At 42.2% G+C, this 127,745-nt stretch overlaps 2 protein-coding genes across 11 annotated transcripts; one reads left to right on the top strand and one right to left on the bottom strand.

The window, feature by feature from the left end:
• The first annotated feature begins 13,461 nt into the window (after positions 1-13,461).
• Positions 13,462-64,681, top strand: STAU1 (staufen double-stranded RNA binding protein 1). Of its 8 annotated transcripts, none has more exons than XM_027622070.1 (16): positions 13,462-13,709; positions 22,813-22,883; positions 29,344-29,632; positions 31,422-31,546; positions 34,582-34,738; positions 36,698-36,836; positions 38,305-38,491; positions 48,020-48,118; positions 55,352-55,582; positions 57,070-57,213; positions 59,047-59,193; positions 60,453-60,528; positions 60,725-61,044; positions 61,652-61,774; positions 62,509-62,594; positions 63,179-64,681. In XM_027622070.1, exons 3-16 carry the CDS (start codon positions 29,428-29,430, stop codon positions 63,192-63,194), a joined length of 2,055 nt encoding a protein of 684 aa, XP_027477871.1. In that variant the 5' UTR covers positions 13,462-13,709; positions 22,813-22,883; positions 29,344-29,427; the 3' UTR covers positions 63,195-64,681. The 8 variants fall into 8 exon arrangements, with proteins under 8 accessions (XP_027477871.1, XP_027477872.1, XP_027477873.1 ...); XM_027622071.1 differs by having other exon boundaries at positions 13,463-13,709; positions 55,370-55,582; XM_027622072.1 differs by lacking the exons at positions 31,422-31,546; positions 34,582-34,738 and having other exon boundaries at positions 13,465-13,709.
• Positions 64,682-74,148: 9,467 nt separating this feature from the next.
• Positions 74,149-116,982, bottom strand: CSE1L (chromosome segregation 1 like). Of its 3 annotated transcripts, none has more exons than XM_027621555.1 (26): positions 116,833-116,982; positions 114,074-114,312; positions 103,960-104,055; positions 100,925-101,067; positions 98,423-98,524; positions 98,199-98,344; positions 97,465-97,555; positions 95,631-95,738; positions 94,149-94,241; positions 90,955-91,122; positions 90,699-90,828; positions 89,122-89,187; positions 88,497-88,699; positions 87,791-87,875; positions 86,245-86,306; positions 83,889-84,025; positions 82,668-82,771; positions 80,991-81,088; positions 79,334-79,484; positions 78,980-79,188; positions 78,499-78,596; positions 78,312-78,397; positions 77,664-77,745; positions 76,321-76,467; positions 75,296-75,527; positions 74,149-74,386 (listed from the first exon to the last, which is right to left on the bottom strand). In XM_027621555.1, the coding sequence occupies exons 3-26, from the start codon at positions 104,048-104,050 to the stop codon at positions 74,297-74,299; spliced, it is 2,922 nt and encodes a 973-aa protein (XP_027477356.1). In that variant the 5' UTR covers positions 104,051-104,055; positions 114,074-114,312; positions 116,833-116,982; the 3' UTR covers positions 74,149-74,296. The 3 variants fall into 3 exon arrangements, with proteins under 3 accessions (XP_027477356.1, XP_027477357.1, XP_027477355.1); XM_027621556.1 differs by having other exon boundaries at positions 114,102-114,312; XM_027621554.1 differs by lacking the exon at positions 114,074-114,312.
• Positions 116,983-127,745: the final 10,763 nt, after the last annotated feature.

Below are 127,745 nucleotides of genomic sequence, written 5' to 3'. Positions count from 1 at the left end.
TTACTTTTTTTTTTTATGTATTATTTGTTTCAGGGGTACAGGTCCGTGATTCATCAGTCTTACACAATTCACAGTGCTCACCATAGCAAATACCCTCCCTAGTGTCCATCACCCAGCCACCCCATCCCTCCCACCCCCCTCCACTCCAGCAACCCTCAGTTTGTTTCCTGAGATTAAGAGTCTCTTATGGTTTATCTCCCTCTCTGGTTTCATATTGTTTCATTTTTCCCTCCCTTCCCCTGTGATCCTCTGTCTTGTTTCTCAAATTCCTCGTATCAATGAGATCATATGATAATTGTCCTTCTCTGATTGACTTATTTCGCTTAGCATAATACCCTCTAGTTCCATCCATGTCATTGCAAATGGCAAGATTTCAATTTTTTGATGGCTGCATAATATTCTATTGTATATATATACCACATCTTCTTTATCCATTCATCTGTTGATGGACATCTAGGCTCTTTCCATTGTTTGGCTATTGTGGATATTGCTGCTGTAAACATTGGGGTGCACGTGCCCCTTCGGATCACTACATTTGTATCTTTAGGGTAAATACCCAGTAATGCAGTTTCTGGGTCATAGGGTAGCTCTATTTTCAACTTTTTGAGGAACCTCCAGACTGTTTTCCAGAGTGGCTGCATCAGCTTGCATTCCCACCAACAGTGTAGGAGGGTTCCCCTTTCTCCGCATTCTCGCTAACATCTGTCGTTTCCCGACTTGTTAATTTTAGCCATTCTGACTGGTGTGAGGTGGTATCTCATTGAGGTTTTGTTTTTTTTTTAAAGATTTTTATTTATTTATTTGAGAGAGAGAGAATGAGAGAGAGCACGAGAGGGAAGAGAGTCAGAGGGAGCAGCAGACTCCCTGCTGAGCAGGGAGCCCGATGTGGGACTCGATCCCGGGACTCCAGGATCATGACCTGAGCCGAAGGCAGTCACTCAACCAACTGAGCCACCCAGGCACCCCTCATTGAGGTTTTGATTTGTATTTCCCTGATGCCGAGTGATGTTGAGTACTTTTTCTTGTGTCTGTTGGCCATTTGGATGCAGAAGACCCCTTGATTTTATGACCACTTATAATTCTGGCCTCAACCCCCAGACATGCAGACTCTTTTGACTGGGGTCACCTCACTCCTCGGGAAAAACCTTTTAGACCAGATCCAAGCTAGTGTTTCCCCAGCATGGCTCAGTCTAGTCCTCAGGATACTGTCCAGCACCCTGATACAGCACCTCTGCTTCTTTCTGCCCCATCAGAGGAGCTAGCCAGCCACGGTCCCTTTCATATACTTCTCAGGTATGACTCAGGCACCACCTAGCATGTCACTTGAGCTTCAGGAGACACATCAAGTTCATCAGGAGGTCTTACTGAAGTGCCTTCCTTTTCTCATTCCCACAAACTGGTGGAAGTATACTCACAGCTCATTAATGCTCTCCAAACATTTTCTTTGATCTTGGGAAATTTCAACAGTCCTTTCATGCTCTTGAATGGGTAGGGACCAAAAGTAACAAAACCAGTTTTTATTTTTTTAATTTAATAGACTTTATTTTTCGGGCAGTTTTAGGTTCACAGCAAAATTAGAATAGAGTAGAAGTACAGAGAATTCTCATATACCCCCTACCCCCACACATGCACTGCCTACTCCACTATCAGCATCCTCCACCAGTGGGTACATTTGTCACAGCCCATGAACCTACATGGACACATCATTATCACCCAAAGTCCGTAGTTTACATTAGGGCTCACTTTTGGTGTTGTACATTCTATGAGTTCGGACAAAGGTATAATGACATATATCCCCCATTATCATGTAGAGTAGAGTCTCATTGCCCTAAGAGTCCTCTCTGCTCTGCTTATTCATCCCTCCACCTAAACCCCTGGGGGCCACTGATCTTTAATTGTCTCCATAGTTTTGCTTTTTCTAGAATGTCATACAGCTGGAATCACACAGTATGTAGCCTCTTCAGATTGGCTTTTTTCACTTAGTAATGTGCATTTTAGTTTCCTCCATGTGTTTTCATGGCTTGATAGCTCATTTCTTTTTAGTGCTGAATAATATTTCATTGCCTGGATATAGTACAGTTTATATATCCATTCACCTACTGAAGGATATCTTGGTTGCTTCCAGGTTTTGGCAATTATGAATAAAGCTGCTAAAACCAGTTTTTAGTCACCTCTTTTACAAGTCCCACCTAGGCAGACATACTTTGGAATGGGGAAGCATCAGCTGAAAGTGTCTCAGACTGAAATAGTTTCCTATCTATATCCTGTGACAAAAGAAAATGAAATACCAAGGCAACTTATAACTTTGGGAGGGGTAGTTACAGAAGAAATGAAATGTAATCATAATACTTTACATGGCTTAGTGGTGAATACTACTTATATAGGCTTAATAATGTAAATATTAAATATTGATTGCATCAATAATTATGATAGATATTGGAACAACTGAGAAGGGGAAATTATTGTGTTGGAGTGGGTGGGAACAGGACTAAGAGAACTAATTCTCATCTTCCATGGTAGGCAGTCAACAGATCTAAATGGAAGAATCAAGAAATATCAGTATAGGCATGTCCTTTAGAATATGAAGGAAGAGGAGTGCCTGGCTGGCTTAGTCAGAAGAACATACGACTCTTGATCTTGGGGTTGTGAGTATAAGCCCCATGTTGGGTGTAGAGATTACTAAAAAATAATAAATAAACTATTAAAAAAAAAGAAATATAGGGGCGCCTGGGTGGCTCAGTCAATTAAGCATCTGCCTTTCGGCTCGTATCATGGTCTCAGAGTCCCAGGATCAAGCCCCACTTTGGGCTCTCTGCTCAGTGGGGAGTCTGTTTCTCCTTCTCACTCTCCCTCTGTGCTCTCCCTCTCTCTCTCTCTCTCAAATGGATAAATAAAATCTTAAAAAAAAAGAACTATAAAGGAAGATCCCTGAAGAAAATAGTTGAAAGTGAGTGGATGGGGGTGTTGTTTTTCATGATAAGCTTCTTAAAACTATTTGTCTCTTTTAAACTATGGGTGCATATTACTTTAAGAAACTTAATTTTTTAAAAAGGTTTATTTATTTACTTTAGAGAGAGAGAGCGGAGGGGGAGGGGCAGAGGAAGGGGGGACAGAGAATCTCAAGCAGACTCCCCACTGAGCATGGAGCCCCGCCATGGGGCTCAATCCCATGACCCTGAGATCATGACTTGAGCCAAAACCAAGAGTCGGACGCTTGACTGACTGTACCACCCAGGTGCCCCAAGAAACTTAATTTTTAAAATTACATAATAAAACAGACATTATCTAGAGAGCAGATAATACTTGAATATAACAAGAGCACTTTTGCTCTTATTGAGAAATAATTTGCATGAAGCCAAAAGCTATTTTGTATGACCATTAAGCTTTCTAATTCCAGGGAAAATGACTCCCTGTAGCCTTCTGCCTCCAGTATGATATGAAAACATACCCTCCTGTTTCCAAATAACCTTGAGATAAGCAATGGGTTCTCCTATAGGATCAATTTAAACTTACATCATGAGGATTTTGTTTTTCCAACTGACTTACCTGGTATTAAATTTGAGAGATAACCAGGTCAGCTGAGCCAATAGGAGCTACCTTGCTGACCTAGAACTAACTCATAATCACTACTTCTCATTTCACCCTGGAGCCCATAGCATCCCTGTACAAAATAGTATCAAGATTTTTTAGGACAATCGGTAAGAGAAAAAGACCAGGCAGAGATGTGTTCTTTATGTAACCTCCATGAAGGCAGGAGCCTGTCTGTTTTGTTCATCTCAGTATTCTCAGTGCGTGGCACATAATTAATGCTTAGTAGATATCTAAGTATCTATTGAATAAATAAATCGAATGACTGTTACTCCCCATTTTCCTGAGGTCTGTGAGCATTAAAGTTATCGTAAATTATATCTATAGTTCATAGATATATTAAAAAAAATCAATAGGTAAGACAGCTCTTAGAAAAGGGTACATCACTGGGTATTTTGGGAAACAGTCAATTACGAATATAGGAAATGTAAAATCTACAAAGTGCATGAGGAGATACGCAAGAATGCTGATAGTGAGAGTGCCTGCCACAGCAAGACATACCAGTAACCTAAATGTCCGTCAACAGAAGACTGGGTTAAGTACAAGGGGATACACCCATGAGATGGTATACAGAAGTGAAAATGAACAAACTAAAGCTACATATGTAAATATAGATGAACTACCCAAAAATGTAACGTTGAGGGGCAAAAAGTAAGGCACAGAAGAATTCAAATAGTATGATAACCATTTATGTAAAATTTTAAGGGGCACCTGGGTGGCTCAGATGGTTAAGTGTCTGCCTTTGGCTCGGGTCATCATCTCCAGGTCCTGGGATGCAGTCCTGCATCAGGCTCCCTGCTCGGTGGGGCGTCTGCTCCCTCTCCCTCTGCCTCTCCCCTCTGCTCATGCTCTCTCTCTCTCTCAAATGAATAAATAAAACCTTAAAAAAGTAAAATAAAAATTTTAAGGGCACAAAGCAATATTGCTTTAGGAAGACTTCATTTGTAATATAAGTATAAAAATTTGTGGAAATAATAAACACCACATATTAAATGAATGAATGAATATGCTTTTAAAAACCAGCAGCCCTCAGGGTACCTGGCTGGCTCAGTTGGAAGATCATATGACTCTTTTTTTTTTTTTTAAGATTTTATTTACTTATTTGAAAGAGAGAGAGTGAGTGAGAGAGAGAGCATGAGCATGGGGAGGGGAAGAAGCAGACTCCCCTGCTGAGCAGGAAGCCCAATGTGGGCTCAATCCCAGGACCCTGGGATTATGACCTGAGCTGAAGCAGTCGCCTAACCAACTGAGCCACCCAGGCACCCAGCATGTGACTCTTGATCCTGGGGTTGTGAGTTTGAGCTCCACATTGGATGCAGAGATTATTTAAATAAATTAAAAACTTAATAAAACAAATAAAAACTACCATCCCTCAAGTGAAGGTGTTTTCTTTGAAATATAAAGCACTTTATTTTTGTTACTTTTTTAAAAAAAGATTTTGTATTTTTAAGTAATCTCTAGGCCCAATGCGGGACTCAAACTTACAACTCTGAGATCAAGAGTGGCATGCCCTACCGACTAAGCCAGCCAGGAAGGTGCCCCTATTTTTGAATAGGTGATTATATATGCACATTCAAAAGAAAACTGAAAGGTATTTCAGCAAAAAAGTCTTTTCCCTACCTTATTCCCAGCTACTCAATCCTTCTCTTTCAAAGGCAAATACTGTTATCACATTTTTATGCTTCATTTCAGACCCCTGGAATCCAGAGGTGGTCTGTTCATTAACAAACACATGTATTCTGTACCTGCCACAAATTTTCTGGCTCTTTTTTCTTGATGAGTCTGGATAGAGGTTGATTTTTTTTTCTTCAGAAGAATGAGCTTCTGTTTTCATGGATTTTCTCTATTATTACTGCTTTCTATTTTATTGGTATCTGCTCATATCTTTATTGTTTCTGTAATTCCGCTTGCTTGGGATTTAATTTCTTTTTCTAGTTTAAGGAAGAGACTTAGATTACTACTGATTTGAGACTTTTTTTTTTTTTGCTTTTCCAATGCAAACATTTTAATACTACAAATTTCCCTCTACAGATTGCCTTGGGGCGCCTGGGTGTCTCAGTCGTTAAGCGTCTGCCTTCAGCTCAGGTCATGATCCTAGGGTCCTGGGATCAAGCCCTGTGTCGGGCCCCCTGCTCGGCGGGAGGCCTGCTTCTCCCTCTCCCACTACCCCTGCTTGTGTTCCCTCTCTTGCTGTATCTCTCTCTGTCAAATAAATAAAATTTATTTGAATTTTATTTAAAAAAAAAATAAAAATAAAGATTGCCTTAACTGCATCCCCAAGTTTTTGGTATGTTGTAATTTCATTTTCATTCAGTTCACAGTGCTTTATATTTCTCATCCCTGTGAGAAACACACTTACCAACTAGAGGACAGTGTTTATGTGCAGTTATTTTGCCTTTAGCTTTACAGTTTCCAGTCAAAGCACTTTTCCAAAGTTAATTAGGGTCAGCTCTTTTTTTTCCCATCCCGCCAGTGAGATTCATTTGTCACGGTCTTTAACTCCATCTTGGGAACCTTGGACATCTTTACTGATTTTTAAACATTTGCACACAGTAAAGTTTACTCTGTAAGGGCTTGGGAAAATGCAGTCACATATCCACCACATCGGTAACAAAGAACAGTTCAATCACCTAAATACCTAAACACTAGATGTAGGATTTTAGTCAGCTACCTCCCCCACCCCAACCCCTGACAACCACTGATTTGTTTTCTGTCCCTATAATCTTGCCTTTTTCAGAATGTCATAAAAATGGAAGCAAACAATTTGTAGCCTTTTGGGTTTCGTTTTTTTCACCCATAATGATGCAATTAAGATTCATCTATGTTGTTTCATGAACATATCTATGCTTGTTGCTGAGTAGGGTCCTATTGCATGGATGGACACTGTTTGTTTACCTGTTCACCTGTTGAAAGACATCTTGGTTGTTCCCAGGTTTGGCTGTTATGAAGAAAGCTACTATAAACATTAGTGTAAGGGCTTCATGTGAACATAAGTTGCTGGGTTGTATGGCAAGTGCATGTTTAACTTTATAAGAACTTGCCAAGTACCTTCCCAAGTGGTGTACTGTTTTGCACTCCCATCCGCAATGAATAAGCATTCCTGTTGCTCTTCATTCTTCTATTTGGTGTTGTTGGTTTATTTTTATTATTTTTTAGCTATTCTAATAGGTGTGTAATGATATCTCTTTGTGATTATATGTATGTGTGTTTTATTTGCATTTCCCTAGTGATATCTTTTCACATGTTTATTTGACACCCACATATCCCTGTAACTTCTTTGGTGAAGTGTCTATTCAATTCTTTTGCCCATTTTTCCCTTGGGTTTATTGTTTTCTTATTGTTGAGTCTTTAGGGTTCTTTATGTATTCTGGATACAAATCCTTTATCAGATATGTGATTTGCAAATACTTTATCCGAGTCTATAGCTTGTTTCTCATTCTCTTTGCAATGTCTCTCATTCTTTTTTTTTTAACCATTGATTATCATTCCATTGTAAGAATTTGTCATAATTTATTTAGCCAGTCTTAGGTTGATGGACATTGATGTTATTTCCAAACTTTTGCTATTACAAACTGTATTTCCATTAATATCCTTGAATTCATGGTGTTCGCCCTTCCTTCCTTCCTCCCTTTCTTCCTTCCTTCCTTCCCTCCCTCCCTCCCTCCTTCCTTCCTTCAAGAGAGGGAGAGAGTTGCAGGGGGCAGAGGGAGAGGGAGAGAGAGAATCTTAAGCAGGCTCCATGCCCAGCAAAGAGCCTGATGAGGGGCTTGATCTCACAACTGTGACATGAGCTGAAAATCAAGGGTCAGTGCTTAACTGACTGAGCCACCCAGGCACCCCTCATGGTGTTCGTTTGTTCTTTCTCTCTTTCTTTCTTCCTTTCTTTCTCTCTTTCTTTCTTCCTTCCTTTCTTCCTTTCTTTCTTCCTTCCTTCCTTCCTTCCTTCCTTCCTTCCTTCCTTCCTTTCTTTTCTTTCTTTCTTTCTTTCTTTCTTTCTTTCTTTCTTTCTTTCTTTCTTTCTTTCTTTCTTTCTTTCTTTCTTTCTTTTCTTTCTTTTTTAAGATTTTATTTATTTGATAGAGAGAGACACAGCAAGAGAGGGAACACAAGCAGGGGGAGCGGGAGAGGGAAAAGCAGGCTTCCCGAGGAGCAGGGAGCCTGATGTGGAGCTCGATCCCAGAACCCCGGGATCATGATCTGAGCCGAAGGCAACCGCTTAACAACTGAGCCACCCAGGCACCCTCATGGTGTTATTTCTAAGAACAACTTGTTTTTCCTTTCCCATGAACTGTTGCTATCTTTTACCCATTTTTCTATTGGGTTTTAATCCTTTTGTAATTCATAGGACGTGTTATAATTCTTTACATGTTATAAAATTTGTCTTTCTGGGGCGCCTGGCTGGCTCCATCAGAGGAGCCTGTGACTCTTGATCTCGGGGTCATGAGTTTGAGCCCCGTGTTGAGTATAGAGATTACTTAAATAAATAAAATAAAATAAAGCTTGCCTTTCTGTGCTTGAGATGCAATTTTTTTTTCCAGTTTGTCATTTGTTTCTTTACTTCCCATGATTATATTTTATTTTCATGAAATCAAATATAACTATCTTTTCCTTTAGGTCTTCTGAATTTTGTGTTATAATCAAAAGGGTCTTCTCCACTTCTCCCAGAAATTCTTTTGGTACTTTTATGGTTTCCCTCTTTCCATTTAAATCCTTGATCCATTTGGCATTTTTCCAGGTGTAAGATATGAAGTATGGATTTAACTCTTTTTTCCCCACAGATGCTTTGTAGTTGTCCCAAATCATTTATTGTATGAAATCTCTTATCTTCACCAATTTGAAATACCACCTTTATTGAATAATAAATGCCTACCTGTGTTTGGGTCTATTTGGGAATTTCTCTTCTGCTGATTTGTTGAACTAATTAGACACCAGTACCTAACAGGTTTTGTTTTTGTTTTTGTTTTGTTTTGTTTTAAGGTGAACTCTACACTCATTGTCGGGCTTACACTCATGACCCAGAGATCAAGAGTCACATGCTCTACTGAGTGAGCCAGCCAGGAGCCCAGGTAACAGTTTTAACTAGTACGACATGATAATATGTTTATTACTTGGGCAGGCACTTTCAGAAATGTTTTCTTGTTAGTTTTTCCACAAGAAGACTTGGCTCATCTAGTTCCAAAATAAAGTCTTGCTTTTTTTTTTTTTTTTTTTTTTATTAGGATCTCAATAGGGGCACCTGGATGGCTCAGTCAGTTAAGTGTCTGCCTTCAGCTCGGGTCATGATCCCAGGGTCCTGGGACCAAGCCCCGCATCAGGCTTCCTGCTCTGCGGGAAGCCTGCTTCTCTCTCTCCCACTGCCCCTGCTTGTGTTCCCTCTCTCGCTGGTGTCTCTCTCTGTCAAATAAACAAAATCTTTAAAAAAAAGATCTCAATATCTCTGATATCTTAATGATGCATAGTCTTGCTAGTCAAGAACATAGCTTATATTTCTGTTCAAGTCTTTTTCTGCATCCTTCTGTAGAATTTAAATCTTCTCTTCATATAGATTGTGCATCGTTATTGTAAAATTTATTCCTAGGAATTTTCTTTTTTTTACTGATTTGTAAATGATGTCTTTTTTTGACAAAAAGATGTCAAGATGTCATCATGATGTCACAATGTCAAGATGTAATGATGTTATTCCATCTTCTAAGATATAATGCTCTCCCTCTAAGATGCTGAAATAGCCCCAGGGGAGCAGTCTACCTCAAATAATCTTGAGAATTACCAGACTAGCAAGTAGTTCTCAACTGTATTTGCCCTTGCAACATATACTATGAGTGATTTTGACATACACCAATCAAACTTACAGGTGTTCCTTGTTTTTTTAGGGACTCTAGCACAGATGAGAGGCTGTGGTTCTTCAGTAGCTGATGGCAATGTGTGTGTACAGCCACTGTCTTAGGGGCCAGGGACACCATGATGATCAAGACAGCCTGAGTCCCTGCCCTCATGGAAGTTGATCACATAGTCCTAGCCAAACAGAGCAAACTCAGCAGAAAATCAAATAATTATAAGGGTGCAAAGTTCTGCTATGGGGCCATGAGAGTGTAGCAGAGGTCATTCGTCAGGTGTTAACATCCGCTAACATCCACACCCGAGGCTTCAATTAACTCTCAACTGCTACCCACTCACACATTACGTTTCCAGTTCTGGCTCTCCTCTGAGCTCCAGACCTGCCATTTGCACTTCCCAACAGGAGGTGGAGTCTAATCCCCCTCTCTTTGGATCTGGACAGGCTTACGTCTCATTTGTAGCCAGGACACTACAGCAGACATGACTCTAGATGATGCCCGAGGCTAGGCCACATAAAGCAAATGCAGCTCCGCCTTGCTCTCTGGGACACTCACTCTTGAAGCCTTCAGCCACCGTGTAAACAGTCTGACAGCCCTGAGGTTGCCATGCTGTGAGGAAGCCCATAGTAGCCGGTGCAGAGACCCCCGTGGACAGTCTCTGAGGCTCCATGAAGAGGGAAAGGCCCAGCCAGTCCCCAGGTGTTCTATCACCCAGTGGTCCAGCTCTACATTAGAAACCCAAGTTAGAAGAGTCTAGCCAAACTCTTTCCTAATTCCTGACCCGCAGATCTACGAGAGATGATAATATGATTACTGTTCTTTTAAGCCACTCCATTTGGAAGTGATTTGTTTTGTAGCAATAGTAACTAGCATCTGGGCCACGTGGTTTTGTACATTTTTTCCTCCTACTTGGAACCCTTTCTGCACCCCTTTCGCCTAGTTACCCTGTACATATTCTTCAGATCTTTGCTGCAGAACCATCCCTAAACCTTGAAACCTGGGTTCATAGTGCCCTCATAATACCAGGTACCTTTTTTTCCTGTACTCATCACTGTTGTATTTGGAGATTCTCTGACCAGGGTCTGTCTTCCTGACAAGTCTTCAGCTCCACAGAAAAGCATGCAGTTACACAATAGGCCAGGCACGGCAAACTTAAATGTCAGCAAGGAAAATAACATAAACAGAGAGACATGGGTAGGGTGGGGACTGCAGTGACATGAAAAGTATGTGTCCACCTATAGGGTGTAGCTGCCACTTTGCAGGCTCTGTGCAGCCAAATATGCCTCATTTTTAAAAGAGCTGATACTAACCCAGATGATTATTACTATTAGTTTTTAAAGATTTTATTTGAGAGAGGATGCGCATGCACACGTACACACACACGGGGGCAGGGGGGAAGGGCAGAGGGAGAAGCAGGCTACCCACTGAGCAGGGAGCCCAAAGTGGGCCTGGATCCCATGACCCTGAGATCATGACCTGAGCCGAAGGTAGACGCTTAACCAACTGAGCCACCCAGGCACCCCCCAAAACCAGGTTATTATGTAAGTGTTAGAATGATAGCAACTAATTAAAACTAAAAACACAGATGAAAGAAAAAGGAAGAAAAACAACAACAAGCTGAAGATTTAATACTCCTTGGGTTTTTGGGGGGGGGTGTTGTTTTTGTTTTTCCCTTGGGTCAGCACAGATCAAGCACGGGGCTACAGATTGGTCAGACAATACATATGACCCCTTCAGGTTCAGGTGGTCCCCAGCCACCTGACCACAGGGCTGTTCTCAACACTCCTTATTTTTTGAGAATGACTCTGAACTTGCTTTGTGTAATCAAGGAATTGTATTTAACTGAGGCATAGGTTAGCTGTGGGGCTGGCTGGGTTCAGGAGTGGGTCACTTAGATTTGTTTTCTCTCTTTGTACTGTGAGTTAAATTCTCTTCTAGGGGCCTGCAGACTTCTTGACTCTTGCCAAATAATAAAAGAATTATTTATTTTTCTTAGAGATGAAGGTGGAAATAAGAAACTGTAACCATTAAGTAAATTACACTAAATTCTCTGTGTTCCTTCCTAGAATGTAAATTACATACATTTATAATAAGGAATGGGAACATGAAAATCAATAAAAACCCTGTGAGAAGTTGATTTTTATCTAAAAAAATTATACTTCATGTTATCTATGTATCTATTAAAAAATGGAAAAAGAGGTATCAAGCCATGAAAAAACATGGAGGAAACTTCGCATATCACTAACTGGAAGAAACCAATCTGAAAAGGCTACAGACTGCATGACTCCAGCTATATGACATTTCTGGAAAAGGCAAAATATGGAGTTGGTAAAAAGATCAGTGATTGCTAGGGGTGAGGGGAGGAAGGGGGAGACAGTACCCTAAGAACATGTGACCCCTGGAATGACACATGATTGGTCACTAGCAAGAGCAGATCGCAGCTTAGGCTGCTCACAGCAGCACGCTTAGAGCTTCACAACTCTAAAGAGAGTCCTGTCACTCTTCAGTCGGGGAAGGTGAGGCAGAGTATCAAGCTCTACTGATTCTCATGTCCACTGGGTAAGATAGGAAACTGTTCTTATTTAACTAAGGGGGAACTGAGGCCCAGCTGTATCAGGATCCAAATCGTGGAATAAAATCCCAAAATTGGGATCAGGGGAAAAAAAATAGAGGGATCGCCCCTTCAATATATGGAAGGAGGGAAATAAGTTGAGACTGGAAATCATCTGCCCGTCACTTGGGTCTCCACAGGTGATAGTAAAATGGGTCAGAACATCCCCTCTACCTTTACACCTCTGAAGAGATTGTGTGGGGACCTCAGCTTTGAGTTTAGAGAAACCCCTCTGTGTCCGCTCCTTTACCCAGTGAACTACGGGGTCGACTGCTTAGGAGTTAGAAAACAATTCTCCTTTACCAGAGGGCTGGACAATATCTGACTGTTGCTTACCACTGTCTTGGACTGGCACTAACTGGACAGTTAAAGTCCTTTGACTGTTTTTGATGTCCCGAAATTCAATCTAATTTTACAAGAAGCCGAGTAAGGGGGCCTGGTCCAGAGAAAAGTGTCCTCTGGGCCAGGGGCAAGGTCCCAAAGCCATGTTTGGAGAGGCCCCTTCAGCCACAGGACCTCATATCATGAATTTATGCAAATTAAACTGCATTGCCTTGGCAAGAAAGATTGAGCAATAGCTAGATTGAAAGATACTGAGAAAGATAGGCCCAGAGAAAATAAACCATTTTTAAATAGTGGGGAAGGAGTCCCAGAGTGAGCAGTCCCAGAGTGAGTTAGAAAATTCTAACAGAGTGAGCAGGAAAGAGGACGCCTGGGCACCTGCAGCTCTTCCCCTCACTCACTTGTTTTCTGGACCTCTCACAATGCGCACATTATTCTTTGCTGAGTGTGATTCTGGAAGTCCAAAATTCCCCACCATTAACTCCTACCCCCCTAAAACCACTTTAGTTTATCCAGAGCTGGGTGAAAGAAACAGCAATCTGGCACTTCTCGCCCTTTAACTGACTATAAAAATAACTGGTTTTATTTATTATGTGCTTTCCCCTCACTAGAACGTAAGCTCTCTGAGGGCAGGGATTTTTGTCTGTCTGTTCACTTCTATACTCTCAACTCTTGGAGCAGTACTTTGCACATAGCAGGCATTTAATAAACATTTACGGAAGGAGAAACTAAGGGAAGGAGCGAAAGAAGGAATGGAGGCGGAAAAGGAAGGACAGAGAAAAACGGGAAGAACCACGGAGGGGGGCGGAGTTAAGAAGGTCGGCCCAGCCTCTTTGCGGGTCCCCGGGCCGCCCTCAACACCCAGCAGAACTACAACTCCCAGCAGGCGCCAGGGGCCCGGGCGGGCCGCCGCGACCAGGCCCGACCAGGCTCCAGCCCACCAGGCTCCGGAGTGCCTTGCGAGAGCAGGCGCCGTCGCAGCGCCCGCCGGGACTTGTGGTTCGGACCGCGGGTGGGGGTGGGGCCGGGCATGGAGGCGGGCGGGGGCCGGGGGCGGGCGCAGGCCCCTCCCCCGTCACTTCCTGCGGGGCTGCGGGCGCCGGAGCGGCTCTTCAGCGTTTGCGCCGGCGGCCGCGCGTCTGCCTCGGCTCCCCCTTCCTCTGACCCCCCCGGCCCGGCGGCGCCCGCCTCCTCCGCGGCCACTCCGCCTCTTCCCTCCGCCGTTCCCTTCCTCCTCTCCCTTCTTCCTTCCTCCTTCCCCTCCTCGCTTCCCCCGGCGCCACCGCCGCCGCCCAGGACCGCCGGCTGGGGGACGAGCTCGGGGCAGCAGCCAGGTGAGGCGGCCGGGCCGGGCCTGGCGGGGCCCGCGCGGGCGCCGCGGCCGCGGGGAGGGGGGCGGCGGGTGGGGCCTAGGCCTCGGCGGGCCCGCGCGCCTGGCCTTCTTCTCCGGGCCTCTGTCCCGCCCGCGGGGCCTTCCCGGAGGAGGCGGGTCCTCCCGCGCCCCCCTTCTTGGGGCGCCCCGCGGCCTGGACCCCAGGCACTCCAGCTCGTCCACCCCTTGCTGGGGCAAGAAACAGGTGCCACGCCGCCTTTCCTAATTCCTCCTCGTGCGTGGGGATGCCGAGTTATTCCTGGGGCGGGGGATGGGGTGGGGGTCCCCGCTTCAAGTCCCTGAGATCCGGAGCGTCTAAATCTCCGCAGCCGGATCTGGAGCGTAGTGGTTACGAGCACAGCCCAGGTGTCCAGCACGGGTACAAACCCCAGCGCTACTCCCTTAAACAAGTCACTTAAACTCTTTGTGTCTTGGTTGGAAAAAGGGGCTAATGCGGTTCCTGCCTCTTCGGGCTGTTAAGGTTCCGTGAAATGGGGCGTGTGAAGCGCTTATCAGAGTGCCAGACCCACAGCGTGTCCCAATAAACCGTCTGCATAATTTATTAGCGTGATATTAAGGTATAACTTAATGGGTAAAGTGGGATACAAGTTGACCTACCTACCCGTTTGGGTTTTCTTTGAGGCAGAAATATTTAGCGTGCCCACCGCCAGCGCCCGGGCTTTTGTTTTGGGTTGTTAACATCTGAAAGGGGCGTACGTTTAATTGGGACACTCTGTAAGTAGGCAGACTGTAAAAGATGCTGTTAGTTCCATCTCCTCCGCTGAGCCAGCTTCAAGATTGTCACCAGCTCCCTCGGTATGAGCAACCTGTCCATTTTTTTTTCTGCCATCATCCGGCTTCTTGTTGTCACTTCATTTCTGGTAAAGTTGCTGGCAGAAGCTTTCCTTGAGTTCACCAAACCTTTCTGGAGCGCTTGCTCTGTGTCAGGCTCTGGAGGGGGCGGTGTAGGAAGCTGGCAAAAAATATGTCTGTCCTTTCTTGCGCTACATTTCTAACTTCTAACTTTTTTTCACTGCAGCTTTGCTTTTATTCCCTCCGTCCCTGTTGGCCGACTTTCCTTTTAAGCCCTTGCCCCACCTCCGTGTTGCAGTATTGCTTATGTGGAAGTTTTCTCCTGTTCCGGCGAAGATGTGTGCTTCAGTCTGTTCTGCCTCTGTTCTCTGGCTGTGGGGACGTTTTTAAGGTCACTCTTCCCTTCTGCTTGTAGCTTTAATTGTTTAGAGGGTGGGGGAAAGAGAGTTAAACCGGGTTTTTGATTGATCTTGGCCTTTCAGGAATCGGTGTGCAGCAATTACACTGCTGCTTGTTGAAGTAAAAACTAAAAATACAGTTGGATTGTAGAGGGAGCAGTTTCGGTCCTCCTGGTGACAGGTGGGATTTTTAAAACAGCAACTTTATTTAAAGATACTGGGTTTCTTTTAATTCTTTACCTAGTTGTATATGTGTACCTTTCCTTAAGGAAATGCAACTCATGGAGGTTCAAATTTACAAAAAAGTAGTGTGTGTGTGTTTGCTCAACTGAATGATCCTCCTATATTGTAGAGTTGTTTTAGGTAGTAAATGTCTTTACTGAATTTAAAGCTGTTTTGATTTACACCTGTCTCTTGATTACATGTGATATAAAGTGGCCTGTTGACATTTTCCTGTAATTTTCTGACAGAGCCTTACTGTCATTTCTAGTTTAAAATCTTTGGTTGGATGACTCTTCAGAACACCTAAGAAATAGCTGTATAACATGCATGTCTTCTGCCACATCGAAAATTGTAGTGTTGGGGAAATGATGTTTTAATATTGCAGTCGATAACCTTTTTAAAAAACTCTTTATTATGGAAAACATGAAAAATTGGATAACTTAGAGAACCCCCATGTATTGGTCACTTAGCTTTGACAATAATTAACTTGTAGCCAAGGTCATCTTGTTTCATGAAGTACCTCCTCCCCTAAACTGGGTTATTTTGAAACAAATCCTAAAATCATATGATTTTACAAGATTGTCTCAGACTATTAATCTGTCACAAAATTTACTTTTCGTGGAATCATAGTTCTCATTTTGTTTATTGGTCTTCTCATCTCTGTTTACACATGATTACAGCAAAAAAAATGAGTGGCCAAATTAGCTCTTGGTTCAGTGCTTATTCCATTCAGTCATGTCCAAAATACTGCCTTGCTTTTTTGTGTACAAAAGCAACAGTTCTTGAGCTGTTAGTGGTTATAATTGAAAAGGAATCAGAAATACAGATATCCTTAAACCTGTTTTGATGGAGACCTACTTGTTAAACCACTTATAATGGAGAATAACTTTGTGTCAAAATTAAACTACAGTTAATAATTCATAATGAAACTTTCAAAGTTTCTTTACAGTAGTTGTGTAAATATGCTGCTATCACATTAGGTTAAGAATTAAGCAAAGGGTATTTGATTTCAAAACTTGGTTGTAGAATTATTTTTAGTAAGTATGAATTTCAGAGCCTAGATGCTCGTGTTTTTCTTTCTTGTCTGAAAAGAGATTTCTCCTAGAATTGAAGTTGACGGGAATATTACATTTGTCATTGTTATTTAATTTTCAAATTTCTGGTCATGGGCTGTTCACAGCTTTTCGACAATTGTAATTTACTTTTAGATAGTTGTATGTAGTTATGTAGGTTTACTTTTGTGCTTGATCAGGTGTAGTGAAAACGTGTGTTTTACTTACTACAGTCTGGGAGATGGAGAGGGATGTGCATACGTCTTAAAACTAGAAAAAAAAATCTGGTATCTAAGAAAGGGCACAAAATGTGCTTTATTTTAAAAAAAATGCTTAGTGCTTCCCAGGAGGCTTAAAGTCAAACTTTTTTTTAAGTATTTGGAATTACCATAAATACAGTTTGTTCAGACTAAATTGCTCTCTTTTAAGATTCAGCCAGAAAACCCATGTATATACAGATTATTTTAAGTTTAGAAAGGAGTATGACTCATAGAACTTTTCCGCCTCATTTCTGAAGTCTTATCCATTAAAATTATTCTGAGTGTAATCGTTAAACGTTGGCCTATACTGTGCTGCTTCATCCGGTCTCCCCTCAGTAAGACAATGGAGATATTTAATATAGCAGGCACAGAGTGGCTCTCAGCTTGCAGGGCAACTTTCTCTCTTGCCCTTTTACTGGATGGAGTGAAAGTGAAATTCACCAGCATAAAAAAATGAAACTTTAATGAAAAAGGCATCTTTTCCTTGGATGTCATTAAGTCAGTTCCAGGGACCTTGTTTTTATGAGCCTCCACACTGGATCGTCTTACTCGCTGTCATATTTAGTGGCACAGAATTGCTCAGGTTGGGGAGATGTAAATTCTTCCCCCTTTTAAATGAGAGCTTTCAGAAATGTTTAGAAAATTTTATGACAAATTTTGTTTCACACTACACCTTTTGCTTCACACTAAACCTGTAACAGGGTGTTTTAAATTGTAAACTTTTGGTGACAGAGACCTTTGTAGCTAACATGCTTCTAGTATAATTTTCTTTATGAGCTTTTCCTTAAATAAAACCTCATTAAAATCAAACTTTAACATTTATGCTGTTCCAAAAAGTATAATTTATGAGTTAGAGATTGAATGAGAAGACATGTTATTTGCTATCCTTATTTTTCCCCGACATTTTATTATGAAAATTTTCAAACATATAACAAAGTTTAAAGAAATTTACTATATGCCTCTGTATCTACCACCTGCTTTCTGCCATTGACATTTGACTCTACTTGTTTTATCAGGTCTGTTCCATTTGTCTGTCTCTTTGAATTCATTAGTCCATTTTATTTTTCAGTACATTTCAAAATAAATTGCAGCATCAGCACACTAAATACTTGAGCATACATAGCCACCACAGTGAATTTTGAGGCAGCTCTGTAAGGTGTTTCTAGACCTTTAAAAGCCAAGGGCTTTGTTGATTTTTTTGTTTCCAATTTTGCTTTGACTCCAGAACTTTTTGCTTTTTTGAAGAAATGTTTAATGAATTTTTGCAACAGTGTGTGCTTATGTGTAAATCAAGTACTACAAAGCTTGAATAATGTTGGCCAAATCCTTTGTTGTCACCTACTAAGGAGATAATAGGATTACAAATATATAGCTATGTTGATCTTAACAAATACTACTAGGTGGATGGCTTGGAGATCTGTTTTGTGACAGTTTAAGGCTCTGAACTAGAAAACCTTACCAAAGAAAATTATTTATTATTTAAAAAATGGTAAAATGAGGAAATTACTACAAAGAGCTTAATTTTTTTAAATATGTACATTCCCAAAGTAGTGAATAAGGTTGATGTAAAAGTGATTTATGTCACCAGATAAGAGGAGGTAGAAACAAATTCTCTGCAAACTTAATTTTCTATTTTCTGGAATTACACATGTTCATTTATTTGTTAAAGGAGTATATCCAGGGGCTCCTTCAGAGTATATTTACTGAAAGCAAAAGTAGGAAAATCTGTCCAAGAAAGTATTTGCTTTCGATTAAAAATTAGTCTTCTAAATATTAAATTTGTAGCCCATCTGCTTCTGTTTAATCTGGAATCTAATTTGGGGGAGAAGTGTGATGACTTTGTGAGTTTATAACAGTAATGAAGCAAACCAGGCTATTTTATTATATGATACAGAGGTCATAATTGTTCTAGAAGATTTTTGTTATGTCTACCAGACTACAAAATCTTAAAAAAAAAATTTAAGTGCCCTGGGGTCTTTGCCTAAATGAAAAGGATTGTTCATTAGATTATCTCTATATTTGACGTAGCTTTAGAACTGGTTGCCCAGTGAGTGGGTTGATTTTAGTCAGCATGTTCTCTGTTCCCATTTAAAATGTTTTTTTACAAGTGATGTGTAGCTATAAGTTTATATTTATAGATGTTTATGTGGCTGAGGACAGGATTAGTAAATTTGCTGGATAATAATACTTGCTACTATTTATTGAGCTCTTAACCATGTGCTAGGTAGGTTAGGATTACAGGGTGAGGGTTACTTGATGCAGGAAGGGAATCTGAAGGGTGAGATTGAATTTATCTAAAGATATAAAAGCTGTTGTTCAGGGAGCTCTTCCTTGGTGCTAAGAGTTGGAGTAGATGCTTTATTTTGTATTTCTGATGCTGGAAAACGTCTTTGCAGATGTCTGTTCATAGTGGCTGTGGATACTGAGGCCTGTCTGGGAGGCCAAGTAACTGAACTCTTTCCATTGAACCAGCTTCATCTCTAATTATGCTCGGGTGCTTTTTGTTTAGGGCAATTTTTTCTGTGTGTCACCAGTGCTTCACCATAGCTAGGATGATTTTTTGTTCACTAGAACTTCAGATCAATTTGAAAAAAGTCTGTTTCAGTAATACTCAGTTTTTAAAATGAACTCGATTCATCATTCCCTTGAAATAGACTTACCATGTACTTTTGTTTGTTGTGATAGATTGCTACAGCCACATTAAAACTTGTAGGTTGATTCAAAGGTTTGTGGGGGGCGGGAACTACTTAGAAGTAAATCGGGAGGAGGATATTTCATTAACCTGTGTGTTGTAGGAGACTGTCCCCTAAATTATTGCTATAATCCTTCATGAAGTTAATTAAAAATGATTTATGAACTATAGACAAGGTTGTTACTAAGAAAATTAGTTTCTTTAGAATTATAATATTCTACTTTATTGGATATACATTAACTAAACTTCCAATTAACTTTATAGGGCTCTCTGGTTGTTGCCTTCTTTGCCTCCCAGCCATGTCTAGCATCCGTTTCCTTGCTGCTGGTATTGGAAATATTTCATGTAACTTTCTGTTTGGTATTAAACTGCCTCCTGAACAGTTTCTTTTTTACTTTCTTTGAATCAGTGATCTCCTGTATAGGAAGCCTCTTTGGTTCTCCACCCAGGCAGTAGTCCTCTCTTAATGGCTAGTTTTAAGAGGCTAGATCAGTGAAATTAAACTTGCCCATTGGATTTGGGGTTTTCATGAGATGGTGTGTGAGTTTCCATTCTGTGTTTTAACCTCAACCTAGGTGACCATGTAGTCTGTAATGACATACGTTTGTCTCATTAATCATGAAAAGGTGTTGGAAATGTGTCTTTTCTGGGGATGAAGTGAGCACATGCTGCTTCTTAAATTGTCTATATTGGCTCCCCTCAGGCACGAGCTTTTTGATCTAACTAGATCTTGTCTGATTCTCTCACAGTTTTGCTTTTTGAAGTCCATGCTTTCTATAGATTAAAATTAACTGAGGCATGAATTTTCTACTCTTGCAGATTCCACCCTGATACAAACAGGGCCATTGTCTGCTGATGCCATTGTGATTTTGTACAAAATGCTAGGCAGTCCTTTCCTCTGTCAGAAAGAAGATAATTTATATGTAATGATAAGTCTGATTATGCCTGGAGGCTTATGTTCTTTGTTGCACAATTTAACCAACCTGCTCACTGAAGCTCTATGACCCTTCACCTAGATGACAGTCAAATAGAGTTAGGTAAATAAATTCCCTTTTTGTTTGTAGTATAGTGAACCTTTACAGTCTGGAACATTTAGAGTATGACTGCTGCTGGGTACTGATTTCCCTGTTAACAGAATTTACCTATTTAAGCACTAAACATAAAAAAAGAATAAAGTAATTTTTTTAATAAAGTTCTTTCTAATTTTGCTGTTTTTTCTTTCTTAAATAGCGTGTTTCATACATGACATGTCATTTTATAAAATCAGTTACCGTATACCCTAAGAAAGTGATGTTTAACAGCTAACTTTGGTATGGAATATCATACTTTACAAGCATTTCACCTGTATTACCAGCTAATCCATCCAAGCAGTACAGTTATTTTATTAATCCTGTGAAATTGGTGCTAGTGACCCCATTTCATATAGTAAAAGGTTGAAACCTCTTAACATATCAAATGAAGCATTTATTATTCAGCTCAGCACCAGAGCTGGACCCAAACTCAGATCTCCAGCCAAGACTTTCACAGCCCCTGTGCTAGCTGGTTTGCCCTTACCCTAAATCAGCATTTTGCAGCCAAGGGGTCTTTTTGTTCTTACTTGCCGTCTTTAGTTATGAGGTGATGTGTAGTATGAGGTGATGTGTATTATAAACGATTTGTTACTATGAGTTAAAATGCCACTGTGAATTATTTACTAAATTTGTGTTAGGTTCAAGGTTATTCTTGTACAATTCCACAAGGACAGGGACTGTATCTTATTTGTGCACTGCCTTCTCCCCAGTGTCTAAAATACTGCCTGCAAGTAGTAGGTGTTCAATAATTATTTGTTGAGTGAATAAAGCGATGAATGTAATTAATTCTTTTGCATTCTAGTATGTTTTCTTGAGTGGGAAAGTAAGGGAGTTGGGCTTAACCCCCAGTCTGTCTTCTCTACCACTGCTTGTAGTAAGAAAGTAAGTGCTATCTGGCTACACTAGTAATACTCATGGTGGTTTTGGACTATCATTTGAAAATGGTTGGGGGATTTCAAAAGCTGAGTTTGCTCACGGGAGTGTGAATGTGTATACGAGTGTCAGCTATCCTTGTTTTGTGTGAAAATGTCTAAAATCCAGCTGGTTACAAGCTGCTGTATTTCTCCCCCGTCCTTCTTTTTCCTTTGCTGTGAAGTTGTTGTGGTTGTTTCTTACTGTTGTCATTGTCTGACTCTAGCAGCTCCTTTTTTCCATTTTATTTATTTATTTATTTATTTATCTATGTATCTATTTATTCTAGTTTTTTACATTTCTGGGTTGGGCTAAAAAAACGTAGATACCCAAAACTACCATAATTGTTGAGCACAGATGGACTTGAATTGAGGGAAGCCCCCAAGAGTAGAAGGCATGAGCTCTCCTAGGCAGTCTTAGAAATGTCTTTGGGCTGCTCAGAGGCCTTTTCCAGTTTCCATTCATGCTAGTCTTGTGAGATTATGGAGCAACAGGCCTCTAGATTGGAAAGTTATTAGTAGTATAATTTACTATTTACGAAAAGGACTTGAGTTGTTTAAAATACCGTAAAACAAATTAGAATTTATTGTTTTATTTCTGAAATTGTTTGGACAGTGAACAGCTACTTTTCTGTTAAGTCACAGTAGCAGTGAGAAATTGAAATAAGTGAAATTATGTTGTAAAAATGCAAAAGGCATCTCAAGGTAAGGAATCGTCTTTGTTACCGACTACAGTTGACCTGTGAACAATGCGAGTTTGAACTGCATGTGTCCATTTATATGCGGATTTCTTTTATAAATGCAGTACTGTATTATATATGTATTTTCTCTTTATGACTATGTTAATATTTTCTTTTCTCTAGCTTTATTGGAAGAATACAGTATATAATACATATAACATAAAATATATGTTAATCAACTGTTTATGTTTTCGGTGAGGCTTCCGGTTACCAGCTAGGCTATTAAGTAATGAAGTCTTTGGGGAGTGAAAAGTTATACATGGATTTTCGACTGGGATGGGGGGGTGGGCACCCCTAACCCTCGCGTTGTTCAAGGATCACCTGTACTACCCTTTAAAAAGGAAGATACCTCTAGATAAATCAGATCTGAGAGTTTGAGAATTAAACTCTTATGTCGCCTGAAATCCAGTTCTAAAGAATGATTATGGTTTGGATTTACTAGAGGTAATGTGCTTTTTGTATTTTGCAATTTAATATAAGAATGTTTATGTGCAACGGGTGTTTTTGTAAATTTTCCCATGCAGTTGTATTTGCATGACCAAGCATATGGTAAGGACATTTATAAATAAAATATTTAGCCGGTAGTTAAAAGGGGGAAAAACCCCGTAAGTTTAAAAACCACGCTTGTGTGATCAGACAGTATATGATGCCCAGTTTCTTTCTTTAAAATTAGTTTTGAAGTATTCATCTCTCTCTTGTGGTCATGTCTCCACAAAGTACTCTACCCAGTTCCCAGGCAGTTGTGTCTTTTGTGGATTCTACAGTGTGCTGCTTCAAGCCATGACATTATGTTTTCAGAAACTTTCCTCCTTGTAAATTTTAGGTTTCCCCAAAACTTGAGCAATATATATCTTCATTGTCAGAAATGGTCTACTGTAGTAAATTATTATTGTTTCTTATTTTCTAGGAGTTTCCTAATCATATAACCTCTCAGAACTGAACCAAAACAGCATTGTTCCCGGAGCACCTCTTTTTAAGGTACACATAATTTGGCTCTATAATTTCAGGCCTGTTCATAAACTGTAATATTTTTGAATTCTTGAATGGCTTGTGTGGAAAATGACTTTTACTTCTGTCTGTAATGTTAGAGAAAAAGAAGAAATTGTATGCAGCCTGAATTTCTTTTTACTCTTGAGATTTAATTAGAAAGTAAATGCAGGGAAGATTGTTGGCAAGAACGTAAAACCCTTTAGCCAGCACTGCCGTGTACTTTAAATGTCGACACGTGAAAATTGGCCACTGAAGTTGTCATTAGACAACTCGGTTGGTAAGTATCTTGCTCATAGCAGGTTTTGTAGATTGCCTTTGATTTCTCAGATTGTGTATGTAAAACTTGGTTTTCAAACTTGTGGAAATAATCCAACATTGTTTTCTGTCATGAGATAGGGTTATGAATCAAGTTCCATTTACTGCTGGCTGCTTGTGATCATCTAGACCAAAAGTTTGTAAGAGTTGAGGATTTTACAGTTTGAAATCAAGGTACTGCAAAATGCACTGCATCTGTCAATACTGCCTTGTATTTTAGCACTTTCCCTCTGAGAGCTGAAAGCACAGCATCATAACATCACTGAGGTAGTGATTAGTGGACAGGTCAAACCCAGCTTTCTTTGGGAATGAGGAAATTGAAGCATAAGGAAATTAGAGAAGTTGTACCAGGCTCAATGAATGGATTTACACTGGGTTTGTTTAATGCTTTTCTTTTCCGAGGACTAAACTGTTACCATACCACGCCTCAGGATTTCTTCATTATTTTCGCCCTCTGATTGCTAAAGCTGAGGCTTTGCCGAATATCCTGTTACAGGGTGTTCTGGGGAAACTGAGGCACCGGGCAGTGGATTGCCAAGAATTGGATGGATAATTGCTGTCTTATTTGGGAGTGGAACTGAAAGCCACAACTCAGAAGTTTGATCTGATATAACATTGTTGGTTGCTACTTAGCAGCAAGGCTGGTTTCTTAGAAACTAGGTCTTGGCTCTTAGTCTGTTTTGCATGAAGATGATGGTAAATGCAGTCGTGTTTCTAGGTAGATGGCACATAGTTACAGAGTACAATTTCCCTTTTCTGAAAGGAAAAGCCAGTTAACTGTTATGTTGAACTAAGCCCCTTCTTACTTAAGAATAGGTTACACAATGCTACTCTGAAAAATCTCTAGCAAATCATGAATAGTCACTCATTTTGGTTGGTTTAAGACATTTCTCCGCGTTTTTATAAATTTAGATTTTAAAAACACTTCCGTGTTTGCAAAAAGTAATATGTGTTTGACTTTAGTTATTTTTAAGAGTTCCTCCTAGGGAATGGAAGAGGGAAGCTTGATAAGGTTGCAAAGCTAGAAAAGAGTAAGGTTTGCAGCTCGTTAGGCTGCAGAGGTAAAGTTTTTTTCACTTCAGTGTACAGTTTGGTATGATGGTCTTTCCAGGATGAACAATTAATAATGAATTCTCTTTTAAGAAGTGTTTCTTTAAATGGACCACCCAGTGGTTACATTTGTGTGGAAAGCAAATCCTCCATTGCCCACTTGGTGCTGAGCCAAGTGTGAGACAGGGGCCACATTCAGTCACTTGGATGCAAAGATCTCGAACAGCCTGGGTTGTTTCCAGGCATTATTTTTGGCTGATTTTATTGTCTTACAAGTGATTGTGCCTCCTCAGGGCTACTTGTCCTGTCTTTCTTTTGAGCACCAAGTACATAGTGGTCCTTTTGTTTTGTTTTTCCCTCTGTCTTAAGTAGTTTGGTCATATTTCTTTTAAAGAACCTTTATTGGGTAATTTGATATTTGGGCCTGCTATTGGATATTATTTGCTTGACATTGCCGTTGTTATTTGGAAATGGTTACGCAGGAGTATAGTGATCACCGTGTTTCTCTATTTGCGGCTGTCCCGCCTACGAGTGTTTAGATAATGTTTGGAGTCAATGAAGTGCTGTTCTGGGGATCAGAGCCACGATGATGGGTGCTGGTAGGGGGTGAAGGTAGGGAGGTGTGGTGGTTGTGGGGGCGGGGTGAGTTTATTTGTAGAAAACATAAAACCACATTGCAACCAGAAAGATGTGTCCAAAAAGGATCTTAGAAATAACTGTTGAATGTAAAGGAATGGTATGGGCATTTTAGGTGTATTTCAAGGCTATTGTAGGAAAAATGGTTTATTCCTTAGCTTTTTTTATTGTTGTTGACAAAGTTTCTCTGGGAGTGGAGCCTCTCAAAACCTAGAGAACTAATAGATTTACAGTTGGTTGCTTAAAGATCTCTTTTCATGTCTTTGAGGAAAAGTTTAACAAATAGATTTTTTCTAGCACTTGAGAATGTACAATTTGCCATATAAGGTTTCACATGTAGATGCTTAATAAATTTTTGTTGAATGTTGAATGAATATACTATCCTGAAATTGCTGTTCATACAGCTGATGTTTTATCCTGGCAAGGAACTGGAGTGCTCTTGTGTCCGTGTACCCATACTACATAAGATTTGATGGAGGACTTTGAAGGGAGAGATTTTTGGTAAAATGTTTGTGGCTATCTAAGCTTGTACAGAATTGGGGTGATTTCTTCTTTTCTTTTTCTTTCTAACATATCTTGTTTGGAAACATCACTTATTGCAAAGGGGAATGATGTGTTGAACGCAAAAGTATACCTTCATTATAAGTCACATATTAATCTAGTTACAAATTGGATATTAAAATGTTTTTCCATAATTCCTGAAGTAGTTGTTTCATATTACAGCGATTTAACAATCTGTTAGTTGAAAGTGAATATAAGACCAAGCACTCTTGCAGAAAGTTCTGTAAACTATTTCTAAAAGAATCTGCCTTTTTCTTTATTAAACAGATCACTCAGATGGTACACTCAGTATGGCCTAGTCTTGGTAGATCACTGCTGAGTGAGGAATTTGCATTTGTGTCTCCTCACTTTTTTTTTCTTTTCTGGAGAGAGAGAGACAGCGCATGCGAGAGGGGGGAGAGAAAGAGAGAGAATCCCAAGCAGGCTCCATGCCCAATGCAGAGCTCATGTGGGATTTGATCTCACGACCCTGAGATCACGACCCGAGCTGAAATCAAGAGTTGGACACTCATTTGACTGAGCTACCCAGACACCTCTGTACCTGATCAATTTTTAACACATGTATAATTTTTTAAAAAAATGCTTAGGGGTGCTGGGTGGCTCATTTGGTTAAGTGTCCGACTCGATCTCATCTCAGGCCTTGATCTCAGGGTCATGAGTTTGAGCCCCACATTGGGCTCCATGCTGGGCATGGAAAATACCTTTAAAAAAATGCTTTTGTAGAATTCATGTGCCCATATTCCCCTTCCCACAACCCATTAAAAAGTATGTGACACTTGTGGAATGGAAGCTGCTATCCAAGGTGAGACTGTTTTTATGAGAAGATTTTTGTGTACTCAAGCCAAATTTGGGACTTGGAATTAGGAGTCTTAAAAAAAAAAAAAAAGGTATTCGTAACTCTATCCTAACACCTCTCTTTGTGTTTTAGTGTTTGTATGTGCTTCGTAAATATAAGGATTTGAGAATAAGGTGTGAACATGTTTTCCTGAGTTGGTGCCTAAAGCTGTTGAGATAAGAGAAACCAGAGGCTTTTCGTCTCTGCTGGAGGCAGGAGACAGGCAAATAGCACGACCCAGGCTTAACAGTTAAAGGTGCTTTCAGTGCTGAGGAAAGCTGAAGTCTTTGTGTTTTCAGTTTTCCACCTAATTTTACTGTGTGTAAGATATTGTTCGTTTATAAGAAGACTGACAAATCATTTTAATCTCTTTGGAGTCCCTAACTTATCTGGTGGCAAATAACCCTTAAAGATAGGCTCAAAAGAAAAGACACTTTTTCATGGAAGGATTTCATCTTCAGGACAGGGTAGTACTGTTGAGCAGCAGGTGCTAAATTTGTACAGAAGTAGCATCTCCAGAATTCCCTGATTCCCCTGAATGCTGCTGTGCACTCTATAAGTAGCAGTAGTGAAAAGCTTTATTTCTTATCCAAGTTATGTGGGTAAATAATATATTTTACCCCATTTATAACTATGTTAGCTGCCTGGCTTCTCTTTGGGAGAGGAGCGTCTATTTGGGTCAAATATTAGCCTCAATTTTTTAGAGCCTTTTGAGATAAAAAGGGGATTTTCTTTTCTTAAGAATATAAGCTACTTATTAGTGAGATTTTATTTTGTGGGTTAGTATATGTGTACTCGAAACAACATCCTTGGCTCCTCTGTGCATTAGATACCAGTAACTTCTCCCATCCTCCAGTGGGCGACAGCCAAATAATATATCCAGACCACTCTGAAGAACTGACTTGTCCCCTCTTTAGAACCACTGCATTAGATTCTCTTTTCAGGCTTAGAGACACATAGGAGCGTCCATGGGCTAATGGGTGCTGTTTGGTATTGGTCATGGTGGACATTAGAAATTTGTAGATGAGTACAGCTGTATTCAGGTTTTAGGAAATTTTTTTTAATTTTTTATTGTTATGTTAATCACCATATATTACATCATTAGTTTTTGAACAGGTTTTAGGAAATTTTTATTTGCAGTTTTGAACTACTTGTTTCAACCAGTTACAGAGACACAGCTCCAGGTTAACTCAAGGTAACATTTTTGGAGCAGTCTTAATTAAAGGCCATTTGTTCCCTCTTTCAGCTTGTAGAAAATCTGTATTTAAGTCTGTGACTGGACTGCTGGCTGTAGGCCTGCTCTGCGCAGCACTGGCCGAATAGATCTCTGGGCCCCACCCTTTCTAAATTTAGTTCATTCATTCAGTCTCATACTCTCAGAGCAACCCAGGGCAGGATTGGGTTGCTGCTTCTAGGATGCAGGTAGGCTCTGGAGTCCAGACACTTGGTTTTTGGCATATTTTTTGACCTGTGACTAGTGGTTGGTGGTGTGAAGTTGTGAGTACACTATAGGTGATTTTTTTTTTGGTAGAAAAATGCCCTCAAGACAGAGTTTAGAAAGAGAGGGGAGAAGGGAGTGCAGGGGGGTTGAGAGGCATTGAGAAAGAAATATTTCTATTTTGGCAGCTGAAGGAAATCAAAACAATGAAACAAGGTCCTAGCTGATTTCGGGATGGTTCTGGAGTTGTTTCTTGATGTTGGCAACTTGTCTACCAGGACAGTTACCTAGTCTTAGTGGATCTCCTCTGTTCCTTTGTTCCGACTCCAAAAGTAAACAAGGAACAACTGCAGTATGGGGGATTTTGGTGAATACGGGGATGTTTCTGTATCCAAAGTCATGTTTGAGCTGAGGTGTTTGGGTTGTTGTTTTTAGTTTTGCAGTTCTTTTTGCTCTCAGCAAGAGAGAATGTGCCAGAACTCCTCAAGTAACTTAATTGCTCTGGTCATTCATCTCTTTCTAAAGGTCCAGCTTTAATTAAAAATTACTCCAACAAGACTTTTTAAAAAATTAAGTAACAATTACTCTGTAATAGAACTTCTGATTTGTTTGCTGGTTTCTGTTTTGGTTGGCTTTTTCTACCCTTTGTTGCTATTGGTTATTTTGGGAGTACTTTTGACTTGCTTACACATTTTCAGCTTTTTGAATGATGACCCCTGAACATAAGCAGAACTGTCCTTATTTTTGACTTATGAAGAAAATTTAAATGTATTTAGAAGTAATGTCTTTGGAACTTAGAAGATGAGGTAAATAGTCTCCTCTGCTCCCCGGGTTCCACTCCCCAGCCACACCAGTGAAATTACCAGTCTGAAATCTGTTCCTCTCTTCTTCATCTTCTCCACTTTTGCTTTTAATCGTACAAACACTATAGAATGTTCTTTACTATTCAGATAATTTCTTAGGATCCTGTATATTGATGTAGATGCAAGTTTTGTTTGGGGTCTGTAACTAAATGAGACCATCTCAACAAACCTCATAGGAAAAAGATCTTTTACCATCATAAGGAAAAGAAACAGCGAAAGTGAGAAATTCCTGTGTTTCTTCAGTCAGCCTACAGGAAAACTGTAAGGGTGCCAGTCTGAGCACATGGCCCTTCGGTGGAAGCAGTGTTGACATTCACCCATTAATGGTCTTCGGAACCCAGTGTGCTTTCAGCTTCTGATAATTTTGAGGCCAGAAATCTTTACTGTATCCATATAGTATGGAAGGCCTCTCCCTATTTTTTTAATTGGCCATTTTGAATACAGGCTGTAGTTTGTGATTCTTAATATTCAACAAGGAATATCATTAAGCCCTACTGATACTCTTTATAAAATAAACATGCAGAGCAGACGGGCATTGCAAGTCATTTAAAAGCAGTGTCAGAAAGTCATAAGGCCCGGAATCTCACTGCGTACCGAGGGGAAACCCACTTCTAATATATCGGCGGAGCTACAGGCTCAATGGGACTATTTTCATTCTTGAGTAGGTGACACCGATTTTGACTGAATATTGGCAATTACATATCTCCTCTATAATTTACCTTTTTATTTTCTTTCCCTTACAACTTTTAGGTAGAACTTTAGACTTCATAGCACTGAATTAACCTGCACTGAAAGCTGTTTACCTGCAGTTGTTCACTTTTGTTGAAAGTGACCATGTCTCAAGTTCAAGTGCAAGTTCAGAACCCATCTGCTGCTCTCTCAGGGAGCCAAATACTGAACAAGAACCAGTCTCTTCTCTCCCAGCCTTTGATGAGTATTCCTTCTACTACTAGCTCTCTGCCCTCTGAAAATGCAGGTAGACCTATTCAAAACTCTGCTTTACCCTCTGCATCTCTTACACCCACCAGTGCAGCTGCAGGTAAGCGTATGAATCCAAGTGTCTTCTTTTTTCAAATGTTTTCTTAGCCTGTTTTTTGATCTGATAAGTAGATTGCAGATGTAGGGAGCTCTCACATTACCTTCAAGAAGCAGAAGAAAGTATTAACACCCATGCTTCTTTATTCCAGATGTAAAACACTCGGTTGTATACTGGGTTGTCGGAGGCCTGAGTTGACAGACCATTTCAAAGTGTAAGAAAGGGAATTGAAAACTAAACTATAAAACCTAGCTTATTATAAAGTGGCGGCCAGCAGAAAGGATTGAACAGTAAATACCACTTTGGATTTGTATTGTTGTATGGGAAAATTCTGCTTTTAAAATTATTTCCCAGAACTGACAATTCTTGTATGTGTAAGCCCTTGTTTTAGATGTCTATAACATTATATCCCAAGCAAGGGAGCAGCCAGATTTACTGGAAAGCAGGAGAGGGCGTTGGCATTTGTTAATTTTTATTTTGAACAAGTCAGTTTAAGTTGAGATTCCAGAGGTAGTTCAGAAATCGCAGTGAGGACCAATTAGAAATGGAACAAAGAAGCAGAGATTTTTGAAGAGGAATAGGTTCAGAAGCATTTAAATCTGACTGTTAGGAAAATAAAGATGAACTAAATGTGCTCATTGGTGGGACATGTGGCTGGCTCAGTCTGAAGAACATGCGACCCTTGATCTCCGGGTTGTAAGTTCGAGCCCCACATTGGGTGTAGAGATTACTTAAAAAAAAAAAGTTCTAAATAAATGTGCTCATTGATGAGAAAAGACTTGAAACAGCTGAAAAATAAATAGTCCTGAAAATAATATTCTGCTTCCCAACCCTTCCCCATAGTGGCAAAAACAATTAGATGGGGTGCCAACATGGGTGTCTCCATAGCAGAGTCACCTTCTAACAAATTCTTTCAACCCCTTGTACTTGACAATTTCCCTTGCATTTCCTCCTTCATTTCTCATTTCCTTTACTTTATAAATCTGTTCTTAGAGTGTTGGCTCGTCCCCTTCTCAGCTGTATGGCATCTGTCACCCTACCTCTAGGCTTCCTTGGACTGGCTCACTGGAGAGCTATCTTGACTTGTCATAATACCCAACAAATTCAGTTTTCCCCAAATTTGCCATTGGAGACCATCTTCAAAGGAAATGTCATAGACTGTTTCAGTCCTCTGGGATTTACTGCTTTTTCTTCTAATGCGTTCTTATATCCACATCCTACTGACTTTGTAAAACTCCTGCCCACCAAGGCCATTTTATTTTACTTGTATAATTCTCAGAAGTAGATAAGGTCTGAGGATGGCAGCCTCTGGAGATAAGACTAGGGGATGCCCCAGGAATGAGAAGTTAGCCGTGTGGAACACGGCAGTCGTTGTTTGAGAAATGGCATCGGCACGTTGAGTTTTGTGCAATAACCGACAGGGTCCAGCTGACGGCTGTTGGGGTAACCAGTGTGTCTGTGCTCACAAGACCTCCGTGTTATTCCCGTGGTTGGCTATGATAACAGTGCTTCATCTGATTTCAAATCTTGCTTGCTGCCATGGTTTGGTTATCCCCCTGACCTCGGTTCTCTCTCTTTGGAAGACACGCTGTCCTAGGTTCCCCGGCTTCGGCCGGCTCAGAGCAGACCCCAGCTGTGCCTTCAGGCGGGCGCCCCCGCGTGGTTTGCAGTTGTGCGGCACCGCTGCTCTGACTCCTTAGACCTTCCGTTTTCCCTCTTTTTTCATATCCCGGGGAGAGCAGCAGTCCTGTATACTGCTAGTTGACTTCATTGCTCTGACGTTATTTTTCAGTTCCTTCTAGCATGGCACACCCCAAAGAGAAAACCCCAATGTGTCTTGTGAATGAGTTAGCCCGTTTCAACAAGATTCAGCCTGAGTATAAGCTTTTGCGTGAGCAAGGTCCAGCTCACTGTAAGGTAAATATTGTCCATACTGCTTGTGCATTTCTAACCCACCAGGAATGTTTTCTGTCTTTTTATGCTCCTCCAAGTGGTGCTGTGGTTCAGAATATGTACTTCCCAACCACTGAGGCTGTCTTCAAGAGATGCAAAAGTATAGATTTTTGGCAAGTCACTTCTCTTCATCCTTGCAGAATGGGTCAAAGAAAAGACTTGCTTCTTTTGGGGATATATGGCTTTTAAAATTCCAATTAGTGTGTGGTTGTGTTTAGGACTCTGAATAGAGACAATTCCCAAGCACCTGTGAATGATTTCCTGCGAGTTTTCCAGGCTCTGGGCCTCCTGGCTACAGCTTGCCTCGGGCTCCTTTCCTGCTTGTTTGCATGAACCCTAGACTGGGCAGGGAGAGGAGGGGAACAGGAAATCCATTTTGCCACTTGTTAGCAATCCAGGTAAAAGGTTTGAAGGTGAGGGGTAGAAATTAGTCTCAGAATGAGTCCTTTGGATTGTCTCTGATTTCACTTACCCTTGTCTTTCCCCATATCTTAGAGAATGGAAGACTGACTGTAATTTAAATTTTTACTATTTGTTACTCAGGAATTCAGTCTTTGAAGCTCCTTTGATATCTGTGCTAATGTAAATCTTGGAACTTAAATGTGTGCATATCTGGCTTTATCTTTGCAGCTGCAGTGTGAGAGAGGGTATGGTGTCAGAAGGAATCGGGTCTCCTATTTCTGATCCTAGCTTTGCAGTAAAGATAATATAATTAAGGATGAGTTATTGGTCTCTTTACGCATCACTTTTCTTGACATGCAGACCTCAAGCCTTGAGTGATATACCTACCAAGTTTCCCTTTTCATTTGACTAAAAACAACATCGGCCACAGTCCTAAATAGGCACCATAGTGTGGTTAGGTGAGTCGCCTTTGGTGTGAGACAGATGTGGGTTTAAATCTCAGCTTCTTCTAGCTGTGTGACCTTGGGCAAGCTGCTGCTGTTTTTGAACCTCAGTCTCCTCCTCTGTAAAATGGGGATAATACCTACCCAAATAGGCCTACTGTGAGAATTAAATGAGAGACTGTATGTTAAAGTGAGGAGCACAATGCCTGGCGATTATTAAGTACTTCAGAAATGGTAGTTATTATTATTATGCATTTAAGAAACAGAAATTTCTACTCATGTGAAGCTAGTTTTATTCTAAAGCATGATCGTATTTGAAATGTTTCTTTACTTTTGGAAGGCAGTTAGTGATTTTCTATAACTGTTCTGTTTCTTCTACGGGATTTTTTTTGCAGACCTTAACTTTGGGATTCCCTTTATTAACTGTTTTTGGTATTTTTTGAAACACGTACTTTTTCACTTAAACTTCAGTGGCACTGTAGGTAATTTGGCTGTGTGTTCCATCTGTAACTGCCCTTTTTTTTTTTTTTTTAAACCTTCAAGTTATTCAAAGAGGAAAAGTTATTCCCTCCTAGGTGACTGTTAGACTCTTTAAAAAGTCAGTGGTGTGGTATCGTTTGAATTCTGTTAAAACCTAGATTCTCACCTCGCTACCAGCCCTCCACGTGGGAGGCAGCAGAGCCACAACAGCGGGGGTGGGGACAGTGCTGGAGAAAGGCAAGACTGTTGATAAAATTAACTCTTTGCTTTTTAGCTTTTCCCCATCAGTGTGTTTCCGTGAAAGGATCATGAAATGCCCTGGAGATTGGGGTTTGCACAGCACTGTAGGCTCCTGCTGTTTGGCTGCTCAGGCCAGCCACCGTTTTGAGTCTGCGCTGTTGGTGCTAAAGGAGTACCCTTGTGAACTGCAGCATTAATTCAGGGGAGCCCCTAATGGTTCCAGTGGGGTGAGAATTTTTTAATTTTTCCCCTTTAGTGGAAGCTGTGTACTGAGGGAATCCTGAGGTTAAGACCTACAAGAAAAATCATCTGTGAAGGCAAGGTACACCCATCCCTCTAGGCACCAAATTTCAGTGGTCTGGACATTTTCAGATGATGTAGATACATTCACATCAGCATTTCTCATGTAAATTATTTGTAGATGAAACAGAGTGATAGCCTGTGATAAAGAAAAGCAGAAAAATAAAAGCTCCGGTTGGTTTTGCTAAATTCCAAGGTAGTGAGTCTCAAACTTCATAGTGCGTCAGAATCACTAGGGGAGCTTATTAAAGATACACTTGCTCCGGTCCTCCCCTCTTGCTCCTCAGTCAAAATCCATGGGCATGTGTATTTTTCCAAGTTTCCTGGATGAGCACCAAAGTTAGAGAATCACTGTGGCATGATGGGTCATATTTTTTGACAGTATTAATTCAGTTCTGATAGGATTAACATAACCTAATTTTAAGAATGGAGTGTGTATTTGGGTTACCTTCATACTTAAGAAGGAATAAAGAGGCTTGCCATTGTCAGCATTTGCTGAGGACAAAATTAGCTGTTTTGGATGCCTCCTTGAGTTCAGAAACGTTTCTTGATCTTTGCTTACTGTGGATCAGATTTTCTTCTGAAGGTGGGGGGAGTGTCTGAATAATAGAGTAATCTTAGCAAAGTAGAAGGCAGCGTTTTAGAGCCTGGCTGATGTTCCCAAATTCATTCAAGTGTTTGTCCTCCTGGGATTGTGTTTTCAGACGAGACCACAAACGCATGAGAACATCAAAACGAACGTCTTAATTTATGAGATACTACCGTGTGTCTAAATCAAGTTTGCTGTATTTCTTCCATGAGAAGTAATTGGAAGACAGTTTCTATTTGGATGACTTCCAAATAACGTCTGATATCTAATATATGTAGGAAAACATTTCTTTATCTCCATGCTTACCCCCATTTTTCAAAGCATAGTTTTTGTCACAGAATGCTGTTCAATGCTAGTCAATGATATATATATATATATCTTTTGGTGTTTATAGAAACAACAAAAAATGAGGGTGAAGGGATAAATTGCCAAGATAATGATCAGGCCTTTTAAACCGTGGCCGTAAAAAATGTTCAAGGTCCGAGTGACATACTGTAGTCAACATCAGGTACCGTGAATTGAGAGCTCACAATTTTCATTTGTAGGTGTTTACAGTACAGCTAACACTTGGAGATCAGCACTGGGAAGCTGAAGGAACTAGTATTAAAAAAGCCCAGCACACAGCTGCTGCCAAAGCTTTGGAAGGAACAAAATTTCCTAAACCCATAGTCCGCCCTTTTCGTAGCGAAGGAAGGAATCCAGGTATTATGCGTGGGCCAAGACAGGTTCCTTTCAAAAGTGTGTTTAGAGGTACCCATTCAGTATGTGTATGAATTCTTTCTTAACTAACTTGTTGATTTTGAAAGCACAGTTTCTACACTACCAGTGGCAAATGCTTACCTTTTCAGAATCCCTAACCGTACTCTAAATCTAAAGCATTGGTTCCCAATCTCTGGTCCCGTGACTCCTGAGGATCTGCAAAGAAGGTCCTGAGAGGTGGGGGGTGTCACCAAACAATTTCCAAGGTTTCAGAAAAGCTTAGAGAAAATACCTTTTGTTCCTCAATAAGGTGGTACAGATTGCCAAAAATGTAGGCCTTAGCTGGAATCACTTCAACCCAGTGTGGAAATACCAGTATAACACATTGATCAGAAACCCTGATTGTCTCCTGATCATTAAACAGAATGAGAAAATAACTTAAATATTTATCGCTTAAATACTATTAGTAGACAATATCTCTTCAAACAAGGGACCCATGGAGAAGGGAGAAGACTAATAGAGAAGAGCATCTGGTAAAAGCTTGGGGACCACTGACCTGCCACGGTGGGTGGGAGTGGCTCCGTTGTAGCCACGTTACCTGTCAACGCACACAAAGCCATCCCAGTCCCTTTGTACACAGGAAGAAATCCGAGGGATCTCGGCCACACCTTTCTTGTTGCTCTTAATTTCTTTGTGGTGTTTCAGATTCATTCTCTACTGCAGGTAGATTTTCTGGGTCAGAACTGCTCTGAAGATGATTCAGTTTATATTAAAATGCAACTGTATGAATCATATAAAAAATAAAATTCTCATGTTAGGAAGAGAGAAGCTGGTTACTTCTGTGACCCTCTGATTTTGCAAACCCAAAGATATTCTTATAGATTTGATTCATGCACTAAATTTAGTTGAACCAGTTATAGTACAGAATCAAGTCATTTTTTATTTTCCTCTGCATACATAAAATGCCTAAAGAGGCATTTTTAAGTGGATTTTTGTGTGCCTTTAAGTTGAACTTTGCCATTGCTAGTGTTGTTCTGTGTTTGATGTGGAAGTGTTGTTTTCACATGTGATTGTGCACTGACACTACTCTTTCCAGCCTGATTTTCCTTTTACATTTTACATGTTTTTAATGGTTTATGACATGGATGAACTGAGAAAAAAAAATTGGAAAATGAACAGTGTGTATTTTCTATAGTTGATAATTCTGAGATAACTTACACTTTTGTTTATATGGAAACAGAACTCATTTTCCTAACAAGTATTCTCACAGGTCAAATTCCAATGTAAATATCGAGATTGGAAATATCTGAATATTTTGCCGCCCTCATCTGACTTCTCCAGATACAATTTACTTGCCTCCTCCTCAGTGATTCCACAGCTTTCTTTATAGCACACATCCTGTTGTATAGTAGTTCTTTGAGAGTGTTTGTGTTATTTGAATCCTCTGGGGCAAGAATTGTATCGCTTAGCACTGTGCTTTGCATCCACTTAGTACTTAATAAGTGCATCATTCTATGAAATAGCGTGCATCAACATACTTCTAAGTGTAAGCCAATAACCCAGTAAGTCAGTACAACCAAAGTTATATTGGCTAAGGATTCCCAAACAGTAAAATGATTTGGACAGTCACAGGGATTTTTTTAATCATGGAATTTGATGTGTTATTGGAACTGATTTCTAATAACTGGAATGAGTGGCTTTCACTGATAACATCTTGTGCTAGTTGTTGCCCCTCTAATAGCTCTTACGGTATATTTTGTGCTGTTGACTGTGTATTAATATCTAGAAATCACAGCAGATTCTTGGATTTCCTGACCTGATGCCTAGCAATGAAGTACTTAGATCCTTTCATGAAATGCATTATGAATCCAGTTTAGAAAGCATGCTATTCTTTCTGATTTTAGTGACCGTCATTCTCATGTCAGAAAACAACCAGTTCTCTGTGTTGATTATGTGTTGCAGAAAGCATAACCCCTACTGTAGAACTAAATGCACTGTGCATGAAACTTGGAAAAAAACCAATGTATAAGCCTGTCGACCCTTACTCTCGGATGCAGTCCACTTATAACTACAACATGAGAGGAGGTGCTTATCCCCCAAGGTATGTGTCTGTTTGTTTTAAATACAGGTGAAAATATATCTCATTTTTGACATGGAAGAATAAAATCTGTAGATTGTGGGGCACATAATGATTTGGTCATATTTAGGCTTGCCACATGTTGAAGTCAGTCTTAATTGTGCTGGTACTTTTGGAAGTATGTCTTGATGCTGCTTTAACTCCTGTCGCTAGGGGCGCCTGGGTGGCTCAGATGGTTAAGCGTCCGCCTTCAGCTCAGGTCATGATTCCCAGGTCCTGGGATCGAGCCCCATGTTCAGCTCCCAGCTCAGCAGGGAGTCTGCTTCTCCCTCTCCCTCTCCCCCTGCTTGTGCTCTCTCTGTCTCTGTCTGTCTGTCTCTCAAATGAATAAATAAAATCTTTAAAAACAAAACTGTCACTAGCAAGGGCCTGAGCATATTCCTCACTAGCAATGTGGCTATGCCCTGAGAAAATTTGGTTAAAGATCACCTTTTTAACTGCTTTGTTAATTTGAGCATGATTCCCACAACACCAAGATTCTCAGCATCCATAGGTTTTCTTTTCTTTTCTTTTCTTTTTAAGATTTTATTTATTTATTAGAGAGAGAGAGCACAAGCTCTGGGGGAGGGGCAGAGGGAGGAGAAGCAGACTCCCTGCTGAGCAGGGAGCCTGACGCAGGGCTCAATCCCAGGACCCTGAGACTATGACCTGAGCCGAAGGCAGACGCTTAGCTGACTGAGCCACCCAGGCACCCCTAGATTTGCTAATTATTGCTTATTGGGTACTTTTTGACTTTGCACTTATGTGCTGTGTAATAGCCTTGGAGGACAGGTGCAGTAAAATACTAATTGAATTCCGAAAACATCCTGTATTAAAAACCTCCTGTTGGCAGTCCTGAGACATTAGTGGATAGACTGATGATCGGTATGGAAGTTTTTCTTTCCCTGCCTGACTTGGATGGAGGCAAAGCGATTTAAAAAATGCAGGCTCTGAAATGTAAGAAGCCAGGCTCTGCCAGGCTTGTTGGGGTTTCCAGAAATGAGGGGCCTTCCTAAAAAAGAAAAAACAAAAAAAAACCTTTTGTTAAAAAATTCCCAGCATTTTCTGGAGACAGGCAAGTGTGACTCTCAGATCTGAGAAAGTAGAGCAAGTTAAAGTCGACTACCTCAGCCAAAGGTAGCCAAAGCCTAATTCATTTTAGATTTTGTAAATTCGGGTTAGCATTATAAATTCTCATGTAATCTGTAAGCTTGTCTATTCTGTGGAACATAAGGTTGCTTCCTAAATAGTATTTGCTCATCCTGTGTGCCAATTCTAATCCAGCATAAGCCTACGAAATCTCTGTATATTGATGAGGAGTCCTTAATGGCAAGGAAGCCCTGATGTGGTTTAGGACCCATGATGAAGGAAAGACCCAGAATTTACTGGAGAACATACAGGTGACTTAACTGATCTGAGACTGTAACTCTGCTAACCCCCTTTTTACTTTCAGGTACTTTTACCCATTTCCAGTACCACCTTTACTTTATCAAGTTGAGCTTTCTGTGGGAGGACAGCAGTTTAATGGGAAAGGCAAGACGAGGCAGGCTGCGAAACACGACGCCGCTGCGAAAGCTTTGCGGACCCTGCAGAGCGAGCCCCCGCCCGAGAGGCTGGAGGGGAGGCGGCCAGGCGAGCAGGTGGGTGCGGAGAGGTGTCCTCTTGGGGTCTTTTTCTGAGAAGATGCATTGAGAGCTGTCCATAATGTTTGTTATTTGGTAGCTTACACGAGTCTGTGCTCTGTGGCTTTCTGGCCTTCCCCCCCCCACCCCCTTAAAAAATGTTTTAGTAAGAAAGATGCCTTCTTTTTTCCTCTGTGGTATAGTTTTGAGTGAACATGGTAGAAAGATTGTGACTCAGTTGAATTGTGAAGTACATGCATTGATGAATTCTTCGGTGCAAAAGATAATGCTTGTTGGGATCTACTGCAACTTATGGTACCAGCTTGGAGAATTTTCCTAAAGCCATTTTTTGACCAGCTACTCTATTATGTTGAAGTGCCGGTTACCTATTGCCGCATAACAAACCATTACAAAACCTAGTGGCTTAACCACCTCTAGGCATTTATTTTGCTCACATATCTGCAATTTAGGCAGGGCTTGGCATGGGAGCTGGTCTCTGCTCCACATAGCTTTGGCTAAGGTAGTTCCGCAGGAGCCAGAGGATCCATTTTCAAGATGGCTGCTCCCTCACATGGCTGGAAGTTGGTGCTGGCTGTTGGCTGAGAGCTCAGCCGGGGTTCTGGCCCGAGCACCTCCGTCCCTCTTAGTTATCCTATACAGAGACTGCTTCCCCATCCTCATGGTATGGTGCTGGCTTCCAAGAGTGAGTATCCTAGAAGACAGGAAAGGAAGCAGCTTCCAGTTTCTTAAGGGCTAGGCCCAGAAATCCCCACAGCATTGCTTCTGCTATATTCTACAGGTCAAGCAGGCACAGAGCCCAGATTCAAAAGGAGGAAATACAGAACCTCCCTTTTTATTAATAGGTAAAATTCACACAACATAAATTCACAATTTTAACTGTTTTAGGTGTACAGTTCAGTTGCTTTTAGTACATTGACAATGTTAACCCCACTTCTGGATGAGAAGAGTGTCAAAGAATTTGCGGGCCACGTTTTAAAAATCTCATGGTAGGAATAGGTTTTTAACTCCTTGCAACTAAATAGGAACATAGGTCTTAGGAAGTCAGTGACTGTTTTTCGTTATGGTGTGTTTCCATTTTCCAGTGTAATCACACATTTTAAAACAGATGATGTGTTTCCAGGGTCCAGTGAGGACCAAATAAAAGAAGGGACTGTAATTTAGAAGAGGGGGATTTCATGAAGTTAAAGGGATGAGCTTCTTACTGGTGAGTTTTGTTAGAGGCAGTAGGTAGTGTAATCTGAGTCATTTTGGAGGTTTTGCATTTTTTTACTTCAGTTTGGTGCTAATGTAATTGGAGTCAGATGGGGTAGTTATTTCTCAGTTTTTTGTAGCCAGCAGTTGTTAAATGATCGCTGAACACTGGTATGTGGGCTGTCTGCTTCAGAACCACTTGAGAAGTTTAAAAAAAAAATTCCTTGGTCCAACCCACACGATTCTAATAGGAGTCTGTCTTTTGCTTTTTTTTTTTTTTTTTTTTTTTGCTTTTTAAATGTGCTCTTGGAGTAGCTCTAAAGCTCGATCAGGGTTTGGGAACCCCTGGTCCTAAGTATTATCAGTGCTTCCCCCTCAGGCAGCTGCTCTACTTTGAATCCTGCTTGGGAGTGCTCCCCGTATTGTTGAAAAGGGCAGGTGCCCATTGGTGTCTCCAGTCTGACCCCATGGCCCTGGAGCAGCGTGGTTGGCTCCAGTCTGAGGGCAGAGGCTGGAGTGGACTTGCTTTCCTGAGCTGAGTTCACATGCTCATCTGCCATCTGTACAGAGCTTTGCTGAGAGTAATGTTAAATCTCCTCGTGCCCCTGTTCTAGTTCCGTATGGTTTGAAATAGAGACCATGCCCTTCACAAATGGCTGAGACTGGCTTAACCAGTGCTGCAGAAATAAGAATCATTGAGTCGAATAAGACTTTCTTTGAGATAATAAATGAAACACTTAGCCTCCTGCCTCAGTGAGCTGCCCTTTGATTTACCAGGCCTCCTGGGTAGGTGGGTAGTAGGATGCAAAGAGAGAGACATTTTTATTTTTTAATTAATTTTAAGAGAGAGAGTGCACAGGTGAGTGGGGAGGGGCAGGGGGAAAAGGAGAGAGAGAAAATCCCAAGCAGGCTTCACACCTAATGCGGAGCCCAACTCGGGGCTCAATCTCAGGACTCTGAGATCATGACCTGAGCTGAAATCAAGAGTTGGAGCCCCAGGTGTCCCAGGAGGGACATTTTTAGAAGATATCTTTACCTTTTTTTACTTAAAGTTAAACACATGTGAACTGTAAAAATTTTAAAAACGTTTTGGTGGATGTCAGTGCATATATAAGTAAATACATGCACCGGTCTGTTTAACAGAAGTGGGGTGATATCATATGGTAACCACTTTTTTTCACTCAACCGCTTATCATGAATACATTGTCATGCCATTTACTTATAATTCCTTGGAGGACTCAAATTCAACTGGCATCTAAGCAGTTTTAATAGCTACAAAGTGTTTCACTGAACATAGCAGTTTATTTTTTCAACAGAGCCTTAGTTATTTGGGTTGTTTATAAAGTGTTTCCTTTTAGAAAATAGGTAGTGAAGAACATTGTTGTAGTTAAATCTTTGTGCATGTCTGTGACTTTTTATGAGCCATGGACCTGGACTGGAATTGCATGGCAAGTGTATATGGCCAAGTTCCCCACTAGAAAGATGGTATCATTGTAGACCTCTGCCAACAGGGTGTGAGCAGCATGTTTGCCCCTGGCCTGCCAGGATTGGAAATTATAATTTTAAACAAACTGTTCATTTTGCTTTTGACGATTTGTAGGGCATGTGATTGGTGGATCAATTCATCTTCTTTAGAACATGGCCAATAAAGACAGCAATTTCTGCCTATAAGGCAGATATAGTCTGGTCCCTTGACGATAGGCATCATGCTAGGCCCTGAGGAAAAACCACAGCCCTTTCCCTTCCCTGGTGGGGTTTCATTGAACAGCTGACAGATGTTAATGTTAGAATCATCAGAGTGCAGTGAGTGCTAGGGTGGGAAGTAGCAAGTATTATGAGAGCATCAGATGTCTATTTATTTATTTATTTGAGAGAGAGAGAGAGTGAGCACGAACAGGAGGGACAGAGCAAGAGGGAGAGAGCATTTCAAGCAGACTCCCTGCTTAGTGTGGAGCCCAAGGTGGGGCTCAATCCTATGACCCTGAGATCATGACCTGAGCTGAGACCAGGAGTTGGACACTTAACCGACTGCACCACCCAGGCACCCAGCTGTCTCCGTTGGAGGGAAGTGAGGGTGATGCATTTAGAGATGTCCTTTCTGGGGAAGTGGCATTGAAGCAGAGACCAGACAGAAGCAGAAGAGTGGGAGCAGCTTGTGTAAAGGTCCTGCGTTGGGAATATGCCTTTTGTTTTTGGGGTTTTTTTGTTTTTGTTTTTTTTTAAATCTAATGTTTGTGGTAATACAGGATGACTTATTCAGTGTCTGAGCTGCTAGGAGCAAGATGGCTAATAGCTACAGTATTTGTAATAAGTGAAACAGGAGCTATCTTATGTCCACTAGTAGGGAAGTGGTTAAATAAACAGCTACATTTGTCGGAGGGAGGCCCAGGGTGTGGTAGATCTGTACACATAGGCATGAAAGGAGGTACATAATGTAAGGGGTGGGGGGCGATCAAGAACCAGAGCTGTAGTTTTGTAGATAGTGTGATCCTGTTTGTGTTTAAGTAAATAAAAGTGCCAACTGTGTGTATGTATGTATGCATATGTATATGTTTGCTTGCACGTAGTTTCTGTCTTGAAGGCTGTATGAAGCTTTAAAAGTAGTTTTTGCTTGGTGGTAGTGGTAGGAGACAGACTTTTTAAAAAAATTGTACTGTCTGAAAGGTTTTTTTAATACTAGTGTAAAAATAAATACATGGAGCTCTTCTGGTCTTGAGTCTTATCTTCACTTGGGCCAGGGCTTAAACTAAAATTGGAGACCTTGATTTTCATTATTCTGTCAGGGTCCGTTAGACCCAATTTTCATTTTTGAGCTTCTTTTTCAAGCTCTGTAAGGAGTGATATTGCATGACTTGTATTCTTTTCTGGAGATCTTACAAAGAACAAAGAGAAAACATACTTTTTAAAATAGAATAAAACTCATTCTGTCTTACACTGATCACATAGGTCCTTTGGACCCTTTTGTAAATCTCCGCCTTAGGGAATCTGAATTTTCCTTTGTCTTGAGACCTTCTGCTCTTTGTCATCTGACATATCATTTCAGCACTCTTTGTAATCCATCCCTACACATGCTGAGCAGGACTCAGATAAAAGGACGTGGAATTGCAGTGCCGCCCTGGGGTGGCTGCTCCCGTAGTGAGATGACCCGTCGCCCTTTGCTGGGCCTGCTGCACCTCCCAATGTGGCGTGTCCTTCCAAGGAGATGCAGAAGACTGGAGACAGCGTCTTTTCCCTGTGCGCTTAGCTTTCCTTGAACTCAGGTGGGAAGTTAGAATTTTTCTTTGCCTCTAATGGCAAAAAGAAGAAAGTTGACAGAGGAAGACCTACCCATTATTAGACAAGCAAGAAGATGAAAGCAGAGGGACGGCAGGGCCCTAGACTCCAGTGGTGATGGTGGGATTGAGAGTTCAAGCGAATCTCAGACTGTGAGTCTTCAGACAGTATCTTAGGTAAGCTCTCCCAAACTCAAGACTCGGCAAGTGAACAGTGTATTTCTACGGTGTATGGAAAGCAAATGTGTATTCTTTTCTGACCATTCAACAGGAAGGACATCGTCACACATTATTTTGTGACAAGAATCTGGAACATCCTGTTTTGATTTTTTAAAAAGTATGTGTGACAGCATTCTTTTAATTTTTATCATGTGTGGCCACCAGAATTTACTTCCCACCACTTAACGGTCCACAAAATAAGTGGACAAATGGCAAAAGGTGTGTGTACAAAGGTCAGTAGGAGGATATAGATGATAAGACAATGAAAAAACTCATTAGATCCTTCGGGGTTTACAAATCTAAAAATGAAAGCATTTTGTAGTTAGGGAGCAAAGAAAATGGCTGTTCTCTCTTTGATACAGTTATGAGTCAGTTTCACAAGTAGTGTGTTCTGATGATACCACTACTAGAAGAGTCAGAAGTCATAATAAGCTAGAACCCACTGGGGATGGATTTGAAAAATGACATTGCTGCAGGTGGGCTGGGCTCCTGGTTCAGATGTGCTAGCAGATGAGCAGTTAGCTGCATTTAAAGGACTGTGCCCATTTAGGGTACATCAGTGCCTTCCAGACTACAGACCTGGAATAAAAACTTGGATTTGCTATTTTAATTTATTTTCTTTTCTTTTCTTTTTTTTTTTAGATTTATTTATTTATTTTAGAGTGAGCAAGCAGGGGGAGGGGGGAGGGCAAAGGGAGAGAGAGAATCTCAAGCAGACTGCCCGCCCAGTGAGGTGCCCCATGTGGGCCTCTGTCCCTTGACCCTGAGATCATGACCTGAGCCAAACTCAAGAGTCAGATGCCTAACCAACTGAGCCACCCAGGTGCCCTGCTGTTTTAATTTCTTGTTAAAATCTCTAAGGAAAAGATTCTTACTGTCCTTTTATTCTGTATGTTATTTGTAAAATGACTAAGTATAGAAAAATAGTCTCTTGGAGCCAGATAGTAAACGGTGAGATGACTATTTTTTTCTGGCATACTAAGGGTTAAGCATGGTTCAGAGTGTTTATTTCTTTTCTTAATGTTGCCTAGATTTTATTGCTGAACCATACACTATGGAATTGATGTTAACAGTAATTCCCACTTCATGAAGGTAAGACTAAGGCTCCACTACACTTTCCCCATTTTACTGGGAATGGTATTTGTGGATTTGTTTTTGACTCATTTTGCTGCTTTCCCATTGCAACATTTTGTTCACTCCAGATAATATCAAAATTATGTAAAAGAGCAACATAATCTCACTTCCAAGTAAATGTGTATCTTTGTTTCCTGTTTTGCATTTTTATTTTACTGGCTGCTTTGTCCCTATTGAAATCCCTTGAGAAACAATTGGCTTAGAGCAGTGAATCTCCACTCTGCTTGTAAAATCAGCAGGAGTCTTTAAAAAAAAAAAAAAGTACTATAAATAAAATGGATCTTTAAAAGCCCTACCTGAAAAAAATTTAAGTTCCCTCATCTGGAGTAGGAATCTAGATAGCATCTGTCCTTGCAAAGCTCCCAAGTGATCCTGATGCTGCTGTGGTTAAGAAACACTGGCTTACAGTTTAGATTTTTGCAGTAGATTGTTGTTTTCCATCAGACTTATGTGGCAGTTTAATATATAAAATAGGAAAGTAGCATTTGATTAGTATAAACTTCTGAGTTTGAATTTTATAGTATTTTTGAAGGTAAATCAGTGGAAATGATTTATGTGAATTTTCAAAACACAAAATATACCATAAATTGTTTTCGTCCACTAAAAAAAACATGGCTGTGAGAAAGATACATTTCCATTTTAAAATCATGATTAAGGCTGCCATGGAAAGGAGAGTGAGGAGAGCTTCGTTGTTTTCCTTAAAAAAATTAAAATTTCATGTCAGTAGTTCTTAATGTTGGGACATTTGTTAAATCTAGCACAATTGCCTGTTAAATTATTTATCTCTGCTTTTCTGAATGTTTGAAATAGGTCATAATTAAAAGTTAAAACTAATTGAGCTGGTAAAATGAACAATAGGTTTGAAAATTGGAGTATGTGCATGGTGGCTGAAGTCTTATTTTAGCCTCAGCACCCAGTTTATTTCAAAATTTTCTGGTTGCATTAACAGTTACTTAGCATCAGAGTGGAGCCTTTGTTTTAACAGCTCATCTGCTTAAAAAAAAAAAAACCTCTGGATATCCTTCAAATAAACAGCTGTCAAAAACCTTTAACTGTGCACAAAAATAAGTTAACCTTTTAGCATAAGTTAATGTGTTGACAATCTCTAGTGTGTTAATATTTGGTACGAAACATACTTTTTTAGTTGCTTTTTGCAGATAAAATAAACATAACATAAAGGTTACCATTATAACCATTTTTGAAGTGCACAGTTCTGCAGCATTGAATATATTCTCAGTGTTGTGCAACTGTCACTACTATCCATTTCTGGAACTTTTTTTATCTCATTGAAACTCTGTGCACATTAAACAATAACTTCCCCTCCATCCCCCCCCCCCCCCCCGCCCACCCCAGGGAACATCTACTTCTGTCTCTATGTATTTACCCATTCTAGATACCTAATATAAGTGGATATTCATCTTCTCTCAGGCTTATTTCATTTATCATGTTTTCAAGGTCCATCCATGTTGTAGCTATGTGTCAGCATTTCCTTTCTTTTTAAGGCTGAGTAATACTCCATTGTGTGACCATTCCACGTTTTGTGTATCCATTCATCTGTTGTTGGATGTTTGGGTTGTTTTCACTTTTTGGCTACTGTGAATAATGCTGCTGTAAACATAGGTGTCTGGGTATCTGTTTGAGTTCTTTTAAGTTCTTTCGAGTACATATCTGCTGGTGTAATTGCTGGATCATCCTGTAAATCTATGTTTAACTTTTTGAGGAACCACCACACTGTTTTGCACAGAGGCTGGGCCATTTTATATTCCCACTAGGAATGCCCTGGGATTCCCACTGCTCCATGTGCTTGCTAACACTTGCTGTTTTCTGTGGCCATTCTTAAGGGGTGCAAAGTGGTGTCTCATTGTGATTTTGACTTGCATTTCCCTAATGATGAGTGATACTGAGCTCATGTACTCGTTAGCCTTCTTTATGTACTCATTTCTACCTTCTTAAGAAAATGTCTATTCAAGTCCTTTTCCCATTTTTAAATTGGGTTGGTTGTTGTTGAGTTGTTTATATATTCTGGATATTAATTCTTCATCAGATCTATGATCTGCACGTGCTTTCTCCTATCTGGGTCGTCTTTACTTTCTTGTGAGCATCTTTTGATGCACAAAAGTGTTTAATTTTGATGCAATCCAGTTTATCGGCTTTTTCTTTTGTTGCCTCTGTTTTCTGTCTCCTATCCAAGAAGTCACTGGCACATCCAGCATCGTGAAGCTTTTTCCTGATATTCTGAGTTTTATGATTTTAGCACTTAGGTCTTTGATCCATTTTGAGGTAATTTTTGTATATGGTATAAGGTGTTTTTTTGTTTTTGTTTGCATGTGGAAATCTGTTTTTCTAAGCACCATTTGTTGAACATACTAAAATGCAGGGTGGTTGTTCGTTTGTTTTAAGTTTAAAACTTGTTTGAAAAATAAATTTCAAACCAAACCTCCACGGAGCTCTAAGGCATCTTGCTTGAAGATTTCTGGCTTTAAAGATTCACTCATAAAAAGTCAAGCTCTCTTTCCGTTTAGGATTTAAACAAGAATAAAAGTATCTTTAAGTTAATAAAGCCACCAGAAATGCTATGCAAATAGTTCTGACCAGGCAGAGAGTGAAGTGAAACCCGAATGGAAGGAGAATGCCGCCATCATGGCAGGAGAGAGAAGTAGAGAGTGTCTGGGATGAATATACTGGTATAGGATTATATTCTTGATGGTATTAATATTTTTAACTTAAGAGTTTTATTTTTTTTCATTATAGTGTGAAATACTGATACACGGAGGTGTAAGATCTATCTGATGAACGTATAGAAACGCACAACCGATAAAATCCTGGATAGTCCTGCATTTTGCCTATTCAGCGGTTTTAGCCATGGGTTCTTGTCAGAAAGTTCTAGTCTTGGAAATAGGATTTTTACAAATTTTTGATAAAGAGTCACAATAATAAGAAATAAGAAAAATGCAGCTCTCTTGCCACGATTTGCAGGGAGGGGGGCATTGCCGTTACTGAGCTTACCTGGATTCTCATCATCACTGCGCCGATAGAGTCAGTTATCAGCTCGCACCGAGATCTCTGCCCTCCCTAATCCCAGCCCTGGCTGGAGGACTGTAAATGAACCTTGTTATAAAGATGGAGTCTCAGCCTTTGTTGAGCAGACTTGATTAGTTAGCACTTGAATTTTGGCTAGCAGCAGTGAGGAAAAGATTTTGTATACAATTTCATAATTTGTTCCATTGCATCCTTTTTTTAAAAAGTGGGTTTCCAGGGACTTTATGTCCAGATGAGAAACCTGCATACTTAGATGGAGAGACTTCTATTTGAATTTGCCATGTCCCACACAGAGCTGTCTGTATTCTGACTTTTTCCAGAATGTGGCTTGCCGGTCCTCAAGGAAGGCTTTGGGAGTCTGTCACTCTTCCTGAGCAGCTGTGGGCGCGTGGTTGCACCATGATGAGGTTGATTCATACCCCTGAGTCTGTTAGGTGTGGGGCTGTTTATGGTGGATTTACAAGGTACAAGCTGACCCAAGTGTGAAATAATACTTTTTTTTTTTTTTTTTTAACCTTTAAATCCACTGCCACATGGCACACAGGTGGCCTTGCTCCCTGGGGTAGTGCTCACTCCATGAAGCCAAGGTTCAGTGCTTAAGGTTTATCATAGCTGGGATGTTGACAGTTTTTAATAAGAGTTAACTACTAAACAATTATTCTTTCTTTAGGTGAATGGAAGAGAATCAGAAGAAGAAAATCTCAATAAATCGGAAATAAGTCAAGTGTTTGAGATTGCACTTAAACGGAACTTGCCTGTGAATTTTGAGGTAAGCTTGCTTTACATGTAGGACTCCACTGTAAAATACTGTTGGCATTCACCATTGGGATGATTTTTTTCCTAAATAACACTGGAATTATCATCACAAACCTGTGAACCTTCAGGTTTAAGACTCAGACATTATCCTTAGTAAAGCAATATATATATTTTTTAAAGATTTTATTTATTTATGTGACAGAGAGCACAAGTAGGCAGAGAGGCAGGCAGAGGAAGAGGGAGAAGCAGGCTCTCTGCTGAGCAGGGAGCCCGATGCGGGACTCGATCCCAGGACCCTGGGATCATGACCTGAGCCGAAGGCAGACGCTTAACCAACTGAGCCATCCAGGCGCCCCTTAGCAAAGCAGTATTGATTCTCTTCTTTGGGGTTGCTAATTTAGGGGCCGCCATGCCCCTCCAGACAGTCCGTGGATGGTCTGTGAGCCTCCCAGAATGATTTTGAAGATTGTGTTTGTGTTCTCATGTGTTTTCTGGAGAGAGGTTCCATTGTTTTCATAAGACTCTCAAAAGACTCTGTTACTCCCAAAACGTTAATCTCCTTAGCAGTCCCTAGGAATCATACAGCGGAGTTAAAAGGACGTCAGTTTTGTCCTTGTCCAGCATTTGCCCTTTAAATCACCTCTCTAATAACTTCATTTGTTGTTAGAGACTTTTTGGTCTTAAAAACCATAACTTAATGGGCTGTTAGTTCAATATGGAAAGTAAGGTACATTTAGGACATGTTTCCTTCAAGGACCCAGTGAATCCAAATAGATGAGGCAGGTGATGGAGGTTAGTAAGTTTTCTGTAATGGTCTGACACACAACGAATTCTTTGCAAATCCTTTTGGTTTCCGCACTTGGTTATGCAAGGTTGTGTTTTACTATACAATGCACATTTCTTTATCAATTCTTTGGTCTTTCAGAGGTGGTTTTTTCTTTGTTTTTTTTTTTTTTTTGAGAGAGAGCACGGGGAGGGTGGGGAGGGACAGAGGGAGAAGGAGAGGGGGAGAGAATCTTGTGGAGCCCGATTTCATGACTCTGAGGTCATGACCTGAGCTGAAATCAAGAGTTGGATGCCTAGGGGCACCTGGGTGGCTCAGTCAGTTAAGCGTCTGCCTTTGGCTCAGGTCATGATCCTGGGATCCTGGGACCGAGTCCCACATTGGTCTCCATGCTCAGGGGGGGCAGTCTGTTTCTCCGCCCCCCACTCGTGCTCTTTTTCTCTCTCAACTCTGTCTCAGATAAATAAATAAAAAATCTTAAAAAAAGAAAAAAGTTGGTGCCTAACCGACTGTGCCCCCCAGGCGCCCCAGGTCTTTCAGAGTTCTAAAGTCTATATGTTTAGTCTTCCAAAATGCTGTACGCTTCTACTTTGTTACTTAGGCAAATGTAATTTGAGGTGGGGCATTTGCTTTTTTTTTTTTTTTAAGATTTTATTTATTTATTTGAGAGAGAAACAGCATGAGAGGGGAGAAGGTCAGAGGAGAAGCAGACTCCCCGCTGAGCCAGGAGCCCGATGTGGGGCTCGATCCCAGGACTCCGGGATCATGACCTGAGCCGAAGGCAGTTGTTTAACCAACTGAGGCACGTGGGGCATTTGCTTTAAACAATTTTAAGTGGTCCATAAATTTCTTTTGGCCTGTTTCTTTTTTTAAAAAGTCCCCCTGTGGAGCACCTGGGTGGCTCAGTCGATTAAAAAATCCCCCTGAAGTTTATTATCCTGTAAAATACTGTAATTTTGTAGCATTTTTGCAGTTACAGGTGACCCCCAAACCTCATGTCTGACCCTTATAAAATATATACCTTCTCCTGTTAATGTGCTAGTGCCCTAAACTGGCTCCTGAGTTTAGTCCTTAACCCCTCAGCCGCGTGCTGCTGACTTCTGGCCTTTAGCTCGCACTGCTTCCCTGCCCGCCGCGGGGCGCGGGTGGGATGGGCGGTTACACTCGCATCGTGGGGCCACCCTGCGTCACCTCACAGCCGTCCCTGTCCCACCCTGGCCAGCAGGACCAGGTTTACACTGTCCCTTCCTCCCAGAGGGCAGAGCCCCGGACAGACGAGGGCTGTCTTCTCCCCCGGCTCCCCGTCCCTTCCGGCCCCTCTCCCTCTGTTGGCACTGGGGAGGGAGGCGATACGGAGACAGGACATACGCAGAATGACAGGGCTAGTTGCTGGGTGGGAACCAGGTGGGAGCTTCACTCCGAAAACCACGAGGTCTGCCTGGGTACCTGTTGCAGGAAGAGAAGAAGTCCTCCTTTTCTCCTCGTGCTGAGGGATTGGTAGGGCATGAGAATGGATTTGTAGAGATTAGAGGGGTGCCAAGATTGTGGGAGTGGGAGGTGCCTGGCTTCCTGGGTTACCTTGAATATTTTATTTTGAAAAATTTCAAACCTGTGGAAAAGTTGGAAGAATAGGACAATGAATTTCTCCTTCACTGAGATTTACTAGTGATTGACATTTTACATTTACATTTTTCTTTCCCAGCAGGCAGCGCAGGATCACACCCTGCATCTGGTAGAGGCATCCCTGGGCTCTTTTGTCTGTAGCAGTTCGCAGCAGTAGGTGACTGCTGGCACCAGGGCCCTGGATCCCTGCGAAGCTTGCCACCTGTTCCTACTAGTTTGTTGCCCTGCCTGAGAGTCACAGAGCTTTCTGGAACCTTAGTGAAGGAATGCCATTTTGTTTTTGCTCTGTGGGATTTGGAGACCAGATTGCTTCTGTCCCACTTCCGCTTTGTTTGGATTTCAGATTTGGGTTTCAAGCTTGTGTTCAGGAATATGTAACACAGCAGGAAATGGTCTGGTCACCTAAAGGAAGTTTTGGGAGCGCCCTCTGGTGGGTGAATATCTTTAGGGTAGTCATTTAAGACATTCCAGTTTGTGCGTTGGTGGTGGTGTTGAATTTGTTAATGTGAGTGCTTATGTTAAATAGCTCATCTATCAAAGGGTCATATTACTTCCATTATTAGCTTGAGCAAGGGCTTTCATTTTCTTCCCCCACAGATCTGTCTCTTGCACCTGGAAGATTGCCTGGCACTTACTGGATGCTCAGGAAATGTTTGTTGAATAAATGAATGGAACAGTTTTTTTTTTTACTGAGTTTTTTATAGTAAAATCTGTCACATAGAAATCTGGGTTAGAAGTGTTTAATAGAAGAAGGGAAGAGCCTTTCCTACGGTTCTCCAGAAAAAATGTATATAGCTTGACTTTTGATAAAATACATAGTTTTAGTTAAAAAATGTGATGGTGCTGATTGATAGTCACCGGGAGGCAGTTGTGACCTCTACATGACCTTGCACTAAATCCATGGTAGGTGGAACTCCACCCTTAGGTGGGTTGGCTGGTGATGTGAGTAGATGACTGAGTCAACTCTGAGAGGCCAAGAGGCCAGGTGGGGCTGAGTGTTGGCAACCAGGCTGTCCGGGTTGGGAGGTGGTGTATGAGGGGCCCCAGGAGCCCTGCGCTCCGTGTGCTGGGCCCTCCCAGCCAACCTCTTCCTTTGGGGGGCAGTGAAGGCCGCTCTCCGAGGGGCCTCTGGTTCTCACCTGGGGAGCACAGCACCGTTGTTTTGGGGCTCATTTGGTTTTCCTAGCCATTTTTTGAATATTTTGTTTTGAAAAATTTCAAACCTGTGGAAAAGTTGGCAGAATAGGACAGTGAATTTCTCCTTCACTGAGATTTACTAGTGATTAACCTTTTACATTTGCTTTTTCTCTCTGTGAATGCACGTATTATTTCCTCTCTCTTCTTACCCTTGCTGGGTCATTTGAGTAAGTGGCAGCTATCAGGATTCCTAAATTTCAACATGTATCTTTTAAGGACAAGACATTATTTTAAGCACAATCTAATGATCAAATACAGGAAATTGAGCGTCACTAATTCTTATGTAACGTACGTCCTATATTCACATTTTGCCATCTGTCCCTTCCGTCCTTGATGGTACGTATTTTCTTGTTCTGGTGGCAGCGCAGGATCACACCCTGCATCTGGTAGAGGCATCCCTAGGCTCTTTTGTCTGTAACAGTTCGCAGCCTCTTTTGACATTTTTAAAAGGTACTTTGTAGAATGGCCCTCAGTTTGGTCTGATTGTTCCCTCATGATTAGTTTCAGATAATGCATTTTTTCCCTCAGGACACCACAGATGTGGTGTTGGTTCTTCTGAGCATCACATGAGGGCATTCCCCCGCCCCCCCCCCCCCCCCGCCCCCCATGTCAGTGACGTTCCTTTCATTGGCTTACACCAGAGCTTCACCTTAAGGAGACTTTCTTTCTCTTTGCAATTAATCCGTATCCTGCGAGGAGCTGTTTGAAGGTTATGCCCTCAGAGATTTCCCCAGTGATTCTCATAGTCATTGATAATTCTTCCCCGTAACAGTCACTGCTGTGGTGGATTTTCTGCCTTTCTGAGCTGACGTTCCACAGGAAATACCCCATCTCTGTACGTTAATTTTTATTAGCATAGGTCCACAGCTTCTTTTTTTTATTCAGAGTGTTACTTCATTATTGTCATTCATTAGGGGGCGCCTGGCTGGCGTAGTCGGCTTAGTCGGTGGAGGTGGAGTGCGACTCTTGATCTTGGGGTCGTGAGTTCAAGCCCCGTATTAGGTGTAGAGCTTACTTTTTAAAAAAAGGAAAACGAAAAAGAACCATGGTTCAACGTTATTGTCATTCATTTTGATATTCAAATTGCCATTCAACTGGCTGCTGTGTCCTTTGATATTCCCCTGTGGGGATGTTTTTGGAGGGGAGGGTAGTTTTTTTTTTTGAGGTATAACTTACATACAGTAAAATCTATCCTATTCAGATTTTTTTTTATGTGTTTGGATGAATGTATACAGTGGTGGAACCACCCCTGCAGTCAAGACCTAAAACCTCTTTCACCCTGTAGTTGCCCTGAAGCCCTTTGCAGCCAGTTCTTTTCCTCCGTCCTCAGCCTCAGGCAACCACTGATCCAATTTCCGCCCCTACAGTTTTTCTCTTTTCAGAACATTACATAAATGGAATTACAGAGTTTATTGCCTTTAGTCTGGCTTAACTTAATGTAATGCAGGTGTTGAGTTGTCCATGTTGCACAGAGCAGTAGTTCCTGCCTTTTTTTTTTTTTTAAGATTTTATTTATTTAGGGGCGCCTGGGTGGCTCAGTCGCTAAGCGTCTGCCTTCGGCTCAGGTCATAATCCCAGGGTTCTGGGATCAAGCCCTGCATCTGGCTCCCTGCTCAGCGGGAGGCCTGCTTCTCCCTCTTCCCCTCCCCCTGCTTGTGTTCCCTCTCGCTGTGTCTCTGTCAAATGAATAAATAAAATCTTTTTAAAAAATTTATTAGAGTGAAAGAGAAAGCACAGGTGGGGTGCAGAGGGAGAAGCAGACCCTCAGATCATGACCTGCGTGAAAACTTGCTCTAAAAACCATTGACTGGCTAGCTTTGGGGGAGATCATACCCCAAAACCAGAAGGCCATTGCTAACTCCCCGAAATCCTGGAATGAGACACTTAGCTCCAGGTTGGCTACTCTCCCTGAGCAACCACCTGCTATCGACTGGGCTTACTACAAGGCCAATGTGGCGAAGGCTGGTTTGGTAGATGACTTTGAGAAGAAGTTTAATGCCCTGAAGTTTCCTGTGCCGGAGGATAAATATATTGTTCAGGTGGATGCTGAAGAAAAAGAAGATGTGAAAAGTTGTGCCGAGTTTTTGTCTCTCTAGAAGACCCGGATTGAGGAATGTGAAAAAGCTGGAGAAGATGAGGAACATAATTCCAGACCACTGAGGACCTGAATGAAGTGTTCCCAGAAACCAAATTAGACAAGAAGAAGTATCCCTATTGGCCTCACAAGCCAATTGAGAATTTATAAATTTGAGTTGGGGAGAAAGCTCTGGCCCTTGTATTGTAAATGCTGAACATAAAAAATAATGATACGGTGCAAAAAAATTTTTTTGATGTGCTTTGGTCTGTTTGCCAGAAATCACAAGACCAAATGTGTGCAGGTCTGTTGCTGCATTCTGTTCTGATTTATTGATCTCATTGTTTGCCCTTTTTTTTTTTTTTTAAGATTTTATTTATTTATTTGACAGAGACAACGAGAGAGGGAGCACAAGCAGGGGGGGTGGCAGGCTTCCCACTGAGCAGGGAGCCCGATGCGGGGCTCGATCCCAGGACCTTGGGATCATGGCCTGAGCCCGAAGACAGACACTTAACGACTGAGCCACCCAGGCGCCCCTCATTGTTTGCCTTTAAACAATGCTGTGAGGGCATCGTTGCTATAACTTTATCAGAGTCTTGGGATCTGGTGTGTGAGTGCTCTCAGTTGTTCTGTTCAAGAGTGTCTTAGCTAACCTAAGTAGCTAGTTCAATTTTTATTTTCCTTCTATGTGATCCAATAAGAACCTTAATTAAGTTTCTGTCCATACTCAGTGTTTTTCTCCCATCTTTGTTGACTTATTTTTATATTGTTAATATGTAAAACACTAAATGGTTCTAAAAGTCAAAACTATACAAAGAGACACACTCAGAAGCGTCACCCTGTCCCTGCTCTATGCAGTTCCTCCCGCGTGCGCTAGGGAACTAATTCTCTCAGTTTCTGCTTTATCCATCCTGTGTTTCTTTTTGCAAAAATAAGCATATAAACACACACGTGTGTGTCTGTTTATATATTTGTGTATATGTGTTGTGGGTATATATAAATTTTTTTTTACACATAAGTTAGGGTACTGTATAAACTCTTGGCAGTTTGGTTTTTTTAACTTTGTGTATATTGAAAATCACGGTCAGTGCTTAGAAATTTCTCATGCTTTTTTAAAGCTGCATAGCAACCAGGATTTAATAAGCTCAGACTTGGCTGGAGGCTCAGAGCAAATATTAAACTTGAACTCTTTGTGTTGCAATTATTTCTGGACTTCGCTGGGACGGCTTCCTTTCTGCCATTTGCATTGGATCCCCTGAACTCAGGATAGTCTCTACCCTGGGAAGACAGGAGTCGTTCTGCTCGGAGGGTGGGAGCAGAACTTGTTTCCCTCTTTACTCTGTAGTAACTGTGTGGGGGACCAACCAGACCCAAGAACATTAAGAAGTCTGAGAAATAAGGGAAGAAAAGGATTCAGGATTTTCACTGTTTTCTTTTGCTGACATTTACGCCGCCTGCATTGATCAGGTCTTGTCCGTAACCCCCCCTTCCCTGTGGTTCCTGGGAGGTCGTGTGCTGGGCAGTGTGTCCTACCGCTGGCAGGAAGTGCCTGTCACGCTTTCACTCAGTCTTTCCCTCTGAAACAGGTTGCCCGGGAGAGTGGCCCCCCCCATATGAAGAGCTTTGTGACCAAGGTGTCAGTTGGGGAGTTTGTGGGGGAAGGTGAAGGGAAGAGCAAGAAGATTTCAAAGAAAAATGCTGCTATTGCTGTTCTCGAGGAGCTGAAGAAGCTACCACCCCTGCCTACGGTCGAGCGAGTGAAGCCCAGAATCAAAAAGAAAACAAAATCCATAGTCAGGGTAAGAACCTTCTCGATCGAAGAGGATATTTCCATTGCCTGTGGATGACGGGGGAGGACATATTAAAAGGCTCACTAGGTTGCTGACCCTAGTGACAGGATGGGCACTGATGTGCCACCTGCCAGGCCTGGTGCGGGGGCCACCTTGGGTAGTTTGATGCGGACGCCGAGGCACCGGCAGCTGTGCGCACATGTCGTGCGTGAGGGGGTGATCACAGGAACCGTGTGCACCTGCAGTGCCCTTCTGCAGAGCGAATGGCGAGAGAGTGTCCTTCCTCCATCTCGCTCACCGCTGAACTGGTGCGAGTGTGAAGCAGATTTGTGGGACGAGAGGCGTCTGGGGGCAGTGAGACATTTCACCAAACACCTCCTGTTCTTTGGTATTTTTTAAGCCACGTCAATGGACCTGTCAAAAATTATACTAGCCCCTTGCCTCCCCCACCCAGAGAAGGGACAAGAGTCCATTTGGGCATGTTTAGGAGTACTAGGGTCTGTTCTGATTGTCAGTATACAGTTTTGACCCTTGAACAGCACGGGCGCTAGGGTTGCTGACCCCCCGCCCCCACCCCAGTGGAAAGCCTGGGTTTAACTTTTGACTCCCCAGACACAACCACTAACGGCCTACTGTTGACCAGAAGCTGTACCAATAAGATAAACAGTCAATTAATATGTTTTATATATCATATGTTATATGTGTGTGTGTGTATTAAATGCTATATTCGCACAGTAAAGTAATCTGGAAGAAAGCGAACATTATTAAGGAAATTTTGAGGAAGAGAAAATACACCTATACTATACTGTAGTTATCAAAAAAAATCCACTTCTAGGTGGACCTGCACAGTTCAAACCCTTGTTGTTCGAGGGCCAGCTATAGTTTCACACTCTGCCAAGACCCCGTCCCCAGGGGTGAGCACATGCTATAGACTGTTGCGGCTCCCCTTTTCTCTCAGGAGATCCCAGGAACCACCCCACGCAAACAGTGACTGAGGGTTCCGTGGCGCTAAAGATGGCCACTGGGAAGAAACTGTGGGATTCTTAGGTTCTTTCCACATGGTGTCAGCTTGAGGTTTTGCATTTCGTGTGTGTGTGTGTTTTAAATAGTTTCTGGCTTTTGAGTCCTTGTTAAGAAAGCTGGGGACCCATCTTATAACAGAGTTTTGGGGGGAATTTAAGGAATAGTGTTCTGTATTTTTTTCTCTCTTCATTGTCAAGTTGAAATTTATTGTTAAAAAGCAGACTTCAGGATTGCTTGCCTACCCATAGTGGGATACTGATGTTGGTTTGTGAGGAGCCTTTTAAAAAGTCACCTCAGAGCAATCCTAGAAAATCACTAAGCATCCTTAAATTTTAAGGTTTAAAAAAGATCTGATTAATTCTGGACACTTAGATCAAACATGAAGGAATGTTGTGTCGTGTCCTGACCCCTGAATTGGCGAGGTCCTCTCTGTGGCTAACATGGCACATGGTTTCTACATCCGTTGTCCTCAGCTGCAGAGCAGCACAGACTGCGGCCAGGGGATGAACCCGATCAGCAGACTGGCCCAGATCCAGCAGGCGAAAAAGGAGAAGGAGCCAGAGTACATGCTCCTTACAGAGCGAGGCCTCCCGCGCCGCAGAGAGTTTGTGATGCAGGTGGGTCGGCATGGGTTGTGGCAGCCCTTCTGTGACCACGCCCCATCGTGGCTGGAGGGGTCCAGGGGCTGGGTGCTTTCCTAAGGGGGCCCCGCTCCCCGCCATTGGACATTAGTAATAGTAAGACCATGTTGCTTATAGTAAATGCCTTAAAACGTGTCCTTGTGTGCACGCCACACGTGCTGCTGAGTCAGCAGGTAGGAGCTCGGACACCTGCTCCAGGTCATGGGTGCTAGGGCAGGGGGATTGCAGGTGACCATTTCTCTTCAGTACATCTCCTTGAAGGCTTGTATTGTCCTTTTCAGAAGGTAAATTTTACAAGTTCTATCAAAGGATCTGTTCCTGTTCCTCCTCATCTGTAGAATCTGGAGTCTAGGGTTGGTTCTCCTTAGATTGGGATTGCACTTCGGATTAGTGCAGAGTGTTTTCCTTGTATTTATGAAACAGTCATATGGGCAGTCTACTCTATGATTTGAATTTAATGGTGTTTTCTGGTGAAAAATCCAGGACTTTGCTCTCGTGTAGCAGTTCGCTCACAACTTGGGAAGTGTTCTCGGCGTGTTCTCCCTCCCCATTCAGAAGGCGAGTAAAGTCACGGTCCTTCCACGCTGTGGGGAAGATGGCAGCATACTGAGAGGATCAGTAATTTGGCCAGAATCAAAGCTGGTAGATGGCAAGGCCAGGATTGCACCCCAGAGCCCTCTTCACAGGCCAGGGAAGGTTTCCTGGACTCTCAGTTCTGGAACATGGGGCTTTTTGGTCTGGTCTGTGATCAAGACCGGCTTGAGAAGGGGATTGTAAGCCGTGGTATGTGCTGCAGTCTGTGTAACACTCAACTCTCTTAGGGGAGGATGGTTTGGTGGGAAGGGGTGGGTGTGTTTATAGATGTGTTACGCATGTATAAACTACACGTATGTATAGTACAAACGTCAGAAAGGATGAGCTCCTCCCTGCTGACTCAGCAGCACGTGTGGTGCGCACGCAAGGACACGTTTTAAGGCATCAAATTACTACAAGCAACATGGTCTTAATAGTGCTAACGTCCGATGGCGGGGAGTGGGGCCCACTGGACCAGGGCACAGTTTACAAATAATACAGAAAACACGTAATACTCTTTACTTTCCATTTTCTCTGTCATGTAAGGGCCGTGACGGTGTTAGACGGTGTTAGAAAATCAGGCCGCGCGTGCTATTGACAAAGGAGCATAGTTCTAGCATGAGGATCGGTTAACGTTTTTGTTTACATAAACAAGATGAAAGTAAAGACATGTTGGAACTTCATTTATGAACAGTGAGTGACTTTGTTGAATCAGATCATTTTCAACGACTGGATGAATGTTCCCGTTTTTTGTGCAGTTACAGGGCCCCGGCTGCAGACTCAACACGCTTGTTAGCTTAGTTTGCATCCCTGCCTCCATCATTAACCTTTCCTCCATCTCGTAAGTCTAGAGGAGACGACAAAACCACTGAAGGCGGGCGTGCTGCATAGTGTCTGCAGGTTTCTGTGGGGTAAACACTCTGCCTGCGGCCGTGCAGGCATTCCGGCAGCCCCCAGGGTCCCGGGCTGGGCTACACACACGTGCCCTAGGGGCGCAGACCCTCAGCAGCACAGATGAGTGTCAGAGGGAGTCACGTCAGGAAGTGCGTTTTTAGAACTCCTTATGTTAAAGGGCCTGTAAGCTTCTATAATCTCACGTTGACCGGCGGCTGCCACGGGCACCCCTGGGAAGCTTCTGGTCGCTGTTCGGTTCTTTTGCCCACACACCACTGCCTCACCAGTCTTTACTCTGAAGGTGTAAGCACTGGTCTGAGTCCTGACTTCGTCCTCATGCAGGTGAAGGTGGGAAACCATACCGCAGAAGGAACAGGCACCAACAAGAAGGTGGCCAAACGCAACGCAGCCGAGAACATGCTGGAGATCCTTGGTTTCAAAGTCCCACAGGCTCAGCCCACCAAACCAGCCCTCAAATCAGAGGAGAAGGTGACTGCTCGGGGCTCTGTGTCCTTGCTCTCTAATGGCAAGATGACCTCCTCGCCTCATCCTAGGGGACTCTGGCAACCTCCAGGGCCAGGCTTCAGGGCAAGGCTTCATCCTCCGGGCAGGAAAACAGCCCTGCTGAGCGGCATCCTATCCGTTTGGAGCATTATAATGTGGTCAGAAGGGGAGTTGCATGTCCGTGGCTCCGAGCATGGCTCTGGGTTAAGTCGTTCTTGTTTCTGTATCTCTGTGGTCAGGGACGCTCTGCTGGAGGGCACCTCGCCCCTTTCCACCTGGAGGAGGATGGGCAACGGGGCTGCAGATGACCCCTGTCTGTGGCTGCCCTCGGGCTCGCAGTGGGGCCCGGGTGGAAGACCCGCGGCTTCAGACTTCTGCTAGTTGGGAAGCAGGCTTTGGGTTTTCTGGGACACCGACACACTGGGATTTACGGAAGGAAATTCGTAATTTCAATTCGGGATTCTTTTTTTTCTTTATGAATTGAACACTAGATACAAAACCTTCTGCCAAGATTGGTAAAGCAGTACCCTCAAGCGGGTCCTTGACCGAGCTTGTTTCCACTGAGAGGTCCCGGGATGGGACCCCTCCCTGTGCCAGCCGTGCCAGCAGCGGGCCGTGGCCTCTGCCGTGGCCGCGGACACTCCTCAAAGAATTGGCACAGGGCCTGGACTTGGTTGTGGGGTTTTTCATTCCAAAATCTGATAGCGGATTCGTAACATCCTTACCTTCTCAGAAAGGAGACCTGTGTTTGCAAAATTTTTCTCTCATAGCATTTCCCTGCCCGTTTGTTATCTTTGGAAATGTCACCTTTTCCTTGAATTGGATATTAGTTCCAGAAAAGTCTTTGTTTAGCTTTCATCTAAAAGCTGCTTTTTCCCACCTTGGGGAAAGATCTAGCATCTCTGGCTCCCTCTGGTTAAACATTCCCCTGTTCTCCTGTGAGTGCCGAGCAGAGCTCGGCCCCCAGCTCAGGAGGATTGTTAGCCTCCTCTGGTAGAGGACAGGCCGTGGGGGCAGGAGTGGCTCTGGGGCGGGCAGGGGGGACTGTGGTGGGGGGCACAGGAGGCTGCTGGGCCTGTCGGCGTGGGGGTAGGGCTTCTCTGCCAATTACCTCTTTATATTTTAAAAGGTTACAAACCACAGATGAAAGCTGGTTGGAGTTTTTATAGTTTCAGAGAGTAAGAACTAATTTTGCGACAGTTTGATTTCCGCTCATGGCCTTTTTTTTTTTTTTCTTTTTTAAGACACCAATAAAAAAACCAGGGGATGGAAGAAAAGTAACCTTTTTTGAACCTGGCTCTGGGGATGAAAATGGGACTAGTAAGTGTGATGTTAATACTGTCTTGATCTGAATGTGAGTCTGGGCTTGGCGTGGCCCCTGGAACGACGAGCGGTGTTGAGCTCTGCGGCCCCCCTGAGCCGTCGTGTGCGCCGAGGGCGGGCCGGCGGGGTGGCAAAGGTCTTTCCTAGCAGCGCACGTGGCCTCGTGTTGATCTGTCTGCGTGTCCCTCCCTAGGCAATAAAGAGGATGAGTTTAGGATGCCTTATCTTAGTCATCAGCAGCTGCCCGCGGGGATTCTTCCCATGGTGCCCGAGGTTGCCCAGGCCGTAGGAGTCAGTCAAGGACACCACACCAAAGATTTCACCAGGGCAGCTCCGAATCCGGCCAAGGCCACGGTAACTGCCATGATAGCCCGTGAGTTGTTGTATGGGGGCACCTCGCCCACAGCCGAGACCATTTTAAAGAATAACATCTCTTCAGGCCACGTACCCCATGGACCTCTTACAAGACCCTCTGAGCAGCTGGACTATCTTTCCAGAGTCCAGGGATTCCAGGTAACTGTTAGGCCGGAGCTGTGTGGTCTAGACCTCAGTGCACTCATCTTTTTGGGGTTTCTCTCAGAAAATGAGCCTTGCACCTCGTTTATTAATTCCAGGTCTTTATGTGGAGGAAGGGTGGAGGGTACCTGGTGGTCCTGAGGCGGGTGGAGGGAGTTCGGGAAAGTATGGGACAGGCCTGTATGGTAACAGAATCACCTTGTCCTTTGCTAATAAATAAGCTTTTACAAAATCCAGGCCAACCGTAGTAACAAAGCTTCTCATCTTAGTGATAGTTCTAGCAAGAATGGATTCAGTGTGCTGGCCCTTTGAGCCTAGCAGAAAAGGACATGGCTTCTTTCAGGCCAAGTGTTTGGTACCCCCCTTCCCCCCGACCAGGGTTTTTAGGTAGACATCTAGGTTCCTGGAAGATTTTAGAAGCTGGGGCCTGGGTCTGCTGCCTGCAGCCCTTGGTACCCCCGGCTGCAGGCCCCCCTGACAGTCTGCTGACTGAGCAGGAGTCGTGTCAGGTTGAGGGCAGGAGAAAGAGGTGTCCTCTCCATTTGCTGGGCCCCTTGCGTATTCGCCGCTTCCCTACTTGGCCTCGGTTTTCTTTTCCCCTCAGGTTGAATACAAAGACTTCCCCAAAAACAACAAGAACGAGTTTGTATCTCTCATCAATTGCTCCTCTCAGCCACCTCTGATCAGCCACGGTATTGGAAAGGATGTGGAGTCCTGCCATGACATGGTATGTTCCCCAGTGCTCCTGGCTCCGGCCTGTTGCTGGCCTTGGACAGATAGAAGGGTTCTCCCGGAGACTTGGGTGCTTTTAATAGATTTCATATTTTTGAAGATTTCTTCCTTAGTTTATTGATTTTTCATTGTTTATCAGAATTCATCAGCCTTAGACTCTCCTTCCCGTCCCGGTGCTCTTCCCCTCCCTGTGCTGGCCCCGGGGGGTGGACTTGGATCCTGGACCGCCTCCACGCGCTGTGTCCATTCCTCTCCTCCCAGAACACAGACCACACACCCAAGTTTGGGCAGCTGTAGAAAGCCCCTTATTTTGGTCTCCGTTCAGGTGAAACTACCGTTAATGAGAAGTACAAAACAGAAAAAGAATTGATTAATCTAGGTGAACTGTGGTGTATACGCCTGATGGACTATAATGCATCCATCAAATTAATGTATTCTAACAAGGGAACATGACGGGTTTCTGTTTTAAAGCAGGATACAAAATGTGTAGTCTAGTTACTATAAAGTTAAAAATATTAAAAGAAAATAAAATTAGCAGAGGTTGTGATTCAGTGAGGTAAACATGGATAATTTATTTTGTAATTTGTATTTCAAATTGAAAGTCCAAATATTAAGGGAAAGTGTGGTTTAGTGGGACTCCCTGTTTTGTCCCTCGCCGACCTGTTCAGACAGCGTCTTGCTGTGGCCCTGGGCGGCGGTCGTGCTGACTCTTCTTTTCGTCCCTGCTAGGCTGCACTGAACATCTTAAAGTTGCTCTCGGAGTTGGACCAACCGAGTACAGAGATGCCAAGAACGGGAAATGGACCAATGTCTGTGTGAGTGAGCTGATTTACTCGGAAAGGCAGTTCTATTCCTCATTTGCATTAAATTCAAACCGTCTGCTCAAAATAGTAAGACACTCCCCTTCTGTCACTTTCTGTCCCTTTCCCTGAAAGGTTTCCAGGTTGTGAGCAGAGCTCTACTTTCTTAAAAAAAATTAGAATAGGTAAGACATACACAGGGTTCAGACCCCACAGTGATTTCCAGAGATGCTGGGTGGTCAGTCTTGCCACCCCCCCCCCCCACGCAGCCCTCACCCGTGTCCCTCTCCCCGCCCCCAGCCACACATCACAATGGTTATTAGTTTCTTATGTATCTTTCCTGTGTGTTTCTTTATGCAAATACAATCGTGTATTTCTTGCATTATTCCTTTTCTCCCGGAGATCCCATACTACACACTCCTTCTCCTCCTCACTTTTTTCACTTGACCGTGTATCCTGAGAAAACCGGAACCCAGTGATCATAAACTGGTGCCTGTGCTGCTGGACTTCAGTGTCTGATTTCTGCTCATTTTTAACATGGGTTAAGTTTTCTTACATTTCAAAACTGGCATCACTTTCATTTTTTTTCTTCCTTTAAGGTGTGGGAGGTGCTGAACCTTTTCTGGCCACCCCAACATATATACTGAAAATACTGAAACTGCTTTGAGAATTTGGAATTTCTGATACCTCCAGTGGGCTGAGAGACGTGCTGGGTAAAGAACCAGAGGCGGCAGTGGTGACGAAGACGGGAACACAAGGAGGCGGCCGTGGCTGCGCTCGCGGGTGCTGTTTTGTCCCCACACACGGGCAGCTGCTGGGGGGCACGGCGGGGCCTGCCGTGTGGCCCCGGACCCCTCGGTGCTTGGCTGTGGCCACTGCTGTTTGGGCTGTGTGAAGGAAACCGGGAACAGAGCACGACCCTTTCTCAGAGTGGCTCACTCAAACCCTTGGGACACACCCTGGACACCCACGCCGGGGAGCGGGGCCGTAGACCAGCCCCAGAGCCAAAAGCACCAGAGAAAATCAAATGCTTCCTACTCAGCGCCAACTAACCATTCTAGCGTGCTCTGGCCCCCGCCTCCGTGGCACCCGCACTGTCATCACCACTGCTTTCTCTCCCAAAAGAGATTACATATTCTTAGTTTTATTATTTTCATTTTGACTGAAATGACACTATATAAATTTTCATCTGAGAGTTTCTCAATTGTATCTAGTTACATAGCACAGTTTAGAAACTTGTCTGAGACTGACTCTATCAGTAATCCAATCAGCAAAGATCATATCCATGTGTATGTGGTTACACGTTTTGACTTTATTGGACTAACCCGGGACTGTTTCAGTGATGCAAACTGTGTGCCCTCCGGTTTAGCCGAAACAGTGCTGGACTTCTCAGTCCTTGATGAAGTCTCCCACGGTTGTATAAATTGGACAGTTTAGGAATTTTAAACTTTAATGATCATTTGGTTCCTTTTCTATTTTATTTTTGTTAATGCAACAGGACTTAAACAAATGAACTTTGATCTTTGTTTTAAAGATTATTAAAAAAAATTGTACATACATATGGCTCTTGAGGACACGTAGCTTTCACTACACTACAGGATATGGTCTCCACGTAGTACATATAAACCCGCAGATGGATTTCCTTGAGTGCTTTGTACTGTTGATTACATCTCCATGTAGGGCTGAAAAGAATGACCCATGTTTATCTCAGAAACTGTGTTGCTTTTGATGTTGTGTTACTGGGCACAGAAGCGTGTGCAGTTAAGGTCCTGCATATGGTCCAGATGAAAAGCACCGTAGCCTTGCGAGTTAAGTACCGCTTCAATTCATTGTTTACGCTGGAATTTTTTCTCCCCATGGAATGTAAGTAAAACTTAGTGTTTGTCACCAATAAATGGTAATACTAAATTTTTTTTTTTGTTAATTTATTCTCAAATGCCACTACTGCTAGGTTGGTCCCCTCCCAACCTGCCTCCTACCCTTTTTTTAAGAAAGAAAAAAAAAAACACTTTGTAATGCTTGTGACTTCTGTTTGGGCAAAATTCTGAAGATCTGAAATAACTTTATATCAAACCATTGATCAATAAACAGATACTAATGAATTTTTGGTCCTTCTGAGCAGTAACTAAAGAAGTGAGGGCAGAGGTGAGTGAGGGTGTGGAAGTACAGCGTGGGGGCGCCCAGGCGAGGGGAGGTGCCTCTCCTCTGGACCGGACACTGTTATCCAAAGAATGAGCCCGAAGAGCTTCGAGTCTCCTCCCTTTCCAGCGGGTGCTCTCACACTCGGAGTCGTCAAGGTGAGGCCCTGCGTTCAGGCCTGGCTGAGGAGTGGGCTGGTGGCTGTGTGGCTTGTGTTCTTGAAGGACAGTTCACGTTTATGAACCGGCCTGTGGGCTGGACTGTCAGAATGACAAAGTGGTCAGAAGGTTATGGAAAAGTGCTCGGCAACAGAAGGGAGTTCAACAACATTGCAGGGATAAAAGCAGTGAAAGGAAAAACATTCTCCCTTCCCCAGTTCTGGAGTCAGCCATTTATTCTGGTTCCCTTTAGCGACGAGAACATCTAAAAACCAGGGTGTGGGGGGGCGGGTGCCTGGCTGGGCTCAGTCCACAGAGCATGTGACACTTGATCTGGGAGCTGTGAGTTTGAGCCCCACGCCAGGCATAAAAGATTACTTAAAGAGAAAAGAAAAAGAAACCACCAAGGTCTGGGCACTCAGAGCACCCACTGCTATTTTTCTAGGCCTTCTGAGCAGATGGCGAATAAACAGATGTATAGGCGTGCGTGCGTGCGTGTCCATGTGTACACACATTCGTCTGGTTAGCGTGTGTATATTTGGAAGCCCTGCGTTTATACTGCTACCAGCACCCTGGGGTTCTTCACAGCCCTTCTCTGTTTTTAGTACCTTCCCCAATACTGAGATTGTAGGCAATCTCCCGGCCTCGCCAGCCACCTCCTCCCCACTTGACACCTGCCACTTCTGCCCGGCGTTCTCATGGGCGTGTGGGAGGCGAGCTGCCTCTGCCCAGCACGCTGCCTGCCCCCTGCTTTACCGCGTCCCTGTGGGCAACCTCCACGCTGCAAAAGGGCAATGGGAGAGGTGGGTGCAGCCTCTGAAGTAAATCACAACTTCTAGTTGGCTGTTTGGCCCTGAATGCCAGAACTCCAGAGAGGGAAAGTTTCCCCTTGATCTCAAGGACGGTGTATGGATTTCCAGGTTTCTCGGAAAGGCTGGTTTTCAAAGGTGATACATCTTTGGCTGTTTTGGAAAGATGTCCTTGAACGTTCATAGACCGTAAACTCTCACACCAGTCTGGCCTCTGGGAAGGCCTGCTGCCATCCCCTGCTGCGAGGATTCCCTGCAGTACCCCGTGCCCCCTGCCTCGCCCCCCACCCCCACCCTGGCCCGGGTCTCAACAGGCTTGAACAGAGCTGCCTGGGAAGGGAATCTGCACCGTGTTTCATGCTGGTATGCTCGCTCAGTTACAAGAACCTTAGAGCCAAAACAAGGTCCCCCACCCTGGGGACAATCCGTGCGGTCCTGGGTTCTGCAGTGCAGGCAGAAAAGGAGACAGGAAGGCGCCCGAGGTGGGTCTGAAATAATCAAAGGTGCCTTGGGTCAGCCACGAGAAGACTGTGGGTCTTAGGATTTGTGGAGTGTCGATCCTCAGAGAGAGGCTCTTGTGGCCCTTGGGACAGACAGGCTTGGGTCTCTCGCTCACCCACAGTGTGTGTGTGTGGACGTTATGTCTTGGCTCTGTAAAATGCCTCTTATCAAAGGGAGTTTTTGTTTTTTTTTTTAAGATTTTTATTTATTTGAGAGAGGCAGAGAGAGAGAATGAGCAGGGGAAGGAGCAGAGGCAGGGGGAGAAGCAGACTCTCCACTGAGCAGGGAGCCCGACGTGGGACTCGATCCCGGGACTCCAGGATCATGACCTGAGCCGAAGGCAGACGCTTAACTGACTGAGCCACCCAGGCGCCCTCAAAGGGAGATTTTAAGGAGTAAAGATTTCCCCAGAGCTGGTTGTTTTGTTGGTTTTGAAAGGCCTTCTTGAGCCACAGGAATATGACCTACAGTTCTTAAAAAAAAGTGTCCCTTCTGACACTGGGTTTCCTTCCCCCGCTCACCGCGCGCAGCTTTGCAGGGTGAATGCCTAGTGACAGCCGCCTTGGCCTGGATCCCCAGGCCCCTTAGGGAGGGAGCCGGCTACTGGCGCGGCCTGTGGGCAGGGCATCTACATTCCCAAGAAGCAGCGTGCTGCCACCTGCTGTGAGCTCAGAACAGGACCCTGGGGTGCAAACCCCCAGACAGGGACGCGCAGCTTTTGTTTGCTGGCATGTAGTTTAACACTGGAAACTTCCATCACTACCATCTCTGGCTTAAGGGTTTAGATGTCTGTATGCCCATAAAAAGACAAATTTACTTGAAATTTCCAAATCCATAAATGGATTTTTTAAGCACCTGAGCATTGGGGGCAGGAAGTTAGCTGGTTTTCCTCAATAGGTTTTCAAAAGAAATGTGGGTTCTTCTGAGAGGCAGTGGCTAACTCAGCTGGGGGCAAGGGGGTTTCGATTCATGAAAGCAGCACAACTGTTTTCTTGGACCTTCTTGTCCCTCTGTATACTTGCAGTGCTGTGTTTAATGGATACAGAGGGTGTATATATGGAATATGTGAAACTGTAAATGTGAAAGCACCTTATTCTAATTAGACTTATTTGTAATTTAAATGGCATCCATATTTTATCAGCAAAATTATGTACAATTTAGGAAATTTGTACTACTTTGCTTACTAGCCCAAGTTTAATTTTAAGATTTTAGAGTGAGCACACGTACACACATGCAGGAGCGGAGGGAGAATCTTCAAGCAGACTCCCTGCTGAGCATAGAACCTGATCTCATGACCCTGAAATCATGACCTGAGCTGAAATCAAGAGTCGGCCACTTAACTGACTGGGCCACCCAAGTGTGCCCCCCACCCCGCCAGTTTAATTTTTTAAAAAATATTTCCTTTGGGGGTGTCTGGCTGGCTCAGTTGGTGGAGCTTGTGGCTCTTGATCTCGGGGTTGAGTTCAAGCCCCCAGGTTGGGTGTAGAGATTAAAAATCTTTCAAATAAAAAAAATTATCTCCTTCATAGTGTTCCCAAAGGTATTCATTAAAATTTTTTTTTTCAAGATTTTATTTATTTGACAGAGACACAGCCAGAGAGGGAACACAAGCAGGGGGAGTGGCAGAGGGAGAAGCAGGCTTCCCGCCGAGCAGGGAGCCCAATGTGGGGCTCGATCCCAGGACCCTGGGATCATGACCTGAGCCGAAGGCAGTCAACGACTGAGCCACCCGGGCGTCCCCATCAAAACCTACTTTGATGGACATACCCACTAGGCCTGCAATGACAATGCGGTCTTTAGTGGGTTTGTTTTTGTTTAAAAGTAAATCGAGAGGTGCCTGGGTATCTCAGTCAGTTAAGTGTCTGCCTTTGGCTCAGGTCATGATCTCAGGATCCTTGGACCAAGTCCCACATAGGTCTCCCTGCTCAGCAGGGATGGGGGAGGAGTCTGATTCTCCCTCTCCTTCTGTCTCCTGCTCACGCTTTGTCTCTAATAAATAAAATCCTAAAAAAAAAAAACTTGTTAAAAAAGTAAACTGAACATTTTGAAAGTTACCTCCAGACCCTCCATCTTACTTTTTTTCCATCCCCTTTCACACATGGTGTTTTGTTTTTAAGATTTTTATGTATTTGTCAGTGCAAACACAAGCGGGGGGTGGGGGGGTGGGCGGCAGAGGGAGAAGCAGCTCCCCGCTGAGCAAGGAGCCTGATGAGGGACTTGATCCCAGGACCCTGGGATCATGACCTGAGCCGAAGGCGGACAACCAACTGAGCCACCCAGGCGCCCCACCACACATGCTGCTTTTTCTGATCAGATGTGCAGTGCGTGTGTAATGGTGCCGTTACAAAGCTGAGCAGGGCCCAGGAGCAGGCAGGATCAGCTAGGCCAGAACATGCCGCACAGAAGCCCGTGGGCTCCGCTCAGCCTCAGCTCATCACGGATATCCCCACTTAGGCTGTGGCAAGAGCAGCAGTGAGTCTCCCTCTGACCTTTGACATTGCTGAGCATGTACAGATTAGTGAGCAGGTGGTCCCGTTCTGCAATGAGGACCTATCCGAATCCTGTCATTATTCAGACTGTATTCTTCTGTGGTATCTGCCTTTTTAATCACGTATTTCCTCTGGCTGCCAAAAAGACCTCCCTAAGAAACGGCCAGAGATTTTCTAGGGCTTGGAAGCCCCTTGGTCCTTTTGTTGTTCTGTGCCAATATCCGCTGGAGATCTGTGGCCGCAGTGTCCTGTAAGCTGAGCCTGTGCTCCCCGGTTTGGGAGGTCATGCCTGAAACTTCTCTGGGCCCTAATAGGACCCTCTTGTCTGGCTGGCTCCTTGGACTCAAGGTCAAGAGCAGTGTAAACGTGGTTGGACGGTGATAAGGAAACCAGAACGGTGCAGACCTCCCCTAGCCTAGGGGAGGGGGACATGCTGGATTTTGGCTGAGTTTGGGGAGTTAGGGTCTAGAGGGTTTGTTGGCAACAGTCTGTTCCCTGAAAGCCCCAACTCTGAGATGGTGTGCCCACCTTTGTCATCGCTCGCCTTGGCCAGGTAACGCAGGCCTGAGGGAGCAGTATGGTAGAGGGTAGACACCCATGTGGATGAGGCTTCTGTGCTGTGGAGATCACCTCCTGAAGGAACGAGGTGCTGTAATGTAGGTGGACAAATGTCTACACTCGGCAGAGGAGCCGGTTGGAGGCCTCCTCAGAGGGCAAGGCAGTGTGCCAAACTAGACGGCTGTGTGACGGCCGTGTGAGCTCGTAACAAGCGCAGCTACCATCAGTCCTGACCTGTCACCGCTTTGCTGAGACCTCAAATGATTTCACCTCTCTGTGCCTCAGTTTATCTGTAACTTAGAAACTCACTTCTCTCACACCGCTAAGACAGTATGTGTCAGTAGCTCCTCAGGGCACCTGGTGTTGGAAGTGCTTCGTACCTACCTCCTGGTGTTCTTACTGCCAGACACGGAAGCCGGCTGCTCCCGGTCCACCCTCTGGGCCTGCCACTCAGGGCTGATAGAGAGGACTTCGCCCGATTCCATGCTGGAGATGTCCAGGCCTAACCTTGCTTGTTTTGTCCTATCTAGCTCTCACGTCTCCCCACTGGGATGCAAGCCCCAGGCCACTGCAAGTCTCCCAAGAAAAACTGTAGTGACAGATTCCATGAGAACAAGAATTTGTGTCTCTCTACGCTGGAACTGTAGGGAGTGGTTGAGTTTTGGAAGAGGTCCACTGAAGCCCGTGGCTCCTAGTGGGCCCTGACTCTGTCTCCCTTTGTGCAAAACCAGAGCTGTTAATTGCACATCCATTAGTTCTGAGGCCATGAAGCTTTAGAGCACTGCTCCCCAGCAGGGCGCACAGCTCTACCAGGTCCGTGGGTCTCTTCGATCGATTCACTTTTACTTCACTTTATCCTAGTCACTGCCCACCAACTTAAGCGCTGAGCATCCTCTCACGTGGCGGAGGGCTGTTAAAAGGTTGCTGGGTCCCATTCCAGGGTCTGTGGTGTAGTAGGTATGGGACTCAAGAACACGTATTTCTCGTATTTCTAATTTCCTAGGTGATGCTGTGGTAATTTGAGAACCACTGTCCTACGCAGTCACATTGCTAGTGGGTTTCTTGTAACATAGAACACAGAACTGTAGATGATAGCCGTTCCTTCTGAGAGCATCACAAATGCTGTGGATCATGCTGAGAAACGCTGCCTTTGAATTAAACAGAGGGCACCTCTGCTCCCCTGGAAGACTGCTGTGCATGCTCAGAGCCAGTCCGTCCTTGGGACTGAAGGGAGTTTCCTGCGGAGGATCAGAGCCAAGGGTGAGGTGTTCACGTGGCTGGGGGTTTGGAGCGCACAACTTGCGGCAGTCGGCCCAAGTCTGTCGCCCCCACCCTGCCGCTCCTCGGGAGGGTCTTGCAGCCTCTCTGACCGGGATGCTCAGCAGGCACCACAGTAGCAACTTCTTCCCTCCTTCTAGCCTGAAATTTGTAGTCCTGACAGAGGCGGCTCTCTCCCTCCATTTGGGATCTCACCAGTGGGGCTGCCAGCCTTCCTGAGACACTCAGCCTGCTCTGTGAGGGGCAGGACCTGGTGGATGCTGGGCTCTACCTCCCTTTGCCCTGTGGACTCGCCTGGGAGACAGATCAGGAGGTCTTCTCAGCTGTTTGCTGCAGAAACCCAGCTACCTGGGAGCAGTCATCACGTCCCCTCTAGGCTCAGAAGGGTTGACCCTAACTTCTCACGAGGAGATGGACCTTTTTCCGGTGCAAGGTAAATATGCTGCTTTTCTCCTAATGTTTCCTGCTTCCCCATTAAATGGTCTCCTTTTTGCAAAACTGACCTGCCTATTGTGGCTCTTTCTTCATATGGACAGTGCTTCCCTACTGCCACATTTTTCTCTCACATCGTCTAATTGAGAAGGGAGAAAACCCACAAATAGGTAAATGACTTCATTAGTTTATGACTGCCTTCTCCAGCCACAGGTGAGCATTTCCAAAACAGCCTTTACCACCCATCATGCAACAACCCCCCCAGGGCCAGTGTGTTCCTGTAGCTGTAACCAGGGCTCCTTAGGTCTTTTGGAGAATCCACTAGAAATGACCTCAAGTTATTTTCAACGGGTCCATGAAGCTCCTTTGCCCTATAAAAGAGCAGCCCCTCAGCATACCCCAGGATGGCCCAAGGGCAAGTCTTGCAGTCACACATCTGGGCCAAACAGTACTCAAGTACGGATTCTCACTTTTCCCCCTTTCAAAGAGACCTACAGATAAAGCCCAGCAGACAGGGACTACTGCACAGGACGGAGCACCCTGTCCTGTGACACTGGAGTTACCTTATCACTGATACTAAGGAGCCAAGAAACAGTGGCCAAAGTAGAAGATAAAAAGAATAAAAAAATGTCATTACTGGGGGGAAAAAAAAGAAGAGAACCACCTAGGAGGATACAAGAAGCGTGACCTTGATTTTTATTTTTCGTAGCAGGGAGGGTGATCTGCCAGTGGAGGAGACGAAGAACTAAAGGCCCCAGGAGCTGAAAACCGGAAGGCAGGCTGCCGCTCTGTGACCACGCTGTGTAAGCGCTAGATTAAACCCAAACTGGGTACAGCACAGAAGTGTGGGGGGAGCTGTGCCACGGCAACTGGCCTGAAGCTTTCCACAGGGCAGGTGCTTAGTAATCCCACCGTCAGGAAAGAGAGAGACTCACGTATAAAGAATGTTCACTTCAAGAGTTTATCATTTCCAACAGTGGTTATAATTATTGTTAAATGTTTAAAAAGCATATCAAATCATAAATGATCTCAACTCTGTTAGAGGGAAAAGCCAAAATATTTGAAGGTAGGTTTCTGTGTTTACCAAGTTTCCAACAAAGAAAATACATTTATATCAGAAATGTTATTTTCTAAAAATCAAGCTGTTAAAAGGGGAGATGTGCTCAAACAGAATCTGTGGATGCAGCAGGAGGCTCTCATGAGGAACTCTGCAGGTTAGATACATTTCTCCCCTGTGTCTAAAACTACCCTGAGCTGGGACTCTTCTGGAAAGTCTTCCCCCTCCCACCCCCGGAACCACACCACCACTGGTAAAATAGGACGGTGTTCTGCAGTGCTCAGTGACAAACCCTTCCTTCCAAGGCAACCCCTGCCCTGCGCTTGCCCCCAAGCCCACCCTAAACAATCAAACAGCTGCTTTTACTTATTAGTACTTAACTCTGCATATGTTCTCTGCTTAAAGTATGTCTTTTTTACATCTTACAACCATCCTGAAGGTGATTTTTCTCATTTTTCAGAAGAAATCAAAGTGGAGAGGCTGAGTCATTTGCTGAAGGTCATACATGTCACGCGCAGAGTAATTCAAACCCAGGTTGGCCCAATCTCAAAGTATGAATCCAACTCTTTAGATCCAGAAAGAATTGGCATCACCACTGAGAAAGTCACTAAGACCTGTCAGAAACTCACTACATACCAGCTCTTAAAACCTTTAAAAGCTAGGTAAACTAAGATGATGGAATGAGAAACTTCCATTTAAAGCATTTTTAAACATGAGAATTAATGACCTGTGCCAGAGTAAAGGATAGGAAAGGTATCAGTCTTTCTGTTCAGAAACTATTTTAAAAGGCACATTTACAAAGACAAATCACCTTCTAGTTGTTTTAAGAAGGAAAAAATTCACAACCTGCTCAGTCCTCCGAGGCTAAGATGCTGAAGCAAGGGTTCTCTGCAACAGAATGTGCCGTGTGTTTACCTGACTGTTCACCAAGAGCTCTACCTGATCGTTGCCAGACAGGTGCTCTCGGAGCTTACGTAATAAGCAGCAAACATAAGTCATCACCACCGACTGTTTTCCACTACAGGTTTTTTACCTGTATTAAATTATACTTCAAAAGTAGATCCCAGTAATATCTCAATATCCTGCCAGTGACCACTTAAATAGTGATATATGATTTAATGCTTCCATTACTATGTCAAGACAAACAAAAATGAGTAGACTGATACAACACTTAGACTGATTAAGCTGGAGAAGGTTTCTCATGCCAACACTACAAAAACAGCATGTGAAGAAAACACATTCAAGTCAGGTGCCTGAATTTTGAGAGAGATCACTGATGTGTGCAGAATGAGATTTCAATTTAATCTGCACTGAATGGACAATTCCAGCAGAAGTAAACTATGCCTCTCAATTGAGATAGTCTGATTACTCCTTAAAAACCAACTGTTCTAGAACCTGCCCAGGCAGCCTTGTTTGCTAGCATATACCCACTCTCATGGCTCATACTAGACCTCAGGCTGTACTCTGAAAAGTTCCAAGTAACTGCCAATTTGCAGAAAAGACAGACACTCTCAAAAAGGGCAAATGTCTACGCTTTCTAACGTACTCAACAGCCTTGTGAAGCCAGGAAGGGCATCTCTCCCCAATCCACAGAGGGAACCATCCGGCCCAGAGTTCATGCTGCCACCTAGAAATGGGTCCAGAAAAGTTCTAATAGATAAGCCCCAAACCTTTATTAATGTTCCCTTTTCCCTGGTAAGGAAAGACTGAGTTTGAATTTCAATTATTTAAAGAAATTCATTATAATAGTATTAGCACCAAAAACCTGTCTTTAAGATATTCTTAGACACGTATTTGAGGGCTTTTTTAAAAAAAAAAAACTTCGGATTAGATTTAAAACTATGAAATGTGCATTTCTTGGCAAGTTACACCAGTGATTCTTTACTTATTCACATTTCCAATAAAAGCTTATGGAAACAGACAAAAATACAAAAGAGAGAAACACAAATGGCAATGCCTCAAAACAATTTAGTAACAGAAAAAAGTCTCCACGCTCAGTGTCCATCAGAATTTTAAAGTTATCCCAACAACAGTGCAAATGCTCAACTCATGATCATATACTGAACTAATACTTGTCCCTGGAAGCTGCAAACTGGAAAGTCACCCACTTCTATTCATGATCACACAAACCACCTAATTTGCTCAAGGTTCAGCTTAAAGCAACATTTAATATTCTTTACAAGATGGAATTTGTGACAAGTTCAAAAGGAAAACTTGCTTTAATGCAGCTGTGCTCAGACGTCTATGTGATTTCCTCAGAAACCATTGTTGGCTTAGCCAATCTGGAAAACGCAGTTCAAAGCAGTGTCACACTGGCCGCCTGAAGGTAGCCTTGGAGATACTGGAGCGCTTCCGCATTGAGGCTGGTGCTCACCATCGAGGGAACCTACAAGAGATGGGAAACATGCCGGTCCTTGGAGATCTTAATAAACCAACACAAGCCCCATCTTCTCCAGAACTGCCATGTCTTGGGAAGGACAATCCATCACCAGTGACTCTTACAGAGATTCTCAAGGATCTCAATTGCTTTACACCTTCAGAACTGGATAGGTCTAAAAAGCAGATCCATAAGGAATTACTGCTGTTCAGTGTGGTAGTGGCATTGTGGGGATTAAAAAAAAAAGTCCTTATTGGTGAGCAATGCATAATTAAGGACATATAGGTGAAATGACATCATGCCCAAGACGAAACACATGCAACAAGAATGGCAGAATACTGGTACTTTTTGAAGGTCTATATGTGAAGGTTCATTATGCTATTTCTATGTGTTTGACGTTCTCCATAATAAAACATTGAAAAATATATTTTCTCTGATAATCTAGAAGACTCTGTAAAAGGTGCTGGATAATGCAACTCTACAGCCATTATGTTTACTCCACGATCCAATATTTGAGTATGTTGCAGTTTAAAAAAAAAAATGCCTACATTTTAATAGAAGAATGATTTCAATCTGGGAAATAAATACATTTCTATTCAAAGGGTTTTAGAGTGCCTTGGCTGGCTCAGTCGGAGCCAGCGACTCTAGATCTTGGGAATTGTAAGTACAAGCCTCACGTCAGGTGTAGAGATTACTTAAATAAATAAATAAAACTTAAAAAGTGTGTGGGGGACGTGTGAGCGGGTTTTATCCCCCGCTTTGTCCTTATTCCAAAAGTCATTTGCTTAAAATCTACTTCTAGCACATCATTCTAATGAAAGAAAATTAAGGCCTAACTATAGGCACCAGCATAACTACTACCTTCTGGCCTTCCCAGAAAGGGGTCCATTAGTCAGAGTTCTTGGACAACACACTTACCCTTCCTGGACAGGCAGTAGACAGCTTGTGAAGTGACTGTGCCAGGTGAATTTTGGGATTGTTCACCATCTGACCTACAGGATCATGCTCTTTTTTCCCCGCAAATGCCAATTGTGAGAAGGCGGTCTGATACCCTGGTGTATCTTCTATGTCAATAAAATGTTCTTCATCGGGAATGGTATCATCTTCAGGTAACTCAAAAAGGCCAATCAGAGACTGTAATAAAGGAGTCCTGGATTTGAAGCAAGCAAGCAGACAAAAGATTAAGTGAATACTTCTGAAGATCTAAACAAAGAGCAGCAATTCCTCAGAGACACAAATTATAGAGGCACAGTCTCAAGAGCTGCAAGGGACCTTTGAAATGGGATGGACATCAGTTCTTACAGCTACCCTCCAAAACCACTCTTAACTTCTTTTCGGCCACAGCACGCCAATTTCCCTTTTGGAAACTACTCCATCCCCAGAACTGTCCAGCTGGCTGTGTGACCCACTGTGTCACATGTGACTGAAGCCATGTGACTGAAGCCAAACCAGAGATTCACTGCTGCCAGAAGTTAGTTAGAAGAAATAGGCCTCGAATCATCAGATCCTTTTCTGGAAGAGGGTGCCTGAGTGAACCCAAAGTGAGGCAAGGTTCCTGAGAGCAAGAGGTCTAGAAAAGCCAGGAATACCAGTCACGGAGCACAAGCACATAAGACCCTCTTTTAGCCCTATTCAATTTCTCCACTTGAAGATTTAAGCCAACTAGTTGAGTGTCATCATAAACATTCCTAGAGATCATGTAGACCAGCGACTTTCACCAGATTCTCAAAGGGGGCACATGAACCCCCTCCAATAAAGTAAAGAATCAGGAAACATCTTTCTAGACCCAGAAGGACCCACAAGTCCTGTCTTGGATCTGATGGTTGCTAGTGGAGAACCTGAGATCAGAACCCAATTCTCAGCCCTCGGGAGAATAAGCGTGTTTAGTTTTGCAGTCATAAGGGAAGGAAGCTGTAATTCCCAGAGTTTGGAGCACTACTTACCATAGCTTGGTATACTCTGTGTCCATCATTGGGGGACATTCTGTTAGTAATTTCGTTATGCCAACCGCACAAATCTTTTTCTCTACGTTTCCAGATACTTTCTGAATTTCAGGAATAATGATTTTTTCCAAAACCATTCCAAACATTCTATTAAAATAAAATATTAGACTATCACTATAATTAAACTGTGAAATGCTTAGATGTTATTTACACTGACTCCTTAGGAATATAATAAAATCCAAAATAACAGGGCTACTATTTTTGGTCAACTGAATGGCAGAGACCTAGAGATGACAAAGCAAAAATGAAACCTCAAACTTTGGCCCTGTGGCCAAGCGCTGCCAACAACTTCTGTGAAATACTAAAGTCTGTGCTCATGTGGAATCTTCACAACCACTTTTCTATCACTTTTTTAATTACTCAAGAAATCTTTGAAAAATTAGAAATTAAATAAAGAGAAAGAAGAAAAAGAATTACCCATCACCCCACTATCCAGTAATAACTAGTTTTAACATTACTGGATTATAAACTTCCCAACTTCCTATGCTTACGTACCTATAAGGATGTAAGTGTTAATGGCTATATTATAAAAATTATTTAGCCACCAATCAAAATGTTGTTGCAAACATCCTAAGAGCAATACCAAATGATGTAAAATCCTCACTTTCTACTTCACTAAAATTACCTGAAGTGGAAATAGTGGATATCAAAGATACTGGACATTTTAATACTCTAGGTATTATTTTTTGCTTTATAGAAAGATCATACCAGTTTACCCACTAGCAGTTAATGAAACTGATTTCCTCACAAATCTCTACAGCTGAAAAGCATATTTTCTGGTACTACTTTTTCAGGCTAATTCATTTTTTTCATCTCAATCTGGAACTTTTTTGATATAATACCAATACGGGGATCTCACTTGAGTTTTTTTCTCCAAATTGTTCTCTATCATTTCTTTCTATCCTTCCTTTCCCTATGAAATGGGAGATACCATCTAACTACATTCTTTGTATGTACACTAAGTAAAAAGCAAAGAGTTTCATCTGAAAAATCACACTACTGGCCTTAAAGGCAGGCTCCTGGAGACACAACCCCAACCATCCAGAACCACATAGAACACCGGCTGTATAGAAGGCGGGGGTGGGAGTTAGAAAAATGTTTGCAGGGATTTTCTTCTTTGCAACTCAATAGTCCTAAGAATATTTTCAAAACCAGAAAGATACTGTAGCTCCACCAAGAACTGTAAAACCATCTATAAAATAGAAATACTGGTTTGTGCTAAAAGAGGTCAATTTTTTTCGCTTTAAAAAACAAAATACAGTAAGTAATAAAAACAAACTTACTTTGGTTGTATGCCATCAAATATTTCTTGCAGTGCCAGCGCCCCATATTTTATGCAATACAAATTAATAAAGACTAAGAAGCCTGTTGAAAGGAGATGCAGAATATCAATACAGAGGCCTCAGTGCACTAAACAAGTGATTCAGCACAAGTCTGCCACGTGAAACAGTCATAATTATTAAAACCAATGGGTAACTTTGGGATCAATATTCCCTTTATTATACAATTAACATATAGTACAGACAAAAAATATTTTGATATCTAAACTCAGAAACTAACCTTTGGAACACAATATATTTCAAAGTGACTTAATATTTGGAGAATACAAATATCTTAAAATATTTCATAGAATTAAAACCGATAAAACGTTTATATGTAACCATAAAGGCTAAGGGTTTTAGCTACTTTCCTTCATTATTTCTGTAAGAAGGGCCAAACGATTTTACTTATTTTTTTTTAATATTTTATTTATTTGACAGAAAGAGAGAGCGAGCATAAGACGGGGAGAGGCAGAGAGAGAGGGAGAAGCAGGCTCCCCACCAAACAGGGAGCCCAATGTGGAGCTCGATCCCAGTACCCTGGGATCATGACCCTAGCCAAAGGCAGACACTCAACCGACTGAGCCACTTGGGCGCCCCAATTTTACTTACTCTTGATAAACTTTGTTGTTTTGGAATTCTGAAGTCTTTGGAATAGTAGAATGAAGATTTGCTTCCTGTACTGATCAACTGACTCACTAAAGAAGTGAATGAAACCAACAATGTATCAAGTCAGCATCTTCTGAGTACCCAACAGTCTTTGAGTAATCTATACAGTGAGGGTTCTACTCATACTCACGGAGGCATGTGCTCTATTATACTGTTTAGAAGATAAAAACCTTGGTGGTCATTGGCTTTGGATGCAATTAGCTTCTGGAAGACACCTAATAACCCAGGCTACAACAAATTAGATCAAATAATATTCCGTTAAAGAGGCAAGGATTAACTGTTCCAAAAGTTACACTTTAAGCAGGTGATGTTTTGGAAAACGGTGCATGCTATAATAATTAGCGTTTTTGCTTTTGTTCCTACTTCTGAAGTGTAGAGAGAAAATATCCCATCACAATAAGCCTTAAAGTTCTTGAAATTAACCTATTTGGCTCTATTTTTTTATTTCCTACCATGGAGATAATTAAAGGATACCTAATTGTAGCAAAATATACATTAATATTTTCTGGTAACCACTTTGTTACATTTAAGAATTTTTAAAACTCTGCCATCCTCAGTTTCTCTCTGCTACCTTACAAAATGACAGTGACATCAAAATAAATCCCACTCACAATTTTGTCAGCCGCAGCACTTGCTATCGTGTTTGAACCGCGTTCTAAGAACGCTTGGAGAAGCCTCACTAGAGCAGGGATATTTCCTGTTCTTTCCCAAAGCACTGGCTGAAGGAGATGAGGAAATAAGGCCATATAGGAAGACGGGATATCATTTTTGTGTGTTTCCAGAAGCAAAGACATCACTTGAAAGACGTATGGAATAAATTCTGTTGATAAAAGTAAAAACAGAGCTGTCAGCTTCATAACTAATGGCTCCCACAAAAAGGCACATACCTCACAGGCAGGTTCCATTTTATTAGCCACTTTAATAGTTTTATTCAATAAGAAAGAAAATAACTCCTTTTAACTTACCTTGTACATCATTTTGTAAAATTTCAGTAAACACGAGAAACAAAGCCTCCTCAAAATTTACAACAGCAGCAGGGTTAGCTTTACAAGTTATTCTTATGGACAAACATATTGCTTCAAACATGTAGTGATTAAAGTGAGGTTTGCTTGGGTTCTGAAATTAAAAACAGAAAGCTTACCACTCTCCAATAATCCAAGTGACTATATTAAATATCTAAAATAAAACACACACACCAATCCCTTCTAAAACACATTGAGAGGCCATCTTTTAAAAAAATCAGTACTAAAAAAAAAAAAAACCTCAATTACACTTGCCTACATACATGTTAAAGTTTTATATGGACTTTAAAATTCAGAAAATAAAACAATATTCACTAATGCCTATTTCTTCGTATTTTTTTTAATGGGCAAAAGTCCACTATGAAAAATAAGTCAAGTCACAGGCAGAGGACTCCACGAGCTTCCGTGTTCCCAGTGCTATAAGGAACTTGTCTGAAAGCCACGTGCTCCCCCAGAGCCAACCCTGTAAGCAGTGCTGGAAGAAACGAGCAGGGACAGGTATGACCAGGCTGTGCCTCTAGACTTGTGTGGGACCTTAGGCAAGCCTTAACCTCTATGGGTCTCAATGTCTGTACCTCCAGAGTGACACTCCTTTCTATCAGTGGTTTTCAATTTTTAAAGCAACATAACCCTATTTTCCATCAAACAAAGTCCTTCTTGGAAGGCTACCATATGAAGTTGATGAACTTAGAAGTTGGGGGTGGGGGACAGCAGAAGACCCAAGGTCTCTTCTCTTCTCAATCCCCCAAGGCCCAAAGCAGTCCAACACCCTTACCAGAACTCAGTGGGAAAATGATGACTGTTCTCCAAAGTCCCTGTAATAGTTCTATACATTTATTTCCTTTCCGTAGAGTAATTAGGAACAGGCATCTCAAAAAGAATTTTGGCATGGGGCACCTGGGTGGCTCAGTCGTTAAGCGTCTGCCTTCCGCTCAGGTCATGATCCCAGGGTCCTGGGATTGGGCCCCGCCATCGGGCTCTCTGCTCTGCGGGAAGCCTGCTTCTCCCTCTCCCACTCCCCCTGCTTGTGGTCCCTCTCTCGCTGTGTCTCTCTCTGTCAAATAAATAAATAAAATCTTAAAAAAAAAAGAATTTTGGTAGCCTTAAGCGGACTTTTATTTTCTAAATCTTAGTATTAATAAATATGAAATCAAAATATCTATAAAATTTTTGATCAAAGGAATGGACTTTACTTGGGGCAAATTAGAGTAAAGGAGCCAAGACACAAGGGACTACATTTTATAAAAGTCTGAGTAGCCTTTTTTTTGTCCACTTGGTACAGAGCCTGCTTTCCTCCACCTAAGATCATTTCAGATCAATTATCTGTACTTTTTCAATTGTAGTCAATGAAACATGTTACTTTTTAAATGAGAATTCAAATGAAACATTTTAAAGTTTCTGGACCTACACTTACAAAGGCAAGTGCTGTAATGTCTCCAATTTAATACCTCCCCACACTTTTAAAAGGTACTTAACTGTTGGTCAGGAAGAATCCAGAGAACTTTTCCTAAGCCTGACCCACTGCCAGAGAGTTCTGAGGCTCAAACAGTTTGAAGCGTAAGTTAAAAAGCAACCACACTCTTAAAACTGGTCTTGTTACCTTACTAACAGCTAAAAGCTTCTGTGTAAGCTGAGTGATGAGGGTGGGGATGTAGGGGATTATGGCTTCTTGTAGGAGGGAAAAACTTCTCATGATAGCTGTAAAATATAAAAAGAGCAAGAACAGTTAAAATTCACAAAAAAACAGTGATTACGAAAAAAAAAGTCCACAGACTCACCAACAAAATTTTAAGACACTTAAGCAACCCCCAGATAGCTCCCTATAAACAATCTAAATATCCTTTCCTTTCAAAATTATGCCAAGGACTGATAACAAAATTTAGCTACTTTCAGAAAGCCTAAGGCTTAAAAGAAAAAAGGGACAGTAAGAAATAATAAGTGACTAAAGAGGCAAACACTGAGCAGGAGGAAGGGGTAGAATGACAGGAGAAGGGGAAGGGGGGCAGTAGGTGGAAGACAGTACAGTTTCCAGTCTCTTCACTTAGAAAATCAATGGCAGGTAATGTTTAGCCCTAGCCTAATGGACACATCACAGCCTACCAAAAACTGAGAGAAGACCATCTGTTCATCTCCCTCCAAAAAGAGAAATTAGGAGCCCAAGAAAAATCTAAAAATACACATAAAGCTATGGAGGGTCCACACTATAAGAATACTGCTCATTAAGAGATGCCTAAAAACATTTGGCATGGGAGATAGATACATTATTAAGCTAAAAATGTACATAATTGTTTCTTCACAAGTAGAACAGATGTTTACCAAGTACAGCAGCTACTATGTATCAGGCGCAGATGATAGAAAGTTATCCTCTGTTGCCCCCTAAACTTGACCACGTTTCTTCTCCCTGAGCCAGACTCACCTTCCAGCTAGCTAACCACTGCGTATCCCTCACTCCCTAGAGAAAACTGTCCCCAGAGGATGGATCAGTGCCCCACCTCTGGGCCGGCAGAGTCTGCTGACTCACTCATCCAACAGTACTACTGAGAAGGTATGCATCCGGGTGCTCTCGCACACCCTAGGAACACAGTAATGAGACTACACGCCAGTTAACCTCACAGAAACAGACATTAAACAACAGCAGTCACGCATCACCGTTGGGAGAAGTACGGTGCTGAAAACACAAATACATACCTAGATACACTCTTATCCACACATATAAACACATGTACACACAGATACACACCATACCCCAGGGGGCCTGACCCACCATCAGGGACAGTTTGTTTGAAAAGCTAGGCTGCTGGAATGCAACAGTGACTGAGTCAGAGCAGTCACCAAGACGCTCTCCTCGTGTGGCAGTGGGCAGGGGCCGACAGCCGCCTGTGTTCTAGGCAGTAGCTCTGCGGAGGCAGGATGTGTGTGCAGCCCAGCAAGAGCACCCGGGCTTCACGCCAAGACCTAGCCTAGCATCTAGCATGCCATCAACAAATGTCTCATCTGATCTCTGCCCTCAAGAAAGTCAATCTAGGTAAAGAAAAAGGGAGTTTGCTACTTTTTCTTTAACAAGAGGAGCTCTATATCAAACTAGGGTAAATTTTTTTCTGAAAATACCATTAAGTATAAACAAAAGATTTTCCATTTAAAAATATCTAAACCTACCTAATGCTTAGCCCACCGTATCTGGTTCATAGACTACGTAACCTGAAGTACAACTCAGAGCATTCACCCCTATAATTGGAGATGGGGTTCTTATAGTCTGTACACCAGGGAAACGGCCTACCTTTCATAATATATTCATTTTCTGAAGAGCCAGGAAGTGTGAGAGCTTTGAAAAGGTTTGTTAGCAGAATCTCAACAAACGGTGCGATTTCTGCGGCTGTAAAGCTATAGATGAAAAAACAGCTTTCAGTCACTGCCAACTCTTGAGCTGATCACTCTGGAATACCCATGGGCAACCACTAAATCACACATCTTGGCATAAAAGCTAGCCATCTCCCACCACTGACAATCAACAGACAGCTTAGGAAAGTAACTGTTTACATGTGTTCATGTGAAATTCCTAAAAAGGCACATCTGGGATCAAACACAAACCAAAATCCAGGCAAACCTGACATCTAAAGCTGTTCAGGTCACCCCTGGGTCATACCTATCATCACCGAGAACAGAGCTCAGACTCTCAGGGTCTCAGTCATCTGCTTTTCCTGGAGCAGGTGCATAAACTCTGCATTGAGTTCTGGGCCTGAAGACAGGTACTGGTTTGACTCACCTCAAAGGATGTCCTTTCAACCCTTAATTGGCTCTAAGAATATCTGCACTTCAAGTTCTTGAAGAAGAAAAGAACCTATAACTGTTTTCCATCTCTTACCCAAAGCTCAGTTTCAAGAAATAAAACTGCTGAAGAATGGCCTGAAAGACACGCAGACCGTCCATTCCTCTACATTTTCTCCTTGGCTCAGGCCAGAGAACTACTGTCTGGGACCCTAGGGAATTTATTTTCACTCAGTTGTGTCCCATCTCCACACAGGGTAATAATGCAAAAACGGCCACATAAAACAAGTTGCAAGAACACTCCCTTAATGAAGGCCCATTTCTGAGTTGCCTTCTGAGTAACTGTTTAATTTTAACCTAAAGGACACTGAAAATTTTAACTTACCAAGTTGCCCCCTATGCCTTTGTTGCAAGGAGACAGCACACAAATTTCAGGAGTTTCCTTAACTCCTGTACAGGATCCTTGGACATACATTTCTTTTTAGAATCTCACCCCATTATTTTCCTTTGCTCCAACTTCCTATTTAACTTTTTGTCATAATGTATCTATTTTTAGCATACGACCTCATCCTTTTGGACTGAGACAGAATAATTAAATGAGGGAAAAGTACACATTTATTTTTCAAACTACTAATGTCATTATGAATATAGTCAAGGAAGAACTTTGACCAGCACAGAACAGTTCCCCACCCTAAGCTGAAAAAATAGAAATTGTTTAGAATCAAATACTTACAGAGTGGTGTTGTTAGGCCCTCTCATGGTAAACAGCCTCTCAAGAGCATGTGCTGCATAAGTATGAACAACAATACTTTCAGCTTGAAGGTGATTAATCAAGAGAGGAATAGAGACTAAAAGATGTTCTTTTGGTACCTGAAAACCACAATAATATGCATGCTTTAAATCAATGATGCAACCTTAGAAGGGTTTGCTGATTCTGGAAAGTGTGTTTTTTTCAGCTGTTACAATGGGAGACGATATGGATGAGAAATCAAAACTTCTACCTCCACGTAATGGCTCAATTCACATTCACAATTCTCTTTCTCTGAGCATTAAACTATGGTTAGAGGAAAATCTTGCAGATAAAAACACACATCATAAAATAGTAGTATAATGGACAAGCAAACTAAGATTTCATTAATATTAAGAACTACACTTTTCACTAGCAGGTATTCTTGGAAAAGTCATTTAAGCTGTCTGTGCCTCATTTTCTCTTCTAAAAAAAGAGGTGGTGCAAAAATAAGAATATTAATCTTCATTAGAAAATTCTAGGGGTGCCTGGGTGGCTCAGCTGGTTCAATGTCTGACTCGATCTCAGGTCAGGTCTTAATCTCAGGGTTGTGAGTTCAAAGCCCTGTGTTGGGCTCCATGCTGGGTGTGGAGCCTAAGGAAGGACGGAAGGAAGGAAGGAAGGAAGGACGGAAGGAAGGAAGGACGGACGGACGGAAGGAAGGACGGAAGGAAGGAAGGACGGAAGGAAGGAAGGACGGACGGAAGGAAGGAAGGAAGGAAGGAAGGAAGGAAGGAAGGAAGGGGAAAGGGAAGGGGAGGGGAAAGGGAAGGGGGAGGGGAAGGGAAGGGAGGGAGAAGAGAGGAAGGAGAGGGAAGGAGAAGGGAGGAAGGAGAGGGAGGGAGAAGGAAGGGAGAGGGAAGGGAAGGGAAAGGAAGGGAAGGGAAGGAAGGAAGGAAAGGGAAGGAGGAAAGGGAAGGAAAGAAAAGGAAAGGAAGAAATAAAGAAAAGAAACATCTAAAAATTTAGAATTCCCATCCATTACTCTTTAAAATAGAGCAGCTTCAGGGAGCCTGGGTGGTGCAGTCAGCTGAGTATCTGACTCTTGATTTTGATGCAGGTGGTGGTCTCGGGGTCATGACACTGAGTCCCGCATCGGGCTCCGCGTTTGGCACAGAGCCTGTTTGACACTCTCTCTCCTTCCCTCTGTGCCCCCCACCCCCGCCACAAGGGTGCGCTCAATCTCTCTCTCAAATAAATCTTTAAAAAAATAAAGTAGAGCAGCTTCGCAAGGTTGCATGTACCCTGGTAAATACGTGCCAAACACATAAAAATTATAAATCAAGAAATTATAAACAGGGAGCCTGGGTGGCTCAGTTGGTTGAGCGACTGCCTTCGGCTCAGGTCATGATCCTGGAGTCCCGGGATCGAGTCCCGCATCGGGCTCCCTGCTCAGCAGGCAGTCTGCTTCTCTCTCTGACCCTCTTCCCTCTTGTGCTCTCATTCTCTCTCTCTCAAATAAATAAATAAGATCTTAAAAAAAAAATTATAAATAGGATAGTCTTATGATGGGGATACCACACAACTATTAAAAAATGAACTACAACTACTAAAATAAGTACGTCTCAAAAACAGTATCAAGCACAGTTAAAAAAAGACAACATGTGTAGACCGAACCTATAGCATACCATTTATATAAATAAAATCTTAAACCTATGGAATACTACAAAACTTCTGTGGAAACAAGTATGTAATAAAACCATAAACACACGAGAATGCAAACAGCTAAAAGTACAATGCGAGAAACTCTGTAAGATAAATGACAGGTTTCTCCAACAAATAATAGGCATATGAAAGGGGAGGCGACCTCTCTGGCATCAAATTAGAAACAAGACACAGGGGTGCCTGGGTGGCTCAGTATGTTAAGCGTCTGCCTTTGGCTCAGGTCATGATCTTAGGGCCCTGGGATCAAGCCCTACGTTGGGCTCCCTGCTCAGTGAGTCTGCTTCTCCTTCTGCCCCTCCCCCTACTTGTGCACACTTTCTCTCTCTCTCAAATAAATAAATAAAATCTTAAAGACAAGACACATAATCAACCATAAGCAATGTGTGTACCTTGTTCGGACCCCAATTTTTTATGAAAATCACTGTATAATGATTATTTTTGAGACAAAGGAGAAAATTAAGCATGGTCTGGAATCCTAAGTTCTTTTTTTTTTTTTGGAATCCTAAGTTCTTAAGAAGTTATCATTCTATTAGATGTGGATGTCAAGAAGGACTGCACAGAAGGGAAGAGAAGCTGGTATACAATAAAACTCTTAAGAGATTAAATGGCATATAACACATAAATCAAAGCTACTTACTTGATTCCTAAAAATCATAATGTATTTGATACCATCAGCTTTAAGGACAGGAAATTCATTCACTATTAAAAAAATAAAACCATAGTTATTTAAATGCTCAGGACTATTACGCCCAGATTGGCGACATTATCAGATTTTTGAAACAGTTTTGGTAACCATAATGTCAAGTAATTGAAGCTTATTTAATTATACGAAGATCTACTATGTAGCTATTCGTTCTGGTAAGATTATGATTAATTTTATTTTTTTCCTTTTTTAAGTTTCATTACAAATGGACATGCACTTACTACTTACATTAATTGAGTAAAAATGATTTAGACCACAAGCTAATGACCATATATCATCTTTTAGCTAGAAGTGAAGCTATTCTGAATCAAAAACATGTCTCTCAGGCTGGGATTTGCTTTAATATATGTGCTGCCAAAGCAAGCACTGGCTGGGATTTCCTTTAAACTGCTCCAATGGTGGGAAAATAAATTAGTGAAAAAAGAATACTGGTCAATTACTTAAAATTCTTAAAGCCAGATGACAGTAAAACATGCATGTCCATTATTCTCCCTTTTAGTGTATTTAAAATTTCCATACAAAAAGCTTTTTTATTTTTTTAAAAAGTAGGCCCCATGCCCTGCATGGAGCCCAACATGGGGCTTGAGCTCATGACCCTGAGATCAAGACCTGAGCTGAGATCAAGAGTCAGACACTTAACTGAGTGAGCCACCCAGGTGCCTGCCATACAAAAAGTTTTTTAAAAAGGGAATATATAATGTATATACCTTCATAAACATAGGAAGTTATCCTTAATTATCAGTTTGAAGTACTTTAAATTTACTTCAATTTTTAAGATTACATTTTTCAAATGAGAAGGGAAAGAAAACTGAAGTATAATTCCTAGAGTATGATCCAGCATAACTAAGCTGAGCTACAATTTCATCTTAGTTGTTCCTATTTTCCTTCTACACAAGCAACATCTTCTTTAAAGAAAGTTAATTTCAACAGTGCAAGATCTGGGGAAACCATTTGAGATTTTATTCAATAAAAGAAGTAACTGCAGGGGCGCCTGGGTGACTCATTGGGTTAAGCGTCTGCCTTCAGCTCAGGTCATGATCCCAGGGTCCTGGGATTGAGCCCCACTCTGCCTGCTCAGCTGAGTCTGCTTTTCCCCCTGCTCATGCTTTCTCTCTCAGATAAATAAAATCCTTAAAAAAAAAAAAAAAAAAAAAAAAGGAATAACTGCAACAAGGACAGGAGCCAATTTTTTGAGTCTCATGGTGCTGTAGAGCCCCTATTATGACCTTATGACTTTTGCCATATTGTTACCTATTTTGTAGTATAAAATAACAATGCAGGGGTGCCTGGCTGGCTCAATCAGTAGAGGATGTGAATCCTGATGTTCAGGGTCTTGAGTTTCAGCCACACGTTGGGTTGGGTGCAGAGATACTAGATACAGTATCTTAAATAGTAAGATTTAAACTAGATACTTAAAAAACAAAAAAACCACTCAAGTAAAAGTGTTGTAAGTGGCATAAAAAAACTTTCACAAACTCACCATTAGCTGATTTTAAATCAGGGAGAATGTGATTCACAAAGAACTCAGTCAGGTTTACAAGTTCATTTGCTTGTGTAATTCCATGCTGAAAAACAATTTTTAACAGGGTAAATGACATGAAATACCTGTATACATCTGATACAATCTATCACATAGGAAATTTAGGCAACTTTTAAAAAACAGGTTATAGGGACGCCTCGTTGGCTCAGGTGGTTGAGCGTCTTGACTCTTGATTTCAGCTTGGGTCACCATCTCAAGGTTGTGATGCCTGAAGCCTGCTTAAGAGTCTCTCTCCCCCTCTCTGTTTGACCCTCACCCCCCTCTAAAATAACAAACAGGTTACAAATAGAGATGAACACTTCAAATCACAAACTGCTTAAATATAAAAAACCAAGACTATTTTAATAGACAATAAAGAAATCTCCCTAATTTAAGGAACAGCTAAATTTAAATTAAGCACTTTATATACACCGAGTCTCAGCTAAGGGAAACAAGTGTGGTATCTATCAGTTTTCTATCCATAAGAAAATAAAGTGCTTAATATATCAATGTAAAGTCATCTTGGGAGACTATATGAATTCTAATCAGAACTAACAGGTTATCTAGCAAAGTAGGCTGATCATTAGAAATGTATTACTTCTTTCTGATTTCTGTGATTACCACACCAAGTCTATTTTAAAAACAAAACTATATTGCAAAGATTCACCTTCTGTGTTTGGGCTTTTGATGCCAAAGATGTCACTAGGTAAATGGCTGCATCTTTGTGTTTCCAGTTGACAGATGGGTTTTTTGCATATTCTTGCAGCATGGAATTAACATAACCAGAAAAGATTCCTGTCACAGGTCCCTCAAAAAACTTGCACAATCCTCGTACTAGATCACAAGCAGCTCTGCGTCTAGTATCAATATCTATAAAACCAAAGGGAAATATATCATAAGAGAAAGAAACCACAAACCAAGTGATCAAGATTATAAGGCAACAAATTGTCATCTGATCGCTCTTAGCAACATCAACAATGAAAAAGAACATCTTAAAAAAAAGAAGAAAAAGAACATTCTTTTGTTCACAAGAAACACAAAATGGGAACTAAAAAGGTTACAGTAGTAGTTACACACTAATAAGCATATAAAAAAGAGAAGGCAGATGATTTAACGTTGGACACTACGCTCAAGCTCAGGCAAGAGTCCTCTTTAAGGTGTACAAAGTTAGAGGAGGAAAGGCAGTTGAGACAACATACTTACCCTAACTCCCACTCCTCCCCATAGTGACCAGAAAGAGCAACTTTAAAAGAGCCTTGCTATCAGACTAAGTTCAAAACCAAAATACATACCAGATCCTTCCAAATCTCTTCTTATGTACTCCTCAGAATTGTCTTCAAAGGCTTCTTCATCAGCAGCTACAAAGAGAGATGGCACTTCAAATAACCCCTCAAAAGACATGACAAAAGTCATTGTACTTTCACAGCAAGTACAGAAAAGACTATGTAGAACTGCCATGTTTTCCAGCAAAATGTTCCTTCCCAAAAAAAGACTTTATATATATATACATACATATATACACACACACACTTTTTTTTTAAAAAGAAATTTATATGAGAGAGAGAGAGCACGAGCGAGAGAGTGAGAGCACAAGCAGGGGCAGAGAGAGAGAGAGAAACATGTGGGGCTCGATCCCAGGACTCTGGGATCATGACCTGAGCCGAAGGCAGACGCTTCACAACTGAGCCACCCAGGAGCCCCTAATTTCATATATTCTTAATCGTTACTTAAGAGCAGCAAATGCCACCCTAAACGGTTAGGTAACAGGTAATTCTCACAGCTCACTTGCTCTAATGTAACCATGTCCCCAGAATTGGACTTTACCACCCACTTCAAAAAGTTGAATATTGGGGCCCAACCTAGAGATGTCAACTTTTATTCTGCTAGATAAGAACATTAAAAAAACAAAGAGCCTGGGGCACCTGGGTGGCTTAGTCGTTAAGCGTCTTCCTTTGGCTCAGGTCATGATCCCAGTGTCCTGGGATCGAGCCCCGCATCGGGCTCCCTGCTCTGTGGGAAGCCTGCTTCTCCCTCTCCCACTCACCCTGCTTGTGTTCCCTCTCTTGCTGTGTCTGTCAAATAAATAAAATCTTAAAAAAAAAAAAAAAGAGCCTAACTACTATAATCACCATTTCATAAAAGTCATTTCAAACTAAAGGAGGAGAGGCAACACCAAAATAAAGATCTGTCCTTTATAGTTTTATGAAAACACAAAAGGAAATAAAACCTCACATTGTATTGTCCTTAATTCTGCTTTTAGTTCCTGATAATTTGAGAACCACTGATCTAATGATTGTTTTGACATAAAACACAATTCCTTCCACATTTACTGCCTGTTCTTCCCAGCTGTAAGAAGGAAAGACAGTTTGTATACAAATATAGAGTCTTAGGGCTCTCTTAGCCTTAATCAGAAACTGAGTGGGCTTCAGCTCTGCATTTAAAGGTTATCAATCACTTCTACACTCAACTGACAATAGTTATTTGCCCCAGTGAAACACTAAATCAAACAAAACCAAATTCTTTCTTAAACTGAGATCCTGGATGGTTTACTTTCTTCTCAATGTAATAAGGATATTTTTAGCCTTATTCAATTATTTCTGTGAAAAATGCTCTACAGTAGAAAACAAAGCTCATCACAGCAACACTCACAAATGTCTTTTACATCACTGTTTTTTCCTTCTGTCTTGGTTTAGAAAATAGGGAATAAGTGATTTACAGGAAGTTTTAATTAGCAATAAAAAAAATTAGACTGCATTTATTATAAAAAAGCAACAGGGAGCAGACTTAATAATAAATTTATACTAATACATGCTTTTAAAAAAGCAAGCTTTTAATCTCCTAAAAAGGCTTTAGACTTTGCTATAATTACCTCTAAATTCCATGTTAGGCACAATAACCTTCTCACAGATACTTGTCAGCGTGTTCTGGTCCTCAAACAGATTCTTATAGTGAGGTCTCTCACAAACTGAAGCCAGAAACTGAATTGCGTTACTTACTAACTGGAATAAAACACAATAGGTATTTTTTTTTAACAGGCATATTTTTAAGAGCAAAACTGAATGATTTATTAATTGGGGGAGGTAGGGAGGGGATGTCTTAATTATTTGTCTCCACCATCATCTTACCAAGTCATATTTCACCTCTTGACCCGTTGTAACTAGTAAATTCCAGATGGCTGTGACAAAACGAGGCAGGTACCGCTGAAATTCTTCATCATACTTCTGTGCATAGAGTGCAGCATTATCACAAATCTGGGATTTTAAGAGCTCCAATAAGCCTGCTTCCTCTTCATCCTCACATAAGAAAAAACAGAAAACTCAAACATAAAACTTTAAAGTTACCATAAATACAGAGTAGCTGTAATTCCTGAAACTAAAATTAAAACCTAGGGTTGTAATCTACAACTATGCCATTGCCAATGTATTCATTTAGTCTTTCAAATAGATAACAAATGAAATACTTGTATTTATTAATCATGAAGCGCAGTTCTCAAAGTTTTCAAATTAAATAGAGACTTTTCTTCTGGTTGCTGAATTATGAAATATTTACATATTCAATTGAAAATAATACAGAGAAACCTGGATGATGAAAGGCCGTACCACACTCCCTTTGTGACATGGTCAGCTATGCTGTCCTGCTATCTCCTCCCCATAAAGTTCTCATTTCAAACACATTAAGATAAAATAATGCTATGGGACGGGGCGCCTGGGTGGCTTAGTCAACGACGTGTCTGCCTTCGGCTCAGGTCATGGTCCAGGGTCCTGGGATCGAGCCCCACGTCGGGCTCCCTGCTCCGCGGTGAGCCTGCTTCTCCCTCTCCCTCTGCCCCTGCTCGTGTGCTATCTCCCTTGATCACTCTATCTCTCAAATAAATAAAATCATTAAATAATAATAGTAATAATAATAATAATAGTAATAATAATAATAATAATGCTATAGGATTCTCACCAACAGTATTCTAGCTATAAAATATTAAACAGCAATCTAATTTAAGGGTCAAACTTGTGGTCTGCAGGCCTGCTGCCTATTTTTGTAAGTAAAGTTTTATGGAAACACAGCCATGCTCATTCCTTCTTTATGTTTACACAATTTATAGTATTGCCTACGGCTGCTTTCATTCAACTACAACCGCAGAGCTGAGTGGCTGCAACAGAGACTGTACAGCCCACAAAGCCAAAAATATTTACCACCTAAACCTTTACAGGAAAAGTCTGCCAACCCCAATCTAAACCATGACAGTCATTTATATAATGGTCTCTACTGTAATGGCAATCCATAAACACCTTTTGAGCTGTACTATGTGCCAAAGAACTCAAATTTAGAAGAGAGAAGAGGTGGTTCCTCAAGGCATAAATGTAAGGGATATTACACAGTGAGAGGACATAAGGTAGTACCTGATTAAATGGGCAAACAGCTCCCTGTAAGAATCCTAGGTGAAAAACTTCCTTTATATAGAAGTGTGAAGACAAGTTTTGTTTTCTGAGGGCATCGTTTTTTTCCTACTGGACTGAAAGAATTACTTCATGGGGGCCGTATCTTTTTTGTTGCTTTTTAGTTGGTAAATCCTAGACAAAATTTGCTGTACACCCATAGAAACAATTCTCTCTCTGCACCCTACTCCCAAAAACTGATTTGAATCACCTGGTCTAATTTTATCTGAAACGGAAGCATTCTTAATATTTTGCTTTTTAAGTTTTTTGTTTCTTGGAAAAAAGATAGATTGTAAGTCTATTAATAAACAAGCAAATGATAACACAAAGTGCTATGATGAAAAGTACATATTATAAAACCCAGACCAGAAACTTTAACACATTACAAAACTTCATAATGTCCCCACGTTCCCATGTTGTACTGACTTTTTAAAAAGAGGCTCCTGGTACAAAGGTTTAAGTTTTCTTAATATTTTCAATGATAGCTTTCTATTTCATAAAATGTTCACAGTGTGAATACTTTTGAGACTTCACTTTCAATCTTGTAAAGAAACAGCATCCTCTAGGGGCGCCTGGGTGGCTCAGTCGTTAAGTGTCTGCCTTCAGCTCAGGTCATGATCCCAGGGTCCTGGGATCTGAGCCTGCATCGGGCTCCCTGCTCTGTGGGAAGCCTGCTTTCCCTCTCTCACTCCCCCTGCTTGTGTTTCCTCTCTCGCTGTGTCTCTCTCTTGTCAAATAAATAAATAAAATCTTAAAAAAAAAAAAAAAAAAGAAATAGCCTCCTCTATAAATTGTGAATCTACCTATGCCAGGGCACAATAAGGATAATTCTGTGTGCTAAAAATAACCAAACATAAACTGAATTTAAATAAAAAATAATTTTTTTAAAGATTGTATTTATTTGACAGAGAGAGAGACAGCAAGAGAGGGAACACAGCAGGGGGAGTGGGAGAGGGAGAAGCAGGCCTCCCGCTGAGCAGGGAGCCCGATGCGGGGCACAATCCCAGGACCCCGAGATCACGACCCGAGCCAAAGGCAGGCGCCTAATGACTGAGCCACCCAGGCATCCCTAAATAAAAAATAATTTAAAAAAATAACAACCAAACATAGAACATCCCACATAATCAAATATTACTTATATTCTTGGATTCTACCTACTAACAGTGCAAGAGTAAAAAAATTTTTAGGAACCAAAATTTAAATGTTCAGTGGAACATACAACTCTCGATCTCTGGGTCCTGAGTTTGAGCCCCATGCTGGGCACAGAGTTTACTTAAAAAATATATAAACAGGAGCGCCTGGGTGGCTCGGTTGGTTGAGCAACTGCCTTTGGCTCGGGTCATGATTCCAGGGTCCTGGGATTGAGCCCCACATCGGGCTCCCTGCTTGGCGGGGAGCCTGCTTCTCCCTCTCCCTCTGCTGCTCCCCCTGCTTGTGCTCTCTGTCAAAGAGATAAAATCTTTTAAATAAATAAAATAAATGCTCTCGGGGCGCCTGGGTGGCTCAGTCGGTTAATCCTCTGCCTTCGGCTCAGGTCATGATCCCAAGGGTCCTGGGATCGAGTCCCACACATCAGGCGGGGAACCTGCTTCTCCCTCTGCCTGCCGCTCCACCTGCTTGTGCTCACTGTCTCTCTGACAAATAAATAAATAAATAAATAAATAAATAAATAAATAAATAAATAAAATCTTTAGAAATATATAAATAAATAAAATAAATGCTCTCAAATAACTATTTCATTTTCTGAAATCTAACTATATTCCAAGGTTTTCAGAGGGTACTCCTCATTTTACATTTTTAAAAACAGATATAATCAAAATCTAATATTATATTTCAAACAATTCTTCAGTTAAAACAGGGATACCTGTGAACCATTTTTAAATACTTACATCAGTTTGTAGAAGCTTATTATCTAATGTCAAGAGGGTATGAAAATTGTTCATCCAAGTTTCCATATTATCTTCAAAAAATTCAGGGAGGTCCTAAAGAATAAACACTGACTTGAGATTTCTGATTAAAAGCAATGTTATTTTAGTAAGCTTTGCCCCCATGCTAAACATTTCCCACATGCCTACAGCCTCAAGTTCACACTCCTCAGCCTGAGCCAATATTAACTATTTAGACCAAAAATTCTTTATTCCAGCCGGGCCTGGCAGCTCAGTAAACCACTGTCTCTTTGGTTTATACACTTTCAACTACAAATGATGCCACCTATTTCCTGTCCCAATCTAAACTCACTTAATTCTTTCAAGGTCCAGCTAAGATTGTATGAAACTCCAGTGCTTACCACTATCTTCCTTTTCCTTTCTCAACTATCGCTTTTGTTGTAAGATGACCACCAATTCAGACTTATTGTCTTACATAGCTACTGATTTCCTGTGCCACAGTACTGCCTTCTTAATGAGGGATAAGCCACCCCAAGGATAAAGATTATGGCTCTTTCTTTGGTCTTCCAGACTATGCCTAACAAGTTATTAACAGCCTCATCCTACCTGATTTCTAGGAAGGAGAATTCAAAAGAAGGTGATATCCTTTAAGTAAAACTTTCTCAAACTGGTGTCCAGCTGAACACTGATGTAAGATATACCATTTTGGGCTGTTCATCTCCTATTCTGCCTATTCCTTTTGAAGAATGCTCTTTCTACCACTCTGAGTGCAATCATTTTATGAGGAGGAAGTCCAGGTACATGGCCCTGGTTATTAGCAGTGAAAAGGCCAGATTGTTCCTCTTGCATCTCAGTATAGTAATCTGCACCATTAAGACCCCTCTTGTCATTCCTGGAACACTGAATCTTAAAGTAATGATTCAAGAGCAAAAAAGAATGGGGGCCACTATCTCAGTAGCAAGACAGTGACCAGGCATTTTCTACTAGAAGTCTATGGCTATGTTTCTTCTGAAATGCCACTGGTTCTTATACCTTCCAAAACCTGGTTTTTTAGTGTTCTGTCTCCCATTCTTCCAATAAAAGCCTTTTTGTATAAGCTAGCCATAGACCTCTAACCAAAATACTCTTCCTCCAGTGTTAATATCCACTTAAATGAATAAAAGAGAAAGGTCTGAGAATATGATCTCTCCGTGTCTTCAATAATACAGTATACAGGGTGACTGTCCAAAACAGTGATTTAGGAAGTAGGGTCCTCTAAATTATTAGACTATAAGAAAATGACACCTTTCCCCATGAAATGTCCTAGAAATATCTCTAGGAAGGACTATAAAATAGAACATTACTCGTAGGCAAAGAATGGGAGGAGAGTCAGAAAAAAACTAATTTCTTTCAGACAAATCAATGCTGGCAAAGAAGTCTTTATTAATTGAAAACCTGTATATTTGACATCAAAGAATCAAAAGCAAGAAATATAACAAAACTTACCTGAAAGTTTAAACTGTAGAACAATTTTGAGATAAGGATCAGGGAAGAAAAAAGAATCCTTAGGGCAGAAGCATCATTTGCATGGGTACTGCAGAGTTCAATAGTGGCCTTAGGAAGGAATTTAGGGGACATGGTTTTAGTGTACTGTAAACTTTAGTGAAACAGACTGAGACTACTTATATCCTCTCTGAAATTTGGCTTTTAAAAAGTATACAGTCACTGAAGAGATTCTGAAAAATATGTTACAATGGTATATATATTTAAATTGTCCATAACAGCACTACTGAAAGTCCAATGTTAATATTTGGACTGGATCCTTCCACTCTCCTTTGAGCATATAAATATATTACAAAACTGTCTTTATATGCTCTCATTAAATGACTCCCCTGGCATCTGAACTGTTTCCAATTATTTGTTATTCTAACTGCAATAAACAGGCTTATCTATAAAACTATGCACACCTCTAATTTTCACACTATGAGAGTCTAGAAATGTATTACCAAAGCAGATCAGTATGCTATGAGCACAGGTTTTGCAAGCCAGATAGACCTGGATATAATGCAGACTCTGTTGCTCATAATGAGCATCACCTTGAGCAAGTAAGTTATTTTACTGAGCCCCAATCTCATGTATAATCTGGAAATAATGCCTGCCTCAGAGAGAGAATATGAGAATGAAGAAATATACATGAAATATCCAGTACCTATGCACACTATGGAAAAGACACTCAACAAATGGTACTCCCTATATTCTGGAGTAAAGAAATATGAATATTAAAGTTTTCTGAATGAAATGCCAAACTCCAGAGAGTACCATTTATAATCCAATGGACAGGACACAAGAGTGTTCATTTCATTGCACTCTGGCTAACACTTTTAACACCAGTAAAAAGAAATAAGAATCTTTACCAACCCAATAGGTAGAAAATATTGATTACATTTTGTCCAATTTTATTTTTTTAGATAAAAATGTACCATTAGTAAGATGTCCTAATGATGAAAAATCCTGTGCACACTACATCTTAGAAAGTCGTGAAAATTACAAAACTTTCCTTTTTGAAAAAAGGAAATGAGCAGCTTTTCCAGAGTTAGCACAACTAGGCTTGAGGCTTGGCTCCTTTTTTATTAGCTGTGTGATACTGAACCTTCTTTCCTTACCTGAAAAAAGAGGTTAAGAATATATCTCTTTCAGGGCCCCTGACTAACTCAGTGGGAAGAGCATGCAAAAAATTGAGGGGGGGGGAACCATCTGGCTGGCTCAGTCAGTGGAGCTTATGACTCTTGAGCTCAGGGTTATAAGTTCGAGCCCCATGGTGGGTATAGAGATTACTTTAAAAAAAAAAAAAAAAAACCTAAAAAAAAAAATTATCTCTTTCAATCTTATAGGAGTCTCACAGAGATAAACATGTTTAAGAAAATAGCCTATGCACTACAAGATGTACAAATATATAAATTAATCTACAATTATATATATAAATTAAACCACATAGTCAAATCAAAATGGGGAGTGAGTCCTTTAGAGACATATACTCAAATACTTGAGTAATAAAATAATATGATGCCTGGGATTTGCTTTTAAACATTCCTACAAAATGAGGGAAAGGGAAGGAAAAAAAAGTAATACTGTTAAACTTGTGTAATAGATACATGAGGGTTCATTAGATTGTCTTCTCTATTTCTGTGTAGGTTTGGAACTTTTCAAAAGCAATGTTGCTCTAAATATTACCTATCAAATAGACTTTCAAAGCATTCTCTTAAACAAAATGTACACAAATAATTAAGCAATTTAAAATATTAAGTAATTTTAAAGTATCACCAAGATGTTATTCCATTACCTTAAACAGATTAGTCAAAGGCAAAGCAAAGGCATCCAGAACAAGTTTAATTTCAGTCCATAACTCATTTGACTTAAATTCATGGCGATATCTAAAAAAATTAAGGTAAAATAGGTAAATTTACAAGTTTCTGTGTACTAACTTTAGGTCTTTAAGGACAGATTAGACCAAAACCCATGGGTAGACAGCTTTCTGAAATTCAAATGGATATCTTGGTTTTCTTTTTAAAGGAATCAAGCACAGTTTATTAAGACCTATTTCACAGTAACAGAGCTAAATGAAATCTTATTCTAAGATTACCAAATTAAAGGAATGACAACAGTCATTAAAATTCCACTGTTTATATAAGCAAAACCATTTGGAAAAAGTATTTTAAAAAACATGAATTTATGAGGGGCACCTGGCAGTCTGTCAGTGGAATATTTGCTGTTTGGATCTTGGGGTCATGAGTCGAGCCCCAGGTTGGTTGTAGAGATTACTTAAAAATAAAATCTTTAGAAAGCACCTCACCTGGGTGGCTCAGTCAGTTAAGCATCCAACTCCTGATTTTGGCTCAGGTCATGATCTCAGGATCGTGAGATCGAGCCCCATATCAGGCTCCCAGCTCAGCAGAGAGTTGCTTTGAGATTCTCTCTCCCTCTCCTTCTGCCCCTCCCCCAACACTCACACTCTACATAAATGAAATCTTAAAAAGAATAAAATCTTTAAAACAAGAAGTATGAATTTATCAATACCTTTTAAATAAAGAATGTGCTGTACGAAGGACTCCATTAATAACATGGAAATCTCCACTCTGAAACCGATTCACCATTTCTGTCAACAAGTCAGGCCATTTCTGAGGGAAATCTTCTCTGCCGATAATGCTAATAGCATCACTTAACTAGGGGGAGAAAAAAGATTAATTAGATGACAGTTCCACAAACAAGGCTCCTCCTTAAACAGTTGGGCCTTACATTACCTGCTTCTGAATTTGCTCTGGGCTGCTAAGCATCAAGTGTACTATGTTGGCTTTAATGGCTACTCGGTCAGCTTCACAAATTTTGTTTGGTTCATCCTCAACCTAAAACAAAACATCAATACCAAGTAACATAAAGTCCATATCTATGACCTTATGGGTTTATAGAGAAAATAGAACCATTTCTTTTTTTTTCTGGTTTTCTAAGAAAAACATAAAGTCAGGGCCTTCCCTCTACACGAATGGGTCACAGATTCCTTTAATAATCTGATGAAAGCATAAACTCTTCTGCAGAAAAATATACATTCCCTGATGCCAATTAAGAATCTCAGTTCTAAACATAAACTTATCAGCACATGTGGTGAAAATCTTTATGGATCTACGCTGCCTAGCCCACATTCATCTTCAAAAGCGTCGATCTGACTCTCACCTTAGGTTAGAGGTCTTTTCAATGAAAACTTCTTGACCATTACCAATTTAAATACATCCAGGACAAATCACTCAAAGAGGTTCTGGAAGTCTCACTAGTTTTACAAATCAAGAGAAAGGAAGAGGGCTAGCATGTCTACAAGTAGAGGGATGGATGTTTAACCATTCTGATTTTCCAGCTGCTTCTTCACTACATGAAGTTAATACCTGACTACATAAGCTTAAAAACAGTATTTACTACTTCTTAAACTATTTCACGAAATGAAGACAAAAGAAGAATTCTAGGGCGCCTGGGTGGCTCAGTTGGTTAAGCAACTGCCTTCGGCTCAGGTCATGATCCTGGAGTCCCGGGATCGAGTCCCGCATCGGGCTCCCTGCTCGGCGAGGGGCCTGCTTCTCCCTCTAACCCTCCCCGCTCTCATGTACTCTCTCTCTCATTCTCACTCTCTCAAAATAAATAAATAAATCTTTAAAAAAAGAAGAAGAAGAATTCTAATAAGTATCTAGGCAGATTTAAAGTTGACATTTTAGAAAAACTGACCAGTTTTGTCAACCTTAATACTTTCTAAATTTCATTACTGCTATCACTTCGAAACAATTCTCATTTTTTTCTTTATCCTAAACCAAGGTTTCCTCAGCCTTAGCATTATTGGCATTCTGGGCCCAAATCTTTGTTATGAGAATGGATTTGTACACTGTAGGATAGTTAGCAGCATCCCTGGTTTCTATCACTAGATGGCAGTAACTCTCCCCTGCCCCTACCTGTGAAAACCAGAATGGCTCCAAAGATCTCTGTGGGCAAAATTACCCCCCATTAAGAACCACTGTCCTAAGGTAGGGAAAATACCTTAATTTCTTAATTTCTAATTTTATACCACTCATTAAACTTGCAGTACAGGGGCGCTTGGGTGTCTCAGTCAGTTAAGTGGCTGCCTTCGGCTCAGGTCATGGTCCCAGGGTCCTGGAATCGAGCCCCTCATCGGGCTCCCTGCTCAGCGGGGAGTCTGCTTCTCCCTCTCCCTCTGCCTGCCACTCCCCCTGCTTGTGCTCTCTCTCTCTCAAACAAATCTTTTTTAAAAAATTTAAATTAAAAAATAAACTTGTACTACAATGCCTTAAAATTAGAATATATTTCTATATCCCTTATCAAAAACTCCAAATCTAAATTATTTTGCATTCTACAAACTTTTAATATATTTAATGCGGTTTTTCTACTGTATTTAATTTTTTTCTCATCCACAAGAGAAATTGCTTCAATTATTCAGTAAGGTTGTGTATCTTCCCACACAATGTCTCTCCAGTTGACAATGCACTAACGTTTAAATTCAACCATAATGGAGTTTGCAAAAGCCAAGTCTCACACTCTAGCAACCTGGTTTAGGAAGTTCAAGTAATCTACATGAACTCAAATGAAACAATAGAACTTTGTGAAAGCATCCTGTTTAATTTTTGCCAAGTCTTTCAGAATTCCTATGTAGACACTCATGTCATCTGTGAACAAAGATAGTTTTAGGTCTTCCTTCCCAGTCAGTAATACCTTTTTACTTCCTCTTCTTACTCCATCAGCAAGGACTTCCGAAAGTACAATGTTGAGAGGACGTGAGAAGAGGGGACATTCTTGCTTTGTACCTGATCTTAGTGAAAAAGCTCCAAGTTTCTCACCATTAAATAGGATATTAGCTCTAAGTTGTTTGTATATAGTCTTTATCAAGTTAAGAAAGTTCTCTTTTATTCCTAGTTTACTGACAGTTTTATCATAGATGGGCGCAGAATCTTGTTAAATGCCTTTTCTGTAGCTACTGATATTATCATGTGATTTTTCTTTTGTCAGTTTATTAACAGGATTACATTAACTGATTTTTGAATGTTGAAGCCGCCTTGCATCCCTGGGATAAATCCCACTTGGTCATGGTGTGTAATTCTTTTTACACCTTTTTAGGTTTGACCTGCTGATGTTTTGCTGAGGGCGGTTCGGTTTAATTTCATCTTTAATCTGTGTCTGAATTTTTCAGGAGCATTACACACAAATCTTACAAACATACAGGTTATCAGACCGTGTGTTCACAAAATACTTACAATTCTCCAGTTTCTTTTAATATAGTTCTTGAATGTTACTGAGGCACAAACTTTGATAACATTATCCTGGGACTTTTCCAGCAATGTTAAAAGCAAAAGTGGGTAGTTCTGATTTCCTTCTACAGATTCAAGAAATTTCTCAGCTGTAAAAGAATTTCCATGTTAGAAGATTTGACATTATAACCAAGCCTTTCCGTTTTGTATCTATGTAGATCTCTAATTAAATGATCAAAAAATCGGGGTGCCTCGGTGGCTCAGTTGGTTAAGCGTCTGCCTCCAGCTCAGGGTGTGATCCCAGGGTCCTGGGATCGAGCCCCACATCGGGATCCCCTACTCAGTGGGGAGCCTGCTTCTCCCTCTCCCTCTGCAGCTCCCCTTGCTTATGGTCTCTCTGTGAAATAAATAAAATCTCTAAATAAACAAAAAAATGAATGAATGAATAAATAAATAAATACAAGGCTCCTGAGTTAGGTAACTTGTCTAAGATCGCACAGCTAGATTTCATCACTGAGAAAGTTTTAGTCCAGTCCTTACTCTATCACACTAGCCCTCAGTTTTCTTCTTGAACTAAACATTTCCAGTATGAGCAAAAAAGTATTTGAAGATTTTACCCACATATTTTCAACTCCTACCACACTTAGGGATAAGAAGTCTCCTAGGTTTAGGGGCGAATGGGTGCCTCAGGCAGTTAAGCGTCTGACTCTTGATTTTGGCTCAGGTCATGATCTCAGGGTCATTAGATAGCCAGGCTCTGAGCTCAGTGGGGAGTCTGCTTGAGATTCTCTGCCCCTCCACCCAGCCCCTATGCACACGCTGCTTCTAAAATAAAGCCCCGCATAGGGCTCCCTGCTCATTGGGAGTCTGCTTCTCCCTCTCCCTCTGTGCTTGCGTGCTCACTCGCTCTCTCTCTCGTAAAATAAATAAAATATATATATATTTTTAAGACCTTATTCATTTGTGAGAGACAGAGAGCACAAGCAGGGGGAGCTGTAGGCAGAGGGAGAAGCAGGCTCCCTGATGAGCAAGGAGCCTGACGCAGGACTCGATCCCTGGACCCTGGGATCATGACCTGAGCAGAAGGCAGATGCTTAACTGACTGACCCACTCAGGCGTCCCTAAATAAAATGTTAAAAAAAAAAAAAAAAAAGAACTCTCCAAAGTTTACTGATCACACAAGTGAAGGTTTATAGCACGTCTTCATAAACTTCATTGAAAAGGTCTGCCATTAGCATCTATTATTTTCTACAATATTATGATTTAATACCTGTCTTCTTTCTGAACTGAGTCCCAAGAGTTTGATAGCCATCCTCAAATCCTCCCTGCTTTGTGTCCATCATGTCTTTCTTAAAAGACGAGGAGGGCTAAACTGAAAAATGTTTTTCAGGAGGGGACTCACTATGGTTTTGTAGGAGTCTGGAAGGCTTTGGTTGTTTCCTCTCAGTGGTTAGCACTGCACACAGGGCAACACACTAGATCCATGATCTGGGGGAAAGCCCATATAGATCGCCAGGTCTCTTTCTTAAATTGTAATCAATATCCTTAAAGAAATCTCATGAGTTTAAGTCGAATTATTTCTTTCTGTGTTCATTTCCTTCAACTTGCTCACAGAATATTCACACAGACATGTTTCTACACACTCAAGGAGCCTCAAAATGTCTTCCAGTTCATCTGGACCAGTCTCATCACAAAACCAAGGGAGCATAGTGGTATCTGTACTACACATTTCAACCTCCAGATCATTTTCTAGAAACACTGAGTCTAGTACCAATCCCTGAGAAATGCTACGTTCCTAACTCATTCATCAATTTATTCCTACAGTCTATCCTGAATTCATAAAACAGTTAACACCCTTGCCTTACAAAGACAAAATTATTAAAAATAGTTTTTAATAGACAGGGTTTGCAGAGGTTTTCTGAGAAAGTCTAAGAAGATTAGAGCCATTAATTTCCCTTCCTCCAAGAACACATTACCTTTTTAAGCACTAATGGGAAAAGCCACAATTCTCCCTCTCAGAAATCACAAACACTATTCTAGAATAGAATGGATGCATTAACATGTTTATAATTCTATTTATTATATATAATATATAACTGCAACACACACACACATCCACTTGTGTCTTTGTGGAGGCGTTCCAAAATCCTCTTTCTGAGCATGCACATTAGTTAAGTTCTGAAGCAGCAGGTTGATACCTAGTTAATATGGCTCACATCGAGAATCATCAACTGGCTACCCATCCACAAGACACATCTGGCCCTCAGAAGGAGGGTTTGCTTGGTTTGCATGGTATTTCAAATTATCATTTAAAAATGAGGACACTTCACAGAAATGTCTTTTATTTTTCCAACAAAGCTGGAAATCTGATCTTGCAAAAGTGGTTTGAATCCCCCAAAGTTAGCTTGTTCTAAAGGCCCTTAACCAAGGCATATAAGTCACATGAAATTACCAATCCTCACTTCACCTGCCTCCCTCATTTTTACCTTCACATTTGAGTCCTTTGGGCATCTGAGTTTACAATTCTAAGCTAGCACAAAAGTTTCTAACAGAAACTGGTCAAATACAGGAGGGAGGAACCCTAGGTCTTAAAATGTATTAATTAAATCAAACCCAACATGGGGATTAAGAGACAGCATCTCATTACCTAGTTTAATTCATTTAATCACTTTTTAAAGCAATTAACTCTCATCTCTGTGCCCTAATTATTATATTTCTAAAACAGGCAGGTGTGGGGATTTTCAGAAAGGTGACGGGACAAAGCATTCTAGACACACTAGTACTTTTTAATCCCAGAAGATGCCAAATAAAGGCTACTTTACTCAAAAAACAAAACCAAACCAAAAACACCCCACATCACCATATGTTACAGCAGCTGTAAGCAGCCAACCACACACTTTACTGGTAGAGAATGAAAAACTATGCCCCAGAATCAAGTGTTAAATCTTTTTTTTTTCAATTTACAAATACAGATAGATTATGCAAAGGTTTTCATCATCTGTCCTTAAAGAATAAATCAAACCACAAAACATTCTCTTTACCTGGACGTCTGATGGCAGGATCAGGATCAAGAGTTTTCTTTAAGTATTCTGTTAGTGTTTGCAAATTTGCATCGCTGAGCTCCATTGCCATAGAACCTAAAACAAAAAATGAGCTTTGATAAATTGGTCACATTGGGATACAATGATTTACATAAAAGAATACTTTTATACCATGGGTCTTCCCCTCTCTGAAAGTCATCCATTTGTTATGTTTTAAGGTATGGGCTATAAGCCTGACTCAGCTGAGGCAAAGTTCCAGAAGATAAGATGGACTTTTCTGAGACAATGGTGAGTTAATTTTGAGATGAAGAAGAAAAACCGTACCACAAAGTCAAAAAGAGGCACAGAAAAACAAAGGTGAAGAACTGATCAAAGTCACCATAAAGTTTATCAGATTTAATGCTAAAAAAAAGGGGGGGGAAACAAGGGGTTTAAAAAAAGACTCACTAGGAACTTTTTTTTGTTAAGGTCCACCATGAGAAATTACAATTTTAAGCAGTAAATAAGGATCCCATAAAGAGTTCTGAGATTAAAGAAACTAGAATAAATTTCTTTGTGTACAACATGCAATCACAAGGATTGACAACAAACCAGATGCTGAGAATCTGTACCTGGGGAGAGAATTCTGGGATTCAGAAGATGACAGCTGTGATTATGATTAAAAAGCAACTTTCGATAAGCAAATAAGATAAGCAAGTGGGTCTACATCAAACTAAAAAGCTTCTGCACAGGGGCACCTGGGTGGCTCAGTTGGTTAAGCGTCTTGCCTTCAGCTCAGGTCATGATCCCAGGGTCCTGCTCAGCAGGGAGCCTGTTTCTCCCTCTCCCTCTGCCACTCCCCCTGCTTGTGCTCTCTCTCTCTCTCTCAAATAAATAAATCAAACCTTAAAAAAAAAGCTTCTGCACAGCAAAGGAAACCATCAACAAAATGAAAAATGTGGCCTATCAATGGGAGCATTATTTGCAAATTATATATCTGATAAGAGGTTAATATCCAAAATATACTAAAAGCCCACACAACTCAAAAAGCAAAAAAATAAAAATTATATATATAAATATATATTTTCTTGTATATATAAATAAAATTTAAAAATGGGCAGAGGATTTGAACATTTTTCTGAGACATACAGATGGCCCACAGGTACATGCAAAGGTTCTCAACATCACTAACCATCAGGGAAATGCAAACCAAAACCACAATGAGACTTCACCTCATTCCTGTTAGAATGGCTGTCATGAAAAAGATAAGAAATAACAAGTGTTGGCAAGGATGTGCAGAAAAGGGAAAGCTTGTGCACTGCTGGTGGGAATGTAAATTGGTGCAGTCACTATGGAAAACTGTGCGGAGGTTCCTCAAAAAATTAAAAATAGAACTACCACATGATCCAGAAATTCCACTTCTGGGGGTACCTGGGTGGCTCAGGTGGTTGAGTGTCGGACTCTTGGTTTTGACTCAGGTCTGGGTCCTCATCTCAGGGTCATGGGATCCAGCCCTGCCTCCAGCTCTGCGCTCAGCTGGGAGTGTGCTTGTTCCTCTCCCTCCACCTCTGCCCTCCCACCCCCCAACTCCTGTTGCTGCATGCACACTCTCTCCCTCTCAATATATAAAATCTTGGGGGCGCCTGGGTGGCTCAGTCGTTAAGCATCTGCCTTCAGCTTGGGTCATGATTCCGAGGTCCTGGGATCGAGCCCCACGTCGGGTTCCCTGCTTTGTGGGGAAGCCTGCTTCTCCCTCTCCCACTCCCCCTGCTTGTGTTCCCTCTCTTGCTGTGTCTCTGTCAAATAGATAAATAAAATCTAAAAAAAAAAAAAAAAAAAAACTTGGGGCGCCTGGGTGGTTCAGTCGTTAAGCGTCTGCCTTCGGCACGGGTCATGATCCCGGGGTCCTGGGACCGAGCCCCATATCAGGCTCCCCTCTCAGGGGGGTGTCTGCTTTGCTCTCTCCCTCTGCAGCTCTACTCGTGCTCTCTCGTTCGCTCTCAATTAGAAATAAACTCCATTTCTGGTATTTATCCAAAGGAAATGAAAGCACAAACTCAAAAAGATATCTGTACCCATACGTTCACCGCAACATTATTTACAACAGTCCAGACATGGAAATAACCTTTATAAATGTTCACCAATGGATAAATGGATAAAAGAAACCAGATATGTGTATATAATGAAATATTATTCAGCCACAAAAATGGGAAATCCCGCCACTTGTGACAAAATGGATAGACTTTTTTTTTTTTAAAGTAGGCTCCGTGCCCAATATGGACTTTTAACTCACAACTCCCCAGATCAAGAGTCACATGCTCTACTGACTGAGCCAGGCATATGCCCCTGGAGGACCTTCAGGGCATTATGCTAAGTGAATTAAGTCAGAGAGAGACAAATACCATAGGATCTCACTCCTATGTAGAATTTAAAATTAAAATAAGGGGCGCCTGGGTGGCTCAGTCGGTTAAGCGTCTGCCTTCGGCTCGGGTCATGATCCCAGGGTCCTGGGATCGAACCCCATGTCGGGCTCCCTGCTCTGCGGGAGCCTGCTTCTCCCTCTCCCTGCCACTCCCCGCTTGTACTCTCTCTCGCTCTCTCTCTCTAATAAATAAATAAAATCTTAAAAAATAAATTAAAACAAAAAACCCCCACACCAGAGCTCACAGATACAGAGAACCAATTGGTGGGGGGTTAGAGGTGCACGAAATGGGTGAAGGAGGTCAAAAGGTACAAAATTCTAGTTATAAAGTAAGTAAGCCATGAGGATATAATGTACAGCATAGTGACTATAGTTAGTAATACAGGGACACCTGGCTGGCTCAGTCAGGGGAGCATGCAACTCTTGATCTTGGGCTATGAGTTCAAGCCTCACTTTGGGTACAGAAATTACTATAAATAAACAAACAAACAAATTATACTGTATTACGGGGCACCTGGCTGGCTCAGTCAGTAGAATATGCAACTCTTGATGATCTCGGGGTCGTGAGTTCAAGCCCCATGTTGGGTGTGGAGCCTACTTTTAAAAAAAAAGTTCTGATGACAAAAAAAAAAAAAATCTGTAATTATGTGTAGTGATGGATACTAACTAGACTTACTGTGATCATTTCATAATATATACAATTATTATGTTGTACACCCAAACCTAATGGTAATATGTCAATTATATCTCTATATCTCAGTAAAGAAGCAACTACTTTAATATTCAAAGCTTAAACAACACCAAACATAAATCACAGAATACACTGCCATTGACCAAAAAATTCACATCTAATATATTACAAATTAAAAGCTAAACGTAAGTGACAAAATAAAGCTAAGAAACACAGAATAGCACATATGTATAAATTACAAGAGTGCACGCACACATCATTCCCCATAAACAAAAAAGCTTGAGAACTCTATAAAATAGGACATTGTGATCTCCGAGTTCTTGGTGAGTAGATAAAATTAAATGCAAAACAACAGAACTTTCTGGGGACAATAAAAATGGTCTAAAACCATGATGTGAGTATGGTGATGGATGCACAACTGTGTAAAATTAATGACACTCACCAAAAAGTACACTTAAAATGAATTCACAGTAAGTTATAGTTCAATAAAGCTAATTTTTTTAAAACTGCACTTTTTTTCAGAGAAAGAAAAGGTGGGGGAGAGGGAGAGAGAGAATCTTAAGCATGCACCACGCCCAGCACAAGGTGAAACAGGGCTTGATCTCATGACCCTGAGATCATGACCTAAACCAAAACAAGAGTCAGGAGCTTAACGGAACCAAGCCACCCAGGCGCCCCTAAAACTGCACTAGCTCCCAGGGAACCCAGGGAAATATAGCCTTCTCAGGGCAACCATGCACCAAACTCAATCTGGGGCTTCTATGACAAGAAAAAAACAAGTATGTAATAATTTTTGTAAAATGTAATAAAGCTAAGTGGAAAAAGCTCAAATATACAATTCAAATTATGTGAAAAATATTTAGGGGCACCAGGCTGGTTCAGTTGGTACAGCATGCAACTCTTGATCTTGAGAGTTTTAAGTTCAAGCCCCACACTGGGTACAGAGGTTACTTAAAAACAAAATCTTAAAAAAAATTTACACATACCACACTATATAGAAAAACTAAAAATACACTCCAAAATGTAAACAGCAGTAATGTCCATGCGATGAACAATGGACATTTTTGTTCTTTTCATATTCTTCTAGATTCTCCTAATATCCCACAACTACTATATGTATCACACTTGCAATCAGAAAGTTATTAAAATTTTATTTTTTTTTTAAGATTTTATTTATTTGAGAGAGTGAGAGAGCGAGCACAAGCCGGAGGGGAGAGGCAGAGGGAGAAGCCCACTCCCCAATGAGCAGGGAGCCTGGGTGCAGGGCTCGATCCCAGGACTCTGGAATCATGACCTGAGCTGAAGGCAGACACAACCAACTGAGCCACCAAGGTACCCTTTATTGTATTCTTAAAATGATTCTGTCAAAGGTAATTAAATTCAGGCTCTCAAAGGAGCTTACATATTAGTTGGAAGACAAGACACTTCAACTGCGATGCCAACTACAGACCCATAATCCCTTTCCTGCAGTTCTGAAATCCAAAAGTCTAAAACTGAAAGTTGTTGTTGTGGTTTTTTTTTTTAAGCAGTCTCCACGCTCAGCATGGAGCCCAATGCTGGGCTTGAACTCATAACCCTGAGCTGAGATCAAGAGTAGACTGAGCCACCCAGGTGCCCCTGAAAGGTTTGGTTTTTTTTTAAAGTTTGTAACAAACTCGTTCGGCAGCAAAACCTGGCCCAAACTGCCTGAGGCTATAAATAAGGTATCTCACTTAGTATATAAATTTGTTTTATTTAAGAAATAGTAATGTGTTTGATTGCAGAGTGCTACCCCACACCCCTCAGGAATGTTGCATCCAAAAAGAAACCCTGAAACACATTTGTTCTCCGGAGTAGAGGTGCCAAATGAATCACAGACAGTAACTTAAGCTAGGAAGTTAATAAGCGAGTCACTTGGCCTACATTTACATGTGGGCCCAGATGTCCAAGAGGCTGTCTTTAGCTAACTTGAAAGATACATAGAAGGGCGCCTGGGTGGCTCAGTCAGTTAAGCAACTGCCATCAGCTCAGGTCATGATCCTGGAGTCAAGGGATCGAGCCCCACGTTGGGCTCCCTGCTCAGCAAGGAGTCTGCTTCTCCCTCTTCCTGTCCCCCTCCCACTTCCCTCACTCTCGCTCTCTCTCTCAAAACAAATGAATAAAATATTACAAATAAAAAAGAGGAAAGATACACAGAACTGAAAAGGCAAAGTAGAATGAAGACCCATCCCATACAAGAACTAGTGTGAGCAAAGTTAACAGACAGGAAGAGTACATACCTCCTTTGGAGAATAAAGGAATTGGAGGCTAAGATCGGATCATATAGTTCCTCAGTATTTAGCTGAAGTTTCATGATTTAATGTACAATAGGAAGTCACTAAAGGTTTTTTGAAATGAGTCAAAACTTAATGAAAGTGGAGTATATGAACTTTGGGCTGGCAATGTTTCCAGAATGGAGTTGAGAAGAACAAATGAAGGTGTGTTAGGACACTTTTTTTTTTAAATGGGGGAAGGGCACAATGACAGATGTTTTGCATGGTTTACATCATTTCATATAATAACCATTTTATACACAAGGAGACTTAGAGAGATTAACTAACTTGCCCCAAGTCACACATAGTTAATAAAAATTAGATTCAATAGATCAGTCTGACTCTATAAGGTCTACTCTCTTCCTACTAACCAAGGCTATCTCTCAGGGGGAAATAATAATGACAGGGGACTGAACTAGAGTGGAAACACCGGGGATAGCAATAGGAAGGTCATCTTGGGGGCGGGTTAGCTAATGCTATAGATAAGGGCGATAGCTAATACTATGCTTGTGCAGCATCCCTCCACAGCCAGAAACTACAAACTTTTAAGGAGAATGATTTGTTTGAAACTATCCGTATTCTCATTAGTCTTTTCCTTTAACTGGAAGATGTTTTTATCATAAGGGAAGCCAATATTCTTATTTAATAGATTCCTCCACCTATCCATTCACTTCCTTTGACGCAGTGCAAACCACTCTATGGCATGAATATCAAGTACCACTCAAACATACACACAATTTATTGAGAGGCTACCCTTTCTGGGTTTTATATCAAAACTTTGGAAAATGCAGGGGTGCCTGGCTGGCAGGCGACTCTTGATCTTGTGGTTTTGAGTTGGATATAAAGATTTAACAAAAAAATTTTTTAAGATTTTTAAAAGATTTTATCTTTAAGCAATCTCCACACCCAGCGTGGGTCTCAAACTCAACCCTGAGATCAAGAATCGCATGCTCCTCTGACTGAGCCAGCCAGACGGCCCTTAAATACAAAATTAAAAAAAAAAAAAAAAGTTTGGAAAATGCTATGCATTATATTCCCTTAAAGGTTTCAGGAACTCAAACAGTAAATTATCAGTTTAATGTTATTTAATCCAGAATTCCCCCCCGTTACTTGGCCACAGAACTACTTTATTATATAAAACTTTGGAAAGGGGTGCCTGGGTGGCTCAGTCAGTTAAGTGTCTGCCTTTGGTTCAGGTCATGATCCCAGCCTGGGATCAAGCCCTGTGTCAGGCTCCCTGCTCAGCAGGGGAGTCTGCTTCTCCCTCTCCCTCTGCCCCTGCTCGTGTGCTCTCTTGCTCACTCTCTCCCCCAAATGAGTATTAAAAAACAGGGCGCCTGGGTGGCTCAGATGGTTGGCCGTCTGCCTTCGGCTCGGGTCATGGTCCTGGGGTCCTGGGATCGAGTCCCGCATTGGGCTCCCTGCTCCTTGGGAACTTGCTTCTCCCTCTGCCTCTCTCTCTCTCTCTCTCTGTCTCTCATGAATAGATAAATAAAATCTTTAAAAAAAAAAGCAAAACAAAAAAACTTTGGAAAGTAGTGATTTAATCAATTCCTTACCCATTCTTTCTGTTGAAATGCTCAATCTGTTTGAAATGAAAGTTTGCTGTTGCCAAGCAAAATCATCTACATCAGTGTTATGTAAGCTAAAAAAACCCAAAAACCCAAAAAACCCTTGTCTTTCTTTGCCACACAAACTTGTTCTACCTTTTGACATTTATTCAAGGCAGCATGTTAGAAACTGTGTACTGGGAGGATTACAGAGATTAATTGGATCTATTCTGAGTTTTTTTTTTTAATAATAACCTTTATTTACTGATTTTTCAAGCAGGCTCTCATGACCCTGAGATCAAGACCTGAGCCAACCAAGATCAAGAGTCCGATGCTTAACTGACTGAGCCATGCAGGAGCCCCTATTCTGTTGAATTTAATACACTCCCCAGTAACTTTGCATTTCACTAACTTTTTTTTTTAGGATTTATTTATTTTAGGGAGAGAAAAGAGAGCGCACACACTTGTGAGCAGGGGAGGGGGCAGAGAGAAAGGAACAGAAAGAATCCTTAAGCAGATTCCTCACTGAGCTCGGAGCCCCACACAGGGCTTGATCCCAGGACCCTGAGATCATGTAGAGCAGAAATCAAGAACCAACAGCTCAACGGACTGAGCCACCCAGGCACCCAACTAACTTTCTTCATTATGTTCTTAAAGCACTATACATATCTCAGCTAAAATCTCTTATATTCCTCATAATTATCTATATTAAAAACCCAAACCCTTGGGGTGGCTCAATTGGTTAAGTGACCGACTTGTGATACAGGCTCAGGTCATGATCTCATGGGTCATAAGATCGAGCCCCAAGTTGGGCTCCACAGCAGGGAGTTTGCTTGAGTTGCTTGAGATTTCCTCCCTCTGCCCTTCCCCCCACGTGTGAACTCTCTCTAGCGTGCACACTCTCTCTCTTTAAAATAAATAAATCTTAAAAAAAAATTCCAGACTCTTTACCATGGCAGAGTTCCATGCAATCTGTAACTGTCAACTTCATTTACCTTCTTTTGGCTTCTTTTTGGCTCTAAGTTCAAGCCACAAAAGCCTTCCCTCTGTGGCGTGAACCAGTCAAGACAGTTCTCCATGCTGTAATAATGCTCTTCCTTTTAATTTGATATTGGGTATCATTTAGCTGTCAGCCCACTGTCAATTCCTAAAAAGGGCCTTCCACCATTATCATCTACCTTGTTCCCATTACACTATTAATAGTAGTAACCATCATCTGAATTATCTTTGATATACTTGTTATCCTTATTGTAAGCTCCTTATGGCAGGGACTTTGTATGTCTTGTCTGTGTAAGCCCAGGACTTTACCACTGCCTGCCACACAGGAGATACACAGTAAGCATTTGTTGAACGAACTAAAGGATGAGTCAATATGTCAGTCAACTAGCTACAACAGGAGTTCCCAGAGTGCATTAGAGACTATTCTTTGAGGCTCAGTTCTGAGGAGCCCCAACTTAACATGGGAACTCTTACATCTGTAAGATAAACAAATGACAACTTACCCACCATAATTCATTTCTGTTCATTCGAAAGTTTTTCAAGAAAGAAGTGAATGTGAAATTTGTCCTATGTTACTGTTCATATATGCCAGTGCTTATACTTTTGTTTCAGGGCTTTGCACTTACTGTTCCACCTGCCTGAACAGCTCTGCCTCTGGAGAGCTGTATGGCACTGCCCACTTCATTCAGGTCTCTTTCCAAGGTCATCTCTTTTCAGAGATGCCTTCCTGGACCAGCCTATCTAAAAGAGCACCCACCTCAGTCACTCTCTATTCCTTTACTCTATTTTTCCAAGTTCCAAATTTCCAAGTATTGTAAGGCATACTACTTTGCTTTCTTGTAGGGTCTTTGTGTTTTGTTCACTTCAATCTCCCTAGAGCTTTACAATAGTGATAGGTACCTACTACGTATTTCTTGTACTATTTTCAAAAGCTGCACCCCCTTGATTGATTTTTTCCATCAAAAACTTTCTATCAGGGCACGTGGGTGGCTCAGTTGGTTGAGAGACTGCCTTCGGCTCAGGTCATGATCCTGGAGTCCCGGGATCGAGTCCTGCACCAGGCTCCCTGCTCAGCGGGGAGTCTGCTTCTCCTTCTAACCCTCCCCCTCTCATGTGCTCTCTCTCTCTCTCTCTCAAATAAATAAATAAGATCTTAAAAAAAAAAAACTTTCCATCATTCTACACATTTGCTCTGGTCAACTGACTATAACTACAGGAAGAGGTGGAGACAATTGATTCTAAGACCACATGATAGAATGACACCAAAATGACAAAGTTCCGGTACTAAGCAGGACTATTTGTAAGTTAAAAAAAAGTGAGGGCTCATGGGGATATGTAAATATGCATGAAACAATCCCTGAAAGTCAAAATACTACACAGATCCTTGAGTTTAGTACTAATTATTTGTCAACAAACCCTTTTTGTATCTCCTTAGTAATAATGTCTAAAAAACCAAATGGTAGGGGCGTCTGGGTGGGCCAGTCAGTTAAGCGTCTGCCCATGGTTCAGGTCATGATCTCAGGGTCCTGGGATCCAGCCCTGCTTAAGTCTCCCTGGTCAGCAGGGAGTCTGCTTCTCCTGCTCCCTCTGCCCCTCCCCCTACTCTGTGTGTGGTGCTCTCCCCAATAAATAAATAAAATCTTTAAAAAAAATTGTAAGCTTAGCCCTGATTTGGGAAAGCATGACAAATCAGGTAACTTTAGAGAATACTCCACAGGTATTCATAATGTATCAACAAGATCAAGGTCTAATTAAGCTATCTAATTTGGCCACATGTGAAAGTACTTGGACTCTTTAAAATATTAGCAAAATGTAAATGTAGAAAGTGTTACTGATTTTATTTTTTTTTTTAAGATTTATTTATTTATTTATTTGTCAGAGAGAGAGAGAGAGAGACAGAACACAAGCAGGGGGAGAGGCAGACAGAGGGAGAAGCAGGCTCCCCGCCGAGCAAGGAGCCTGATGCGGGACCCGATCCCAGGACCCTGGGATCATGACCTGAGCCGAAGGCAGCCGCTTAACTGACTGAGCCACCCAGGCGTCCCAGTGTTACTGATTTTAAAATAATGATTAAAACTAGAAATGTGAAATTCATTATTTTGCTTTCATATGAGATACGTTACTTTTTCCACAGATCTTTGGAAATCCCTACCAATTCAGTTAAAAAAGAAAACACATGTACCACAATAAATCAGTGATGGGAGACTTATCTAAATTCCAAGTTCTTCTTGTTGAATGAATGGCTGGACCTAAGTCTAGCCTCTTCCCACAGGCCCTCAGTTATGGATGAAGACTTTTGGAATAAAAACTTTGATTTCCAAGGCCATCTGACAGACATCTGTGACATAAGCTGATCCAAGATCTGTGCCTTTTCCTTAGATATTTCCTCCACATTAGAGAACCATTCCTGAGTCCTTACATCTGGGGAAAGGGAAAGAGATCCAATGAATGAAAACTATCTGGCACACACATATCAAGAACATACCCCAACACCTCAACCCCCCTCCCTGCTTTCTTATCACAGGAATAGACCACTTAGAATCAAATCCAAACTGTACATTGTCTACAAAGCCCTATATGATCTGGCCCCTGGATACCTCTCCTTTCTTCATACGCTACTGTAGCAAGCTGGATTTTCCTCCAATATTCTAAGTCTGTTCCTGTCCTCAAGCCTTTGTACTTACTTTCTATTTCCTCTGCCTGGAATGCTCTGTCCCCTCAACTTTCCATGGCTGATCTCAGCTCAAAAGTCACCTCTCCAGAGAAGCCTTTTTTTTTTTTTTTTTAAGAGAGGGGGAGGGAGGGGGGGGGGACAGAGAGAGAATCCTAAGCAAACTCTATACCTAGCACAGAGCCCGCTAATGGGACTCCATCTCACAACCTTGAGATCATGACCTGAGCTGAAATCAGGTTGGACCCTTAACCGACTGAGCCACTCAGATGCCCCCAGAGAAGCCTTCATCTGTCACATCGGCTCTCTCACTTCTATCTGAAATTATCTAATTCATTTATTTGTATTACTGTTTCTTTCTCCCATTAGCATATAAGCTCCCCAAAGGAAAGGACCTTGTCCATTTTTATTTCACTGTATTCTCAGATATTAAGTGAATGCTCTATAGATATTAAATGAAGGAACAAATTAATTCCAAAGCTAGAGCACTGCTCTCAAACACATCCGATCCTCTACAGGAAACCTTCTGTCCCAGCCCCCAAGTAGCAGAAATCAAAGTAACCAGATGGGAAGAGAAAACTCCCTTGCACTGACAGAAAGAAGTCAAAGTGTCTTGGAGGGATAAGGTCAATCAAGAGTCCCAGGAATTGTGCAGCAAGTGGAGACACACACACAAGTTAAAAATTCAACCCTGGGGAGGGGGCTCAGGAGAAAAGAAAAGAACACAGGTGGGGCGCCTGGGTGGCTCAGTCGCTAGGCGTCTGCCTTTGGCTCAGGTCATGGTCCCAGGGTCCTGGGATCGAGCCCCGCATCGGGCTCCCTGCTCCACGGGAAGCCTGCTTCTCCCTCTCCCACTCCCCCTGCTGTGTTCCCTCTCTTGCTGTGTCTCTCTCTGCCAAATAAATAAATAAAATCTTTAAAAAAAACAAAACAAAACACAGGTGGGATCCAATAGTAAAAAGTCCCCCTCTATGCCTCCAAGGAATAACAACACTTGTGCATCTACCACGTGGTAAGCACTCGTCACCAGAATATAGCAGTAAACAAGACAGGTAAGGTCCTTGCTCTTGAAGTTAACAACCCAGCAGCTGAGAAAGACAATGAACAACTCTAAGTAATTCTAGTTAATAGTAAATGCTATTAAGTAAAAAGTGGAAAGAAATAAGTCCTCAGAGAAGTCGGTCAAAGGTGTAACGGACATGAAACTTAAAGGACAGGGAGCCAGCCTTGCAAAGCTCTGATGTCGATAATTTCCAAGCAAACGAAAGGCACGTCCAAACGCTCTACGGTGGGCACGAACTTGGAACATCTAAGAAAACAGAAAGTCAGCAGTATGGCTTCAGTGGCTAAGAAGAGATGGGTGGAAGAGGCAGACAATGGTAACTTCGGTTGGGACTTTGTCAACCACGGTAATAACTCCGTGGATCCTCACAGCCACTCTGCGAGGCAGATTGTTTTCAACCCCACTTTGCGGATAAGGAAATGGGGAAGACTCAGGGATGAAGAGACGCCCTAACCTGCACTCCCAGGGAGGCCGACTCTGGAGCGAACCCAGGCCTTCTAATTCCAAAGCTCATGCTCCGAACTACCACACTCTCGCGTCTCCCCCAAGACCGAGACCCTACATTCCTGGGCAGGTGCATGGACTAGAACGTAATCCTCAAAACAACTCAGCAAAGTGAGATCACGATGCCCATTTACAGTCGGGGAGACTGAAGCACAGGGAGATTAAAGGTCCCCCTTCCAACCAGAACGTGAGTCCCGGGGACCGGGGAAGAGGCCGTCTGGGCGGCAGCCGGCTCCGGCTCCGCAGCCCCGCCGGACAGGCCTCGCCACTGCGCTCAGCTCACGTTGCGGGTGGCCCGGCGCGACGAGGACGGACGCGCGGGTGCGACCAATGAGAGGTGGCCTTCCCGAGCGGCCCGGCGGCAGCGCGGCCAATCCGCGCGGCGCTGGGGGGGGGGGGGGGAAGGGGCGGGCGCTCGGGCGGCTCGCGTTAGGCCGCGCCTCGGGGGCCCTCGTCCCTCACAGGCCCCGGGGCCGCTGGGCTTGGGCCTGAGGCCTGGCACGCCGCGAGGTGAGGCGCGACCCGTCCGTGCAGGCAAAGACCTCGCCCGAGGGCGCCGCCGGAAGTACGGGCTCAAATTCCGCTCTCGCCCAGAGGCGCGGTCTTTGCTTCCCAGCGCTCGGAAGTGTCAGAAACGCGCATCCCTCCCCCAGCGGGGTCCCAAGAGGCCACCCTGCCAGGCCCTGCACGCCCCGCGCCTCACCTCTTGGGGATACGGGAACGGAGAAGGGAATCTCAGTCGCGAACTGTAGCCGGCACTACCCACCCCGGCTGCCGCTCCGCCTCACATTCAAACCCCGGCAAAATGGCGCGGCGGCGAGGCTGCGGCCCGGGCGCATGCGTGAGCCGGGCAGAGGCGAGGGGCGGGACCAGGAGCGCTCAGGCCCCACCCAAGCTCGGATGGCCAATCGCGACCGGCTCTGTGTTTGCGCTGACATCACAAGCGACAATGCCCTTTGGCTCAGACCGCGGCTTGGAGCATCATAATCCCCATTTTCCTGAGAACGGACAGGGCTTCAGCGAGTGGCCGCGGGAGTGCGACCTAGTCTGATGTAGGCCTGCAGTGAGGCACGTAGTAGGTCTTCTATAACTGTTGAACTAACTGCTCAAAGTCATGTCCATAGTCTCTCAGGCCGAGGAGAACTTTTGCCCCTCGCAGACCGCAGGTTTTAGAGGAAGAGGCGGAATACACGAAATCATTTCAGATCTTGATAAGCGCTACGACAAGAAAACATAAAACAGGGTGATATGACAGGCAGTGACTTGGAAGGTCATTGATTGGTCAGAGAAGACCTCTGAACAAGTGACACTTGACCTCAATTTCAACAAGGAGACAGCTGTGTCAAGATCCTCCTGGAGAGCGTGCCAGGAGGAGGGGATGCCAACAGCCTGGGCTCTGAGGCAGGAGTGAGCTGGGCTGGGGCTCAATGAAGTGCAGAGAGGCAGGAGATGAAGTTAGGCCAGCAGGGGCCAGATGATGTAGGCGTCATAAGCCCTGTTTAGACTAGGTCTCACTCTCACGTGCATCCATTAGGGGAAGGCCACCAAATCTACACTTTAAAAGGCCCACCAGTTGCTGTGTGGAGATGGACTGTATGGGGGTGGAGGCGAAGAACTTGAAGCAGGGAGCCTGGAGGCATCCAGGAGAGAGACGTGATGGCTCAGAACTCAAGTGAGTAGCAGCGCATATGGAGATAAGTGGACAGCTTCAGGATATACTATAGAGTTAGAGCCTGTAGGATTTTATGATCCATAGAGTGTGACAATGGACAGCAAGCAATGAGGACTTAGGGAAATCCCAGCTCTCGGTTTCAGCCACCAGCAGGCTGAGGCTCAGCTGTTTCAGAGCGCATCCCTTGCAATTGCTAGCTTGCTACTCTGGGGACTGAAAGGCATGTATTTGGTTATCACTGGAGGAAACAAATATTATAAGAACACAGAATTATATAGGGACTGAGACCTGCAGAACTCTTAGCATATAATGACTCTGTCCAAACCTCTGCAATAAGAGATGACCGAATTTGAACATGGCTTCTAGCAGCAGCATAAGGCCATGACCCTAGGATGACCCCAGTGTCCCCCACCCCCAACACACACACACAGACAGACATACACAGGACTGCTTGAGAAAGTTCAATGCTGCCAGGAGAATTTACTGTTTGTTCTAGCCAACACCTGGGTATAGGCCCCAACCTCCCTTCCTTAGAGCATTTACTAAAAAGGACTTACAATTGTGAATCTTTTTTCTGTCCCTCTGAGATGTATATGTATCTCCTGCAATTCAGGAGTGTCTTTCTTAATGACCTGAAAGCCATTCCTCTGAAATATAATCATCAGGAAGGTGAGGCCTGTTTCTCTGTCTCTGTGCGTAGATGGGAGCCTAACCCTGATAATTGCTAGCTAGCAGACGTAGCGAGCCTGATGACATTTACACCGACCAACACTTTAAGTTTTCACCTGGGCCTTCACTTTCCAACTCCCCCGTTCACCTTTAAAATGCCAAATCAGGGACGCCTGGGTGGCTCAGTCAGTTAAGCGGCAGACTTCAGCTCGTGTCATGATCCCAGGGTCCTGGAATCAGGTCCCACATCTGGCTCCCTGCTCAGCAGGGAGCCTGCTTCTCTCCCTCTGCCTCTGTCTGCGGCTCCCCCTGCTTGTGTGAGCGCACACTCTCTCTCTCTCTGACAAATAAATAAAATCTTTTTAAAAATAAATAAAAAAAATAATAAAATGCCCAATCAGGGGTGCCTGGGTGGCTCAGTCAGTTAAGCCTCTGACTCTTTTTTTAATTTTTTTTTAAGATTTTATTTATTTATTTGACAGAGAGAGCGAAAGAGCACAAGCAGGGGGAGCAGCAGAGGGAGAGGAAGAAGCAGGCCCTCTTCCGAGCAGGGAGCCTGATGTGGGACTCGATCCCAGGACCCTGGGATCATGACCTGAGCCGAAGGCAGATGCTTAACCATCTGAGCCACCCAGGCGCCCCTAAGCCTCTGACTCTTGGTTTCAGTTTAGATCATGATCTCAGGGTCGTGTCTGGCTCCGTGCTCAGTGGGGAGTCGGCTTGAGATTCCCTCTCCCTTTGCCGCTCACATGCTCTCTCTCTCAAAATGAATAAATAAAATCTTAAAAAATAAAATGCCCAATCACCTCTGCACAGTCAGGATCAACTCTCTCCCCCACTGTGAGTAGTTTCTGAATAAAATCTGTTTTTACTGCTTTAACAATGTCCGACTTTATCTTTGACAGCCCCTGGCTATGAACATGTAAAAGCAGTTCCTGAGATAAAATGCGAAAATTGCTCTGTTTGAGTGAAAAGGTCATGGATGTAACTTTTTTGTAAAATTATTCAACATCTCTTATCACCGTCCACAAACCCTGCAAGTTCTGGCCCCTGTCAACCTGTCTGACTACATCACCTCCCTCCCTCCTCCGCTCCACCCTCACTCAACTTAGCCACCTTGCCTTCCTTTCTGTTCTTCCAAGCTCCAAGCTTATTCCCGCCTCAGAGTGTTTGTACTTGCCCTTCCCTCTGCCTGCATGCTCTTCTAGACCCCGGAATAACTGGCTCCCTCTGTACCTCCAGATTCCCGCTCAAATGTCACCTCCTCAGAGAGGCCTTCCACTCTGTCTGAAATTGCCCACTCTTCACACCTGATAAATCGACATTTAGGTTTGCCAGATTTATTTTTTTTAAGATTTTATTTATTTATTTGACAGAGGGAGAGAGAGAGAGAGAGAGAGATCATGAGCAGGGGGGAGGGGTAGAGGGAGAAGTAGACTCCCTGCACTGAGCAGGGAGCCCGATGTAGGACTTGATTCCAGGACTCTGGGATCATGACTTGAGCCGAAGACAGACACTTAACCAACTGAACCACCCAGGAACCCAGGTTTGCCAGATTTAGCAAGCAAAATACAGGACACCCAGTTCAATGTGAATCTCAGAAAAATAATGCATGACTTTTTATTTTTTTATTTTATTTTTTTTTGGATTTTATTTTTTGACAGAGAGAGAGACAGTGAGGGAGGGAACACAAGCAAGGGGGAGGAGAAACTTCCCGCCGAGCAGGGAGCCCAATGTGGGGCCTGATCCCAGGACCCTGGGATCATGACCTGAGCTGAAGGCAGATGCCTAACAACTGAGCCACCCAGATGCCCCAGTGCATGACTTTTTAATATAAATATTGCATGGGACAGGGCGCCTGGGTGGCTCAGTTCGTTGGGCGACTGCCTTCGGATCAGGTCATGATCCTGGAGTCCCTGGATCGAGTCCCGCATCAGGCTCCCTGCTCAGCAGGGAGTCTGCTTCGCCCTCTGACCCTCCCCCCTCTCATGTGCTCTCTCTCTCTCTCTCTTTCTCATTCTCTCTCTCAAATGAATAAATAAAATCTTTAAAAAAATATTGCATGGGACATACTTCTAAAAGATCATACATTGTTTATCTGAAATTCGCATTGACTCAGATGTCCTGTATTTTATCTGGCAAGCTTAGCCTCAATATATCATTGTTTTCTTCATAGCATTTATCATTCTTTGCAATTGTCTTTGTTAATTCCTCCCCCCACCATCAGCTTAAGGACTCTATTAGAACAAGGACCTTATTTATCTTATTTACAGCTGTGCCCCCAGCACCGAGCACACAGGACCTGCTCAATAAGTATTTATTGAATAATGAATGAAATTCCCTATATAAATAAAGTCCACTGAGAAAGGTGTAAGTTATTAAGGACACTGGTGGAAAAGATGTATTTTTGCCATTGCAGCAATAGCACGAGTAATCGATCATACTAATCTGCTTTCCTAGATGAAGATTTTCCTCCAATCCCGGTGAGAACAACCCTGATGATTTAACAGTTTTCCATCTCTGAGAGCTAATCATGAAGGAGGCTGACTGGCATCTCGTGTAGGTCTAGCATCTCTCCCAGGTTCTGCAGGAAGCCCCAAAGTGTGCCAAGGTTATCATGTCTGTGGACGCAGCTCTAGTGGTGCCCACTCCCCTCGCCCTTTGCAGCTGAAAGAAGAACCATGCAAGTGAGGGTCACAGAAAGGTCAGTATGGCCTCCTTCTCCAGTCTCCGTGGGTGATACCTGAAGGCTCCCTTGGGAATCTCTACCCACCCCCCCCACACCACCAGCCCATCGAGTCCACACACTCCTGGGTTTGCTACAACTGCTAATGTGCACATGGTGAAAAATTCACATGGAACATGAGAGGATTTGGTCTTTTGCTAATTAGGACATTCACTGTAAGTAACATATTATGTTCTCTATGTCCTATATTTTTAATTGTGCTTTACTAGAAGTTCTCTGAGAGAGGCATGTTGGTCTCCCACCATGATTCTGGCTTTGTCATTGTTAAAAGTGTACTCAGTTGTCTTTTGTTGTATGTTTTGAAGCTATCAGGTAGATTAGGTTCATGCCATTTCTTCCAGATAAAGTCTGTCTACCATCTGACGATGTGAAATACTCCTCTTTCGTCCTTTCAGACCTCTCCTCTTCCAATTCTTTTTGTCCGAATCAATATTGTTAGACCTGCTTTCTTTTGGTTAATAATTTCCTGGCATATCTTTTTAAACCTCCTGCTTTATTGAGATAGAATTGATACATCTTTTACCAGATCTTTACTGTCACTCTACTTTGATCCTGTTGTATCACACTAGTTCAGAGCATGGGGGCGCCTGGGTGTGTCTGCCTTCAGCTCAGGTCATGATCCCAGGGTCCTGGGATCGAGCCCCGCATCAGGCTCCCTGCGGGGGGAAGCCTGCTTCTCCCTCTCCCTCTGCCCCTCCCCATGCTTGTGCTGTGCTGTCAAATAAATAAATACAATCTTAAAAAAAAAAAAAAGCATGACTACCCAGGTTAAGACTTTCACGCCATCTCTATGACACCGGGCAAGTTACTTACAATTGAGCTGTCTCATCTCTACAGGAGTGATGGTAATAGTAATTTGCCTCTCAGTGGGCTGGGCAGACGACAGAGCCAGGAAAGATGCGGCCCATGGAAGAGGATCTGAAAAATAGTAACTGTCCAACGATGTTAGCTCTTATCTCCATCTCGAGACCGGGAAGCAATGTATTTTTGACATCGTCCCATTGTCCCCAGTCCTGCATTTTCCTAGGTGGTACTGCTGTAGACCTGGACAGGCCTTTGGACCCTTGCCTTGGCCCCTATGCTTTAGAGGGTGTGGCTCTGGTCCCGTTCCAGCTGCCCACAGGTGAGGGGTCCATGCGCCCAGTGGGTGTGCTCACCCAAAACCCTGATCCCCTCCTTTCAGACCTTGTTCTGGTTTGCATAGGACCCTAGAATTCCTCACCACCAAGCCCCAAGCCCTCTTCCGGGGTCTGTAGAAATCCCTTGGCTGGGTTGCTCCTGAGAGCAGATACACAGCAGCTGTGAGCACCCCTACAGTGGCAGTGTGACTTGGGGACAGATGTGTTTGCAGGGGGTTTGGACAGAGCTGCATATCCACGTACACACATTCAAAGCCTTGTGGTACAAGTTGAGGCTTGGGGTGAGGAGAGAAAGGGAGCAGGACCAGGACTGATTTCTTCCCAGGCTGCTGTGTTCTGGCCTGGAACTCTGAGGAGCCTGAGAATGCAGTCTTTGACTTCCAGATATTGCAAAGGTTTTATTTGTCAAGGAAGGAGGATGTAATGTGTTTTCAAACACTTACTATTTTGACATATAACTTTTATTTATGTATTAATGATTTATTTTGTGTTTTTTAAGATTTTATTAATCTATTTGAGAGAGAGAGAGAGAGCAGGAGCAGGGGGAGGGGCAGAGGGAGAGGGGAAAGCAGACTCCCCGCTGAGAGGGAGCCTGATGCAGGGCTCGATCCCAGGACCCTGAGATCATAACCTGAGCCAAAGGCAGACCGTTAACCGAATGAGCCACGCAGGTGCCCATATTTATTTATTTTAGAGAGACAGAGAGAGAGCACAAAAGGGAGGGGTAAAGGGAGAGGGAGAGAGAATCCCAAGCAGACTCTATGGCTGAGTGTGGAGCCCAATGTGGGGTTTGATCTCATGACTCCAAAATCACAACCTGAGCCGAAATCAAGAGTCGGACACTTGGGTCACCTGGGTAGCTCAGTCGGTGGAGCATGCGACTTGATCTTGGGGTCATAGGTTGGAGCCCCGTGTTGGGTGTAGAGATTATTAAAGTGAATAAATAAATAAATAAATAAATAAATAAATACACTTAAAAAAATGGAGGTCTAATGCTATCTATTTCATACAGTTGCTGTGAAGTTTAAAGGATTTCCTGTATGCAAAGTAAGGTGTCTGCGGTGTGGTAAACTATCAGTAAATGTTAGTTCTTAAAAAAGTGACATTAATAGACCTGCTTATTGCTGATGCCCAAAAAGGGGCAGAAAGTTAGCACAAATCCTTCTGTACAAAGGGTTCTTCATTCCAGCTTCTGTGATCTGTCCACTGTCCTCTCCTATAAAATGGTGTTTGGTTTTTGCTTGCTTCTCATAAACCCATAGCACTCTGGACAAAAAAATCAATATGCCATTATTTAAGCTCAAATTCACTTAAGCTAAGAAGTTTACCAGAACACATGGTGCTTCTTGAACATAAATCAAGATACATTCTTTAAGCAAATCTAAATTAGGTCAGTGAAGAAGAAGCTATAGAAGCTTTATGCAAAGATGGGGAGTCTCTGGGAAAGATGAAAACTGACTTATATAAAAATTATCTGCAAAGGCTCAAGCTTGGTTGGCTTGTGTCTGGAAACAGACATGTTTAAAAATTAGTCATTTCTGCCAGAATCCTTGGGGAGTCCTCATCCCTTCTTTTGCTGCGGGTATGTCGTTGCATTTATTAAGCTGGCCACTCCTGAGATGTGACACAAATGACTAACTCAAGGACAGTTTAGCAGGTTTCTTGAACTGGACCACAGGCATGTTACACAGCTTTGCAAAAATTCCAGGGAACTACTCTGGTCCTTTGAAAAAGAAAATGTACTTTTGCCTAAAATGTGTTCCAGTCTGTGGGCAGGGAGGGTACAGATGCAGCATCATGATGAAATTACCTTGCAAAATGCTTAATAGCACTTTAAATAACATGAAGTTGGTCCTTCCTTGACCTCAGCATGCCCTCCTTTCTAAAATGGGTAAGCAGAGGGCGCCTGGGTGGCTCAGTTGGTTGGGCGACTGCCTTCGGCTCAGGTCATGATCCTGGAGTCCCGGGATCAAGTCCCACATCGGGCTCCCTGCTCGGCTGGGAGTCTGCTTCTCCCTCTGACCCTCTTCCCTCTCGTGCTTTCTGTCTCTCATTCTCTCTCAAATAAATAAATAAAATCTTAAAAAAAAAATAAAATGGGTAAGCAGAAGTGACTTTTTTTTTTTTTTTTAAACAGGAAGGCCAAAGAAAGCTGACAGTATCTGCCACAGACTCTTGGGTCCTACAACACCACACTAAAGAAGCCTTGTTAGACTCAGAGTCAATTTAGTTCAGGGTTTTTCAACCTCAGCACCAATTAGACCTTGAGGCTGGGTAACTCTGGTAGGGGCTGTTTAGCAGCATCCTACCCACCCCCCTCCTGCCATGACAACCCAAAATGTCTCCAGACATTGCCAAGTGTCCCAAGTGCCCCCTGGGGACAGGACGGGGGGGGGCGGGGGGAAACTCCTGGTTGGTAGCAGGTTGAAAAACACTGCTCTAGATAAAACCCAGGCACTCCTTTTGTTCTTCACTGGAAGCACTTGATATGTGGGACCACAGAGAGTCACCATTTTATTCCAATAAATTAATAAAGATGAAAAAGTATGAGTAAATTTCAGTAGGGGAGTATTTTAAGTACAATGGTGATTTACAATTTTAGGATATTTGGATTCTGAATTCAGAGGCAGTAAAGCCAAGCCACGTCGTCCTAGGTTGGCAGCCTTTGTGAACCTTAGAATTGCCTTTCACTCAGTGTCCAAGTTGGCTACCTGTGAGTCTTCCTTTGCAAACCTGCCCTCAACGCCAGCAAGAGGCGACTGTTGTCTTCTTTTGGGAACTCACCCACTGGTCAAACTAATTAACGAGGTAAAGTGAGTTCAAGAGATAAATAAGAATCTTCTCGTGACTGGATTTTTCCCCCCTTTCATTGGGAGGGAGGCGGAAGAAGGGAACCTTATTTAAATTATTAAAACCCACAATTAATATTCTCCCATTAGAAATATTTTTGTTAAGGGCGCCTGGGTGGCTCAGTTGGTTAAGCGACTGCCTTCAGCTCAGGTCATGATCCTGGAGTCCCGGATCGAGTTCCGCATCGGGCTCCCTGCTCAGCAGGGAGTCTGCTTCTCCCTCTGACCCTCTTCCCCTTCGTGCTATCTCTCATTCTCTCTCTCTCAAATAAATAAATAAAATCTTTAAAAAAAAAATTTTTTTTTGTTAACTATTGAGGCCAAATTTTACTGCCAATTGAGAACTACAAGCTTGTAGCTTCCATAAGAACAAATGTACCCAAAACTATAGCTTGATATATATACATATACATAATATATATAAATTACCACATTAAAAACAGCTTTACTGGGGCGCCTGGGTGTCTCAGTCATTAAGCATCTGCCTTTGGCTTGGATCGTGATCCCAGGGTCCTGGGATCGAGCCCTGCATCGGGCTCCCTGCTCCACACGAAGCCTGCTTCTCCCTCTCCCACTCCCCCTGCTTGTGTTCCCTCTCTTACTGTGTCTCTCTCTGTCAAATAAATAAATCTTAAAAAAACAAAACAAAACAAACAGCTTTACTTTTTAAAACTTTATTGATTTACCACCTGATTAAAGCATGGGATTTTAACAGTATTATACATAATATTTTTACATAGAAAACTTTACATAGCATTTCATATTATATAATTCGGCTTATTCTTTCAAAAATGTATACATCCATTGGGCAAGGAATGCTTTTCATTAAATTACCAATATTAAATGCACTTAATCATCGTGTATAGATTAAACAAAGGTAGCTATTAACTTTTAGGCATTTTAAGGAGGTAAAACATACATTGTGCACATAAAGAAATATTTGATGCAAATATGAAGATAAAATTTTTTAAAAATTAGAACACTGAGAAAAACTACACCTTTGATGAGTGTCTTCTTTTGAGAGCAAGGATTTCCAGATAGATTCATTCTTTTAAATATTCAGCTTTGGTTTCTTTGTTTCTCCAACTGCAAAGCTGCTGATAGCAAAACTCCAGGATTTCACATGAGTTCAAGCTATGTCTACTTTAACACAAATGTTAAAACAGAATTCAGAGAATGCAGTAGTAAGGATCTAGCTTCTGTCTCAACCAATATCCATTTGCATCATAACAACAAACATTTGAATAGGACGGTTGTACTTGCCTCTGTCAGCAGGTTCCTTCAGTAACTATAAAGACTACGCAATGGAGGGCTGTAATCGCAAAAGAACAACAAAAAGGTCTCAGGTTTTTTTTTTTTTTTTTTTTTTTTTTGTACAAAAGTCACCTGTCAGAGGAAAATGCTGTGTTTTCCAGATATGATACAATTTCCATAATGTAGTTCTTTGGTTGTACATGAGGAGTAATAGGAAAAAGGTGTATTTGACTCTAAAGATGCATATTAGAAACAAATTTCCCATCCACCGTTTGTTGTTAAGATGCCAGAGCTGGTGATTTCCCTCAAGGACAGTGCAGAAAAACAAAATTGCTCAAAGTCGCAGTGTTCTAACAAAAACTTCTCTAGAGACCCAGCACATATATTCAACACTTAAAGCATCCTGACAAAGAAATAAGGCCTTGGAAATGCTCCATCTTCTCTAACTTTGTTAGTGAATGGCGTCCTGGCCCGGGCTGCAGTCACACACACTCTTCCCACTAGTTTTTGAGTGGCACAAGCCACGTTTACCATGAGATAGAACAGATTTATTCACAAAGTAGAATTTAGGCTGAATGGCTTATTAGTAGAGGTAAGGAATTCCTCTGTATGTCACGGGCCACCGGCAAGAAAAATTACCCCAAATGGTTTGACATCCTGGTTTTTAAAAGGTCCATGCCGGTACGATTCAAATGCCTCATTCAGAAAATCCAATCTTTTAAAAGACAAAATTAAAAAAAAAAAAAAAAAACACGCAAAGCTGAATGTTTGGGCACGGAACAAAATGCGCTTACACACTTCCCGCTCTGCAAGAGGTGGCAAGAACGAAAGAGGCAGCAGGAAGACACTGGCGGCGAGGTCACCGTTGAAGAAAACGGCACATGAGAACCTCAGAAGGAAAGGAAAAGTCTCCAGTCGGGGACGTGGTGACACATTCCTGCGCGTGCCATCAGGACAAATGTGGATGGAGAGCACGGACTTGTTGAGGCTGTGGCTGACCACAGTCCTAGGGAAGGAGTCTCGGCTGCAGCATAAAGACGGAATGCATTCCAGGACAAGGTAAGTCAAAGGTGCTGACGTTTTCCATTCACAGTAGAATACTCGCCCGCGGTCCCTTCCTCCTAAATTATATAGCTCCTCTTCTCTAATATGTATGTAACATAAAAACCTAAACCTGCTCTTTTTTTCTTTGGTAGAGAAATTAAAATACTTTGGGGGAAAGAAAAAAAAATAAAGTACTGCTGGCCCAAACCAAACATTCCTCAAAGCTTTTAAAAACAAACAACA

Source organism: Zalophus californianus, chromosome 8, assembly GCF_009762305.2.
Source record: "Zalophus californianus isolate mZalCal1 chromosome 8, mZalCal1.pri.v2, whole genome shotgun sequence".
Classification (NCBI taxonomy): domain Eukaryota; kingdom Metazoa; phylum Chordata; class Mammalia; order Carnivora; family Otariidae; genus Zalophus; species Zalophus californianus.
Note: the sequence above shows the minus strand (reverse complement) of the source record. Positions and strands in the feature narration are given on the sequence as shown.

What these genes read in the sequence shown, in the direction of transcription:
- STAU1 (XM_027622070.1), top strand. Translation starts at nt 29,428, where the DNA reads ATGTCTCAAGTTCAAGTGCAAGTTCAGAACCCATCTGCTGCTCTCTCA. An exon ending in ACCCACCAGTGCAGCTGCAG is followed by an intron (nt 29,633 to 31,421) that starts GTAAGCGTATGA and finishes GTTATTTTTCAG; the next exon opens with TTCCTTCTAGCATGGCACAC. An exon ending in AAGGTCCAGCTCACTGTAAG is followed by an intron (nt 31,547 to 34,581) that starts GTAAATATTGTC and finishes TTTCATTTGTAG; the next exon opens with GTGTTTACAGTACAGCTAAC.
- CSE1L (XM_027621555.1), bottom strand. Translation starts at nt 104,050, where the DNA reads ATGGCAATGGAGCTCAGCGATGCAAATTTGCAAACACTAACAGAATAC. An exon ending in TTAAAAGAAACTGGAGAATT is followed by an intron (nt 98,525 to 100,924) that starts GTAAGTATTTTG and finishes GTTTTGTTTTAG; the next exon opens with GTTGAGGATGAACCAAACAA. An exon ending in AACAACAAAGTTTATCAAGA is followed by an intron (nt 77,746 to 78,311) that starts GTAAGTAAAATT and finishes TCCTTTCAACAG; the next exon opens with GCTTCTTAGTCTTTATTAAT.